Source organism: Schistocerca americana, chromosome 5 (assembly GCF_021461395.2).
Source record: "Schistocerca americana isolate TAMUIC-IGC-003095 chromosome 5, iqSchAmer2.1, whole genome shotgun sequence".
Classification (NCBI taxonomy): domain Eukaryota; kingdom Metazoa; phylum Arthropoda; class Insecta; order Orthoptera; family Acrididae; genus Schistocerca; species Schistocerca americana.
The window spans coordinates 573047491-573191669 of NC_060123.1; the positions used below are offsets into that span (position 1 = coordinate 573047491).

General features: G+C 43.4%; 1 pseudogene; it reads left to right on the forward strand.

Moving 5' to 3' along the window:
• Nucleotides 1-13868: 13868 nt before the first annotated feature.
• LOC124617248 lies at nt 13869-14033 on the forward strand (annotated as a pseudogene).
• The last annotated feature ends 130146 nt before the right edge of the window (nt 14034-144179 follow it).

Below are 144179 nucleotides of genomic sequence, written 5' to 3' on the forward strand. Positions count from 1 at the left end.
CGTCCATACAACATTCTGCCTCCACGCACCTTAACAACCAGACCACCAAAACGATCATATTCCACAATACTGGACAGACCCTTACATGGCGAGGAGTGGGGTCACGAATGCACCCAGGAGCACTATCGAAAATGATCGTTTTGCTGGTCCATGTGTATTGGTGTAGGGAGGCATACTGTAGCATGGGCTTACTGACTTCGAAATCGTTAAACACTGTACCTTCACCGGTCAGCATTATTGTGACACCGTACTCCTTCCTCATGGGCTTCTTTCCAGATGTGTGTTCGGCTCCGACTTCATTCTTATGGGTGAAAGTGCGTGATTTCATCGAAATGTGCTGGTGGACGAGCTCTTGGAACGAGATGATATTTGGATAATGGACTGACCTGATCGTTCGCCCGACTTAAATCCCATCGAGCGCGTGTGAGACGCGTTGGGGAGATGTAGCATTTCCACATTCACCAACGGCCACTCAGCAGCTATCAACCGCGCTGAGCCGGCCGCTGTGGCCGAGCGTATCAAGGCGCTTCAGTCCAGAACTGCGCTGCTGCTGCGGTCGCAGGTTCGAATCCTGTCTCGGTCGTGGATGTGTGTGATGTGCTTAGGTTAGTTAGGTTTAAGTAGTTCTAAGTCTAGGGGACTGATAACCTCAGATGTTAAGTCCCATAATGCTTGGAGCCATTTGAACCAACCGCGCTGATGTAGGATTGGAACGCCCTGTCAAAAGAACTTTTACCATGCGGCTTTTCGCGGATGATGCTGTAATATACAGAGAAGTTGCAGCATTAGAAAATTGTAGCGAAATGCAGGAAGATCTGCAGCGGATAGGCACTTGGTGCAGGGAGTGGCAACTGACCCTTAACATAGACAAATGTAATGTATTGCGAATACATAGAAAGAAGGATCCTTTATTGTATGATTATATGATAGCGGAACAAACACTGGTAGCAGTTACTTCTGTAAAATATCTGGGAGTATGCGTGCGGAACGATTTGAAGTGGAATGATCATATAAAATTAATTGTTGGTAAGGCGGGTACCAGGTTGAGATTCATTGGGAGAGTGCTTAGAAAATGTAGTCCATCAACAAAGGAGGTGGCTTAGAAAATACTCGTTCGACCTATACTTCAGTATTGCTCATCAGTGTGGGATCCGTACCAGATCGGTCTGACGGAGGAGATAGAGAAGATCCAAAGAAGAGCGGCGCGTTTCGTCACAGGGTTATTTGGTAACCGTGATAGCGTTACGGAGATGTTTAATAAACTCAAGTGGCAGACTCTGCAAGAGAGGCGCTCTGCATCGCGGTGTAGCTTGCTCGCCAGGTTTCGAGAGGGTGCGTTTCTGGATGAGGTATCGAATATATTGCTTCCCCCTACTTATACCTCCCGAGGAGATCACGAATGTAAAATTAGAGAGATTAGAGCGCGCACGGAGACTTTCAGACAGTCTTTCTTCCCGCGAACCATACGCGACTGGAACAGGAAAGGGAGGTAATGACAGTGGCACGTAAAGTACCCTCCGCCACACACCGTTGGGTGGCTTGCGGAGTATCAATGTAGATGTAGATGTAGATGTACCAACCTTGGAGCCAGAATGGGAGCACGTTGGAGACCATGCATGAGCGTCCGCGGTGATAACCCACTCAATTAAGAACCATGTCCCGTCTTTTGTAATGTCCAGGGAACATCATAAATCGCTGTGACTATAGTGCAATCATTGCCTTCGGCAAAAGTGGCACTTCTGTTCGTATCTTTGCGTATTTCTTTCAGTTACCTACTGTGTTGTACTGTACTGTAGCAGTTCTTTCTATGTAGGGTCTATGTCTAATCGAGCTGTGTTGCTTGCGTAAACTACTGTCTGTCACTAAGTTCTGCACACCAGTGTGGGTATTAAAAATACCGGACAGAAACAGCACCATTGTCGCAAACCTAAATTTTTTGTTTGTTTGATATTCACATATCCAGCAATGGTCATATCGGAGGCTTGTTAGATTTGCTGGATTACTCTTAGTAAGTGGCGTGACGTGCCCTTCGTGTCAAGTATTTCCCACGTTTTTCTATTTAACTCTATATGCTTTTAAAATATTTGTTTGTTCACTGACAGATATGTTGGCTCAACAGGACCAAACATTCGTGAATCCAATTTGCTTCTCCAAAAACATACCTTCTAAAACTACTACAAGACCTTGTGTTAATATCTTCTAAAACATTTTATGTCCAGTTTCGAGTAAAGAAATACCCCTATAATTCTCACAGTATTTTCTGTCTCAGTTCTTAAATATAGTTGTACCTATAGCAGATTTTCAGCTGTCTGGAATTTTTTTCACTGTCTGGCATTTGTTGATGAAGACATCTAGTTTATCTGTACCTACTTTTCCCATATCTTCAGGTTTTACAACTTGTTCTAAGTTTCCATTTACTTCACGTTCGTTTCTCCTAACCGTCTTATAGTAACGTAACCACTATAACTTATTCATCATTTAGGTATCCATATTACCTTTTGTATCCTTATTCAAGTACCTCTTTATTTTATTTGGAATTTCTTCCGTTAATAGCGTTTTCTGCTTCTGAAATAAGTCTGTCCCGCTCTGCTGTTTAATCGACCTGAAGAGTTGCTTCAAGTCTGTTGTTGGTTTCTTGAATTCATCTTTGCTTTCTGTTTTCTTGTTTTGTAGCCATTTAAGATATTCAATGTTGTTTTATTTAATCAGTCTCTCTACATCTTTATTCCAGTCGTGTAATTTATTTGTTTCTTCCTTTGACTTCTGATACGATTTATCCTACTATAGTTTTGATGTTCTCTCATTCTTGTCGTAAATGTTTATGGATTTATCTGGGAATAATATTGTTATCTTTCCTCATTCTTCACACAAATATTTTTTCGTAGCGCCTGTAGTATAATGTCTTTCTTTCACACATTGTGGCAAAAAACAAGAGCAAGAAAAAGCTGTTTGCTGCAACAATCGACTCTTCAAACTCGAAAGTGTGGACATATTGAGAAAAATAAAGATACTTGCGACGAACCTAGGACAGCGGCTGTGCTGACTGAAGCACAAGTACTAGGGATGCACGTATGCTTAATGGTGGAAGATTTGAGATACCTGCTGTCATTCGTGACAATCAAAATATGTTCTCAGAGGCACCTTCACACAAAAAAAAACTCGATCAATACTCCGCCCTAGAGCGGTATTCATAAAACGTGTCGGCAACAAAACACACAACTTTCTACTGTAGAAGCATACTGCTGATAACACTTGTTTGGCGACATAAGATTTGGATAATAGTGAAAACGTGTCATAAGAGTAAGAAAAAATATTTTCTGAAACTTCAGTCAAGATCAGTGAATAATATGAAACAAAGACGTGAAAATGCCTCTTCCCTTCTTTCCGCCTTTTGGTGGAACCTCGTTTGCTTCGGAAGAGTTGAAGACAGGTTAGTGTCTACCCAGCGTCGTAAGTATGTTTGGGTAAATGGTGTGTGGTCCCGGGACCCCGAGTATGCGTGACCCCCGCGCCCTAAAGGAAGAAGCGAAAGTAAAACAAGTAATAATTAAATTGGAGAAATTACTAAAATCGACTAATCAAGCTTTTCCCTATGTTAAAATAAAGTTGCTTTCAAAATGTTCCGACGTGCGGTTATGAGAATCATCTATTCAACTTTACTGAGAAATGCAGCTCTGTGTATGTATATACTCGTATACGAAAGCCGATGTAACACGAACAGTTAAAGATCACGGAAATGTCAGACGTAAATAATCTACATTGAAGAGCCAAAGAAAATGGTACACCTGCCTGATATCGTGCAGGGGCTCCACGAGCACGCAGAAATGTAGCAACACCTAAGGTAGTGCTGGAGGGAACTGACACCAGACTCCAGCACGGCTGTCCATAAATCCGTAAGAGTACGAGGGGGTGGAGATCTGTTCTGAACAGCACGTTGCAAGGCATTCCCAGATATGCTCAATAATGTCCACACCTGAGGGGAGTATGGTGCCCACTGGAGGTGTTTCAGCTCATAACAGTGTTCCTGGAGCTATTCTATTGCAATTCTGGACGTATGAGGTGTCTCATTGTCCTGGTGAAATTTCCCAAGTCTGTCGGAATGAACAATGGACACGAATGGATGCAGGTGATCAGACAGGATGCTTATGTACGTCTCACCTGTCAGAGTCGTATCTAGACATATCAGGAGTCCCATATCACTCCAACTGCACACGCTTCACACCATTACAGAGCCTCCACCAGCCTGAACAGTTCCGTGATGACATGTAGGGTCCACGAATTCATGATGTTGTCTCCATAGCCGTACACGTCCATTCGCTCGATACAACTTGAAACGAAACTCGTCCGACCAGGCAATATGTTTCCAGTGTTGGCGGGCGTGAAGTTTTCTGTTGTGCAGTCATCAAGCGTACACGAGTGGGCATTTGGCTCCGAAAGTCCATACCGATCATGTTTCGTTGAATGGTTCGCACCCTGACACTTGCTGATGGCCCAGTATTGAAATCTGTAGCAATTTGCGGATGGGTTGCACGTTGAGCGATACTCTTCAGTCGTCGTTGGTCCCGTCCTTACAGTGTCTTTTTCCGGCCGCAGCTATGTCGGAGATTTGATGTTTTACCGGATTCCTGATATTCACGGTATAATCGTGAAATGGTCGTACGAGAAAATCTCAATTTCATCGCTATCGCTATTGCTCGTGCGCCGATTGTAACACCGCGTTCAGACTAACTTAAATCTTGATATCCTGCCATTGTTGCAGCAGTAACCAACCGATCTAACAACTGCGCCAGGCACTTCTTGCCTTATGTAGGCGTAGTCGACAGCAGCGCCGTATTCTGGTTGTTTACATATCTCAGTATTTGAATACGGTCCTTCAGTGTACAAATGGTTTAAATTTATTGATACTCTCAATTTAGAAACTCTTCGCCCCAGTACAGAAAGCTAAGGTTGGAAGCGACAGAAATCCGAATTCATACACGGTGTTTCAAGCTCTATCGAAATATTTCTTCCCGTCAGCCACTGCACCGAGTCCTCCTCAGAGTGAACTATTAATACTTGTCAGATCAATGGGTACAAAATGGCGTTAAGAGGTCATCTACAAGTGATACACATTGCTACAATTTACTTCCCACTGAAATGAAACAGAGTGCCAAACAACAACGTCTGCAGTGTCAGGCTAACAACTAACCGTCAACGTCGGCGGCGTGAAGAATGCATATATTAGCAACTCGAATTCCAGCAATTTATGCTGATTCAGTTAGAAGGTGGTGGTGGGGGGGGGGGGAAGTTATGAGAGAGTTGGTTCAGCGTTCTGGGACTGAGGATACGAACTGCTCTGCCACAAGGCTGAAAGCAGACCCTCGTTATATAGTTGCACATAAGCAGACACAATAATTCCAAGTCGCGTTTCATTCCGCGTGATTTAAAAGATAAATTAGTTTTCTCACGAAAACACAGCTTAATATTTAAAACTCATCTACATTCATTAGAGATTTTTACAAAATGTATTATTTCTGGTGCTATGTGTACGGAAAAACACTTATTTCCAGACGCCAAGGAGACACACCTTACTTGTTGAACACCATTTTTACGAGCGAACACAGACATTACTCGGCATGGAAATTTCATAGAAGATTGTATAATTTATGGAATTTCGAGTTTTTCCAGCACAAACTCGCTTCAAACTAAAGAGCCTGGACGGATGGTTTGCTAAACCAAATTATCTTGAATATAACGGCAACATCGATGAACTCCGCTCTTTCATTACATATGTTACGCGTCCGCTGAAAGTTGCAGCCGATATGACGTGTGTGTTTCGTGCATCAGCAGAACAAAGATGTTCGTTGATGTCTTACCCTCTGATTGGTGTTGTTACTTCCTCTCTTTTACTGCATCTTCTGGTTTTCTTTAGACACTGCTGAAAGAGAACAGGAACATTCACGTAGCTTCGTCTCAAACTGATGCTAGGCAACGGCGTGGCAGTTGCTGAGACCACAGTATTGTTGGGAACCGCGTCACGTCCTGAAATGTACTTCACTTTACAAGGGGCAGCCACGACGGCGGGATCACGGATTTACTTCAAACTTTGTGTACCTTTAGTAGGCCAATAAAACGACATAATGTCCAAGTAGTAAGGCGCACTACTCTGCCAATTCCGAGAAATCGCAAGAGAAGTTTTACGCTTCTGTTATGTAACTGACGTATCTCTGTGTAGGTACCAGGTGGTTTGAGCTCATGGCGGTCAAGTGGTCGCCCTTATGGTATCGCAGCGTGTTCGGTCAGAGGCTTTGCCGCCCTATGTAATAAAAAAAATGAGTGAATGGATCAGCTATGAACTTGAATGAATGTATCAGGATTTCCGCCCCGGACCAATGCTGCTAGTCATAACGAAAAAAACCAGATTAAAAAAAAAGTGGTTATCTTTCGAGCTTCATAATACTAACAAGTATGAGGTGATATTTCCACTCCTGCTCAAACCTTAATTTTTGTAGTATAAGTGTAAATTATGTGATATTCAAAAAATTTGCACCTACACTATTCGTTCTTGCCACATTAGTAACGCCTCTACTGTGACGCAGGTTAATTTCCAAATGGGGCCTGCCTCTGCGTTTGCACCTCGAGGCGTCTAGGTGCAAAGTAGTTCCGGGTACCTTACCAGATTGCATGTTTAAGCCATTTCGCAATGCCGACAGGTTTACATTTTCAGGAAAACTCTATGCGTTTCTTCATTTACTTGCCGACAGTGATAAAAATGATTGTTCTAATAATTAAACTTAATTAAAAATAGTAAGTAGTCAAATAACACGAAATTCACTAAAACTTAATGCAAATACACGTGGTTTTTTTAAATTATGTTACATCTCAAATGACATATAAATTAAAAAATATAACCACTGATGAAAAAATATGGATTAAAAATTAAGTTTGAGCGGGAATCGGACCATCGCCTCGTTCACGTTCGTCCTACGTAGTTCAAACGCTACCCACTTGACCACCATGAACGTGAACGCTCAGATACATCTGTCACATAACAGACGCGTAAACTTCTGTTGCGATTTTCTCGGAATTGCCAGAGTAGTGGACCTTCCACTTGTACATTACACTGTTTTAATGGCCCACTAAAGGTGTACACAGTCTGAGGTAAATGTGTGATCCCGACATCGTGGTCTCCAATCGTAAGAGCATATGCGGGAAACAATAACTGCAGAATACGCCAGCGACTTTATCAGAGACGTAACTAGTCTGGCACGGCAGAGACGATTTTTCCGAGGATAATAAAAAATGAGTAAAAATTAGAAAAAAATTAAAATAGCGAGCTATTGTGGCCACACGAAACTACAATCGTCCGGCCATAACTGTGGGTTCTTTGATTCCTTTGGGAGATGGATCATCACACTAGAACATACGAAATTTTATTTCATTTTGTCACGCTAATTAATAAAAGATTTACTTAGCTCTGCCTCGATTCCTTGCCACAGGATTTCCTGATAATTTAGAACTGTCACTTCATGTACAGATCAACAAACTGTTCTCTTGTCGTACAAACTGTAATATTTACGAAAGTACGTTTCATCAGAAACTTTGTAACTGTTACCGACCTACACGATGATTCTGACTGCTGTAGGGAACTGGGCAGAGCTCTTGTACGCTCGACACTATAGTGACCTCAGTGTGAGGGCGCTGCTACGCTGAGAGGGAGGCGTGTCGTCTGGAGTGTCTCCCATTGGTTGTTGTGGACTCCAGGAACACACACTATAAACAACCAGCAAGAATTACAACAGTGCGTAAGGGCTAGAAATACCAATACGAACGTTTGCAGCTGCATGTGACTTCTCAAACGGCACCCTCAGAAACAAAGATAGAAGATTATGGTTTAATCCTCCATCGGCGAGGTGGTCAGAGACGGAGCGCATACTCGACGAGGAAGACCGTTGTTATGGAAATCGGTCCCGTCCTTTTCAAAGGAACCTTCTCGACATTTGCCTCAAATGATTTGAGGACAAATTACGGAAAACCTCAATCCGGATGGGCGGCCGAGGATTTCAATCGGCTTCCTCCCAAATGTGAGTCCAGAACCTTACAACTGCGACATATTTCTCAGCTTCTGTCAGAAATAGCAAGTATCAAAGAATCATACGACATACTGGTAATAAATCCGTTGTTCTACCTACCAGATACTTTATTAGGAAGTTCTTATTTCATCTTTCATCCTTTGCAGATATTACGGGAGCGTATCACGGGGGTATTCTGTGTCGTTTTATACTATTTTAAAATTTATGTCAGCTCCTTAGGGAAAACGCACTTAGCACGAACGCTGGCTCATCATCCCATTATCTTTTCTTTATCAGAACATGACTGGATTTTGTGAGTATATTCATCCAGCATGTCTTCTCAGCTTAGTTACATTTTCTTCCCTTGTACGATATTTTGTGTGTTAATTTGTGCCGCCTGCACCTGACGACGCAGTTAAAATGCTGCGAAACTGGTTGTGCTTATAAATAAAGCACTTGCAGTCGAAGCGGTTTTATCTTCGAACTGGCATATCCAGGCTGTGGCTGCTCGTACTTCATGATCTTCTGCATGAAAGTTACGGCTGTTGCAAAAATTACTCGTATTTTTTTTAAATATTTGCGTTTTATAATGAACCATTCATGGTTATCCGGATTGTCAGTACTATCAACAGGAGAAGCGCAGCACGAATGGCCACAGTTTTGTTCGTCTGGTGAGAGAATGTGACATAAATGTTAAATAATCTTAAATCGCAAGACTCGTAGCGAGATGCCACAAATTCTACAAGAACGTGCTTGGAGAAGTCCAAGAGCCATCTTTCAGCTCAGAAACCAGAGGGATCATGTAGATGAAATTAGGCATGCGTTTTAACGTGCAATTACCGGCGATATCCTTTTCCAAGGAAACATAGAATTCATTGCCTTTAGGAAATTAGGCAAACGACGGAAACTAGAATATGGTTGGTTTGACGCAGTTTATATGGCTTGGCTCTGAGCACTATGGGACTTAACATCTGAGGTCATCAGTCCCCTAGTACTTAGAACTACTTAAACCTAACTAACCTAAGCACATCACACACATCCATGTCCGAGGCAGGATTCGAACCTGCGACCACGCAGTTCCGCACTGAAGCGCCTAGAACCGCACGGCCACCGCGGCCGGCCCGCAGTTTATAACCGCAGTCTTCCCGAGTACAGGTCCAGCGTATTTTCACTGCGCCATCATGCCTGCTAGAAGTCTTGATTTTTGCTAACTATCACTAACAGCACTGCCATAATTATAGAGATACACAAAATTAAGAATCGGAAAGAAAATTATTATTTTATACGAACAAAAATAAATTATAGGTACAGTTATTTGCTTAAAGTGTCAAAAGATGTCCCTTACTTTTATATTTAGTTTACAAACTTATGCTTCCACTCGTCTGATTAGTGATTGATTCTGCAACTGGATTTCATTACAATATGGGTCCACCTTTTTGCTACATGTCGTGAGCTTGGTGAAGCCACTGTGCATCTTACCTTGACCAGGCAGTGCATCCCTATTTGAATGTTCTACTGAGTGCAACGTCGCCGGAAGTCACCAAGCCCACCGATTAACCTGTAATCCGCAACGGAATCTGGCTACAGCGGCTTCAGCACCACTGATCGGGCAATATATTTCATTAAACATTAAAAAGAAGTTTCTCGAGCAGGACAGCTATTGTCAGTAATTAGAGGAGGTGGAAAGGAGTGACAGAAAACCCAGTACAGGAGTTTGGTTGGGACGTCTTTCCGCACCTACGTTATTCGCTTGATCTTGCTCCCTCAGATTTTCACCTTTTCCTTTCCAATTGATTAAGCGCTCCGAATGTAGTTCGACGAGTTATTTGCCTCGAAACCATGCGATTTCTGCAGTCGCGGAAGCGAAAACTTATCCCAGCGTTGGCAGACAGCTGTAAATAATGATATTACGCGTATCTGTTGCATTCATTACAGTTATGGAAAAAACTACGAAGTTATACAGCAAGCAAATAAAACTGCCAGTCGCCGTTGCTCAAGTCTCCCACTAGTTCGTCGTACAAAAGCTGAACAAAGGTTCCATGGAATTTTCCTCCGCTCGCACGTTGTTCTGCCTGACGGATAGTAAGACGTACTATTTGAAAAGAGCGGGACAGGCTATTGTCCCCGACCTAGGAGAGCCACAAACCAGCTTTGAAAACTAAAAACTGAGATGCTTTGCCCACGCTCCCACAAGGAAAAACGAAAAAGCGGCACTGATTCCACTATTACACACGCATTGCCAATTAATCACTTCCCTTATACGTCACGGAGGTAACCGTGATTAGGGGTAACACAGGCGGCTGTTATGAAATGAAAGGAAATAAAATTCGTAAAATTGCTTGCCCACGTAATCCTCCTCCAAATCATGGCTATATAATAAGCAAACAGCAGAAGCCACCTGCTGAACGTGGGGAAGTCACATTAGCCATTACAAATAACAATCTCTTGAAATGTGGCTGACTCATAAGCTTTACATGCCTGCTGTACTCTCTGTTTCGTAGCAAAACAGTGGAAATAATGGGAGAGCAATGTCCTATCTGTAGCAAAGTTGTCACCTGGCTCGTCCTTAGAGAACGAGAGTGGAAATACGTGTATGTGCAACAACACAGGATTCCTCCTCCGATCGGAAAAAATTCCTCGCGTGTCTCTCTCTCGTCGCAGCCCGTCTTTCTTATGAATGACGTTTCGGCCTGGAACTTAAAACAAAACAAGAAACCCATCTCAGGTAGGCTGGGCCCGCTGGCCCATTAGCGGAGCTTAAATTACACCGATATGCTAATTAGTTCATTAGTAGATAAACACACCTGCAGCAGGGCCGGAGTGTTGGTATTACCGTAATGGTTATGGGCCGCGCTAAAGGAAGCTCGCCGCCCATGATGGATGTAATGGTTGGGATAATTATTGTGGTTAAGTCTCTTTTATGATCGGCACAGAGGCTAATGACGCTCTCCACACGTTCAATAAACATCCGTTTATAGCGCAAACTCGGTATCGTAGCTGCGTTTGGGAATATGACGTAGTTATATGCATGGAACGACGTTCTTTCAATAAGTGATACTAAGTGTAACAGATCTATCCTGTGTCAGATGACGATACTGCATATCTTCCGCTTTTAGCAATACTAACAAGACGTGACTAGAAAGTATATACGGGAGGAGCACAATTTTTGTTCAACTAATAAGAAAACACTGAAATGCTGAACCCAAGTTTATTTCTTTTGGAGGGAGCTTGTAATGTCATAACACATGTTACATTTGGAAATCCAGTATCGTTATCAGATCATCCTTTATATTAGGTTCAAGAGCAAGATTTTAATTTGCTGACACGATAGAGCATGTGTTACGTGCATCGTCTCTGAGCTAGTGCACCATCACTAGGAAAAATTCTACTAAAATTGAGTCCCATGAAACGAGTGGGATAACAAAGAAAGAAAAACTGCATGTTAATTTCAAAAAGGCCAATAGTAGTGACGTAAAGAGAGTTCTGGCACATTTTGTATATACAAGTTGCTTACATCCACGGGCAAGCATGCATTCACAGTAAAATTATTCCCCTACCAGTCCCCCCCCCCCTTAAACTGCTGTTATGCTTGCTGATTTATGACCCCTAAGGAATGATTTGTGATCTCCTGTGGACAATTTTTCCTTCTGAGAAATCTGTCACTCCCACACTTCCCCCACCCTTCTCCTCCCTCACCTCTCTGGGAAAAGGACACTTTTCTGTCACCCCCTCCCCAGCTCTGATCCTCTTTTCCCCCCTCTGGTAAATCCCCCACTGCTCCCCTCCCATCCCCTCCCCTTTCCCAGTTCCCCCATCCTCTCTCTCACCTGGAAATTAGAAAGAAAAAGACTCAGTCTGTGCTCAAGTGCTGGAGAGGAAGAACTTAAGGCACTGTCTGTGTTCATTTGTGTATTATACAGTTGTCCTACAGCATCTCCCACTTTCCATAACCACCTGCCCCTACCCTAATTGGGAACTGGCTGGAAAAAGTGCCAGTCTGTGCTTGCTGGGAAGGATCTCACAACACTAAATTTAAAGCAATGTCAGTAATAAATTACTGCAAATATTTTATTTAATCAGCTTGCGAGAGACTGGATATTCTCCATTTGGATGGAGCTCTCATCTGCAACCCCCCCCCCCCCGACGCCCTTACCCCCCCCCCCCCCCCACTTCCCATGACATAATAACTGAAAGCACCGAGGAATGGACTGAAGTGCAATATATTGGTCGCTGATGTGGGTCACCCACTTGTATGTCTGTCGACAGGATGCCGTCACAGAGTTTGAAAACCAGCTACTGTCATGATACTAAAAACCACCGACCACACCAGTCGTCGGCCTCTTGATTTCGCAGCCCCGAACAATGCATCAGATGGCTGCATACCATTGATTTAGAAACTTCAGACTCCTTTCCTGTCTTTGTCTGTGTCTTTTTCAAGCGTCTACTTCCTGTTTGTGGGAGCACATGCATGAACCAATATGTTCAAACACACAGAGAGAAATTTTCATGCCTCCTAACAATGTTCCGATTGAAACAGTGCTAGTTCTGCAAGGTATGCAGGAGGGCTTCTGCGAAGTTTGGAAGGTAGCAGACGAGGTAATGGCGGAATTGAAGCTGTGAGGACGGGTCGTGAGTCGTGCTTGGGTAGCTCAGTTGGTAGAGCACTTGCCTGCGAAAGGCAAAGGTCCCGAGTTCGAGTCTCTGTCTGGCACACAGTTTTAATCTGCCAGGAAGTTTCATATCAGCGCTCACTCCGCTGCAGAGTGAAAATTTCATTCTGTAATATTCCTGTTGGCTAATGTTGAGGACTAAAAGAGAGCTTGCGCAACTGTGATATCAAAAATAGTGGGCAATAGTCCATATACTGTCAACTTAATTGTTAAATAACTCACTGGAGTCAAATAGATTGGTTGAAATTCTAATCACCTTATGATAATTCTTCTTCATAATAAAACATATTTCAACGTTTGAGAATTACATGCAGACATTCTGCAAATCAAATACTTCAACTTCTGCCACAAACAGATCGTAGCACTAACTAGGCTACATCTGAGGTCTTGGATCCAGTGACATTTGAGATCAAAGGCACCCTCCTCCACCACAACGTTTCCACTATACATGTCTGTCAAATAAAACCTTCTGATCGCACACACTGACGATTGCAAAGCCCATATTCTCTACTGACAGCTGGAGAGCCTGGCCACACCAACAAGGAGAGTCACACCTGCACAGGCCATACATCTCCAGATGTACCAGATGCTCAGAGGCCGGAGAAACTGTCACCATGACACCCAAGCAGTCAACCAATCAATTTGCAATGGGGGGAACAATCGTGCAGGGCAAATATTAGCCACAATGAATCTTCTCATGCAACTCACGTCCGCTTCTGTCGCCACTCAACCAGCGTATTGGTTATTTAACTACGCAGCCACCCAGAGGGCACCACCGCCAGGTCTTGTCTACACGGCTGAGGGTAACACCCGACAGGTCAAAGCAATCTTTGTGCACTACAGCCATGCAAGGCTAAGCTGTGGCTTCCTGTCGGCTGCTGGCCATGGATACTGTGGGACAAGCTGATGTGGCTTGGGTGTATTACTCTGATACAGACTCCCCAGTTTAAAAAATCCACTTCACCCAATCCGAAAAGGGGATGTTGTTGTCCATACACCTAAAACTTTCTCACACAATATGTGGATCCCTCCCTTTTATACGAGTTATTTTCGACGACAGAAGTAATCAGAGCATACACCGATTTTCACATCGCTAAAGTATTGTTACTTTTTTCTACAAACCCTGTACGACAGTATGGCAAAGGGTATACTTCCTCTAAGCATTCTCTTATCAGGTAAAAGAAATCTATTCTTATCATTTTAATATCTGTTATATCCTGCGCACAGGACTAGAATATTAAATTCATTTTTGGTTCATGACAGAGTTCTAAGAGCATGCTCTACATCTGTCACAGGATGCGTCCTCACTTTTGAACTCTCTTAAAATAGTCAGGGGCCTCCATCACCTACAAAGTCTCTTAAGGTAGCAGCATAGATAATTTGAAAATGTTTTATACTAAGTATCACTTCATACATTCAGTAAAAAGCTGATTTTTTGATGGGAGACTGAATTTTCGTTAAAAGATCTCGCTGCAACGAAAAAAGTCTCATCACAGCTCCATCTCACGAATTATGTCCATGGTACTCTCGCCATCGCTTCCACCCTCCCGGCTGCACGTTATTGATGTCAAATGTATTGACTAATTAATTAAATTGATCATGGTAGTCCCTTTGCATGGCGAGTAGTTTTTTTCCTACAGTCGAATTACACTCACATCGTAGCTCACTTGAGTTTCCCTGATGGGAAGATGTTCTTTTCGAGGAATACTGTTGAGAAATTTTAGAGAATCGACACCTGAAGCCGACTGCAGGAAGTTCCTGCCGCTGCCAATATACATTTCGCATTAAGATAAGATAAGAAGTTAGCATTCATATGGAGGCATACAGACAGTCTTTCTCCCTCATTCTATTTGCAAGTGGAATGGGAAAAGATATGAGTAGTAGTGGTAGAGGATACCCTACATCACACTACGTATGACAGCTTGCATAATAACCATACAGATGTAAATATAAGTTTAGTATACCTATTCACAAGTCACTCCATCCACTTACAGACACACAGAAGAGTGTTTTATCCTATTTATCAAGAAAACAAAAGACAGAACTTCTGCTGCTGATTGTCTCTAACTAAAAATCTTCGTATTACCTCCGAATTTTCTCAGTCTGACTAAAGTGTTGTCGTTCTAAGCAGCTCCAATGCTGTAATGTCAGCTCACGTTTTTAAGAAAAGTGACTGAATAAACATGAACATTCACTTGGTGCCTGAAGTATTACCATCATCGGTTCTAGGCGCGCAGTCCGGAACCGCGCGACTGCTACGGTCGCAGGTTCGAATCCTGCCTCGGGCATGGATGTGTGTGATGTCCTTAGGTTAGTTAAGTTTAAGTAGTTCTGAGTTCTAGGGGATTGATGACCACAGTAGTTAAGTCCCATAGTGCTCAGAACCATTTGAACCATTTTATTACAATCATCTATTTTCCACATGTGATTCTTGTGCTGTGATGAATATTGGACCGACAGACCTCACCTCCTATGGTGTAAGGGGCAGTCTTATTCTTTTAAAGCACTGAGAATATTGACATGGGAACAGTGAAAATAGCGAATACAGTACAAAATCGATGCAATCTCCAAAAAGTAAGTGTTTCTTATGGTTGTTACAAAACGAACGAAATATTGTACCAACAGATCACAACTCAGTCGTCAACCGTCAACACTCAGCGCAACTGCGCTATTTTTCTGTGTGTGTGTATGTGTGTGTGTGTGTGTGTGTGTGTGTGTGTGTGTGAGCGAGTGCACATGCATGCGTTTGTGTTTATGTGTATCAGTTTCACATGGAGGGGCCCCCACGGCACAGAGTATGTTCAGGATAGGACTAGGATAGAGCTTGTGAGTGGATCCGCTATGTGTTATGGCTGGGACAGGTTTCCATGTGTGATTCACCACCCATTAGGGCCAGTATAGGATTTGGAGATGGATCAACATGTGCTATGGCCGGGATATGATTCAAAGGTGAATCCACCCACAGTATGTCTGGGGCAGTATTTCAAGGTGGATTCATCAGCAGTGGATGAAAGTAGGGTCTGGGATCACCCCACATGAAACTGATACTCAGACACACACACACACACACACACACACACAACACCACACACACAACACCACACACACAAACGTATGCATATACAAAAAAATAATGTGCATGTGCTAGGTGCTAAGTGTTGTCAACTGTCCTACATTTACAAGCAATTATAGAATACAAGGTAAGGAGTGAGGTCATGATCACATGAGGAGAAGCGACATCAAACTGGTAGAGCTACGAAAATTTACAGAAAATACGTATAAATTTAGGGAAACTACGCCAAAATTCAGGTAAATTGAGGGAGAATGGGGGAGTACTTCCATGTCTGCTTGGTGCAGGAAAATTCTGGTACAGGAGAACGAGTGTGTGACAGCAAGAAGAATACAAGAAAAAGTCGACATGGACCAGGCAAACAGTTATTGTTCATGATGGGTGAAAAGATGGCTCAAATACATTGTTTAAGGATGACTACCAAATATAAAGTAATAAATTTATATATCTGGATCACAAGCCCAAGCGTGACTCCAGAGCTATTGGCAGCAACCTTATACATTTTTCTAATGTGTCCGAACATGTGACTATGATACTACTTAGCTAAAGGGCATTTAATTACCAACTTGGGGACTGCAACATACAAGTACCATATGGATCATGTGTTTGACACTGTGCAAGACTGAATAACTGTTTTAAAGTCTAACAAACAGTATTTACAATGTGCTTCTCTGTACCCTCTACCACTCATAAGCATGCTGTGTCACCTAACAAATTCCTTCCAGAACAGTTGATGCAATGTTTTTAACAACAATCTCCTGCATGCTTACTGAGGTAATAGGAATACATGTAGTTGACTGCTGTATTCCTAGAAAAGGAAAAAATATGCCTCTAATCTGACATGGGCCTGCGTTAAAGAACATAGAAAGGAGAAGCAGTAACCAGTTAAGAGGGGTTGTAACGAGGTAGAATTTAATGGTGGGCTCAAGATGCGTTCTAAATAAATGGAGAATTTGTAGCAGGTCACTTATAGGAAGTTTAAACATTTTTTGCCGTTATTCTCTCAGGCAGTATCAGCTTTGTGATGTAACCTGCGTTCGACTCGTATACAACGGTTTGTTCTGTGTGTTAGTTAGAGCCCTACCTACCTGCAATCGTTAACAGCAAACCTCCCCATACCACAGCGAGCAGAGGACCTCCAACACATGTATGATAAATCATGTCCACCAGAGCAATGGAAAACCTATTTTGGCATTCTCCTCTATATTAATGAAGGTATATGCATAGTACTCCGTTTCTCTGCCACATTTGGGACATAAATGGAGTCTTCAGTTCCATAACTGCAGTGATTCTAAGTCAATGACAGCTGAGGATTCTGTGTGCTGTGTGTTCTTTCAGACATGTTTGAAATAACAGACACCATGCATTCATATAATACCGCCACTGGTGGCTTTTCCTTCACTTGACTCTTACAAAACTAAACACAAAAAGTTAAAACTATCATTTCATCTCATGCTCTCCTTAAAGGACATACTGACAAATCATTTTAACGAAGCCATAATAATCCTTATTACCAGTGACACTCCAACCCACAAATTGATGTGACCTCAAACATTTCAGGTCGGTAAATAAAGGAATCACATATTCCTATAGGGTACCACAACTAGAAGAAAAGTTCTTGTAATGATATATCTATAAACCTATACCATATGAGATCCACAGTTCACAGCAGCATTTCACAAGAGATGACATCATAATTCTTCACAATATAGACATGTAGGCAAGTGCAAATCCTCCAAGAATTATGAAGGTGAAGAATTTGGATTGTTTCAGCATAAAAGTATTGGTTATACCCTTTATCAAACGTATTAACAGGTGCTGTGTATCACCGATTTATGCCTGATGAATTACCAAGACTGCTGGTGAATGCAATCCTTGCTGAAAGACAACGTCTGTGTTTTTTGCACGATGGGACACATTCCCATTTTCTACAAAGTGAAATGACCATATGGCATTGATGGCTGGAAGTCCCCACCTGGGGGAGCTTGGCTTGAATGAAATCCAAGTCCGCAGCATGGCAGCCATACACGCCGACCACTCAGCTAAGTGGGTGGACAATTTTTTTTTATAGATTGTGCAACGTCCCATGGATTGGTCAAGGAGGCCCAATAGCATTGTCTCACCATTCACCAGACCTAAATCCACTTAATTTGTAGCTATGGGGACATTTCAAGTCATACATGTACGTCCAACCCATCAGCAATGTGCAGACGTCACAGGAACGCATAACCACTACTGGTGATTCAATCCAAATTAAGTATATTTGTGAGAGTGCATGATTCACTGCGAAGAGGAGCAGAAGGATATGTCAGGATATGCGGTAACCATATGCAGTACTGTCTATAGAATCTGCTTCTACGTATCAGACAGATGGAAATCAGAGGACGACACATATCTCAATAGGTTTGATAAAATGGGGAGAATAGAAACAATGGGATGCCTACATGTCTATATTGTGAAGAATTATGATGTCACCTCTTGTGAAATGCGGCTGTGAACTGTGGATCTCATCAGGTATAGGTTTCCAGATATATCATTACAAGAACTCGCCTCTGCAGTCCAATGGTCAGTGGATCCGGCAGAGGATTTGGATTCTATTCTCGATACAGCTTGGGATTTTCGCTTGGTGGGAGGAAAGAAACGAGGTGCAGTCAGCCTCGTGATTCCCACTCAAGAGCTACTTGACCGAATAGTAGCAGCTCCAGGTCACGAAATCTGACAACAGCAGGGTGAGCGGAGAGCAGATGGCAGCGGGTGACACGGTAGTCGGTCGATCCCGAATAGCCAGTGTGCGCCAGAATGCTGAGCTTCACTTTTGTTATGCTTTTCATTTCCTTCGGTGATGCAGTAAATATAATTTTTTGCCGATGTAGTACTCTTTATTGATATGGCCTTCTTGTGATTTATCTATGGAAATCATTTCTAGCTCTTGTTTTAAAGTTAATGCCTTCACTGTTTGACACTCAAAATCCACATATTTCTTGATAAAATATAAACTTTAATAAATGTAGATAGAGTATAAAGTCTATGAAAATTTACTTAGTGATTTTGTATGTGTGACCCCTCTGGTTATTCTTATAGCCAGACTGGTGTAGCCCTAGAACACTACGTCACATCTTGTTGTACTACGCATGAGCACAAATTACGTGCATTAAATTTTTCAATATTTGGGTATTATTATGCTTCTTTTTAGAATATCTATAATGGCTCATATTTAAGTTTAACTATTATGTATAGACTCATATTTCAATGGTAATTCATTGAATTTGGAAGTTGTGATATTCTTCGTTCTCGATGCCATGTTCAAGAGGTTTAAATAAATGAGGTATGCAGAGATCTAAGTAAGGAAAGCAGAAAAAGCGTGAGTCAAGAAACAGCTATACGGGAAGAGTACGATTTCTCTGCGTTATTAATACGCAGTATGGTTTTGATATACTGATCATACTTTAGGGAAGAAAATTTCGTCGATTAATAAGATGCTGTGATCTTTCATTGTAATTAATTAAAGTATTAATGCCGAAAATATCTATGCGTGAGCGATCGTCATACTTCGAGTAGCTGTCAGCGCAAACTACCACGTGCCTCAGCTCTCTAAAAAGAAGGCTACCAGTTCAACATTTTACTGACCACAACCTCAGCGAAAGTGGCATTATCTCAGACATCAAAACAATTCGCATTTCCTTTACGACCAAGAGAACTGTAGCTTACCATCATTAAATGTGGCCCGAAAACGTTCTCCGTTTGAACCAACGAACTGCTGCCTCCTAAAAGATGCAGTAGGTGGGTCTATATTTCCGAATGTATGCTGCCTGCTCTCGGAGGATTCTCGCCCAGACGCTCATATAGCCCACAAGCCTGAAAAACTTTATCAGCTGACAAGTCATTTAGCATTTTTTGCTTGGGAGTGTCAGCACTGAGAAGACATCACTGCCTAATCTGACATGGTGCCTAAACACGCTTCATACCATCTAGAACTCTTCTGGCTTCACCTAATCAATTTTAACAGCCCACAGCTTCATTCGATAGAACTCGAGCAGCTGCGGCTACCATCGTCAAAATCTGTCATCCGCACTGTTGACAATATTAATTACATCATACAGAAGTTTTATTTCTATTACGTGTTTTTCCAGAGTCTAGCGCTAGCAAGAACCAACCCATTACAAAGCTTTAATTACGAAAAATGCCACATACACTTGGCACGCCTTTCAAGCTAAGCACTAAAGAATACCTGCGACTGTATCTTGCTATTATTATAAGTATCGGCAGCCGACGTTAGCAACTGTCCCGTGGAAAATATATTGTGAAGTTTGCAAGGTTCTCTCTCTTTCTCTCTCTCTCTCTTTCCCTCTTTCCTCCGTGGACCGTGGAACTTCATTTAAATAACAAAGATTCCTACCTTTTGCACACATGTATCAAGGAAACACAGTTGACGCTTGAACGGTGGCCTCTTAAGAGGAACGATAAGCATTGATATTCTTCGTAATGAGCTATCACTTTAGTATGACGTAGGCCTAATAGGCCGAAAATGAGATCGAGATGAGTGCATACCTTCAATAACAATCAACGAGGAAAGTGTTATCCTTTCTGTAATATTGCAGGATTGTGTACCGAACTTAACACATGATAAAAGACTAGCAGAAAATGCTTCTGTCGGATCGAAAGACAGGCGAGTATATTCCTGTTTAAAAGACTCTGACAGAAAAGTGGCGAACCAGCTGCCTCGTCCCACCCTCTTCATAAAAATCACAAAAATTTTGGCATGCGAACATATTTGTGCTTTTTTTAACAAAGAACATTCTGAACCCTATTAATCTAATCTCTGTTTGTAGTTAAGCCTTCACACTCAGCATCTCCCTCTCACTGCCACTCTTTCTCATTGTCTCCTTTTTCTCCCATTGATTTACAGTGGAGGCCACTGCCATTGTATTCTCTCTTTCCCATCGTCACTGCCTCTCTGATACTCTCTTTCAGCACAAAAATGCGCGAATATGTTCGAATGACAAAATGTTTGTTGAGGAAGCTAGAATCAGGATTGGGGCAACTGGTTCCCCACTTTATTATTTTTTAAAGAGGAACTTATTCGTCTTTATTTATTTATTTTGCTCCGAAAACAATATTTTCACAATGGATTCCCTGTTTTCCCTGATGCAGCGAAGTGTGCTGCCTATATAAAACTAATTAAATACGTCAGCAAAGTTTATTTATATACTTCGGCACAGCTACGTTCTTCGACACATACAAACAACAAAAATGTGTGTGAAATCATATGGGACTTAACTGCTAAGGTCATCAGTCCCTAAGCTTACCACTACTTAATCTAAATTATCCTAAGGACAAACACACACACCCATGCCCGAGGGAGGACTTGAACCTCCGCCCGAACCAGCCGCACAGTCCATGACTGCAGCGCCTTAGACCGCTCTACAAACAACAAATAAATACACATAATATTGGGTTATTACAGAACCGTTGCTTTACACTTGTTTCTGGATACCTTGCTCACCGGTGACAACTAATCGAAACCACTCGACTTATGATTTGTGTCTTAATATACTGAAATTGCGATCTTTCCCATATTACGTAATTTTTGGAAGTCATTTCAAGATCTCCTCTGGCATTTTAAGTTCAGTTATAGCCAATTTTTTGTCACCTCAGTACGACTTTGGATATATTTTTATAGTCGTGAAGTAACCGTTACAGGCTACGGAAACAGCGCGTCGCAAAGTTCTATTGGTGAAAAAATGCTGACAAAAAACACGGTCTCGTGACCTCAGAACTCTTGTGATGGCCCTAGAATTCTTGCCATGTAGTCAGTACGTCAGTTAAAACTACATTTACCTATCAGAACGTATATTACGTGCATATTTTGCGTGCGTAAGTACGATAACTATGAATCTCTGGATCGCGGCAACAAATAGTGATATCGAAAACACCAGAGAGTACGATCTGAAGAACGTATAGTAAAAATTTTGACAATCTGCCATGACCGGAAATTATGGAAGTGGCTATCCCCATAATTGGTACTTTCCGAACCCAAAAAATCATAGTTTTTCGAGGTTTTGTGAGGAACCGACCGTGAACAAATGGTGATCTTACAAGCTGTCTAAAGTCCACCCTAGACCACACCTAATTCAGGAGAACCAACCGGTTTGCTCAATTTTGCTGGGCTGAAGGAAGTACGTAATGTTTAAATTTCGACTTTGTACTGTAGAATAGCTACAGTATGCTCGTTTTTCCGATACGTATACAAATGATCATTGGCCAAGGACTATCCAAAACACTTGACCTCTTATCTCTGGGATCAATAGAACCCGAGATAAGACGCACTGAAAATCCGCATTTTCGTGGGAGATACTGGCACCGCGCACGACAGTGTTATCGAAAGACTGGAAACTGTGGACAGTTCAGAAGCTGGGGATACTTCATAACTAGTCCGCAGTTTTCCCATTGTCAGGCTGATTCGCCCATAGCAAGTAGCATAGAAGCGTGACTAGTGAGGTGGAAGCTTCCGCAGCTGAAAGACATGATGCACTTCCACAGGACGCGATGCAGCTTAGTGGCCGGCTGATGTGACTCAGAAATGTGTACTCCTTCAGCGTCACGTAGCTGGGTAAAAACTCGTTAGTTCTAACGTGAGAGCACGTTGCATCATCGAAAGACACCCCGGAGGCTAAAAAACGTCTCCGCCGCATACGGGTCACTGTTATTCGGCCTGTTACTGTAAACGCGAACTGTTGTCGCTGTATCATTTCTACACTTGTATTTCGCCAAAGTAGCGGCCGGCGGCACACGGACCGTACATTTGAACGTTGAGCATTGAGCGTGCCGAGTTTCTGACGTCATAGCGTGGAAGAAGCTTATTGGGGAGTGTTTCCGAACGTGCAAAGCAATGTCTAGCATGTCAGATATTCTGAACGTGCTTTTGTATGTAGAGTAACGAGATAAAAGAACGCCACCTACGTCATATGCGCGCCATCTCTCTCTTCACTTGAGAGTCACGAGACGTCATACTGGCTTTCGATTGAAGCCAACATGTACGCTACTTATGCCATTTCTAAGCACCAGCAAACTGAGGATATCTTTAAAATTCGTCGTTAATTGTAACTTTGTTATAATAAAATGGCGGCAACTGTCATACTGCTGGTTAAAGAATTATTGTAACTTCCGTATTATGAAATCATGCCGTTTCGAAGCAACGCCACGCTGAGGATCCATCAGAAAGGTATTGTTCTTGCTACAGTTTGTTATAGTTAAATGTCAGTTGATACCATACGTATGAGTAAAACTTTCAGGACATGAAGACAGGCAAAGCATGGCCGTACATCCCTCATCGTCGATAAAATATGAGTAGAGTCGCAATATTGTAAGGTATCGAGAGGTGCATTGCTGGTTGGCATCTCACCGGTTGCAAAACAAAATGTTACTAGATTTCGCGTTTTCTAATACGTTCTGATACTTTTTACTGGTTTAATAAAAGTATATTCGATGTTATGTAAGTATAAGTTGGTTCAAATGGCTCTGAGCACTATGGGACTTAACATCTGAGGTCATCAGTCCCCTAGAGCTTAGAACTACTTAACCCTAACTAACGTAAGGACATCACACACATCCATACCCGAGGCAGGATTTGAACCTGCGACCGTAGAAGTCGCGCAGTTCCGGACGAAACGCCTAGAACTGGTCGGTCACCGCGGCCGGCTAAGTATAAGTGAGGAGTGAGTTTGTTAGATTGACAATATACAAGACAGCTTGCACTACTTGTAGTAAGATATTTTGCACTGTCTTCCTTTAAGTTTTGTATTACACATGTTGCTACTGAATAAGAATAGCGATAAAGTAAGAACGAGCTTAAAGTTTTACTAAAAAGTGAGAATGACGATATCATTTTTACCTTGGGTGGAGAACTATGGTAATATAAGCCGATGTCGTTAGTGACTGAACGTGTTACTTTCCATATCGCCTTATAATATGTTCAGGGATGCTGAAGATTTTATTTATGTATATTGCAGACAGAACAATATGACTAGCATACTGACAAGGGAGGATATGCTCATTTTTATAGCACTAACGTACTAATTTAATGCCCATACATTTCGTAAACACTATGGCATGCGAGCCAGGCACAGCCAACTGCCGCTGGAGCGCGCTGCGATCGCGTTTACCACGTTGAGGCACGCGTACCGTCTGCACATGTCACATCATTTTTGAGCGTTTAGCACCAGAACTCGGAACACTCAGTGTTGACCTTCAAAACCACGGTCCGTGTGCCGACGGCTTAAGTAAACGACTACTTCTGAGCAGACGTCCTTGATTCACCTGCCGCCGACAAGGCTCGTTCACGTTCAACAATGGAGTTATTAACGCTACCTCGCTACGGTTTGCCCCAAAGATCGGTGAGCAGATCCTGAATCGCACTATGCTATTTGAACGAAGGATTCCTACTGTTGCCGATTTCTGCCGATCGAGGACTGGAGGGAGACACGACTATGCAAACAAAAAAGAGATGTGTGACGTACTTGCCCCTGCAGTACTTTTGCTGCTCCCAACTTTCACTTGGTACTGTATCTGCTGTGTAAATAAAAAACAAATCACGATTAGAGCTGGAGTTATTACTCCTTCTGTTTGTACACAGCTATAATCTATCCATCTACGTTGGAACCTCACGTAAACAAACGTATGCTCTGCCATTGGTCACTGGCTGCACTGCTCAGGAATCTGGTGTCGTAAGATCACTGAAAGTAGGACTTAGTTATGTATTACGTTTTTCTTGTTGTTCTCATGTGAATCAAACGCTAACACTTGTTAAAGTATCACAATTCATAATCCTCTTTAACTAATGACGTTACTGAAAGTTTAACACACGTCGTTCTTGTATCAAACTTCAATGAAGAATCGGTTTCACTATGCTTCATTTTTATTAGATCTACTTCCAAAATGATGTCTCATTGTAATTTTTTTTTGGTCGTCAGCCTTCTGACCCGTTTGATACTGCCCGCCACGAATTACTCTCTTGTGCTAACCTCTTCATCTCAGAGTAGCACTTGCAACCTACGTCCTCAATTATTTCTCGACGCATTCCAATATCTGTCCTCCTCTACAGCTTTGCCCTCTGCACCTCCCTCTAGTACCATGAAAGACATTCCTCGATGTCTTAAAAGATGTCCCATCATCTGCTTCCCAGTGTTTTCCATATATTCCTTTCCTCTCCAATTTCCTTACCTTATCAATCCATCTGACATTCAACTATCGTCTGGAACACCGCATTTCAAATGCTTAGATTCTCTTCTTTTCCGGTTTCCCGACAATCCATGTTTCACTACCATACAATGTTGTGCTCCAAATGAACATTCTCATAGATTTATTCCTCAAATTAAGTGCTACGTTGGATAATAGTATACTCCTCTGGGCCAGGAATGACCTTTTTGCCATTGCTAGTCTGCTTTTGATAGCCTCCTTACTCTGTATTTCATTGATTATTTTGCTGCCTTCGTAGTAGATTTCCTTCATCTATTTCGTGAGCATCAATCCTGATGTTAGGTTTCTCGCTGTTCTCATTTCTGCTACTTCTCATTACGTTCTTCATTTTTCGATTTACTCTGAATCCATATTCTGTATTCAATAAGAATTGTTGCCAAACTGTTTCATTCAGTGGTCGCCGACTTAATTTGTCATCTCTCCATATGTAGAGTGCGTGTTGTCTAGTCGGGACGGCAGCATGCTGAATGGTTACTGAAGTTAATAAATAAAGCAATCAAGAACCCTAGGATAGTATTTCTGCTAGAAAGAGTAGATAGAGATAGACTGTTGTTAGCAACCCACTTAGGCAATGAAATGATATCACTTTGTTCCAGTACGATAGACGTAGAGGAATTATGGGCAAAATTTAAATGGATTGTAAACCATATTCTGGAGAAGTATGTGCCGAGCTAGTGGTTTAAGCACGAAATTTCAGAAATCGCGAGGAAGTTCAGACTATTGTCCACTCGGTTTAAAGGAGAAAGCACAAATGACGACAGGCAAAAGTTAATAGAAATAAGTGCGTCAGTTTGTAAGTAGGCTCTTTAGGTTTTTATGTTGCTGACGCCATGTAGCGCTCTGTATTAAAATCGCTGACTGCGCTGTCTGCAGTCTGTGGCTGGTTGAACTCATTGTTGGATTATTCGCTAGTGTAGTGTTGGACAGTTGGATGTGTACAGCCTGTAGTGGTGGGCTGATGGAGCCGCCAGCAGTGGTGGATGTGGGGAGAGAGATGCCAGGCTTTTTAGAGGTTCCTAGCCTGTGGCTGGTTGGTCTCATTGTTGGAATATTCGCTTGTGTAGTGTTGGGCAGTTTAATGTGAACAGCTCGTAGCGTTGGGCAGTTGGAGGCGAGCCGCCAGCAGTGGTGGATGTGGGGAAAGAGTTTTGAGCGGACGTTCTGGACGTGTGTCCGTCAGAAAAAGGAAATTTGTTTAATTGGATGTCACAATACATTGTCTGTTCTCTATCGAAATCTTTCATTTGCTAACTATGCCTATCAGTAGTTAGTGCCTTCAGTAGTTAGAATCTTTTATTTAGCTGCCAGTATTGGCGCTCGCTGTATTGCAGTAGTTCGAGTAACGAAGATTTTTGTGAGGTAAGTGATTAATGAAAGGTACAGTCAGGGGCATTCTTTTGTAGGGATTTTTAAAAGTCAGCCGCACGACAGGTATCTGGCGCAGTTGTAAGGTCGGTTACTGCTGATATCAGGCAAGTGTACCAGTTTATTTGGCTCTTCAGTGTAATTGTTAATATCGTGCTGTTAACTTACTCAATACTAGAGGTAAAATTCATATAAATGTCATATTTACCCTCTGTAAGTTCAAGAACGAAGATTTTTTAGTATCCAAACACGAATTTAGCGAAAATATCGAGCTGCGCGCATCCTCTGTATCTTAGATGCCTTTTGCAGAGCAGTCGAGGCTGTTCATAGATGACAAGTGTCCTTTATCAGTTTGTTGGTCCCGACCTCTCCTACACCACTGTGCTACGATGTAAACACTTACGGTTTACGCCCTGCAGATGAAAGTGTGCCCCACCTAACAAGCAGCACGTGGCCGCCTGCGGGTACTCGCGGTGGTCTCGGCACGCACATGTGGCCGGGGCCAGAGAACCGCCTTTCCCTGGGCCAGAGGCCATGCACACGGCCGAGATCCCGGCGAACCCTTGGCGCCCCCGTCCTTGGTGCAGCACAAGCAGTCAGCGCCACGCGGCGAGGCTCAGCGCGTCAATTAGGACGATGATGGATGAGCGGCCGGCCAGACCCACGTTCCGACCCCACTGTGGGAGCGGCACGCCGGCTCGGCTGGCTCCCATCCAGACACGCACGCCCTAAAACAAGAGAGCCTCGTATTGTGGACTCGGGATTGCAGCAACTGTCCCCTCAAGTCTACGAAACAACTAATGTACGAGATTAATCCCAAAAGTAAGGTCTATTTTTTATAAGTACATAGACCTGTTTATTTCTACAATTGTTTACATCAGTTCACAGCTTGAACAGCTAGCTATTTTTCGACATAATCGCCATTTCTGTCGATGCATTTCTGCAGACGCTGTGGCAGTTTTTGTATGCCCATGTCATACCAGCTTGCCGCCATGCTGTTCAGAAAGTTATGAACCTCTTTCACCTCGTCGTCGGAGCTAAATCACTTTCCGGCCAAATGTTCTTTTAAGCTAGGGAACAGGTGATAGTCCCTGGGCGCCAAGTCAGGGCTATAGGGTGAGTGAGTGATTATGTTCCACTGAAACTGTTGCAGGAGAACAACGGTTTGCCGAGCAATGTGTCGGCGAGCGTTGTCATGGAGAATGTGCGCGTACACCTTTGCTCAACATTCCTCTTCTCCGGTTGTGAATTGCCCGTTTGAGTTTTTTCAGAGTCTCACAGTACCTGTCAGCGGTAATTGTGGTCCCAGTGATTCGGCTCCGACGACGAGGTGAAAGAAGAGGTTCATAACTTTCTGAACAGCATGGCGGCGAGCCGGTATGACATTGGCATACAAAAACTGCCACAGCTTCTACAAAAATGCATCGACATAAATAGTGATTATGTCGAAAATCAGCTAAATGTTCAAGCTGTAAACTGATGTAAACCGCTGTAGAAATAAACAGGTCTATGTACTTATAAAAAAATAGGAGACCTTACTTTTGGGATTACCCTCGTACGAACAGACTTTAAACAATGTTCCATAGCGCCACTACCAAAGAAACCATCTGCGAACACTGAGGTGACGAAAATCATAAGATAGCGATATGCACATGTTCAGATGGGGGTAGTATCGCGTAAACAAGGTATAAAAGTGAAAACATTCTACTTACTTTTCAAATCTAGACATTAATAATAAAATGGGAAGGTACTGTTAATCAGATCTCAGGGAGAAGTTGCGTACTAAATGACAATAGATTTACTCTCTCTTAACATCACAAGACAAAAAAATGACTAAAGAACTGTCACACAAACATTTTCGTTTCACAAACACTTTCACTAACGTGGGGTGGCCCGCCCGGTTGGCCGTGCGGTCTAACGCACGGCTTTCCGGGCGGGAAGGAGCGCCTGGTCCCCGGCACGAATCCGCCCGGCGGATTTGTGTTGAGGTCCGGTGAACTGGCCAGTCTGTGGATGGTTTTTAGGCGGTTTTCCATCTGCCTCGGCAAATGCGGACTGGTTCCCCTTATTCCTCCTCAGTTACAATGCACAAACAAGTTCTCCACGTACGAGTACACCACCATTACTCTACCACGCAAACATAAGGGGTTACACTCGCCTGGTGTGAGACGTTCCCTGGGGGGAGGGGGGGGGGGCACCGGGGGCCGAAGCGCACAGTAACCATGGCTTCGGTGTGGGGCGGCGGAGGGGTGAAATGGACATCTGCAGTCGCCGTGGGGTTGTGGACCACTGCGGCTGTGGCGGGGATGGAGCCTCTCTGTCGTTTCTAGATCCCCGGTTAACATAAAACATACAACATGGAGTCTATGGTGGACAAAGTGATCAGCAGGAGATCGACACACGACACTAAACAGAACACCAATCGCTTTATCTGACTTCATACACGTGAATCCAGGTTATGGCATACAAACTATGCCACCATCAAGCATCTATATTCTACCATTTCAAAAAGAGAAATATGGTTCGAAATAACAGGGTACTGATAAACATCTATTGGAGCCCTACACCGTAGCAGCGAAAACCTTACCCTCCTGCTGGTCAGGGCGATACACCGCGATGCGTTCGGCGACTGAAATCATGGACGGCCGCAATCTGTTATTAATGGCGCGCGCCCAAAATATGCAAGTATGCTGTCTCGCGTTCGGTTAATTCGGAATACAGGTACTTTCCTGTGAGCCTCTGAAACCCGGTGGATTCCAGTGTGCAGGTGGACCCGTTTGCTTGTCTGCCAAACAAATTTGACTCCGTGGCACGACTATGCATGACGGACATTTCACATAAATTTTCTCAGCATGTTATAGTCTTAGGTGGAGATTTCAATTTACCAGATATAGACTGGGACACTCAGATGTTTAGGACGGGTGGTAGGGACAGAGCATCGAGTGACATTATACTGAGTGCACTATCCGAAAATTACCTCGAGCAATTAAACAGAGAACCGACTCGTGGAGATAACATCTTGGACCTACTGATAACAAACAGACCCGAACTTTTCGAATCTGTATGTACAGAACAGGGAGTCAGTGATCATAAGGCCGTTGCAGCATCCCTGAATATGGAAGTTAATAGGAATATAAAAAAAGGGAGGAAGGTTTATCTGTTTAGCAAGAGTAATAGAAGGCAGATTTCAGACTACCTAACAGATCAAAACGAAAATTTCTGTTCCGACACTGACAATGTTGAGTGTTTATGGAAAAAGTTCAAGGCAATCGTAAAATGCGTTTTAGACAGGTACGTGCCGAGTAAAACTGTGAGGGACGGGAAAAACCCACCGTGGTACAACAACAAAGTTAGGAAACTACTGCGAAAGCAAAGAGAGCTCCACTCCAAGTTTAAACGCAGCCAAAACCTCTCAGACAAACTGAAGCTAAACGATGTCAAAGTTAGCGTAAGGAGGGCTATGCGTGAAGCGTTCATTGAATTCGAAAGTAAAATTCTATGTACCGACTTGACAGAAAATCCTAGGAAGTTCTGGTCTTACGTTAAATCAGTAAGTGGCTCGAAACAGCATATCCAGACACTACGGGATGATGATGGCATTGAAACAGAGGATGACACGCGTAAAGCTGAAATACTAAACACCTTTTTCCAAAGCTGTTTCACAGAGGAAGACCGCACTGCAGTTCCTTCTCTAAATCCTCGCACAAACGAAAAAATGGCTGACATCGAAATAAGTGTCCAAGGAATAGAAAAGCAACTGGAATCACTCAATAGAGGAAAGTCCACTGGACCTGACGGGATACCAATTCGATTCTACACAGAGTACGCGAAAGAACTTGCCCCCCTTCTAACAGCCGTGTACCGCAAGTCTCTAGAGGAACGGAGGGTTCCAAATGATTGGAAAAGAGCACAGATAGTCCCAGTCTTCAAGAAGGGTCGTCGAGCAGATGCGCAAAACTATAGACCTATATCTCTTACGTCGATCTCTTGTAGAATTTTAGAACATGTTTTTTGCTCGCGTATAATGTCATTTCTGGAAACCCAGAATCTACTATGTAGGAATCAACATGGATTCCGGAAACAGCGATCGTGTGAGACCCAACTCGCCTTATTTGTTCATGAGACCCAGAAAATATTAGATACAGGCTCCCAGGTAGATGCTATTTTTCTTGACTTCCGGAAGGCGTTCGATACAGTTCCGCACTGTCGCCTGATAAACAAAGTAAGAGCCTACGGAATATCAGACCAGCTGTGTGGCTGGATTGAAGAGTTTTTAGCAAACAGAACACAGCATGTTGTTATCAATGGAGAGACGTCTACAGACGTTAAAGTAACCTCTGGCGTGCCACAGGGGAGTGTTATGGGACCATTGCTTTTCACAATATATATAAATGACTTAGTAGATAGTGTCGGAAGTTCCATGCGGCTTTTCGCGGATGATGCTGTAGTATACAGAGAAGTTGCTGCATTAGAAAATTGTAGCGAAATACAGCAAGATCTGCAGCGGATAGGCACTTGGTGCAGGGAGTGGCAACTGACCCTTAACATAGACAAATGTAATGTATTGCGAATACATAGAAAGAAGGATCCTTTATTGTATGATTATATGATAGCGGAACAAACACTGGTAGCAGTTACTTCTGTAAAATATCTGGGAGTATGCGTACGGAACGATTTGAAGTGGAATGAACATATAAAACTAATTGTTGGTAAGGCGGGTACCAGGTTGAGATTCATTGGGAGAGTGCTTAGAAAATGTAGTCCATCAACAAAGGAGGTGGCTTACAAAACACTCGTTCGGCCTATACTTGAGTATTGCCCATCAGTGTGGGATCCGTACCAGGTCGGGTTGACGGAGGAGATAGAGAAGATCCAAAGAAGAGCGGCGCGTTTCGTCACTGGGTTATTTGGTAACCGTGATAGCGTTACGGAGATGTTTAATAAACTCAAGTGGCAGACTCTGCAAGAGAGGCGCTCTGCATCGCGGTGTAGCTTGCTCGCCAGGTTTCGAGAGGGTGCGTTTCTGGATGAGGTATCGAATATATTGCTTCCCCCTACTTATACTTCCCGAGGAGATCACGAATGTAAAATTAGAGAGATTAGAGCGCGCACGGAGGCTTTCAGACAGTCGTTCTTCCCGCGTACCATACGCGACTGGAACAGGAAAGGGAGGTAATGACAGTGGCACGTAAAGTGCCCTCCGCCACACACCGTTGGGTGGCTTGCGGAGTATCAATGTAGATGTAGATGTAGATGTAGAATATGTCAAATGTTTAGACGGCCGACTCAAGACAAATAAGTACACCCACGCATCTCTTGTTGTATGTGTGATGCTAGAAGCACTATTTCTGATGGTTCAGAAGGTGACTGGCACAAGCTCTAAGTGGCACACTAGCAAAGGACACAAGTCTCACCGTTTAGGTAGAGACCTGCAGTTCTTTCCTAGCGAAGCACCAGTACAAGAAGGATCTTCTCTTTCTGTCCACTTTCCTCCTCAGCTTGGTAGCAAAAAGCCTATTTACGTCTTAGACTTCCCCCACTTTAGCACAGGCCAATCACAAGCTGGAGCGCGAGTTCCGAAGTTCGGAGAGTGCCCCTTGCTCTGCATACACCAATTTGACCAATCAGACACTTTAAATTTAATTGGGAGAAAAGGAAAAAAAGATTCAGCTTCACAGCCTCTTTCCCTCACGTTTACGCCATGTCTTTTGCCAACAACATGACCAGGATAGAACCACACCCCTCCATAAAAAGCCTGTAATCTCCCCTGTTGTGTCCATTTCAAACTTTTCAAAGAACAGCCATAAACTCGCTAAAAGGGCCATGCTTTCACAAATATGTTTTGCAACAGAGTCTGGGCGCCAGTAACCTGTTCCATGGAAATTCCCAGAATGCTCACAGTTGTCTTGTCCGCTTCCTGCCTATCAAGGGCCTATCCTCTGCTTTATTGCCAGTCTACAATATGCTGGCCATTGCATCAGCGACTTCTCCACACTAGTCAGTCTACACGGACGCGGATGCCTCCCGACCAATGCCAACTAATGTGTCTGCACAATGAGACCGCAGAACTCGGCCGTCCAGAAATGTTTCCACCTAGGTTCCGCAGAAAAAAACGCGCTACCCTCGGCCCATTGTCGCCGTGCTCTTTTACTGCAGTCGTTTAAGTCGGCACCCTATTCCTTTGAATGCAGGTAAAGCTTACTGTTATTCCTTCCCTAGAGCATGCAAGCAAGAGCATTAACTACTGCCCATCGTTTCGTCATGATGTATGAAGTCAAAAGTGCAATAAAGATCATATTCCCTAAGAACATGACGTGGCATAACACCAAATCAGAAGTGAAAGTACCCTGCAATCTCTCACAAGGGCAGTGCCTTGGTGGTGTTGTCGTTTCTACTCAGGTGATTCATGTGAAAAGCTTTCCGACTTGATTGTCTTCGCACGAGGGGAATTAACACGCTCTGAACGCGGAATGGTAGTTTGGGCTAGACGCATGGCACATTCCATTTCGGAAACCGTTAGGGAATTCAATATTCCGAGTGTTAAGAGTGTGCCGAGAACATCAAATATGAGGCATTACCTCTCACCACGGACGATGCAGTGGCTGACAGCCTTAACGACAGAGAACAGTGCCGTTTGTCAGTGCTAACAGACAAGCAACACTGCGTGGAATAACGGCAGAAGTCAATGTTGGACGTACGACTAACGTCTCCGTGAGGACAGGGGCGAAATTCGGTGTTAGAAGGTTGTGGCAGTAGACGACACGACATCAAATGGTTCAAATGGCTCTGAGCACTATGGGACTTAACATCTGAGGTCATCAGTCCTCTAGAACTTAGAACTACTTAAACCTAACTAATCTAAGGACATCACACACATCCATGCCCGAGGCAGGATTCGAACGTGCGACCGTAGCGGCAGCTCGGTTCCAGACTGAAGCGCCTAGAACCGCTCGGCCACTATGGCCGGCTGACACGACATCGACTGCAGCGACTCTCATGGGTTCGTGACCATATCGTTTGGACTCTACACTACTGGAAAATCGTGGGGTTGGTCAGCTGAGTGCCGATTTTAGTTGTTTATAGCTGACGGTAGGGTTCGAGTGTGCTGGAGACCCCACGAAGCCATGAACCCCTATTGTCAATAAGGTACTGTGGAAAGCTGGTGTGGGCCCAATAATGGCGTGGGCTGTATTTGCATGCAGAGGAATGGGTCCTCTGGTCCAGTTCAACCTATCATTGGCTGGAAATACCTTTGTTCGGCTACCTGGAGCCGGACGCTGTGACCGAGTGGTTCTGGGTGCTACAGTCCGGAACCGCGCTGCTGCTACGGTCACAGGTTCGAATCCTGCCTGAGGAATGGATGTGTGTGATGTCCTTAGGTTAGGTTAGGTTTAAGTAGTTCTAAGTGCAGGGGACTGATGACCTCAGATGTTAAGTCCCAAAGTGATCAGAGCCATTTGAACTATTTGGTTACCTGGAGACCATTTGCATCCATTCGTGGACTTCATGTTCCCAAACAACGACGATGGAATTTTACGCATGACACTGCACCATGTCACCCGGCCACACCTGTTCGCAGTTGATTGGAAGAACTTTCTGGACAGTTCGAGCAAATGATTTGGCCACTACTGTTGCCTGACATGAATCCTACCGAACATTTATGGAACTTAATTTAAAGGGGAGTTGGTGCGCAAATTCCTGCAACGGCAACACTTTCGCAATTATGGACGGTTATAGAGGCAGCATAGCTCAATATTTCTGCAGGAGATTCCAGCTACTTGTTGAGTCCATGCCACGTCCTGCTGCACTAGGCCGGCATAAGGAGGTTTAACACGATATTAGGAGCTATCCCATGGCCTTTGTCGCCTCAGTGTGTAGGACCTCTAGTTTGATAACGTTATGTCTCCAAGATGCTGCACTCTGTCTAAGGAGGATCGAAGTCAGGTTTGACGCATTGTTAACAAGGACAAATATGGCTTTAGAAGAGGTGTGAACACACGAGAAGCAATGTTCGCAAAGCACACAAAGCTCCGCGTTCTGTTCCTGATGGGCCAATCGCGACCGGCCGATCGCTGTGTCATTCTATGCTAATGGCATCATAGGATGTGGTGTGCAGGGATGTGAGGTCTGCACACCGCTCTACCGGACGTTGCCAGCCTTCTTGACCTTGGAGCCGCTGCTTCTCATTCAAGTAGCCTCCCGACGCTGAATGCACCACAGTCCAGTTCTCCCACCAAGGCAAAACCCTTTCGAGTACCAAGAACGAAAACTGGGTCCTCCACATAGAAACCAGACGCACTGGCCACCAAGCTACCGGGACGTACAAATGCAATGCTTGGAAAGCACTATACAAGGCTCATGACACATATTTTACCTTCGTCGACATGGAAAAAATATATGACAAGGTAGGCTGACGACAGCTTTTCTAGATTGTGGGAGAGAGTGGCATAAAGTATGACAGAAGAATAGAATAGAGACTGTATGGAGAACAAGTCGCTGTGAAGAACGTATGGAACTTCAAGAAGAAGCTACTGTTAAGCAAGGCGTACGACAGGGCTGCTCACTCTCTCCTGTCTTGTTCAGTCGATACATTCAGAGGACAGTAGACCAAGTCAGAGAGTAACTAGCAGCTATAGGAGAAAATAAAGTGTGCGGTAAAGAAAATAGCCAAATTTGCGATTTGCAGCGTAAAGTGAATATGCAGAACAGTAAGAAAGCGATGCTGGCCCAGATGGAAACCACAATCAGCTCTTCGTACAGCACTGAAATTAATAAAAGTTAAACCAAAAATCTTAGTGATGAGCAAGAAAAACACCGTTGCCCAGTGCCCACTTAACAATGAGTGAGTGGAGAGCGGCGAAATCTTCGCATACCTTGGGAGTAAAATTACATATGGAAAATCAAAGAAATATATTGCGATCCGAATCTATCAGGCAAAGGCTGCTTTCAACAAGAGGAGAAAGTTTTTCACATCCAACTAATTAGACCTCTCAGGAAAGGCCTCACAAAGAAGTTTGGATAGTGCTGCGGTAGGGAAGTCGAACATAGACACTCAGAGAAGCAGAAAAATACAAAATAACAGCTTTCGAGACGTGGTGCTACCGCAGAATGTTAAAGAATGCGTGGATTGACACGATATCAAATCAAGCTTATCCAATACAGAAGGGACATATACGAAGGTTGTCCAGAAAGTAAGTTCCGATCGGTCGCGAAATGGAAACCACTGGGAAAATCCGTTAAAGCTTTGCACAGATGTGTTGGTCAGTGTCTCTAGTATGCCCGTCGATCGCGTCGCGTCGCTTTTTTCAGTTCTGAGTGAACAGTGATCACGTAAAGATGCTTAGGGAATAGCGTCTCCCGCCAAGTACGAAGGTCTGGTTAGAGATTTCGCCTGTGTCATGCAGCCCACATAACACAACTGTCGAGCAGTTCCTTCTTGATGTCAGTTCTCGGCTGCACACTGCAGGGGCAATGAAGACGCTCCTGCAGCGTTTCCGATGAGAAGTGTTTGATCACCCACAATACAGTCCGTACTTGGCTCCCCCTGAGTCTTATCTCTGCTCACAAGAACAGCTGGCTATGAAGACAAAAAATTTTCCACAGACAACGAGCTGCACACCAGTGCAGATAATTGGCCGAAAGCACCGGCGGCTGCTTTTTATGACAAGGATATTGAAAAGTTTATACAACACAAAACAACGGTTGAAGTTGGAGCGTTGACTATGTAGAGAAGTAGGTAAAAGGTGTATCTAACTGTTGCAAATAAAACGTTTTTGGTTTTCACTGTGGTTTCCATTTCGCGACCGATCGCAACTTACTTTCTGGACAACCCTCGTAGATCGGCCATATGTTGAGATATGATGTTGTTATTAAAAGTGTCATAGGACAGTAGAAGATAGCACCACAAGAGACAGAACGGGACAGGTATATATCAACCAGATCATGAAGGATACCACCTTCACGCTCTATGCCACTTTCTGCTGAGAACCAACCTGGTAGTTGGGCACCTAAGAAGATGAAGAAGAAGATGAGGATGAAGTTTCCCAGCTAAAGACCGAGGTATAAATCTGTACTTATATCTTTTTGTCATGGTGGTTTTCATCAATGAAACCAGAATGGTCATTCACATGTACAGTGTGTTTGGTATGCCTCCTTACCTCTAAGTCAAATCAGCAAACTGTACCATATGTTGGAGTATTTACAAACAAAAATTATGTTTCCAGCCGATTCTTACAAGAGACGTCATGCCTTACACAGAAATGTATGTTTCTCATTAATCTTGTCATCTTGCAGGGCATCTCAGTTGTGTAGTGAATGCCTTATTACAACACAGATATAGCGTGTGACTGGCAGACGATGGCTTTACAGTAAAAAAGAAACGCTAAGTTGGCCACTTGTTTGTTGTCTGTAGAAATTCTTACTCGAAACGCTAGGACGGGCAATGCAGACACGCCGAGAAGAACTCTGTTGCTCACTGAAGAGACTTTACAATGAAAGACTTATCACTGACAGACGGGACTCATCACCTGCTGGCTTTCTGCTTTCTGTGCCAGGAACATACTCGCTTTCCCTAACCTTGCGCTTCCACGAGAAATATAGCATGGGAGCCAATCTTCCTGCAGAGGAGCGACCACTCTGAAGCCACTTCAAGACTCCTTTAGGAGATAAACTTGTTTGCGAGACACCGTGAGCTGTAATCTTACGGGACAGAACTGTGAGAATACCTCCTGGGTGCGTGTAGGTTAAAGGTTCAAATGGCTCTGAGCACTATGGGACTCAACTGCTGAGGTCATTAGTCCCCTAGAACTTAGAACTAGTTAAACCTAACTAACCTAAGGACATCACAAACATCCATGCCCGAGGCAGGATTCGAACCTGCGACCGTAGCGGCGTGTAGGTTAAAGACCAGACACAACAACTCGCAGCAAATGAGATGTTTTACGGACTTTTGAGACAGTTCCTAGGTAAGTTGGCACACTGGAAAGAGGAATCAAGGGAGTAAGAACTGCCCAGGAGGAATCGCCTATTGTCTGGCACTGATCTTTGTCAGCCAATGATAAAATGTGACGACAAGATTTCCGCTCTCTGGAAGCGTGAGTCAGGGGAAAGATGGATCAAAACCTGTGAGCTAGATAGTGTAGAGTTGTGAGTGAGACTTCTTTGGGATTCGTTTGAGAAACTTGGTGCTGGGATTTCATCTCGCGGCTTTGTAGTCAGGACTTGCTTGGCACTTGTCATTGGTGCTAATCTGATCCCATGGTGACTTGAGTCTATTCCATGTTGCTCTGAGCCCCATTCCAATCTTATTGAATTACATCCCATTCCGATGTTCATTCTCACAATCATACGATTTTGTTTTCATGAAGCTAGACTTCCATCTCTAACCTTTTGCAATCTGATACAAATACCTATTCGAATTACTGACCCAAATTTTGAATCTGCTGCCAATGAGTCGTTCTTACAACCAGTATCATTCGTTTCAAATCCTATTCCTTGTATGCTATCTCTGTTCTCTGGACACAACTACACCATGGTCAGAGAACCTGAACGAACGAAAATGTTGAAATCTGTGTGAATTCCTGAGGGACCAAAGTGCTTAGGTCATCGGTCGCTAGACTTAAACACGACGTACACTAACTTGGATTAACAACACACACACCCATGCCCGAGGGAGGACTCGAACCTCCGACGGGAGGAGCCGCACAGTCCGTGACATAACGCCTCAAACCGCGCGGCCATTCCGCGCAGCCTGAACGAACAGGCAGGCCACATAGCGCTCGCTGGTGGACCGGTAGGTCGAAGCTTTAATGCTCTGAGGCTGCACGAAGAGAACAGGCCATTCGACCACCGACAGCTGTTATTGAACAGCGAGTTGCTGCACGAAGAGAACAGGCCATTCGACCACCGACAGCTGTTATTGAACAGCGAGTTGCTGCCCACTCGCAGAGATGAACCACAAGACAGCGGTCGAACACACATGCCGCCGCATAATGATGCCCACCGACAACCAACCATTCAATGCCGATGGTCGAAGGTTAGCTCCCCAGTGAACCCGTTTGCGCCGTTGCTGCCCCATCATAGTCCTCTGTGAAACTCCATCAAAAGATTTTTTTTTTTACGTTTCAATGCATTGTTTTGATTTTAATACCTTCGCTCACCTCTCAATCATTCTGCTGACTTACACACATCCAGCGAAGAGGTGACTTTTGGTCTGACTAATTATGATCAAGCTTTGTATCCAGAAAACAAGTTGTGAATAAATTTTTCATTATTTTCCCTCTAAAACTTCTAGTTCACCACATTTTAACGTTCAGTATGGCTCAATATAGGGAGCTACACCATTTTTGATGCTCAACGCGCTGCTCGATATCATGCGAGTTACTACATTTTTGGCGCCAGACGCGGGTCTCGGTAACGTACTATAGTTTAGACTGTGATTATGTTAAAGACAGCCTTCCTCAACACTTTTGTGCAATTCTTCCTTAGTCTTATGTCGACAATGTGTCACACACGACGTAGTCATTCCGCATAATGTGTTGTCTGGTCTCTGTTTAACTTACCTGATCGCTGTGGTACACACATCAAAAATAGTTTTGCATCAGCCCGGTTCTCAGAACTCCAGGAGATAGACTTTGACCGTGGATATTGTATCACAGACACAGTCCCTTTGAATATTCAAAGATGTCACTAAACATGCCAAAAGATGTAAAAAACCATGCATGAGCAGCGCCTATTAGACGGAGGGGGTCTGATAGCCGATCAGCTCCAGTCATTCCACCAGGAAGGAGATACACTGCTCCTGTTGTCTGTAGTTCAACCATGCCTAGAGGTTAACACAGCGGTGCGATCGCGTCCGCATTGTTATTTCGCGCGAGGTAGGGCTCCGAACAAGGGAAGTGTCCAGGTGTCTCGGAGTGAACCAAATCGATGTTGTTCGGACATGGAGGAGATACAGAGAAACAGGAACTGTCGATGAGATGCCTCGCTCAGGTCGCCCAAGGGCTACTGCTGCAGTGGATGACCGCTACCTACGGATTATGGCTCGGAGGAACCATGACAGTAAGGCCACCATGTTGAATAATGCTCTTCATGAAGCCACAGGACGTCGTGTTACGACTCAAACTGTGCGTAATAGTCTGCATGATGCGCAACTTCACTTCCGACGTCCCTGGCGAAGTCAATCTTCACAAACACGACACCATGCTGCGCCGTACAGATGGGCCCAACAACATGCCGAATGGACCGCCCAGGATTGACATCACGTTCTCTTCACCGATGAGTGTCGCATATGCCTTCAGCCAGACAATCGTCGGCGACATGTTTGAAGACAACCCGGTCAGGCTGAACACCAAGGACACACTGTCCAGGGAGTGTAGCAAGGTGGAGGTTACCTGATGTTTTGGGGTGGCATTATGTGGGGCTGACGTACGCCGATGGTGGTCATAGAATACACCGTAACGGCTGTACGATACGTGAATGCCATCCTCCGACCGATAGTGCAATCATATCGGCAGCATATTGGCGAGGCATTCGTCTTCATGGACGACAGTTCGCATCCCCATCATGCGCATCTTGTGAATGAGTTCCTTCAGGATAACGACATCGCTCGCCTAGAGTGGCTAGCATGTTCTCCAGACATTAAACCTATCGAACATGCCTGGTATAAATTGAAAAGGGCTGTTTACGGACGATGTGACTCACCAACCACTCTGAGGGATCTACGCTGAATCGCCGTTGAGGAGTGGGACAATCTAGACCAAAAGTGCCTTGATGAACTTGAGGATAATATGCCACGACGAATACAGTCATGTTTCAATACAAGAGGACGTGCTACTGGGTATTTAAGGTACCGGTGTGTGTACCAGTCTGGATCACCACCTCTGAAGGTCTCGCTGTACGGCGGTACAACATGCAATGTGGGGAGAAATAAAAAGCGTGGAAATGATGTTTATGTTGATCTCTGTTCCAATTTTCTGCACAGGTTCCGGAACTCTCGGAACCGAGGTGATGCAAAATTTTTATGATGTGTGTATATGCCATTTAGAAAGGAATAGTTTATATACACAACATACTGACTTGGAACGAAAATGTATATAACCAATGCCTATAATTATTATAATAATTTTATAACAAGTAATTAAATATCGTCAAAAAGCTGGGAGTTGTGAAATTACCGTACTTTGTTATCAAACGGTTAACATTATGTTGGTGAGGCACGTCCGTGGCACGGTCGATAAGCTCTAATTTTCTGCGATGCACGTGATCCCCCTACATAACATAATTACACAGGTGTAATACCGGCGGACGATATGCTAATCGGTGCCCTCGCATCAATTCTCCAGAAGGCTATACTGGTGAAACAGCGTTAGATCACCGGTATGGCGTGAAGCTACAGGACAAAGGTAATAACTCAGAACTCTGAGAGAACCGATAAATGCTCTGAATGTGTCAGACAAATCCCAAAATCCCACCACTGGTCCGAAAATGATTTCTAAGTGGCTGTTCACAATGTATTCGGCGGTCTGAGCGAATAAAAAAAAAGTCTCAGAACAATGGCTATACGACGTAAAAGTCAGAATGTCACACAAAAACAAAATATGCTTGTTTCCTCGGGAACAATATGAGTTTTCTCCAATTCATTGGGCCAAGTCCTGTTCTTCGGACTGCATCCTGTTCAGATAATCACTAGCTCCCTAATCTGACACATAACGGTCGGTTAGTAATAACACTAGCTCAAGGGTAAAACAACGTACTTACGTCTTTGAAAGCCCCTGCTGTCGATCCGATATAACTTCAGAAAATTTGCTGTCGTAAGACTACGCGACTGATTGTGAGACGAAACGCTAAATTTCGACCAGGAAACTGAACTGCCGATAATACTCAATGTGCACGCCTCACTGGATCTGCTTCATTCTCTCCACTAGGGTCTGACTCCCAGGTTTTGTGAATCTGACGCAGCCCCTACACTGGTTGAACGTTCAGACGTCAACGAACCGTGTTACCAGTGGCGTAACAACGTAATGACAGTCGGGCGCCGGCCCTAGACGACGTTTCTGTTTGAAATGCAGAACAACATTCAATAACTTGTGTATTGTATGGGATCTAGAAAAGACGGAGAGGCTTTGTCCCGCCATAGCCCTCAGTGGTTCACAACCCTACGAGTGTAACCCCAGGTGTTTGCGTGGTAGAGTAATTATGATATACGCATACGTGGAGACAGTGTTTGCGCAGCAATCGCCGACATAGTGTGAGGGATAAGGGGAACCAACCTGCACTCACTGAGCTAGATGGACAACCACCTTAAAAACCGTCCACAGGCTAGCCGGCACACTGGGACTCCTGGTGGATTCGTGCCGGGGACCGGCACGCCTTTCCTCTCGGGAAGAAGCGCGTTTGATCGCGCGGCTAGCCGGGCGGGCTTCAATAACTTACTTTGCATGCTATGATAATGTGTAGCTTTCTTTTTAAAGTCACCTCGTAGACGGGCCAACTCTCGTTCAAAAAATGGTTCAAATGGCTCGGAGCACTATGGGACTTAACATCTATGGTCATCAGTCCCCTAGAACTTAGAACTACTTAAACCTAACTAACCTAAGGACAGCACACAACACCCAGCCATCCCAACTCTCGTTACGTGACGTGAATCGCAGTACAGAGAGTGTAAAGAATATACTTGTTTGTTGTTATAGTCTGTTATACCTATTCATTCATTCATCGGCAATAAAGATGAAAATGCGTTATGATGCTGTCATTGCGAAGGTGGACTGTGTGTCGTTCCATGCATTTACCTGTTTCACACAAAACAGAACTACAGCAACGTGTAGTTTTAAATTCATTCGAAAGCTGTGTTGATTTCAATACACGAACGAACAAACTAAGCAGCGGAAAGGATTAAACAAAAGAAGATGGAGCTCTTGGAGAGATGAATCGGAAGGTGGAGCGGAGACGTAAAGTCTACATTTGTTCTGGGAGTCGGTTACTATAACTACGCCACTTCTTGTAATTGCAGAATGTTTGCATTTTTCTCAATGACTCAGGACCTTCTACTACAACGACCCGTAATTCCAGTCCAATGACCAAGAAAATTCTTGTAACGTCAGTAGTAACTCCATGCAGTGAAAGCATTCCTGAGTGACTAGATCTTTGTGGAATTGCCCCACCCTCTAAGCCTGCTGACAAACGCCCAAGAAAAATCAGCATGTGTGTCTGACTTTACAAGTGAATAACAGCTACCCCACCCACAAATTGAAATAAACAAAAATTTGGTGAATTTACAAAGTGCATGCAGTAAGAAATGCAACACTTTTTTTTTTAAAGAAAGTTGGTTTTATTCAGGATTCCAATACATCACGTTTCTCCCCACATTTTTGGCTGCAAAATCCTATCTCTCAACATAATCTCCGTTGAATGTGACGGCTTGTATGCTCGCATATTACCACTCTGCTGGTCGACGTCGGAGCCAACGTCTTACTGCATCAGTAACCTCCCAATCAGCCACGTACTGCTTCCTTCATTGGGCCAAACAGATGGAAATCGAAAGGCGAGGAACACAGTGATCACACACCTTTGTGCAGCCAGACTGGTGGAAGAGTGTGTCAGCACTACCAACAGAGACGTCCAGCTGTACACCGATATGTTTCACTGTGATCCGTCGATCACCTGGAATGAGAGTGTCCGCACGTTCCAACAGTGCAGGAGTCACAGTTGTGAGCGGCCGGCAGCACACGGGAGACCTTATTGCGATGGTGACACACCCCTCGCCCAACGACTCACTGTGCTTTTGTTCGCTGCCAGGTCTCTCCAGACATTCTCGAAGCTCCTTTGAATATCCTTCTTGCTCTGGATTTCCACCAAAAGAAAGTCAGTGACTGCTGCGTGCTTGGAGTGCACTTTCGTTACAGACGACATTTCAAAGGCTAAGTATAACACCGCTACTTGTCGGTACTTCATGAAACTTTAGGGACTGAAGCGAGAATCTTCCATGATGTCCGACAGCAAATTTCGAATTTTTCTACCTCACTGGCCTAGAAAAAGAAATTGTTGTATTGCCTACTGAACGCCCTTCGTAGTTAGTACGTCTGGTTCATTTACCTGAATGCCCCTATGTGATGTTCTCCTACCCCCCTCTCCCCCTCCTCCCACCCACCCATCCCCCCAAAAAATAACGAATATCTCGTTGTGGCTTACGCCCGTTTCAGCGATTACAGCTCCCTGCACGTTTTTGAATCTGTTATACGACATGAAACATACCAACGTTTGTATCACACATGAAAAGTTGGTAGAAATATATGACAGTGAAAACCGCAGAAGGAATGTATCACTGCCTGTAGTTTCAGAGCACAAATCCAATTAAGGAACGTTGGAAAAATGCCGGGAAGCAAAGAAAGTCAACAGCAGACACTAGTGAGGTCTTCAGAACTGGAAAATAATTTTTTTTATTGTAAATGTCGAACCGTGTCTGTAAGCTTCGCTTCATTGCTACAATACAGCTGCTTCGCGCATGCGTTCACTGGTGTCTGTCGCCTTCGAAGATGACAGCGATGGTAGATCCTCTGGCGTGCTCCTTCAATCGGCACACGGTCGTGGAAAGTACACTCACGTTCACAAAAAAGGAAGAAAAAAACAGAACACCTTGAACGACCAAAGATAATATGCTCACAAAAAAATGGTTCAAATGGCTATGAGCACTATGGGACTCAGCTGCTGAGGTCATTAGTCCCCTAGAACTTAGAACTAGTTAAACCTAATTAAACTAAGGACATCACAAACATCCATGCCCGAGGCAGGATTCGAACCTGCGACCGTAGCGGTCACGCGGTTCCAGACTGCAGCGCCTTTAACCGCACAGCCACTTCGGCCGGCAATACGCTCACATTCACAGGACATGCACATTAGTATGTTCTGCAGAAACGATTAGCATTTCAATCGCCTCTGTTCAGCAAGTGTCCTGTTGCCTAGTAAGCACAGGCTCCGCCATGAGCCCGGGTAACTTGTTCCATTCATGATAGCATCGATGCGTATCAGGCACGAATGGCGTCCGGTGTTATAGCCATCCATGCTGCATTCACCTGGTTCCAGATTTTATCTGCCGTGGCTGGCAGTGGGTTACAGTGCTAAACCCGTCATTTCACTGTATCCCACACATTTTCGATTGGTGACAAGTCTGGTGATATGGCGGGCCAGGACAAAAGGCTGACAACCTGTGACACCAAGAAGGCAGGTGTTCGTGCAGCAACATGGCGTCTGAGGTGGTGTGCAGAAAGGGTATGGATAAGGGTCTTAGGATATCATTCACGTAGATCACAATGATCATAATGCCGTGGACACGGACCAGTTGTGATTTGTGATTGTACCCAGTAGCATCCCACAACACAAGGTCTTGAATTGGCGCTGTATGTCTTGCGCGAATGCAGCCACTGTAACGCTGTTTCCCCTTGTCTGCAACTAATCAAAATGCAGCTATCGTTTACAAACAACCAAAACTTGGATTCGTCCGAAAACACTACCTGATGCCATTCCTGTCCCCAGTAAGGTCGTTCCATAAACTACTGCCGTCTAGTATGTTTCTGCACATTCGTCAAAGGTAGGCGGAGAAGCGCACGAACGCTCTCGTAATCCTTGCCGTAGTAAACGGCGACGGACTGTCACTCCTGATAGTGTACGATGTGTTACACTGTTTCACTCTTGCGCCAGAACCGAGGCGGATGCAAGTTTTTCCTGCAATACCATTCGGATGATGTGTCGATCTTCTCGGGAGGTGGTCTGGGTGGTGCAACCTGTTCTACTGCCTCCGTGAACCATTCGCTACACGCCCGTTGCACTGGCGAAACACTTCGTCGCACACGTACAACAGTTTCCCGGATGGATGCATCACATTCTCTCATGTCAATAATGCGCCCTCTTTCAAACTCACTGATTTGACGGTACGGTTCGCGCATAAGTCTGCAACGCATCCTGCGTATCTGCGCAAGTCACACTGACCCTTTAGCTACGGTCTATAGCGGCACGAGATCCTCAGGCACATTTTACCGGTAGGTGGTGTTGCGCCGCGATATCAATGTTGACCTTGAGCCCGCGGACCGACATGGTTCAAAGGCTAACCATTTCCGCAGAACATCCTAATGTACATGACCTGTGCATATAAACGTCTTATCACTAGTCGTTCGAGGTGTTCTGTTTATGCTGAGCATGAGGGTAGTAAATTGACGACTTCGGCCCGTGCACTCAGGCAAAGTGCGCCACGCGAAAACGTTTTCAGTTCGGTAGAACTGGGTTGCAGTGCCTGGAGAAGGACGAAGACCTTGACAATCATGCAAGCCATTTCCTTTGGTGAAACCTAGCTATGCACTGACTGTGAAATGCGTTCCAGCAGCTAATGTTCCTATCGTTTGTAACTGTCTTTTCATACAGTGGCTTTGCGTAGTCTCTCATTTTTCGTTGCGTCTGCGTTTTGATACTGGTCCCGGACATAGAAATTCTGTCAAAGATTTTGCACGAAACGGCCACCTTGATCAGTTTATTCATGCGATATTCGTACATCAGTATCGCATCTCGTGTGACTAGCCTCTTTCAAATGGAAATGAAAGTAAACTCTCGCGTGCAGGCTATACATTGTTGGGGTAACTCGTAAATTTTTTGGCAGGATGTGCTGTGAAATTCTTTTGTTACATGTGCTCGGAAATGGCGTCGATTCAATATTTGTTTCAATTTGTATAGCATCTCTTTTTTTCCCACGAGTATCAATAAAATCGTTTAGTGGTGGTCGATTTAATTTATTTATTTACTAATTTTTGTAATTTCTCTGTCACAGATTGAATTTTATATGGTGTGAATCATCTCGGTCAGCGGTTCATGTGTTATTTATGATTTCCTTTGTGCTTGGGATACACTAATGAGCCAAAACATTGTGGCCACTGCCCACTGCCCATACACGGTGTCTTCGTTCGTTTCACTATATCGCAAAATTTTTCCGCGAACTAATTCAATCTTCTACGTCCAAATTATCCATGCTTCGACTCCTTGTTAGAGAAAATGGTTTGCTGTAGAAGAAACAGATTTAAATACAAGAAGACTTGTCTTACACTGTTAAGCCAAAATATTATGACCAGTGGTTCAAAATGGCTCTGAGCACTATGGGACTCAACTGCTGTGGTCATAAGTCCCCTAGAACTTAGAACTACGTAAACCTAACTAACCTAAGGACATCACACACATCCATGCCCGAGGCAGGATTCGAACCTGCGACCGTAGCGGTCGTGCGGTTCCAGACTGTAGCGCCTTTAACCGCTCGGCCACTTCGGCCGGCGCTATGACCAATGTTCAAGGCGACGTTGGATGACGAGTGGTGGCGTTGCGGGCACGTGACGCGGTAGCGAAAGTATGTAAGAGGAGCAGACACGGACGGGATATCATCATAGTGAAGACATGGACTGCAAATGCAGAAATCCATTGAGATAAGCCATTTTGATAAAGGGCAGATTATTATTTCGCAGAGCTTGTGAACGAGTATCTTAAAAACGCCGAAGCAGGTCAAATGTTCATGTGCTATTGTCGTGAGCGTCTGCGGGAAGAGTGTAAGTGGGCTACTTCTGTGTTGGCAGCGCTGTGTAGCGCTTTGCATTGGATCTCTGACTGCGCTTTCTCTGTAAGAGTGTCTGTGGTTGGTCGGACTCGTTGTTGGAAGCTAATCGCCAGTACTGTTGGGCAGTTGGAAGTTAGTCGCCAGCAGTGATGGATGTACTGTTGGGCAGTTGGAGGTGAACAGCCAGCAGTGATGGATGTTAGATGTGAGAAGTCAGTATTGATGGAGGGTAGAGATCTGAAGTGCTAACGTAGGCTAACGGTCTGTACACGTTCGACTTGGAGATTGAACATTATTCATGATTGTACAGGGTGTTACAAAAAGGCACGGCCAAACTTTCTGGAAACATTCCTCACACACAAATAAAGAAAAGATGTTATGTGGACATGTGTCCGGAAACGCTTAATTTCCGTGTTAGAGCTCATTTTAGTTTCGTCAGTATGTACTGTACTTCCTCGATTCACCACCAGTTGGCCCAATTGAAGGAAGGTAATTTTGACTTCGGTGCTTGTGTTGACATGCGACTCATTACTCTACAGTACTAGCATCAAGCACATCAGTACGTAGCATCAACAGGTTAGTGTTCATCACGAGCGTGAGTTTTGCAGTCAGTGCAATGTTTGCAAATGCGGAGTTGGCAGATGCCCATTTGATGTATGGATTAGCACGCGGCAATAGCCGTGGCGCGGTACGTTTGTGTCGAGACAGATTTCCAGAACGAAGGTGTCCCGACAGGAAGACGTTCGAAGTAACTGATCGCCGTCTTAGGGAGCACGGAACATTCCAGCCTATGACTCGCGACTGGGGAAGACCTAGAACGACGAGGACACCTGCAATGGACGAGGCAGTTCTTCGTGCAGTTGACGATAACCCTAATGTCAGCGTCAGAGAAGTTGCTGCTGTACAAGGTAACGTTGACCACGTCACTGTATGGAGAGTGCTACGGGAGAAGCAGTTGTTTCAGTACCATGTACAGCGTGTGCAGGCACTATCAGCAGCTGATTGGCCTCCACGGGTACACTTCTGCGAATGGTTCGTCCAACAATGTGTCAATCTTCATTTCAGTGCAAATGTTCTCTTTACGGGTGAGGCTTCATTCCAACGCGATCAAATTGTAAATTTTCACAATCAACATGTGTGGGCTGACGAGAATCCGCACGCAGTTGTGCAATCACGTCATCAACATAGATTTTCTGTGGACGTTTGGGCAGGTATTGTTGGTGATGTCTTGATTGGGCCCCATGTTCTTCCACCTACCCTCAATGGAGCACGTTATCATGATTTCATACGGGATACTCTACCTGTGCTGCTAGAACATGTGCCTTTACAAGTACGACACAACATGTGGTTCATGCACGATGGAGCTCCTGCACATTTCAGTCGGAGTGTTCGTACGCTTCTCAACAACAGATTCGGTGACCGATGGATTGGTAGAGGCGGACCAATTCCATGGCCTCCACACTCTCCTGACCTCTACCCTCTTGACTTTCATTTATGGGGGCATTTGAAAGCTCTTGTCTACGCAACCCCGGTACCAAATGTAGAGACACTTCGTGCTTGTAGTGTTGGCAGAAGAGCCAACACTGTTTTTCTAGAGGAGGCCGAAAGGCACCCGTTTAATTACACGCTGACTGGCGTGAGGTCTGAAACAGGACAATATCTTGAGAATTGTAAATAAAGTACGTAGATGATGTAATACTTAACTTTAATCCATAATTGTAGAACATCTCTCGTTACGGTACATGCTTCAAAATATTAATTATCAATTGAATACGGCGCCTTGCTAGGTCGTAGCAAATGTAGCTGAAGGCTATGCTAACTATCGTCTCGGCAAATGAGAGCGTAGTTGTCAGTGAACCATTGCTATGAACGTCGGCTGTACAACTGGGGCGAGTGCCAGGACGTCTCTCTAGACCTGCCGTGTGGTGGCGCTCGGTCTGCTATCACTGACAGTGGCGACACGCGGGTCCGACGTATACTAACGGACCGCGGCCACCTAGCAAGTGTGGTGTCTGGCGGTGACACCACAGTGCTCGTATTGTGGACGGCTGTGATACAATACGCCATTCTCCAGGGCTGCATCAGCGCATCAGGGATTCCATGCGACGGAGGGTGGATGCATGTATCCTCGCTAACGGAGGACATTTTGAACATTTCCTGTAACAAAGTGTTTGAAGTCACGCTGGTACTTTCTGTTGCTGTGTGTTTCCATTCCATGATTAATGTGATTTAAAGAGAAGTAATAAAATGAGCTCTAACATGCAAAGTAAGCGTTTCCGGACACATGTCCACATAACATATTTTCTTTCTTTGTGTGTGAGGAATGTTGCCTGAAAGTTTGGCCGTACCTTTTTGTAACACCCTGTATACCTTTGTACTAGAGCCCCTCAATGACGATTTATATTCTTATCTGAACTGGATGTCACATTATTAAGGTAAACTAATACATTATTTGGTTTGCAACAAAATCTTTCTTTTGCTAATCGCATACATATTAGTAGTTAGTGGCTTTAGTAGTTAGAATCTTTTATTTAGCTGGCAGTATTGGCGGTCGCTATATTGCAGTAATTATCGTAATTAAGATTTTTGTGAGGTAAGTGGTTAATGAAATGTATAGGTTATTGTGAAGATTTCTTTTTAGTCAGGGCCATTCCTTTGAATCAACTATTTTAAGTCAGCTTTTTTTTTGGGGGGGGGGGGGGGAGGGTCTCAATTATTCAGCAATTTAAGTACAGACTCACACATTTAAATAAAGGAGTTTCATTTTAATTTTAATAATCAACAGCCTCAGTTGCACCGTTTACCTAGAATTTACCTAGGTTTCAGTCGGGGTAACCCAACCTTCTTCAGAATAACGGTAAGTACCGTTGGTCTATAGTGGACATCGTCGAGCTAAAACTACAAATCCATAAATTATCGTCAGACTGAAAAAACTTACCTAACTGCCTCGGCCCCACTTCGCGACCGTGATGCGGCAGCCACGAGTGCTGTACTGGAGTTTTCACTCGTACCGAGTTGCAACTGAAAAACCGAATGAGAACTTTCCTGAATGTTGGATAGGACGAAATTCTGTTACCAAATGGCCTACGAGTTCCGATGATTTCACTCCTTTTGAGTTCTTTCCTTGAGGAGCACTCAAAGATACAGTCAATGACGAAGCTCCGACAACGCCAGACAATATGTGTCGTCGAATCGCTAGTGCATATCATCCACTGTAATTACATCTGTTCATCTTTCTTTCGAATAGTGATTGCAGATTTCTCTTTCAGCCCATGGTTAACAGTTTGAACACATGATTAAATAGATAAAGGATAAAGTTATCTTGTTTGGAAGACAACATTTATGTTGTGTGATTTGTGTGGTTACAAATCATTGTTAGTAAATTGTTTATTTCATTTGCGTTTGTACGAAATAGTACTGCAATGTCAAATATGTCGACAGCTTGTATTGCACATGGCTGGGAACACCGTCATTATGCGCTTATGTTGAGCATGAAATGACGTTCCGTTAAGAAGAATATTCATTTTGCGGTGTACAGGTGCTCACCAAAGCTTTTTAAATAAAATTTTTAGTTCTATGAATGTATCCGATATAATATAATTTGAGCAGTGTACATAGGGACAATTGTCCGACAGCATGTTTTACCTCTAAGAAGCACAGCGCTGCGTACAGGAAAATATAGGTAAAACCTTCCTTCTAATATTTAGATATTTAAATATTTAATACAGCAGTTACTTTTTGCAGCGTATAAGACCTCTTTATCTTTGAAGAATAAACAGTTGATTCCTCTGTTTCGGTTTGCGTAGCCCTGGGAGGATACACAAATAGGAAACAGTTTTCCTAAGCCGTTTGTGATACACTAGACACTAGCCTATGTCGTATTTCCATATACGACACTCGTAGATGAATCTGAATCTACGTTCTAAGTTAGTTCAAGGGGAAATAAAGCTTTATTCGCGTAGCGCAGGCCTACCTTACGGTATAAAACTACACAGCCTGGTTCGAGGTGCCAGCATAGCAAACGTCATTTACAGTCACCGTGCTCTCACAATGTAGGACATTTCTCGAATTTTTTACGATATGTTTCAAAGTCAACATTAGCAAATGCTATATCACTGTAATTGCCCTTTCAAGAGCTATCGAATGCAGTTATGAAAAGTATACGGTTCTATTTGGAAAAAAAAAAAAAAAACCTTCTTGCTTCAATATCTCCGCTAATACCAGCGCTAAAAACATAAACTAGACAAAATTTAAAGCGCCCTAGACGCTCTAACATTTGCGGAAAACTGTGTTTTGATATGTGTAACCGTTGAAGAAATACACTGAAGAACCAAAGAAACTGATACACTTGCCTAATATCGTATAGGGCCCCCGCGAAGCGCAGAAGAGCCGCAACACGACGCGGAATGGACTCGACTAATGTCTGAAGTAGTGCTGGAGGGAACTGACACCATCAGTCCTGCACGGCTGTCCATAAGTCCGTAGCAGTAAGAGGGGGTGGAGATCTCTTCTGAACATCAAGTTGCAAGGCATCCCAGATGTGCTCAACAGTGTTCATATCTGGGGAGTTCGGTGGCCAGCGGGTGTGTATAAACTGAGAGATTTCCTGGAGCCACTCTGTAGCAATTCTGGACGTGTGGGGTATGGCATTGTCCTGCTGGATTTGTCCAACTCCGTCGGAATGCACAGTGGACGTCAGCGGATGCAGGTGGTCAGACAGGATGCTTACGTACGTGTCACCTGTCAGAGTCGTATGTAGACGCATCAGGAGTCTCATATCACTCCAACTGCACATGCGCCATACCATTAGAGAGCCTCCACCAGCTCGAACAGTCCCCTCCTGACATGCAGAGTCCATGGATTAACGAGGTAGTCTCCATGCCCGTACACGTCCATCAGCTCAGTACAATTTGAAACGAGACCCTCCGGACCGGATAACATGTTTCCAGTCATCAAGAGTCCAATGTCGGGGTTGGCGGGCGCTGGCGAGGCGTAGAGCTTTGTGTCGTTCATTTATCAAGGATACACGATTGGGGCTTCGGCTCCGAAAGCCCATATCGATGATGTTTCGTTGAAGGTTCGCACGCTGAGATTTGATGGCCCAGCACTGAAATCTGCAGCAGTTTGTGGAAGGGTTGCGACTCTGTCTCGTTGAACGATTCTCTTCAGTCCTCGTTGGTCCCGTTCTTGCAGAATCTTTATCCGGCAGCAGCTATGTCGGAGATTTGATGTTTTACCGTATTCCTGATATTCACAGACACTTGTGAAATGGTCGTAAGCGAAAATCCTCACTTCATCGTTACCTCGGAGATGCTGTGTCCCATCGTTCGTTCGCCGTCTATAACACCACGTTCAAGCTCCCTCAAATCGTGATAATCTACCATTTCAGCAGCAGTAACCGATCTTGTTGTGGGTTAGCAGGAGAGCCAACACCGGTATGAGAGGAAGCCGAAAGGTACGCGTTTTAGCTCACGCAGGCTGGCGTGAGGTCTGGAACAGGTCAAGGAAATCAGACTTTAGCAAAAAACGTACGTAGCTGCTGGAATACTTAACTTTAATCCATAAATGGTGAACGTCGCTCTTGACGGTACATTATTCATAATCTCAATAGTAACTGGTAATGGCGCCTTGCTAGGTCGTAGCAAATGACGTAGCTGAAGGCTATGGTAACTATCGTCTCGGCAAATGAGAGAGTATTTTGTCAGTGAACCATCGCTAGCAAAGTCGGTTGTACTACTGGGGCGAGTGCTAGGAAGTCTCTCTAGACCTGCCGTGTGGCGGCGCTCGGTCTGCAATCACTGATAGTGGCGACACGCGGGTCCGACGTATACTAACGGACCGCGGCCGATTTAAAGGCTACCACCTAGCAAGTGTGGTGTCTGGCGGTGACACCACAGATCTAACCATTGCGTCAGACACTTGTTGTCTTATGTAGGCGTTGTCGACCGCAGCGCCGTTTTCTGCCTGTTTACATATCTCTGTACTTGAATTCGCATGCCTATACCAGTTTCTGTGGTGTTTAAGAGTTGTTAAGCCTTATGGGATATATATATATATATATATACGTATAATATATGCTTTAGGGGACAAGTTTCTTGCGGAAAAAGAAGAAAAAAGTTTCCAGTAAACATGCTTACCCTAAGAGCTTTTCCTTTTTTTTTTGGTGTAAATAACATGTCCTCAAAGTTTGTGAAGCATTTTTGAAACACCCTATACATACACGGCTTAATATTTGAAATGGATTATTTTAGTCAATTGCCACTCTGCCTACCACAAGATCAATTTAATTATTAATTCAGCTAGTAAGCAAAAGCTAATTACTTCCAGTGGTACGCATGCTGGACACAGTTGCCTTAAACGGACGGAGACGTACATTGCCAGCTGACCATTCACCTTCTCTAGTTGCGGAAACCGGAGGAGATCTACGGCGATGGCCAGGATGTAGCCCGTGTGAGGTTACATTTGTTTTATTATTCGAGATGGGAGGCGAGATTGCGGACAGAATGAGCGAACAGCTTCCTGCCTGACAGGTTGCGGCGCTGCTACACGTGTGCCTCACGCGGTGTGGCAACGGCCGACGCCTACGTCGCACCAGGATGTGTCGCAGACCCCAGCTCATCCGTCTTCCGCGACGCGAGTTACAAGCATTGCCCATTAAGACGGCTCTGGTGTATTCAGTGAGCCACTCTGGACCGAAGAACCATTTCAACTGTCAACGCGTATTCGGTTCATTTCACCGAAATGGAAATAACGCTCAGAGCGATATTCGTACACCGTTTCCTGAGAGACGCCAAGTCAATAAACAAGAATGGGGGACAGACGTGGGATGAAAGGATAACGAACTCTTTCGTGGCGCTAGAGAGTTCACATTCGAGCCGACACTCTCTCGTCGTAACGCTGCACGGAGAGTGGACAAGAGACTCCATTGTCATACAACTGCTCTCTAATACAGATATCTGAGATCAATCGCTCTGTAACACTACTAACTGAACAGGGAAATTCAAAATGAAATTACAGATTACAATCGGCTGTAACTTTTTATTGCATAATGATATGTCGATAAGAATTACAGAGATTGTAAAATACAGTTCAAAATATCTATCAACACAAGGACAGTGAATCGGAAGTAGGCTCGTCTGCAGTTTGGTGCACTTTTCCTAAGTGAAAATGATGGATCTCTCACACAAAATATTCTATGCGTTAGAATTTAACAACTGTCGTCCTGATGTTAGGAAGAATTCCGCTAAGAGCTGGTAAAATTGTTTATTGAAACACAACCAGCAAGAGCGCATTTTATTTTATTTTCAGTTTTGTGAAGTGAATGCATCAGCGCTGCAGTATGTGCGGAGTAAGAAGCGAGAGCTAGGTCCCCACCCTGGCTAGCAGAGGCGGCTTGCCATGTGGTACTTTCAGAAACATTGGGATGAGGTATTTATTTATCATGTCAAAAGTACAGAAATAATACATATCAGTGTTGACATAATTTTACACAAAAGAAGACCGAAAATTGGACACTTCAAGTGCATTTGGTGTAGCTCTCATAGTGCAGGTGGTTGGTGATGAGCAACACAAGGAAATGGCTGTTAGTCTGCTCAAAGCCACACTGGCAAAGAACTGAGTCCACAGAGAAACCTCAAGTCCGCAGACTGGTCTTGCATCTCGTTGTGTTTGATCGTAATCTATTGAGAGACCTCCATATTGACCACCCCTCCGAATGTCCAGGGGGAAGTTCTTCCTTTTGGAGCCATCCACGCTCCCAAATACCGACATTTCTCCCGCCAATGCGAGATCCTTTCCCTATGTGGATTCTTGATGAGAGCCTCGGTAGTTGTCAAGAAGCTCTTTCTTGATTTCAGCCTAGGATGTGCGGGCTAACGACCATATAGTGGATAGGCTTCCTTCGTTGTGGCCTTACTTTTCTCAATCTCGCAGCTACCGTACTTCTGATTTCAGGAGGAGGCATCGTACTCGAACATAATCCTACTCCCAAATATCTTGGAGTAATTCTGGATCGCGCGCTACCATATAAAAAGCATTGCCTAAACACCAAACAGAAAGTGGCAGCCAGAAATAACACAGCGCGAAAATTGACAGGTACATCATGGGGTACTGATCCATGAACTGTGCGCTCAAGCGTGCTTGCTCTATGATATTCCACTGCCTGCGAGGCAATGGAGTTTGTCCACAGGAGTAGGTCTTATGCAACCCATGATATGTAAATGTCGTGTGACTAGGGCCTCCCGTCGGGTAGACCGTTCGCCGTGTCTTTCGATTTGACGCCACTTCGGCCACTTGCGCGTCAATGGGGATGAAATGATGACTAGGACAACACAACACCCAGTGCCTGAGCGGAGAATATCTCCGACCCAGGCAGGAATTGAACCCGGGCTCTTGGATTGACAGTCTGTCGCGCTGACCACTCAGCTACTGGGGGCGGACAGCAACCCTTGATAATGCGGCAAGACTTATTTAGACCCACATCTACGTTTCTGGCATGACTGGACTTGTACCATACCGAACATGCATATTCAGCAGTGGAATAACATAGAGCAAGCGCGCTTGAGCGCACAGTGTATGGATCAGTACCCCATGATGTGCCTGTCAATTTTCGCACTGTGTTATTTCTGGCTGCCACTTTCTGTTTGGTGTTTAGGCAATGCTTTTTATATGGTAGCGCGCAATCCAGAATTACTCCAAGATATTTGGGAGTAGGATTATGTTCGAGTACGTTGCCTCCCCAGGATATATTTAGGGATTTATTTGCCTGTTTACTCTTCAGGTGGAAAGCGCAGGTCTGAGTCTCGGCAGGATTAAGTTTCAAGTAATTCCCATAATAATAAACAGCGAATTCTTCCAAAGGTTTTGATAGCGTATCTTCTACACTCTCAAAACACACAGCCTGAGTAGTGATAGCGCAGTCATCAGCATAAATAGAGCTTCGTGTTCCTTCAGGTGTAGGTTGATTGTTGGTATAGATGTTGAATAATAGCGGTGCAAGCACGCTGCCTTGTGGTAGCCCATTCTTCTGAGTTCTGCATCTTACATCAAATCAACGGTCCTTTTTAGGACCAGTGTTGACTGTAATTGGGATGAGGTGCCTATGTAGAAATCGCTCGTGACGTCAGCAAATAAATACATAGGGAAAGTACATTTATTCGGGCGCGAATCACGTTGCCTTTTGCCACTCAGACATTAGGAGGTGTCTACGAGCCATAAATACTGTTTTTCAGTATTTTTACAGTGCCAGGAAACATCTATATTAATAAATAAATGAATAATTTTGGCACAACCGAAGGCGTATGATCATATACAAGATACTATACCGACTGTACGCTCAAGTTACAGACGTACGTCGCAGTCGGCAGTCGTCGATCGATGCCTTTCGATCTAGTCATGCAGTAGACCATGCTCTCGTACCGGTAATAGTTAGCTTATAACCAATGTGAACAAGCCCATTTTATGGTGATTCTTAAATAAACGCACCATAATGGCATCCCGTGTACAAATTATTTCCACAAAATACCTTCTTCCCGATTCATAACATAAAACATAAACAGTAGTATTACACTTTCAGAAACTGACGGCGCTGCTGCAGCTCTGCAGGGGGCATAAAACCACGAGAGCATCTCTACATAACAGGTAGGAAGACTTCCTTCGTTGCGGTTCTTAAGTCAGTTCAAGGACGGCCTGACTTAATTATAGCAAAACTTGGGTGGGAAAGCGAGGCAAGTTACACTGTACGCCCGTTACACCATCATCTACGAACTCACCGGCTACACTGAGACATTTGTAGAGGGCGGCGGTGGTTCAAATGGCTCTGAGCACTATGGGACTTAACATCTAAGGTCATCAGTCCCCTAGAACTTAGAACTACTTAAACCTAACCAACATAAGGACAACACACACATCCATGCCCGAGGCAGGATTCGAACCTGCGACTGTAGCGTTCGCGCGGTTCAAGACTGAAGCGCCTAGGACCGCTCGGCCACCAGTGGCCGGCACAGCGTCGGTGGGGGAGGGGGGGGGGGGGAAGTGGGGGCGCAAAATTTCTGCTTTGTGATCCCAGGCAAGGATCGCAAATTTCGATAGATTACAGTGGATGCTGCTCGCACGTCATCGTAATTTGGTTCATTTGCAGAGGATGCGCCTTGCTCTTGGCATTTTGTGAGTGAAACACGAATGTTGAAAAATAGTTTGCGAAGAAAAATTCTGTTTGTTGCAGATTTATTGGCAGAATATGAACTGCAGTTTCGATGAAAAAACATGACGAGAAAAGAAGCGGGAAGTGAACAATAACTGTCAGATATGACTGCAGTGTGTAACATTAAAATTGAGTGAGTCAAGTAAAACAGGAAGTGTGTCACGTGAAGTTATGAGTTTCGCTTAGCGAAAAATACAGTTCGCGTCACTGTAATGGTGAACGATCGTTCAGAAGAGATCGTAGCAGAAGAAAGAAGACAGCGACGTCCAAAGTGGCAAGGCAAGTCGCGTAACCGGAGTAAAGAACTCGACGCGACGGCATCGCGAGGATAGCATCTCAGCGCAGCACAGCAGCAGAGAAGGGGAGCGATGGAGGCGCTCTAGCTGAGGTCCGGAGTTCGACGAACAGCGACGTAGAGGACCATCTCTGCGCCCAGTAACATATACAATCTTCAAAGTCATTTAAACTTATGCAATAGTGTTGTCTATAGTTAATGTTACTTAGAAGCGTTAGGACAACTAAAAGTAAAATGAGAGAACCAAATATTAGCGAGACTGTGGCTCAGGAAACCTCTGACGTGTCAGAAAAGCAATATGTATTTGCTCTTGCAAAATCCTGTAGTCAGGATGAATGATATTGTATGTAACGGGGAGGCAGGAAGTCCCATTAAATACTTTAGATACCACAGAAAATGTTGCTGAGTCAGACACTCAGATAGTGAATAAGAAAAGTATGACAACAGAAAATGAACCTAAACAAATTAATGCTTCAGAATTCAATATGCAAGCCTTGTTTTCAGCTCTGATGAGTACACTAGTGGAAAGTGCTAGGGAAACTACACAACTGAACCTAAAACAGGAAACGGCAAACATAATAGAAGAAACTGCTAGGAAAACTAACAAGAAACTAGAAGAAAATAACCATAAACTCGAAGTAACTGATACGAGAATACAGAAAAGTGTTAGAGACACTAAAGAACAGTCGATAAAAATTGTAAGAAAAAACTTAACAAGAACATAGCTGATAGGTTGAATAAATACAGGGGGTACATAAAGTCCGGAAACACTTATTTATTGCACAAGAACCAAAAATTGTACAGATATCACGCATATGTCATTTTGAAGAGAAACCCTGAAAGTTTTCTTTTCATGTATACCGTCATAGCGTAGTTTAGTAATTTGCCGATGGTCAGTGCTAGTCGCAGAGATGGCGAGTTCAGGTGTGGGGACAGCCGTTTCATGAAATGGCCTCCCCAATCACCAGATCTCACTCGGTGTGACATTTTTTCTGTGGGGACACATTAAAGATCGGTTGTATGTACCGCCTCAACCACGCGATGTAGTAGAGCTCCGGGAGATAATACAGGAAGCGACTGCCACAGTCAACGATGGGGATGCTGGGTCGGATATGAGAAGAATTCGATTCCGATTTGACGTCTGCCGGGTCACCCATGGTTCGCATATTGTATTGGATGTTGGTAAAAAAAAAAAACTCATCAAAATGCAATGTGTGTGACATCTGTACAATGTTTAGTTCTTGTGCAATAAATAATTGAAGTGTTCCCAGGCTTTATGTACACCTTGTATATTAGGGATACTAACCAAAATTTCAAAATGATAGATGAAAAAATATAATCAAGGAACAGCGGGCAGTGGCTCAGTATGCGGAAAAAAGAATCTCCACTATAGAAATAGCCGTAATAAATCACAGCCAATCTATTAAAGAGCTACAACAGAATGTTAACATTTTTACTACAATTTTTGTAAGATTGAAAAATGCAATGCGTCAGTCTCCTAAGTAAATAATAAAGTAGATGAAACAGGGACAGCTTTATCTAATAGAATACCGTCAGTAGAAACAAACACTAAAGAGATATTCTCAAATGTAGCTGGTATTTAGAAAGAGGTTAGTGATTTTACTTACGGAGGCACTGATATCTTTGCTGAAATGGTTGGAAAGAAATTAGATTCAAAATTGTAAGAGATTATTGCTGTAAATAATAGCGGAAACAATAAAAGTGAAGAGCAGTATTTAAAAGTTCGTACTTAACATGAATTTTCTGCAAAAGAAACAGTTCCCAGGTCTATTACCAGAAATGTAAGTTAATTTAAGTTAGAATGAACAGTCAATATCACAAGAATATTCGCTTATCAACCGATTTCGGCTTATGTGAAAGCCATCTTCAGGATTTTTGGCCCCGTATGGCTGGTGCCGACGGCTCCTCGGATGTCTCGTGATACCACGAGAGTATTTTCCTTTTGTGGATGCAGGTGTGAAATTCAGGCACAAGAAGAAATTGTGGTGAATAAATACAATAAAGAAGGTTTATACTGCATTACAAAGAATTGTCTCCCTAAGAAATATTTATGACAAACCGTTATGTCTTTTTGAACAAGATTTCAGGCACACATAAAGTTAAATAATCCCCGATCTGCATTAACAGCACTTTACACGTAAGGGGCACAGCATCACAAGCCCTTAGAAAATTTAAAAATAATTAGAAGGATTAGAAATTTTTAGATATAAAAATGCACAGTTCACGTTGATTAAGCAATGTTAGTTTGTGCGAGCCGCTTTTACTTTTCTCAATACCGGTACGACACGGCTACCTTATACATTCCCCATAATAATTTGCATAATGCCATGACTAGTCGTTTTAGCAATAACAATTTTTTATAGCCATTCCGGTCGATTTAATAATTTTTACCATTTTCTCACTGTAAAGTATTTTTCTTTTCTCTTTTAAGATACGGGGAAATTTCAGAACATGGCTCTGTAACCACAGGTTCCACCTATCAGCAATTTGTATTAAAGAAATGGAGCACGTCTTCGTTACCTTTCGCTCGCCATAGCATTGACAATTTTCCCTGAATAATGAATTTTGTGTAGGACCGATGGGTATTTTTTAGGTACTCCTTTATTAATTTTAATCTCCACGAAATGTGGTGACGTTGTACTTTGCTTTTTACCATAAAGATTGCGTCTGATGATGCGAGTTTAGGCCGTGTAACCAGTTGTATTTCAATAAGCAACAATTGTACCAGCTGTTAGCAGAGTTCTTCCTAACGTCATGCCTTTCAACAGGTGCGGATACCCAGAATATAAAAGAACAAAGCGTCAGCACAAAACGCTGAAAGAATTCGCCTTCCATCTGAACGTAGTCAACGGAAATCGACGTACGAAACTGGTACGGAGCTACAATTACCACAAACAGCGGTTTGGCGTGTTCTCAAAATTAAGCTGAAAATAAAACCGTGTTACATTCAAATTTAAAGGAACTGAAACAGGCAGAGTACAGCTACTGCAAATCTAGGAGCCGTAGAGGGTGCTGCACCTCCCGTTTTTGGTGATGAGTCAACCTTCCGCGTAAGTGCCAAGATTAATTGACAAAATATTCAAAAACGAACAGAGGAAAGCCTTTGTGTAACTGAAGAAGGCGTGACTCGTCAAAAGTTAATATATTCTGTATGTCGTCAGCACACAAATTTGGATACATTTTTCTTCTGTGATTTGCTTCAATAAACATTTACTTGAACATGCTTCAGCAATGGTTCATCGGATTCCTAATATTAGATCCCTCAGAAAGATGGAGTATCTCCTCCTTGCGGTATGTAGGTTCGTACATTTTCAAGTCATTAACTTCCAAACCTCTGTATCAGTCATACTGAATGTGAAGAATCTGTATTCTTCTCTTGGTCACTTAGATCTTCAGGCCTGAAACCCAAGAATTCCTTTTTATGGGATTACATGAAAGACCTTGGGTATGAGCCTCCTTTGCTGAAAGCAGTTCCAGAGCTCAAAATGAGCATTTATAATACACTCTGTCTCAGGTGCAAACATAAATAGTTCATTATAATTCCTATAAACTTCAACAGTCATTTGGATATGCCTCTTTCTGGCATTATTTGGTGTTGGCTCCTAACAATTCCACGCACAGTGGCAGGCAAGATAGACGCATCATGCTATTTGTGACATACTCATGCTACTAGAGAGGTGACTCACTGACCTGGCATTGCTTCATGCTGGGTCCAGAGTCAGCAGTGGCGACCAGCTGGTATGCTGAGTGCAGAGCCAGCAGTGGAGAACGGGGTGCTAGATGCTGCTCTGATGAGGGCTTGAGGCAGCCAGTGGCATCTTCTAACTTTGCTGCAGCAGCGGGCGACTGAGGAGGCGGTGGCAGATACGTCGGCAAGCAGTCCTACAGTGGTGGCGGCAGTGTTGGCTGCCAGGGCCTGGACACTCGGGCAGCAGTCACTGGTTTGGACACCAACTGCTCACAGCAGCTTCGTCCAGCTGGTCAACCACCTCGGCAGGCTGGACCCACAGGTACTGTAATGACGCGGCTCTGACTTGATGGAAGGGGCTGCATTTCTGTGTCAGAAAGGAATGGCTGGAAGAGTGTTGGTGAGCGAGGTCCAGGGGCTGAATCATACTGGTAGGTCAAACTTGCAAGAACGTTCCACTCCTACTAAACCTCCAGGAATGCCTCAGTTTAGCCGGTGAATCTATAGACGGTGGTATAATGTTTGTAGAGTATAACATGCCATGCCTCCCCATCGGAGTTTTGCGATAAGAAAGCCAGCCCGTCCTTCAACTGTCTTAATGAGCCGCCAAACAGAAGTTCTTCCTACCTGTTACGTGGAGATGCTCTAATACTTTTATATCCCCTTGAACAGCTGTAGCAGTGCTGTCGGATTTTAAAAGTGCAATATTACTGTCAATGTTTTACGTTATGAAGCGGGAAGAAGATTTTTTGTGTAAATAATTTTTACACTGTATGTCATTTTGGTGCATTTATTTAAAAACATAGTAAAATGTACTTGTTCACAATAATTATAAGTGAGCTATTAATGGTTTGAGAGCATGGTGTTCAGCATGAGTAGATCGAAAGGCATCCTATCGACAACTGGCGAGTATGGCGCACAGTCTCTAACTTGAGTGTAAATCGGAATTGTTTGTAGGGGACCGTACATTCTTCCTTACATCAAATTTATTCATTTATTTATTAATGTCTAGGTTTCCTGGCATTGTAAAATTACTGGACGATAGTATTTTTGACCTGTAGAATCCTCCTAACGTCTGAGTGGCAAAAGGAAACTTTGTTACCAAATATTTATTAATAAAAATTACTTTATTCTCACTTTTATGAGTTTACTTTCCCCTACTTATCTCTTTGCTGATGTCATGAGCGATTTCTGCATCGGCACATCCCACTCACTATCCATGAAAGTGCCAGATGGCCAACCGCCTCGGCCAGCCAGTGTGGGAACCTACCACTCACTCCTTACTCTGTACATACTGCAGCGCTGATACATTTACTTCACGCAAGTGAAATTCAAAAACTGGAAATAAAGAAAAATATGCACTAATCTGCAAATAATGGGTACCAGAAGTTTTCTGAAGTTTGATCAGGATCCCAGGCTGTTCACACAGAGAAGCGGCTGTAGAGATGCGGCTTTCTGTTGCTGAAGTTAATGAGTAGGCTGGGCATTTTTGGCGGCAGTCAATTCTCAAGACTCAGCACTCTATCTAAAGCAGTGAACAAGGGCTGTGTTTTATTCTATTACAATATGAAATGAAACGAGTGTTGGTGACCGACGTCCAGTGACTGAATCATATTGGTAGGTCGTGATGTCCCAGTCGGGTTCGCCGCCAACTGCAAGTCTTACTTCGGTCGGCGCCACATTGGGCGACTTGCCGATGATGAGGATAAAATGGTGATGGGGACAACACAACACCCAGTCCCCGAGAGGAGAAAATCTCCCACCCGGCCGAGAATCGAACCCGGGCTCAGCGCATGGGAGGCAGGCACCTTACCACCCAGCTAAACAGGCGGAAATTCTTTTACAGTACTTTCCCCCCAAGAAAAACATGGCAGTCCGGGGTTCTTTATCGTATTCACTGATCGTTTTCAAGTGTTAACACTCACAGTGACACTTGGTCCCTTACATTGTTTACATTATCTCACAAGCAATGAGTCTCTAGGTCCTTGTTTGCACTTTCTTAGTTTCACGTCTAGCTCTGTTAGCAGCTATATCATTCCACATCATCCACATCATTGGAAGGGACTAGGGATCAGGAAGGGACTCTAACCCTCATACTACCTGCATGCTAAATTTAGACTCTCTCACATTCTCATATTACTAACATCATACCTGCATAAAAGTCTCATTTAAAACGTTAAGTCATACTCTGCAATTACACAAACAATATTACATGTTCTCCGGTGCTAACACAAAAAACAGGCACTCCTTGCCCAGTAAATATCCATTTTCGTTAAAAAATGGTTCAAATGGCTCTGAGCACTATGGGACTTAACATCTGAGGTCATCAGTCCCCTAGAACTTAGAACTACTTAAACCTAACTAACCTAAAGACATCACACACATCCATGCCCGAGGCAGCGGTTCCAGACTGAAGCGCCTAGAACCGCTCGGCCACATTGGCCGGCCATTTTCGTTAATATACAGGGTGGCGCACGAAATGTGTTACCAATTGTTTCTTTCACAATTTACGACGCGCATTAGATATCCCGCTGGGATCTCCACAGCAGTACCAGCAGAGCTTGGAAAAACAAATGAGTTACGAAATGACGTGTAATTCACGATACTGCCGCTAGGGAACTAGTAAGCAGCAATGGCTGACAATGGAAGACTGACGACACACCAACGATCGGCCATTGTGTTACTTTTTCATGAAACGGAAAGCCTTGTTGCGACTCAGAGGCGTTTTCGACAACAATTTAACACTCGACGGGTCCCTTGCAAGAAGATCACCCACAGGTTGTACGATAAATTTGTACAGGAAGGAACAGTATTGGAAGCGAAGCGACCTCGGCCTAAGCCTGTTTGTTCGCCGGAGAATATTGAAGCGGTGCGAGTTGCTGTACAGAGATCCCGGGAAATCGTGTAGAAAGGCAGCAGTGCAACTGGGAATATCCAGACGCTCCGTTCAACACATTTTTAAAAGTGACCTCCATATGCACCCATACAAGATGACCTGTGCACAGAAGCTCACTGAAGAACACAAGCAGCAGAGACTACTGTTTGCTCAGTGGGCGGAGGATAGGGAAGAAGCTCTCAACAACGTTTGGTTTTCAGACGAGGCGAATTTTCATTTAGACGGTGTGGTTAACAAACAAAATGTACGCTTTTGGGCCACTGAAAACCCACAAGTTCTTAATGAACGACAGCATTATGCTCCGAGGATTACAGTGTGGGCAGCAATTTCCAGTCACGGACTTATTGGACCCTTTTTCTTTGAAGATACAGTGAACAGCGAGCGTTATTTGAACATGCTTCGCAATAGCTTCATTCCACAGCTTCTTGCCACTGCCTTTCCCTTCAACACGCAGTGGTTCATGCAAGATGGAGCAAGGCCACATACTGCAAACACTGTGTTGGAGTTTTTACACGAGCATTTCGACATGCGGATCATTTCACTCCGGTTTCCAGGTCGCTTCAATGACGGAAAAAATTGGCCCCCCAGTAGTCCAAACTCAATCCATGTGACTTTTTTCTTTGGGGATACCTAAAGGAAAAAATTTCCCGAATCGTCCACGTGATTTAATGGAGCTCAGAAGACTTATTCTTCAAGCTTGCAGTGAAATTACCGAAGACATGTGCCGTAGGATAATCAATAACTTCAGAGTTCGTTTGAAGGAAGTTAGGAAACGAAATCGTGGACATATTGAGCATGTGCTGAGTTAGAACGAATCTCCATGGACGGCTCTTCATTGTAGTATATTTTCCTTTCAGAGCGTATTGACATTAAAGTTTATATTCAAAAACAAAATGGTAACACATTTCGTGCGCCACCCTGTATATGCATACTACCCAGTTTTCTTCATTATGATCTAATAAGTAACAGAAACAATCCTAAGAAGGAAGGGAGTCAATGGCAGCATTACTATTTCAGGTAGTAAAAGGTACAGCAATCAGTCACAAATAATTTTTATTGCAAATCCAGATTTCGGTCACTGTGTGGCCATCTTCAGTGTGTTTCCTTTTCATTAGCATCTGGAATTGATGGCTTATATGCCGTCCTTTGCAGCTTTTCAACTACACTCCTGTGACCTTAACACACCTTTAAAAAACTTCATAAAACTTCCCCATACCCAATATGTCCCCCACAGTGTCCAAGCGTTATAGATATCATGGAATCATTCTCTGATACGATGTCCAATGTGTCCCAGCAGATGTGGAACAGTTTAATTGGTGTAGGCTGAGTCAAAGATTCGTGTCAAATATGCCTCAGCATAATGTTGCTTTGAGTCAGCGTTACATAACATTACAATGGGCAGAGTGGAGACATAGCTACGTGAAGTCAGAACAGCTGTTGGGAGCCTGTGAAACGTCTTCGACGCTAGTAAAACATTATCAGACTTAGTCACTTACAACTCTTGTAGTAAGCAGCCACACACAGTGGGACCGCAAACAGAAGCCGCTTTGTTTACAAGTTGTCACTCTTCTGCACTAGTCTCGGGTGTTGCTCATTGATCTGCATTTTGGATTATAGCTGACGTCCGCTGAGTCAGCTCAGCACCTGGACACCCGGGAGACGTCAGCTACCATGGCGCTGCGGGGGACAGCTGGTTGGCAGGCGCAGCCATTGGCCAGCACAAAGGGATTCTTGCACCAACTGCTGGAGTGTCCTTGGTCCCACTCTGAACTCTACAATGACCCCTGATGAACCATCGACTATATACCTGGTGTTAGTAGTCATGTGGTTGCTTGATCTCCTCCCTACCCCTGGTAAGCTTAAACAAATGGAGGTGCCTGAGTGTCGAACAGGAGCTGCACCCTAAGAGGCCCTGTTGCTATCTTCCGCATTGATGTTCTGTGCTGTCAGCACTCTGCCATGTGGTTTTGTTGAAAGACAGTTACCATCTCCATCAGTAGATGGTAGGTGGCGAGCAGCGTGAACATCATGAGGTGAAGGCCATTGCCTCAAGTACATCTTCAACTGGTTCACAGATTGTGTTGGAGCATCTAGAACATAGATTCACTACAGTGTTGTAATCATGGAAATGAGTACTATTATTGTGAATGTCATCAATCACAATGATAATACCATGACAAGAACTGCAGACCTCAACTATTTAAAGGGGAGCTATGATGCGACAGTCGGTTTATAAAGACCGCACATGCTCTCCTTATTCTGCTATACTCATTTAACAGGCTGTTAACTGCTGTGTCAGTTTCTCACTATCAGCTCTTGTGGAAGAGATAGCAGCATGCCTTATGAGCTAATGAATATGCTTGTCTCATTTCCTTTGGTTTCCTGTCACAGTCTTCTTTCTGCTGAGTGCGTATCATCAGTCTTCAGACAGTGTCACAATGTGTCGATGACCTGACCCACTTGCGACATACTGGCTTACCTCTTGCTTCCACCTCTGCCTCTGACATGGCACCTGTGACAGTGTGAGCCACTTTTCACTTTTTTTTCTAATATCTACCACTTATAATTCTGTGCCACAGCACTGTAAAGATAGAAAATCTGAACCATCCGATTTCGTCACAGCTCTTAAACCATGCTCTACATGGTCAGTTTTGAACCACCATTGATTAAATCTGCCTTCTTACTAAACTTCTTGTGTTACAATTATGCACACAGCACATAAAATAATTCTAATTCAAAAGCTTCTGTAGTCTCTTACCTACACTATACTACTTACTTATGCACTATACCTTTTATTTTATTTATTTATTATAGTCACAGAATCCGCCCTCCTGTCTCTAAAGCAGGTCGTAAAATACGCCAGTACAAAAATGGTTCAAATGTCTCTGAGCACTATGGGACTTAACTTCTGAGGTCATCAGTCCCCTAGAACTTAGAACTACTTAAACCTAACTAACCTAACGACATCACACACATCCATGTCTGAGGCAGGATTCGAACCTGCGACCGTAGCGTTCGCGCGGCTCCAGACTGAAGTGCCTAGAACCGCTCGGCCACACCGGCCGGCGCACGCCAGTACATTGAAAATCGTCGTATTAGACATGATTTTTTAGAATCTAATAATGCAATATTACAATAAAACTTATTAATAAATATAAATAAACGAGTCATTAGGTAGTAAACAGAACGAAGGTGAGTAACGAAACTGATCGGTGAGAGTGCGCATATCGATAGTTATTACGCTTGCCTATCTTTTCTCAAAGCATTTTATTACTTATCTGGCCGGTCGAGAGAGAGGGCATGACAGGATAAGGCTGTTTAAGCGGGTCCGCAGGTAAGGAGAAGCGAGTTGCCGACTGCAGTGACTATGGACAGCTTTACTCGTGTCTGCCGCCTGGTCACAACACCGAGGAGCCGGCTAGGCCGGTGACTCTGTGTGTGAGACCTGGCGAACTTGGATTTACGTTGGTCTTAATTTTCAAGCGGCACTGGTGAAATGGAACTGTCTCTCAGAGAGGAAGGCAGCCTGGGCGAATCAATGAAGATCAACTTCTGTAATGATTGTGGGATGATCAGCGCCGAGGAAAGATTTCACGGTATGCATTTTATACTCCCCGTGCTGTCGAAGGGTGTTACCGAGGCTGAATTGTGATGTTCGACCTGTAAGACATTTGCAGTTGCCGTTATCTGAATAATTGGATTGTACTGTACTGTAAACCGAGGAAGTAGAAACGACAGAGAGGCTCCTTCCCCGCCGCATCCGCAGTGGTCCACAACCCCACGACGACTACCGCAGTCCACTTCACCCCTCCGCCACCCAACACCGAACCCAGGGTTATTGTGCGGTTCGGCCCCCGGTGGACCCCCCCAGGGAACGTCTCACACTAGACGAGTGTAGCCCCTATGTTTGCGTGGTAGAGTAATGGTGGTGTACGCTTACGTGGAGAACTTGTTTGCGCAGCAATCGCCGACACAGTGTAACTGAGGCGGAATAAGGGGAACCAGCCTGCATTCGCCGAGGCAGATGGAAAACCGCCTAAAAACCATCCACAGACTGGCCGGTTCACCGGACCTCGAATCAAATGCGCCGGGTGGATGCGTGCCGGAGACCAGGCGCTCCTTCCCGCCCGGAAAGCCGTGCGTTAGACCGCACGGCCAACCGGGAGGCCATCTGAATAATGCTTGAGTTACCTTCAGTATCGAGTGGATAAGTTGCTAAACGAGGAATAATTAAGCAGCAAGTGGAGGAGCAATGTCATCAGACAACTGACGGATTGAAGCAAGCTGCTAGGGATAATTCAAGGAACTCACACTGCCCATGCTTCAGAAAGCTTCGCACAGGACCCGGAGCCGCTTCGTTTTGTGCTGTGACAATGATGGTGCCCTTACTGATCACTAAACAAGCTGGAACGTAAAGTACCAGCGTTTGTCACACACATGATATGACATGTTCGAAATAAATAAATAAAACTCACATCATGACCAAAACAGAGGAGGGACAGGACTTTCGGACCAGACTGTACAGCAGAGAGAAGTGGACCCGCTATTCCGTCATCGCAAGGGCGAACAGTCTCCCTGCTGCCTACTTCTGCTCCTGTGGGCAGGCTCCACTGCGGTGGGTTGTCTCTCCTGCTTTGGGGCCCACGGCGTGATCTGGTGCACCTCAGCGCCCCCCTTGCCGGCATGTTTAGCTGCCATTAGGCAGTGTAGCTGTCGTGCAGTGAACGGGTAATCTACAGTTCACAAGATATCGCGCAAACGTGACATCATAACACCCTGTATTGAAGACGAACAGAACTATCTACCGATTTTCGTGATCGTTTGATAAACAACTCGTGAGGGCAACGTTACGTTGAAAACCTCATGAATACACCACAAGCAGAGAGAACTGGAGGTCACGCTTTTTCTTTTAATGGTTCAAATCGCTCTGAGCACTATGGGACTTAACTTCTAAGGTCATCAGTCCTCTAGAACTCTGAACTACTTAAACCTAACTAGCCTAAGGAGACCACACACAACCATGCCCGAGGTAGGATTTCGAACCGGCGACCGTAACGGTCGCGCGGTTCCAGACTGTAGCGCCTAGAACCGCTCGGCCACCACGGGCGGCCTTTTTCTGTACTTCATGGTTTTTTAACCTCGAAGTTACGGTGTTTATAAATGTCTGAAGTTCTGCACTGTTCTGGATTGGACTGCGGATAAGGGAGAGAGTAGGTATTGGTAAGAATTAAACCTGAGACGTAGTGAAAAATTTGTAAGCTAGTAACTAGTTTTCCTAATATGCCTTCATCAACCCCGACAGTGAGAGGGGGAAAAAGGAAGCATTTAATTCAATGACATATATATTTAGTGACGTTTCAGATGTTGGCAGTCAATTAGAAAGAATGAACGGCCTTTCTAACACACGTATTAAAGGAGTATTTCATTATATATATTTTTTCCAATGAATGTATGCTGTTTCTAAACTACAGTGGATCGAGAATCTCTCGAAAACGCTTCGGTACTGATTAAATTTGTTGTAATAAAATAATTAAAAACGTATATTTGATGGATAAAGATGAACTTTAATTGTCCACAAATGTTTGGAAAAGGGGTGTTGTAAATGAACTAGCTCGTAAATTATCTTTTACACTTTATACATGGCTGAGACTATGTTACCTTTTAATTCTTTTGCGAATAAATCAGTCTTTTCTACGCTATTTATTCTGAGCTGTAGTTTGTTTTCCTATGTGGTCGACGTGTTGTTGGTTATTCTCATTGCTTGTTTCGTACTTAATTTGTGATTATTGACAATGAAAACTCACTCCTGGCAGAGAGAGCACACTAATATGTACATAACATCGAATATTATAGAACAAACTTCGATTGAATTAATAAGGAAGTCTCAGAACCCCTTGTAAAAAAAATTCTGATGTAGGAGGACACGATCTAGCTATACAGCTACACTTCAAGTAATAACTTCACGCTTATAACCACTACACCCCGATGAACCAGGAAAGTTTCAGACGATGTAATTTACATCTTATGAAGGTTTTAAGTGCCTATGCGTCGTTATATGACGTTCACTTGTAACAAATCGTACCAAGAACGACGTGCTTTTATAAATATTGAACGTGCCGTTGCGTTTCATAACATACAAGTTACGACACGAAATTACTGAATCCAATATAACGTCTCCCAGCCCCCATCATCGGAAACTAATTAGCGATGGCAGTTCCTGCGGTCTTCGACAACTGCGTCTTGTGAACTGTAGGTTACCCGCGGTGAGCGATCTGCCGCTTCAGAGGCCACGGTACGTGCTAGAGTCCTGCATGATCGAGTAAGCGAGCACAAAATACGGGATGGGGCGAGCACACCCTAACTGGATAGGCTGCCCGCACTAGTTCTAGTGACCGAGCATAGAAGCCGTGACCGAATACGTAGCACGCAACTTCAAACACATTACACGTGTCATTATCCGTGTGAGACTCCAGCCAGTACTGGCTTCTCATTTGTGGTGTGTCTCTCTCTCTGTAATCATGCAGTGCGAGGAAGCCAGTGCAGTAAGACGTAAGATTGAAACCAATGTTTACACATTGAAGAAACGGGAAGGTCTAAAAAGCCAAGCAGCATATTTTTGTTGGTTGTAGACGAAAACAGTGCGTCTGCTGGGTACGTATCGTGCATAAACTGCCCCACATTATTGTGTTTCCAATCGGGAACCACTCATTTAAAGAAACACAGTTGCAAGAAACCTCACAAAGATACAGCTCCTTCAGGAATACAGGCAGTAATAAAAAGTAGTATTACAGCAAAGTGTGTTGCAATGTGTGCTAAAGATATGAGACCTTTTAATGCTGTTTGCGGTGAAGTTTTCAGAGAACTAGGCCAAGAATTAATACATCTAGGTGCGCATTATGGAGAAGTTAACGTGGCAGATGTCATGCCACATCCCTCTACTACAAGCAGACATGTCAAAGAACAAGCTGATGCAATACGAAACAGCATAATACCTTCTGTTATTGCGGAAGTTATTAATAAAACATGTGCTGCGACTGTTGATGTGTGGACCGATTCGCATAATCAGCTGCACTGTTTGACGCTTACAACACATTCATTAAAACAGATTGGTCTCTTGTGATCAATGTTTTATTTACAACAAAATTCCCGAACGTTAGGAAGACGGGAGTAAATATTATAAAAGAAAGTGGTCTACGAATTTAGCTGTGTTACGAACTCGTTCTTGGAAACGTTACTTTTGTATTAAAAGAGAGAGAGACAGGGATAAATACATTGTGTGTGTGTGTGTGTGTGTGTGTGTGTGTGTGAGAGAGAGAGAGAGAGAGAGAGAGAGAGAGAGGGAGAGGGGGAGACAGAGAGAGAGAGAGAGAGAGAGAGAGAGAGGCTCGTTGGATTTGTACAGTACAGTGTAGCGAGCCGGGGCGAGACGAGGTGAGACGTCAGCGGTGACCGGTCATGCTCGGTTATCCGCGTGTCCGGAATCCGGACATCAGACATGGAGCGAGTAAGTGACCGAGCCGAGTCGTGTGGGGCCGGACAAGAGCGGCTCGGTCCCCCCGTCAACAGGCGAGCAGTGACCGCTCAAACATGGAGCGTTGCAGCACTCTAGTACTTGCTGCTTCTGACCGACGAGCGACGGCCTCCTGGAGTGACGCCTCAAACTACTTTTTTATTCCGAAAAATACGTGTTTACATCGTCAATAGTGCTTCAGTGACGTGTCACCGGGTGCCTAACAGGTATCCACTCAATTCGCAACTGCTTACCCTCACCCTGGAGTCCTAACGTCGATCTACCTATCGCTACCAGCCACCTCAGTGGCCGATTAACAGGTCGGTGCCGTCATAACCTCTCAGGATATAAAGTTATTGGCAATTGCCCAATTTGGCAGGGTAATGTCGGTCTCGGCACTGCTACTTTTTGGAAATGTGCTAGGCTGCCCTTCTTTATTTTTTCACAATCAGGTCCATTTCTCAAGTCTTGCCGCATCACATCCCGTTCATCTGTCGTTCTGCTAAGCACCTACTGAGCCGCGCTCCGGCACCTGTTCGTGCCGTTGACAGGTTGGCGTCGTGTATTCGGATTTTCACCTCTCGTTTTCTTAGTCCGTTCACTGGCGCCACTACGTTTGCTCGCTTTGTCTGTCCGTGAGTGGCAGCAGCGGCGTTTATCTATAGCGAGTACTATGGTACGATCTTTGGAGCGACCTCTAGTGTTTCCAGGTCGTCGTGTGTCGGAGTTAGTGGGGACGGAACAGCAGTGAGATCCGACAGCGCCAGTACTCGCCGAAGGAGCTGGCGATGTATGCACTGCCCGATGCAAGGATGTGGTCGCGACAGTGCACTACCACGCCGAGGTCCGGATTCGGCGAGTTTAAGTTGAATGAATCGTTATATTCGAGTAGTGCAACTTTCGCTTGTGTGTGTGTCCGTCCGTCGAAGTGATCTCATGCCATCAAGCTGTCAGTTGGCGGTTTTATACTCCGACGTTTCCCATGCCTGACTTGAATGGCAACGTCACTTACGGTCCCTTGACATGGAAGACATCGACACTCAGTTCCTCCATGATCTCTCGCAGCTCACTCATTATCAGCGCTCACGCTACTTTATAAAGTTCCTATTGCCAGGAACAACTTACAGCTATTTTGGCCTGTTCCTAAGTCCTCTCGCTAGCCATGCTTTCCTGTATCTAAGCCTGACACATTCTTGCCATTGACTTTTGTAATTCCCTTTCTATCCGCAAACACGGCAAGTTACATTGTTCAACTTGGTACACGAAGCTGTGTGACCTGATAAATTTCACTGTGTACATGTTACCGGAGTTAGTTGTTAACCCCTCAGGCCTATACCAAGTACAACTGTCTAAACTCGACATAGCGAAAAACAAAGCTACAAGGGTTTAAAGATACAAGAAAAAAGGATACAAGGATACAAAGGATGCAAAGATGCCAGAATGTACCGATCCCATGAGTGAAAGTCGAAAGACTTCGCTGCTACTCACCTATGTTGCTGTCGAGTTCAGTCATCACAGAACTCTTCTTTCATCATAATGAAGCGTGCCTTCTTTTTCGCCTCCAAACCACCCCACTCCTGCCACCAGAATGTCATGGTTTGCAAACGTAAATACCGCTATTGATTGTTGAAAGCCGTCTGAGTGTGTGTCACGATAGGCTCGACTCATACTTTCGGTGTCCTGGGTTCTTTTGATGGCTTGGGAGACGGGTGTGACGCTGTGGTTGACTGTAGAGAAACATTCGGTGAACATAGATAATTCTTTATTGCCCCATTAAAGTTGGACAGTCATTAGGATGCACCCTCTTCTCTAGATACCGGTTTGACATAAGTTCATAATATTTGTACGTCATAATCAGACCGTGTCGTTATTAGAGGCCAAAGCCAAGTCATACTAAGAAACAACCAAATACTGATGTTTTTGGCTGATCTTTAGTATCACATGACAATTATTTCTATGACCGAAATGGGCAACTTCTGACACACAAATAAATTTTAATTCTTAACAAACGTTTCGTTCCCTACGAAGCTATGGATACAATGCTTAGTAACTCCAACGAAATTCGAATTAACAACATAGTTTGTAAGTATGAATGATGAGATCAACAAGGCGCCTGGGAGAGAAAATTAACTTAACCCGTCTGTGTGGCTTGTGGTACGTGTTTATGTCCATTCTCTTATTTTACATCGATTTGTGCCAGAACAAGTAACAAAAAAAGTAACGGCATAAAAGTGTAGAGAGATAGAACTAACACTCAAAAATGTACTCTTTCTTGACAACATCTGCCTTTTCTCTCCGAAAGCCGGAGACCTGAAGGTGAAAATACAGGAATGAGGAAATAAGTTCATTCTTAATGCTAAAGATTAATACCGAAAAGGCAAGAGATTTTACAGTTAACACAAAGTATCATATTTGAATATTGTTTGACATATATTACAAGGAATAAACTGTCTCTGTCAAATGTGAACATGGTAGTCAATAGGGAGTTACATGAGACCCTTATTTCAAGTACATAAATTTGATAAATATGTAAATAACACCCTCATCGTCCTTTTTTTTACTCCCTCAAATTGACAGGTGCACAGTATAAGACAGCGAAACTGTGTTACGTTTACTATGAGAAGTGATCTGAAGATTAGCGACACAACCTGAAATTGGTCAGCTCGGCATAATACAATGCAGCAATCGACAGATGGGGAACGCCTTTCCCTTAAACATTCTTTGTTTAATTTCGAACTGTAGTTATGAAAGAAGGTGGGCTAGAAGCCGTTAAAATACGAGAACACGAAACACTGTTTTTAACCGCTTCACAAAACATGGGAAACATTCCACATACTCAGGAAAATCAGTAACAGTCCCTCTGCTCACGGACAAATTTGGGATCGAACTTCATTAAAAATTAATGCCCTTGTTCATTCAGAAAGGAATAAATTCAGAAAACAAGTGTTTACGAACCTTTGCTTTCTAGAGTAAATCTTACGTAATTTAAATGTGGCGTAAAAATTTTTAAGGTCTGTGACAGTGCTAAGGAAAAGTCATAGTTCATGCTAGTTCGAGTATCTTTTCACCCCCATTAAAAAGATTCATTATAAATGCAGAATACTTTCCATTTTGACTTACAAGTATTGGATTGAAGCTTATCGTCACTGCCGGATGGAAAGTGTATCAGATAAGACCTCCACTGACACGCTGATTACTGCATAGAGAGTGAACCATATTGTCTGAAAGAGAACAAAGTTTAATCTATGAAAGTAATACGAAACAAAATAAGGCAGTTTGCTGTGCAGTGATTTATTTCAGGTACATGCAGTTCAGCGCTTCACGTTCTTGCAGTGCGCAGACAGATATAAAGTCGAGTTATCCGTTACAATGTAAGAACATGTTGTAAGGCCTAAATGAACTTTTGAGAGAACATTAAGAATAGTATGCATTAAACAGTTTTCATATAAGTTCAGAAGATGAGTTTTATAACAGGTCACATTTTTGTTACGCAACATTTACGCACTGAATGTAATGGTTTCATGCGAAAGCCATTTTGCGTGTTATTGATGACCATTCTTTATATTTAATCAGCTAGTCATATGAAGTTTAGTTTCATTGGTATCACATACATCAAACGTAATTTCCATACTTTTGTTCGTATTCAACAGTAGGGTAGCAAAGGGGATTCTAGATCAGACACTGTCATCGAAATTTAAAAGTGCTTGCTTCCACACTACTAGCCAGAAGTTTTGGCACACACAGTTTCCAGATAACGGGTTTAAAAGCTATTTAGTTTCATCATACGATCTCACTTTATGCGCCTTAAGTTTATCCAGAAATCATTATTGTTTAGGGTTCTGCATCTCAGTCGCTAAAAAGGAATCCTTATGGGGTCACTTTGTCGTATGTCTGTATGTCTGTTTACCCGTCTGTCCAACTCTTAAAAAACCCTTTTCTCAAGAATTGGTAGGCATATCAAATTGAAATATATGTCTCACATTAACATCTACGATGTCTTGCTGGTGTAAACAACTGAAGCTTCTAAGTCATACTCATCAGATATCTAGGATACTGTTGTGTCTAGACAATACAGCCTAGACACAATGAGAGGAAGCCGAAAGGCACGCGCTAATTAAAAGCAGGATGGCGGGAGGTCTGAAACAGGATACGTAATGAATGCTATAAAGAAAAGTACGTAGCTTCTGGAATACTTAACTTTAATCCATCCTTTTGGTACATCTGGAGATTGTGGCGATACAAGTGAGACTCTTTAGATACATGCAATGTTACTAATGGCGCCTTGCTAGGTCGTTGCCATTGACTTAGCTGAAGGCTATTCTAACTATTGGCTCGGCTAATGAGCAATGCTTCGTCCATGTAGTCGCTAGCAAAGTCGTCCGTACAACTGGGCGAGTGCTATCCCGTATCTCGAGACCTGCCTTGTGGTGGTGCTCGGTCTGCGATCACACAGTGGCGACACGCGGGTCCGACATGTACTAATGGACCGCGGCCGATTTAAAACTACCACCTAGCAAGTGTGGTGTCTGGCGGTGACACCACAGATACTACCAGCTGAACTACACTCATGAAAGTTGTCAAGAAGCAAGTTTCTCAGCACAGCCTAAGACAAAATCCTAAGATTGTTAATGTGTAATTATACTACACGGAAAAAACTTTTTTTGTCATTTGTTATCCAGCTGTCAGTCTCTCCGTCCGGCTGTTAAGACCCCTTTTTACCAGGAACAGGTGAACGTATTAGGCTGAAATATGTCATGTACTAAGATCTGTGGGCCCTTGGCGGTGAAGTCAGTGCATCAAAAGATACTCGAAAACTCACTCATCAGAACCTATAGGTTACTTACTGTTGACCTAGAATCATAAAACTGGGTAAGAAGCAAAGTTTCACTATACAAGAAAGAGGCAAAATCCAAAACTTGTGAATTCGTAATTAAATCATACGAAAAACTTTTTCGCCCATTGTTACTCGACTGTCTGTCTGTCTGTATGTTAGGATTCTTTTTTCTCGAGGATGGCTAGACGTATCAAGTTAATATTTGTATCATCTGCTAATGCCTTTGATCCCTTCGTGGCGCAATAAATTTAAGTTGCTACGTCAATTCAGTCAAAATATACAGCCATTTCTGTCACATATTTTGATACTCGATAACCCACTCATCAGAATCTATAAGTTACTTATTGTTGATCTAGAATAATAAAATTTGGTGAGCAGAAAAATTTCACAGTCCAAGTAAAGGGAAAATCCAAAGATTGTGATTTTGCAAGTAAATCACAAAACTTTTTTTTACCCTTTGTTATTTGACATCTGGCCGTCTGTATGTTAGGATCCCTTTCTCTCAGGAACAGAAAGACGTACCAAGTTAAAATGAGTGTCTCATGCTAACGCCTTTGATCTCTTGATGTTGTAATAAATGTCAGCTTCTAAGTCAGTGCAGTCAAAAGCGATTTACGGCATGTAGTTTGATACTTGTGAACTCACTCATCAAATCTGTAGCGTACTTTCCGTTAGCCTAGTGTCACGACACTTGATAATGAGAAAAGTTTCAATGTACAAGTAAAGAGAAAATTCCGAAACTGTTTATTTGTAATTATACCATATGAAAAAACTTTTTTGTCATTCGTTATCTGCCTCTCTCTGTTCGTCTCCTCTCTCTTCCTTTTTCTCAGGAATGGACAGAGGTACTAAGCTCAGATTAATGTCACATACTCAGATCTATGGTCCGTTGGCGGTGTAGAAAGTTTAAATTCTAAGTCAGTGCCATCAAAAGATACGACCATTTATGTCACGTATTTTGACTCTCGCAAACTCATTCATTAAACCCTGCAAAGTGCTTCCCGTAAACCTAGAATCATGAAATTTGGCAAGAAGAAAGGTCTCGCAGTGCAAGTAAACAAAAAATCAGAAATTTGTTAAGGTGTAATTATGTCACACATAAAAAACGTTTCTGTTTTCAGTTTTTGCCTGACCTCAGACTTAAAATATTCTCGAAAGCCTTGGAATCACTGGGATTGATTTATTGCCGGCATCAATATCGTTAACAGTCAAAAATCGTCGAGATTCTGAATTCCCAGAATGGGTAGACTGGCTATATACAGGGTGTCCCAGCTATCTTGTCCACCCAAAATATCTCTGGAACAATAACAGCTATTGGAAAACGACTTTCACCGGTATCAATGTAGGGCTGGGGCTCATGAATGTACATATTTGGAAACATTCTAAAACGAAAGCATATGTGTTATTTAACAAAAACTTATGTTTTTTTTTAAATGGACCTCCTATATTTTTTCTCCAGCAATCCATAGCATGACAAAGCACATACACAATGGCGTTGATTGCATCGCAATATTCCCATTACATCCCGAGATATTGAGACGCGAAGTTGACGCTTGAAACACCCGACATGCGCTGCTAGCGCACGTCCTGAGGCTCAGGCGTGAACCCCATGCTGCCCGTAATCGCGATGTGATTGACATGTGTAATCACACTTCCATACTTATCAAGAGGTCCGAAACGAATGATACGGTCTGCTGCCATCAACTCTCACAAGCACATAATGGTTTCCCTCTTGCACGTTTTACGCATCTACGTACAAAATATGAACCAGTACCGATCGGTGTACACCCGTCAAGTTGTCTTATTTATCCTGCACACCCAAAATAAGGTTTATCTAATGCGTTATATGACCCATTGTGCCTGTCGCGCAGGGCCTGGCTCTACCTAGTCAAGTGTCCAACGTAGTTCCCACTACTGCCACAGTTACCACTTCGCCTTGTTTATGATTTGCGACCCATGCAAACTCCTGTACTCCACCACCCTCCGAGCATCCCATTTGTTGTTGCTTTGGCGTGCAGTACACCGTTTGCCAGTGTAGTCGTGCATCATAGTAATCTAGTGACGGCACGGAGGTAGTACACATTGTGAATAAAAGTTGTGTTGTGGAACTTATACAGTACAGTATAATGTACACACATGACGATATGGTAGAAATGCTGCTGATCTATGGAGAATGTACGTTGACGGGAAATACGTTATGAGATTGCTTGTTTGTTGATAGTACTGTTAGCGAACATTGTGATTATTAAGTTAATATGTCTGTTTTCTACCCTACTCTACATACCTGTACTGCACCCTGTTGTAGGTGGACGAAATGCTGCTCAGGCAGAACGACTGTACAGAAGACGATTCCCTGACAAGCCATCGCCTTCGCGCCGGATGTTTGGTCGTCTCACATCTCGTCTACGTGAAACGGGAAGCTTAAATCCAAGACCTCGACATCGTCCTAGAACAGGCACAGATAACGTGCTGAAGTTGCTGTGCTCGCTACCATAGCTGTGAATCCTCAAATCAGCACACGTCAAATTGAACGTGAAGTTGGTGTGTCGAAATCAAGTGCACAGCGTATTCTTAAACGTCATAAATTTCATCCTTACCATGTTCATTTACACCAGGATATTCATGGAAATGACTTCCGCAATAGGGTAACATTTTGTCGGTGGGCTCAGCAAAAACTTCTGACTAATCCAAATTTTTTTGCAGATGTTCTCTTTACCGACGAGGCATCATTCTCCATCAAAGGAATTGTCAATATGAGGAATATGCATTATTGGTCCCGTACAATCCAAAATGGCTCCGTCAGGTAGAGCATCAACGTCCGTGGAAAGTCAATGTTTGGTGTGGGATTATTGGAGATTCCATTATCGGACCTTTCTTTATAAATGGCGTCCAAACTGGCAGACAATACTCCAGATTTATACGACACAATCTTCCTGTTCTCTTGGACACCGTACCTCTGAACCGGAGAGTGGTCATGTGGTATGAGCATGACGGATGCCCTGCACATAACGCCTTACGAACACGACGACTTCTGAACCGTAAGTTCCCTGGTAGGTGGGTTGGACGAGGTGGCCCAGTTAGGTGGCCTGCCCGATCTCCGGACCTTACACCGCTGGATTATTTTCTTTGGGGAGCAGTGAAGGATGCTGTTTACCAACATGAACCAACAACACCAGAGGACATGAAGCAACGCATTATTGATGCTTGTACAGCCATCAAAGAGGAAACAGTAGCACGAAGTAGGGCATCCTTCATCCGCAGAGTGACCCTATGTATGCAAGCCAATGGGCATCACTTTGAGCATGAGATGTGAACGCTATGTTTAGTATGTAGTGCTGGTATCACAGTGGAAGTTCTACAAAGGGCCATTTTACCCAGTGATGTTAAGAAACATTTGTTTGCAACAATTTGTCATTTAACGCATTAGATAAACATAACATTGATAATTATGTGATAATAAAACTAATTGGTTAACCATGTTTACATTCATCTTCTATGTCCTACCTGAACTTCCCAAATCAAAACATTTTTACCTAAACAACGGTAAAACTTGTAGTCCAATTGCTCGTTTCACTAAAACCATCAACATGAATTTTACTATTACGAGTGAATGATTAACTGTCACTTGCGCTACATCTACAGTAAAGTAATGTTTTAACGTTGAACGACATTACCTTTTTAGTAACGGATTAACGATAAGCGAAGTTAACTTTGTGACTAACGTTGCGGTACACAGATATGTTACAGAACCGCATCACCCCTACCCTACGGGATAAATACCTGCTGGAATGTACGACGTTAATGCAGGATGGCAGCAGACCGTATTATTCGTTTCGGACCTCTTGATAAATATGGAAGTGTGATTACTCATGTCAATCACATCGCGATTATGGGCAGCATGGGGTTCACGCCTGAGCCTCAGGACGTGCGCTAGCAGCGCATGTCGGATGTTTCAAGCGTCAACTTCGCGTCTTAATATCTCGGGATGTAATGGGAATATTGCGATGCAATCAACGCCATTGAGTATGTGCTTTGTCATGCTATGGATTGCTGAAGAAAAAATAAAGGAGGTCCATTTAAAAAAACATAAGTTTGTGTTAAAAAACACATATGCTTTCGTTTTAGAATGTTTCCAAATATGTACATTCATGGGCCCCAGCCCTACATTGATACCGGTGAAAGTCGTTTTCCAATAGCTGCTATTGTTCCAGAGATAATTTGGGTGGACAAGATAGCTGGGACACCCTATATATCAGTTTGTACAGAACCCTCAGGGCGGCAGTCCTAGTTGCACCTGGCCATTTTTTTCTCCTGCTTCCTCTTCATTTTGTACTAAGATTTCATTTTGTATATGACAATCTACAAAATGCACCTCTGACACTATCCCAGTCTGAGTACTCTTATACTCCTCGATACGCCCGCTAAATCCGCTGGGCACAACAAGTGATTATGATTGTGGAAAGGGCCAAATAAGGTGGGGGTCAGTTTCGCTTCAAAATTGTAATTTAATAAGACATTTGAACCAAAACGGCACATAGCAGAACCTTTACAACCACAAGTTTTTAAAATCCAATTCTTTCGAATATCAAAGTCTTAAAATATATTACCATAATCTTTTAAGGCAGAAGGCCGCAATGTTTTCGCTTAAGGGGAAATTTTGTGAATAAGGCTTTAAGCGGCTGAAGGCTCACAGTTGATTTTCCAAAAATTCAAAAAATACCTTAACCTTTAAGTTTTAAGTGGCCAAAAGCACAGCAAATGAAAAAGCAGCGCAACGACAGTAACTAAATTTGAGAATAAGGTTTTAAGCGGCTGAATGCCCACAATTGATTTACCAAAATATAAAAATACCTCAAACCTATAAGTTTTAAGTGGCTGACAGCGCACTAAATGAAAAGATAGCACAACAACAGTAACTTTCTGCAAAATATCCACTTGCCAGAATTCAAACTTACTTACACGGGCTGAAGACCCTCGATTTACATAAAACACAATAAAAACATTTTTCCTTTTAAAGCATCGGCTATAAGAGATTACCAACAGACCATTTAACACCATGAAAAGGACAGTATAGACAGCGGCACTCAGAAGCCTCCAGGGTGTTGGTCTGCCCTCGTTCAGTTAGGTGAAACAGGTGGTGGGCCCAGCTACACTTGATCCGTCGGTAACTCAACCAAGAGATAGTCACGGACCGACGCATCAAACGACTCGCTGGCCACCAATCGGTACATGAAAACTCAAAGACCAAACTGTTACGGACGTGATTATACACAATGAAATATGTATTAAGCTGTCAAAACTACACATCGTGTTGGACAGCAACAACGGGTGAGGAAAGGACACTGCCTGAAATTGCGTTACTGGCCAGGGCACGTAACCGGCACACTAACGGCCACAAGGCAGAAAATTCCGCTGGTGCACTTGTAGTGAACCAATATAGTTAATTCCACCGCACGGCGGCTCTATTTCACCACTACAGCCACCCGGTGTTGCTCACAGCATAAGCTCCCCAGCAGCAAACCACCGAAACGAACGACACAACATGAACGGATGTGGCTTGGGTACTTAAGACACCACTCAACTTTAACGTCCTGGGTCGGTGAGCCAAGAAGCTCGTAGCGATCGGACAGCTCCACACACGCTCCGACACTGCGCAGGGACAACCAGCGGACGCAGCCTACTGCGCTGCACGGAGATATCCTGCCTGGTCCGCACCAACCAACCGACTGCCCGCACACACCCTAGCCAGAAACTATATGCACAAGACCAAAGATGGTACACGGTGAAAATATCGATGCATATCGATGCTGCCACATGTAGAAGGAGGAAGAACCACGGCATAACCACAACAATGGCGGGAAACCAAACGCAGATAGACAGCAAGGTTCAAGGAAACGCGTAGTTCAGAGTGAACACAGCTCACCCCCTTTATATTGAATTTGTAGATAAGATTATTTCTTCAGTGGCCTAATTCTTGACCGTTCTTTCCACCTTTATTGATTTCCACTTCTGTACTAGAAAAACCATCTTGGCACCATTATTCAGCCCGACTGGTACACCTGTTCAGAAAAAAATTCGTACTGCTATTCATTTAACTACTCAGTTTCCTCAAATACCTTCTCAATCGTCCCCTGCTTCTAACCTTGGCATTCAAACTCACAACATTACAGAAGTTGTTGGCTTCAGTGTCGTGATGAACACGGCACCTTTCAACGTTTTCCGTGATGAGCACAGCACCATTCAACTTGCCCTGCAACGCTGCCGAGAGAGGCTACCGGCGAGAGGCACCCACATGCCTTGCTCATACTGTGGCATCAAGCAGTCAGGCCTGCAAGATGAGTGGTCTGCCAAGCGAGTGGATTCATTCTTACTTATCGAGTAACATGAACTCTAGTACTCACACTTAAGTTACAAGTTATCCTCCTATATGATTAATACGCAACGGAAACACGCATCTGACTATCAGTAATTTACAGAACTCTGACTGTACACTATGCACTGGCAATACCACAGTTTCTTTCTCACCCAACGTCTTTGATCAACACGTGGCCACCGCACTGAATATGAATGGCGCACACATTATAAATTCTGGATATCATGGCAACATACTGTTCGAAGGAAAAGGCCACCAACCTTTTTCTTTTCACTATCTTATTTATTCCGATAAATTCTATAACCTAAACACACAAATTCTATAACCTACAACAATAACACATGAGAAATTCCGCCCAGTGGGCATGGCTTTACATTGGTGAATCTCTATATTATGGTCTCGTAATTATTTAACGCTACAGTGCACTTTCTGGATAGGATGGTGGATGTTTTATTATTTCTCACACTTCGACTCTCACAATCATCATCACGACACTTTCCTCCAGACCGAGCAGTACAAAAGGAACACGCATAACCCACTAATCTTTTGAAACTACCTCGCTACTCTCCCATGCAAACCACACATACCCAAATTACATGACATACACCACACTACAATATGAAATACTACACAGGGAGTAGTCACAACTTTATCACTTTCAGCTTTCCCACTTCAATTAATATTTATCCCAGTTTCACACGACACTGCCCCACTCCGTAATTCTACTTTCCTACTATGAACTCTGGAGATATATGCACGTCTTCCTGTGCAATGCAAGCCAAGTGGCGTTGCTGGATAGACGGCCGACTCACCTTGCTTCTCTCTCAGAGTTTGAATCTAGCGTCACACGGAATCATATCACGCAAAGTAACATTAAGAACGTATTCATCACACACGCGAGTCCTCAACTGATACCATGGACGAGTACTTCTCATTATCTTTTGTCTCATACACAGTTTGAGACTCACACAGTACTCACCACGTGGAAGTACTCGTCTCTAATTTCAAGTCCTGCACACGCCATTTCTTAAATATTTCAACTTATGGTACACACGCTATTTCTTAAATATTTCAACTTATAGTACACACACTAGAAATTCAGCGTAACTTAAGCACACGGAAGTATTTCAACTTATTGCTACACGTGGTTTCATTGTGACCGTTGGTCACTTCCGAAGATTACTACAATCCCATTAATATTACCTGCCTGACATTTAATTCTCCCCACAAAAGTTCCTGAAATAGAGAAATTATTACTTCAAACTACTCTTAAATATTCCACATGCATACCATGTCTCCACTCTTTTGTCATTATGGAGCACAACTGAAACAGGTCTTAACAGCACAAGATCCAGCGGCAGAGTGCTCAAAGATGGCCCTTCTTCCGGTCATCTCGCACCTCTGTCGAGGTGGGGGAAGACCATGCTACCGTATTGGTCAGCCACATTTCAGGCGCTCAAAATTCAGGTAAATTTCTTCTCTTTGGTCCCACCAAAGGTGGCCAAAGGATCGTCTCAAAGATGATCATATATTCACATTCACTATCTGCGGATGTAGGGATTTATTTTGAGGGAGTGCACATGTGATCAATTAAATAAATAAATTGTCATTCTTTCCCACACTGGTATCCGGCTTCGCTGTATTAATTGAAATTGAGTTATTTTACAAAAAAAAATGTGTTGTTCTGACAAAAATAATGAAGTATGTTGTACCTATTTTCAATGTCGGCCGGTACTGTACCCTTTCACCGAGTGATACAGAAGTCGCTGTTGTCATCGCCTTAGCCGAGATTACGGGTCACCATGGAGTCATCTTCCCCGGAGTTCAACTAGACAACAATCAGCAGGTCTGCTTACCCCACTGCGGGTGATTGCATTCACGATGACTGAATTAACACTTCGGAATTCGACGTGTTAGCGATGCCCCCATAGAATGTTGTTGGGCTGCTTCCGTGGTAGTTAAATTTATTTCGGGTCGATTGTTGTTCTTAGTATCCTGCTGATTAAGTCAAAAATGGTTCAAATCGCTCTAAGCACCATGGGACTTAACATCGGAGGCTGTCAGTCCCCTAGAAGTTAGATCTACTTAAACCTAACTAACCTAAGGACATCACACATATCCATGCCCGAGGCAGGATTCGAAGCTGCGAGCGTAGCAGCAACGTGGTTCCGGACTTAAGCGCCTAGAACCACTCGGCCACAGCGGTCGGCTGATTAAGTTAGTTCCGTTGGGTCACTACAGTTACCAGTTACAATACAGCCTCAAGTAATGTTTCATTGTGCTCTGCTGTGTTGCAGGCATCGTGTTCATGTCATAGCTGTTCCTTGTGCACAGCCTACTTTAACGGAGACACTGGGTCACGAAATGAATTTTCGCCACCCACCGCGCATACGCGTTGTGCAGTGACGAAAGTCGCTGGCAAAACTGTTCATCCTAGCAGCGTTCCAACTTTCTTGACGCGAAATTATCTGTTGCGTGTGTTTTTGGATTAGACGACATTTCAGTAAATGCGACATCTACATCTACGTCTAGGCTCCGTACGGTGCGTGGCGGAGGGCACACTGTAGCACTACCAGTGGTTTCTTCCATGATCTACTCGCAAATAGAGCAAGGGGAAAACGACTATCTACATGCATCCGTGTGAGCCCTAACTTCTGGTATCTTATTTTCATGGTTCTTATGTGAATGTATGTTGGCGGCAGTAGAATTGTTACTTCAAATGACGGCTCTCGAAATTTGTTCAATGCTGTTCATCGAAAAGAACACCGCCTTTCCTCCAGGGATTCCCATCTGAGTTCCCGAAGCGTCTCCGTAACACTTACGTGTTGTTCGGACCTACCGGTAACAAGTCTAGCAGCCCGCCTCTGAATTGCTTCGACGTCTTCCTTTAATCCTACTTGTTACAGATTCCAAACACTTGAGCAGTTCTCAAGAAAAGGTCGCACCAGCATCCTATACGCTGTCTCCCTTACAGGTGAACCACTCTTTCCTATAATTCTCCCAATAAACCGAAGTCGACCATTCACCTTCCCTTCCACGGTTCTCACATGCTCGTCCCATGCCATATCTCTGTGTAACGTGACGTCCAGATATTTAAACGACTGTGTCAAGTAGGACACTAGTAATACTGTACCCCAAGATTACAGGTTCGTTCTTCCTACTCGTCTGCGTTAACTTACTGTCTTCCACACTTAGAGCTAGTTGCCATCGATCACACCAACTGGAATTTTTGTCTGAGTCGTCTCTTATTGAGTTGAGAACTTAACTGTCCATTTTTGGGCAGTTACGATGAGGGACGACAATCACAATTATTACAAGAATAAAGATTGTTGCGGTGCTATGGTTGATACAATTCATCTTGCTATGAATATGGAAGCATTAAAGATAACGAAGTTACTGAAAAAAACACGTTTTGTAAAAAATAACAACACATCTAAGGTTAATATGATCGCTTACTGAATTTGGAAGATGCAGTAGACACTCTCAGGTCAATATGCAGCTATACTGAAGCGATTTATGAAATAACTTACTTCCACAAAAGCACAGCTGTTTAAAGAATACAATGTGGATTTAACGCTGAAAATAGAAAACTTAATATTTACGAGGCGAAAAGCTTTTTATATCCGAAAATCAGAGAAAAGGAGCTTCCCGAAAAGACAGCATCACATGTATATGGAGCTAACTATTCATTTACAGAGCTTTGAACGCGATATGGATACTGTACAGACGAATGCGAATTTCCACCTGCCAAAATAAACAAATGTGATCTGCAGTTTCAATTTCGACCAGTCGTGAATCCAGACTTTCTTTTCTGTTTCGAATTACAAGCCGACAGGCATGAATTCCACCACCACTAATTTAACTGGCCACTTTTCATTTCTGATAGACCAGTAGCGCCCCGGGACTCACAAAATGTCGAACCGGAAATGTACAGCCATGTTGCCATGTGGACAGCCGGTCACGAAACTTACGTAATAAAACGGTACACCTGCAGCCGTCCATTCGATGTTATTTATTATATAGCTACTAGTTTCGGTGATTTAGTACACCTTCTTCCGACCTTAAGTGACGCTGAGGGGGAGAACTCTAATCGTATGAAAGATCCCATCAATGGCTATCTACAAACTGGTTTCCGTAGTTCATAGATGTTTTCCTCTGATGGGGTCGTGTATACGATTGGAGTGCACCCTCTCAGCCTCAGTTCAGAAAGACAGTGTACTGAACCACCGAAACTGGTAGCTATATAGTAAACAACATCCATTTATTGTATAAGTGAACGTCCGAAATCTCTTACAAGGGGAGACCGCCAATTGTGAAATTCAGATGCGATTCATACTGCGCGTAATAAAAGCTCATGGCCAGAGGTGTAATGTGGCAAAGCACCAAGATGCGCTTCTCAGCCGTTGTCGAGAAAATCGACAGTTAAAAGAAATCGTTGCGGTGAAATACTCTCTACGATTAATAGTTTTCTATAGCGTCGTGGCGCAGCGCTAAGCGCTCCGGTTCGAAATCCGAAGGTCGCCGGATGGAATCTCGCGCAATGCAATTTTTTTTATTATTAGTTTTTTGTAATTTCAGTGCAGCGGTGTGGTGTACGGTGAATTACACTACTGTCTACTACAATTACAACAACTGATACAATTTGTGTGCATAGATCCTCAGAAATCAGTACCCAGAACAACCACCTCTGGCCGTAATAACGGCCTTGATACGCCTGGGCATTGAGTCAAACAGAGCTTGTATGGCCTGTACAGGTACAGCTTCCCACGCAGCTTCAACACGATAACACAGTACATCAAGAGTAGTGACTGGGGTATTGTGACTAGCCAGGAGAACCTTCTTGCCACGGCAGCAGTCGAACATTTTCTCTATCCAGAACGGCCCGTACAGGACCTTCAACATGCGGTCGTGCATTATACTGCTGAAATGTAGGGTTTCGCAGGGATCGAATGAAGCGTAGAGCCGCGGGTGGTAACACATCTGAAATGTAGCGTCCACTGTTCAAAGTGCCGTCAATGAGAACAATTAGGTGACCGAGACGTGTAACCAATGGCACCCCATACCATCACGCCGGGTGACGAATACACACTTCCAATGTGCGTTCACCGCTGTGTTGCCTAACACGGATGCGACCATCATGATGCTGTAAATAGAACCTGGATTCATCCGAAAGAAGCCGGCCGGCGTGGCCGAGCGGTTCTAGGCGCTTCAGTCTGGAACCGCGCAACCCCTACGGTCGCAGGTTCGAATCCTGCCTCGGGCATGGATGTGTGTGATGTCCTTAGGTTAGTTAGGTTTAAGTAGTTCCAAGTTCTAGGGGACTGACGACCTCAGATGTTAAGTCCCATAGTGCTTAGAGCTATTTGAACCATTTGAACCATCCGAAAAAAATGACGTTTTGCCATGCGTGCACCCAGGTTCGTTGTTGAGTACACCATCATAGGCGCTCCAGTCTGTGATGCAGCGTCAAGGGTAACCGCAGCCATGGTCTCCGAGCTGATAACCCATGCTGCTGCAAACGTCGTCGAACTGTTCGTGCAGATGGTTGTTGTCTTGCAAACGTCCCCATCTGTTGACTCAGGGATCGAGGCGTGGTTGCACGATCCGTTACAGCCATGCGGATAAGATGCCTGTCACCTCGACTGCTAGTGATACGAGGCCGTTGGTTGGGAACCAGCACGGCGTTCCGTATTACTCTCCTGAACCCACCGATTCCATATTCTGCTAACAGTCATTGGATCTCGACCAACGCGAGCAGCAGTGTCTCGATACGATAAATCGCAATCGCGATAGGCTACAATCCGACCTTTATCAAAGTCGGAAACGTGGTGGTACGCATTTCTCCTCCTTACACAAGGCATCACAACAACGTTTCACCAGGCAACGCCGGTCTACTGTTTGTGTTTGAGAAATCGGTTGGAAACTCTCCTCATGTCAACACGTTGTAGGTGTCGCCAATGGCGACAACCTTTTGTGAATGCTCTGAAAAGTTTAATCATTTGCATATCATAGCATCTTCTTCCTGTCGGTTAAATTTCGCGTCTGTAGCACGTCATCTTCGTGGTGTAGCAATTTTAATGGTAAATAGTGTACTTCCTCGACTTGTAACTATAACGGCTTATATATATTGTCAACAACTGAGATGTCTTGCACAATCAATCCGAGAACGACGGTCAGGAAGAGTCTGCTAGACTGACGAAAAACACATTACAGTTGTAAGGTTGGGAAGCCGTTCGGCGTCCAGCTTTTTCACCTGATCTTGCGCCCTCAGATTTTCACCTTTTTTCCGCTCTCTGTCGAACAACCTTCAAGGAACTTTCATTCCTGATGAAAATGCACTCCTAATATGGCTCTACAAGTTCTTTGCCTAAAACGCAATTTCTGTCGTCGCGGAATCTAAAAGTTACCCCATCGTTGACATACTGTCGTAAATAGTGAATTTGACTACATCGTTGATGACTTAAGTCTCTGTTATGTGTGTCTGTTGTGTAATTAAACATATGGAAAGGCGGTACGAACTTGTTCAACAACCCAGAAGACTTTATCAATCCATCAGAGTTCAGTATTTTTATTTGTCTGAATGTTAAGTTGGTTCAAATGGCTCTGAGCACTAAGGGACTTAACATCTATGGTCATCAGTCCCCTAGAACTTAGAACTACTTAAACCTAACTAACCTAAGGACATCACACAACACCCAGCCATCACGAGGCAGAGAAAATCCCTGACCCCGCCGGGAATCGAACCCGGGAACCCGGGCGTGGGAAGCGAGAACGCCACATCACGACCAGGAGCTGCGGGCCGAATGTTAAGTATTTGATTTGGATCAAAAAAAGCCGGACAGTATAAATATTTTATTTATCGTTCGTATACTTTACTGTTTAATATATCAGTTGCTAATGACTGTCAGGTGAAATGCGCGCTATCAGCCCAGAACTCACGCTCCCCTACTGCTAGGAGTCAGTTTCGCCTTCTAGTATCTGTCTCTTCGTTGATCACACCCATTCACGCTGAGGTGTGCATTCCCCACTGTAGGCTATGTTGCAGCTTGATTATGTGCCGTATTTCAAATGTAGTGAAATACGCAGTAACAGAATATGTCATCGGTGACATACAACATGTGTGTCTGTACTGCGTTCCGTCTGAGTCATTTATGATTACGTGGCCCACTTATACGATCACTCCGTGAGACGATTCACGACCCCCACTCGCAGTAGTTAACATTGGTGTCTTCTTCCTGGCGTGCTGTCAGATAAACTCGATAATGTCAGAGCTGTGCTATCACAGTCTGTGAAACTTTGCGCGTGCCATTAATATCGTTTACGTAAGTCTATATGCAAATCAGGAAGTGGCGTTCGATAGCATCTATTTTACTGCGGGCATTCGCGTACTTCATCCGTTGAGCGGAACATTAATCTCTTGTAAACGGTGCCGCTGCTTTCAAGTATCAATTTTAAAATAAATTATATCCACCATCGTTTTTCAGCATGTATGATCATTGACGATGGTAGTAGGGTATAAAGATATCTCATTGCATCACTTGGTTCCCTGCGCCCTATTCGCCATGACATATTCGTCTGACACTGTGGCCGAGATCGTGAAGTTTTGCAAATTCAACAGAATAAATGTACCATGCCAAATACCATGCGGAAAAGCCCATCACCAAGGAATAATAGATGTAGAGTAATGAAATTTTGGAAATGCATTTACCTCGGTAACATATTTAAGATATTCGCGTTGCATGATCACAAGTTAATCTATACACAAGAGAAGCCATTGCAAATGTGGGATGCTGATATACCGGGTAATCAAAAAGTCAGTATAAGTTTGAAAACGTAATAAACCACAAAATAATGTAGATAGAGAGGGAAAAATTGACACACATGCTTGGAATGACATGGGGTTTTATTAGAACAAAAAAAAAAGAAACAAAGTTCACTAAATGTCCGACATATGGCGCTGGACAGCAAAACGTCAGTGACTGCGCATGACAATCGTGTATAAAAGGAGCTGTAATGAGAGAGAGAATCAGATGCGCCAGCAGTCGCAGCATGTTGACGTTACCTGAAAAGGCGCTTTTAGTGAAGCTGCATTATCAGAATGGGGAATGTGCTAGTTCAGCGTTACGATCCTATCGCCATAGGAAGGGGATTCGAAAGGGTAAAGGTCCGTTGACAAATGCAGCTGTGGCGAGAATGATTTCGAAGTTTGAAGCCACGGGTTGCTTAGACGATAGACCCCGTAGTGGCCGACCGAGCACAAGGCGTAATGCTGCTGAGACTGTTCAGGAAGGAATGGAAGCTGTAGCTGGTTCGTCTATGCACGGGGAAGTCAGCGCTCGTGCAGTCGCACATCGCACCGGCATTCCATACACTATTGTTTGGTTGGCACTTAGGCGTACCCTCCGATGCATATCCGTACAATATCCATCGGCATCATGAACTGTTACCTGGCGATTTAGTGAAGCGGAGGGCATTTGCGGTGTGGGCGTTTCAAAAGATGGCGGAAGATGATGATTGGTTGAGTAACGTGTTGTGGACCGACGAAGCTCATTTCATGCTCCGAGGGTCTGTCAACGCCCACAACTGCAGAATTTGGGCTACCGAAAATCCTAGAACTGTCGTGGAAACTCCATTGCACGACGAGAAGGTCACGGTATGGGTTGGATTTACCACATCTACCGTTATCGGGCCTTTTTTCTTCGAGAAAATGCGTGATTCTGGTTTTGTAACTGCACCGTGACGGGTGAGAGGTACGCCGATATGTTACAGAATCGCATCATCCCCAGCCTGGCTGATATACACCTGCTGGAACGTACGATGTTTATGCAGGATGGCGCTCCAACCCATATAGCTAGACGCGTGAAAGATCTCTTGCGAGCGTCGCTTGGTGATGATCGTGTGCTCAGCCGCCACTTTCGTCATGCTTGGCCTCCCAGGTCCCCAGACCTCAGTCCGTGCGATAATTGGCTTTGGGGTTACCTGCAGTCGCATGTGTATCGTGATCGACCGACATCTCTAGGGATGCTGAAAGACTATACCCGACGCCAATGCCTCACCGTAAGTCCGGACATGGTTTACAGTGATGATCACAACATTATTCCTCGACTACAGCTATTGTTGAGGAATGATGGTGCACATATTGAGCATTTCCTGTAAAGAACATCATCTTTCCTTTGTCTTACTTTGTTATGCTACTTATTGCTATTCTGATCAGATGAAGCGCCATCTGACGGACATTTTTTGAACTTTTGTATTTTTTTGGTTCTAATAAAACCCCACGTCATTCCAAGCATGTGTGTTAATTTGTACCTCTCTATCTAGATTATTCCGTGATTTATTCAGTTTTCAAATTTATACTGACCTTTTGATCACCTGGTATTAATAACCGACGTAACCGCTAGAATGTTGAACGTTAGCATGTAAACGTGCATGCATTATGTCGTACAGGCGCCGGCCGTCAGTTGGTGGGATGGAGTTCCATGCCTGTTGCACCTGGTTGGTCAATGCGAGGACGGTTAATGCTAGTTGTGGATGACTCTGGATTTGTCGTCCGATGACGTACCATATATGCTCAATTGGAGACAGATCTGGTGACCGAGCAGGCCAAGGTAGCATGTCGACATTCTGTAGAGCAGGTTGGTATACAACAGTGGTAAGTGGGTGAGCGTTGTCCTGTTGGAAAACACCCCACCCCCCCCCCCCCCAGCACCACCACCAAACTGAAGTACAATTTTGAAGTCACAGTGAGTGGGATAACCACGAGAGTGCTCTTGCTGTCATAGGAAATTGCACCCCAGACCATGACTAGACATGCAGACGCAGTGCGTCTAGCACGCAGAAACGTTGGACGCAGGCCCTCAAATGGCCTCTTTCTAATCAACATACGGTCATCGCAGGCACCGAGTCGAAACCAGCTTTCATCAGAAAACACATCAGATTGCCACCCTGCCCTCCAATGAGCTCTCGCTTCACACCATTGAAGTAGCAAATGGCGGTGGTGTAGGGTCAGTGGAGTGCACGCTACAGGACGTCTGCACTTGGATTAATCGGCATGTAACAGCTCGTTGTGTAACTGTGGTGCCAACTGGTGCTCAAATTGCTGCTGCAGGCATAGTATGGTGCGCCCGAGCCATAAGCCGAACACGATGGTCTTCACTCTCGGTAGTGCCACTTGGTTGTCCGGAGTTCGGTCTTCTTGCGACATTACCTTCCGGCGATCACCGCTGCCAGCAATCATGTCCAGTGGCTACAATGCTGCAAAGTCTTTCTGCTGTAACGCAGATGGAACACCCAGCGTCCTGTACTCTATTATACGACCTCGCTCAAACTCAGTGAGCTCTTGATCAGGGCGCCTTCTTAAAGGCATTCTTGACTAGTGACTCACTACGTCCAATCTCAATCGCTCACTACCATTACAACACATGCCTACACATTTATCTTGCAGAGCTCCTTCTTGTTGTTGGGCTTTTTTTCCATCAATGCATAGAGTGTGTCCTAGGAGGAATCTTCCATATTCATGGATAGGAACGATTTTTTGAAGTAAAAACCTTCGTATGGACATGTGCCCTATTCCAAATGGTTTCCGACGGACAAAACATTTAATGTAAATTTGTTCTCGGCCTAGTGGCGCGCACGTATGTGCCTTATCCACCCAACTTCTTTGACGCTTTACGCTTGCCCAACCTACGTCGTTGCTTTCAGCCTCTTTGGTCGGGATGACTTGCCATTAAACTAGCCTGCTGAAAGCGCAGTAGTCCAGGGTGTGTTGTGAGTAAACTAGTGTGAGGGATTAAGAGTGTATAAGTGAATAACATCGATTGACTGTGGTCAAAAAGATTTCGGGTTTGCAGCCGGTCGTCGTAAACTTCATTGCACGATATTTCGGCTGGACAACTGCCAGCCATCTTCAGGTGAACCGAACAAGGACTGACGAAGACGTTCTCCGCTCCAGCTTATATAGTGCGCTGATAATACTGCCGCGCATGCGTTGCAATTGCGGAGACAGAAAGGCCACACCGACCAGCGGCAGCGCCCTCGCTCGTGGAACTGCAGTACTCAGCTGCCGTCGGTATTGTCGCTGGCCGCAGCCATCGAAGTTTTCTGGCGTCTTCGTCTCGAGCAAATTTCGGAGATGACGGGATTCCATGCGTTATTCAATTGGTAACCACTGTCACGGTTCATTAGATTTCCCGCAATGCGTATTTCAACCGATTCTTTGATAATGGAGTCCCAAAAAGTTTTTGCAGTGGTCAAAATCGAAGTTTTGTCGACTCCATTGAATGTCCGTTAGAAATACAATGTTCCGCAACTGCAGACTTACTGGGTTGCAGTAGGCGAGTGCAACGTTGATGTTCTGTACAACGCTCTTCCACTGTACGCGTTGTCTGTCCTATATAGGCCATACCACACTGACACGGTATTTTGTAAATTCCCGCCTTCCGCAGTAACAAATCATCCTTCACCGATCCCAGCAAATCCGAAATCTTAGATGGCGGACGAAAAACCACTTTCACATTAAAACGATCAAGAATCCTTGCTATCTTGAAGGAGATATTTCCGACAAAGGGAAGAAAAGCTAGGGACTTGGCTGGCGCGTCGTCCTCTTGATCCACTTCCCGGTTTCTGGCTCTAGTTGAGAAGGCCCTGTTACTTTGCCGGGTCGACTACCCATTGTCTAAGAACACCGTCCTCAAATGTGCCAGTTCCTTAGGCAAATTCTCGGCATCCGACACTGTGTGTGCACTGTGTACAAGGGTTTTAAGTACACTCATCGTCTGGGATGGGTGATGGCAACTTGATGAATGTAAATACAAATCAGTGTGAGTGGGCTTGCGATAGACAGAATGTCCCACAGTGCCGTCACTCTTTCGTTTAACCAAAACATCCAGGAATGGAAGGCAGCCATCTTTCTCTAGTTCCATAGTAAATCGAATATTCTCATGGGTGGAGTTAAGATGATGAAAAAACTCCATTAACTTTTCTTCTCCGTGGGGCCACACTATGAAAGTGTCATCGACGTATCTCCAAAAAACAGTTGGTTTACAGACCGTTGAATCAAGTGCTCCCTCCTCAAAATCCTCCATAAAGAGGTTAGCCACCAGAGGAGACAGAGGGCTGCCCGTGGCGACACCGTCAGACTGTTCAAAATATTCCTGGTTAAACATAAAATAAGTTGAGGAATGAGTATGTCGGAACATAGCAGTAATGTCAGATTCAAACTGTTGACCAATTAGAATCAAGGAATCCGCAAGAGGTACTTTCGTGAAAAGGGAAACTACATCAAAACTCACTAGAAGATCCGAACTACTTGAGTGGAGAGTCCCCAGTCTGTTAATAAAATCAGCAGAGTTCCGTATATGGTGTGAACATTTACCAACAAATGGTCTCAACCAAGAAGCTAGATGTTTGGCTAAATCATATGTCGGTGCGTCAATATTACTCACTATAGGCCGTAAAGGCAGACCTTCTTTATGCACTTTAGGAAGACCATACATTCTCGGTGTACGCTGACATGTGGTCTTAACCGCTTGATAGTCTCTGGAGCTAGCGAGGAAGAGTTCAAAAGTGTACACGTCTTTCGTTGCACCCGTGCTGTTGGATCTTGATCAATTCTCCGATACATAGTATCACTAAGTAGACTATACATCTTCTCCAAATACAACCCACGAGGTAACAAAACGGTAGAGTTACCTTTATCAGCCTTAAGCACCACTATTTCCGGATCTTTTCGAAGGTTCCGTAGTGCAGCCCTTTCTTCATAGGTTATATTACTGCGTTGAGGATGAGCTTTCAGAAGAACCTGACTAGTTTCCCTTCTTATTTCTTCAGCAGCGTCCGTAGTAAGGCGACGTACAGATAGTTCAACACCACTTACGAAACTTATAAGACGTACTGCACTTGGTGTAGGTGCAAAGTTAAGACCTTTGCCCAAAACCGACAGCGTCGCATCGTCTAAAATCTTCTCCGTGAAATTAACCACAGAACGTCGTGCAGTTATTTCCTGTGGCGTCGGCTGTTGTGGCACCAAGCGATCATCTTTGGTGTGACGTCATAAGCGAGTGACTGCGTGTGAGATCGCTCTCCAAGTTTTTATATATTTTTACGTTTCAGATACATATTTTAACGGTTTTTGTGATCATATTTACAATATAAGTGACTTATTAGTGATTTCTTCATTCGCCTCTGCCTTCCTTGTGTTGTGACGTGATATTTGTGAGCGTTTCGTATCGAGCAACGTAACCTCTTAGCTGTGTTTACATTCCGCACTGACCAGTTGCAGCTGTAGCGGCGCATCGAAAGCTAAGTACTGATTAATTGTTTGTGTATAGTGGTTTATTTAAGAACTTTAGTAGTCTTCAACCAGTGTTTTTTGTGTTTTCTGGTGAAATAATTTCAGAAGAACCTTTTAGGAACTGTTTTCAGCTTCGTCTCTGTGTCAGTAGACGTTTGATTCTCTTTCTGTATTAGTCTTTTGTTATATTCACATTTGTTGTTTATTAATACTGTTAATAATAGTAGTTACTTCCCTTGTAGAGTAAGTTTGTGATTATTGTAGTCAGGTTTTAACATCTTCTTATTGTAGTAACGGAACTTAAAAAAAGTAAAATTTTACCATGAGTGAGAAGTGTGGGCTTTGCCGTAGGTTCGTGAGTAGCGGATTGCGGTGTGAGACTTGTTCGAAGTATTTTCACTGGGGGGAATGCAGTGGGGAAGCCAGTGGGCATTCTGGTGAGATCCTCTCCTGGAACTGTAGATTGTGTAGCAAGAGTAAGTTGATAGAGGAGCAGGAGCGTAAGATCTGTGCCCTTCAGGTGCAGTTGAAAAACGCACAGGAGGAGCTAGATAGGATGAGGAGGGAGAAGGGGGTTGGGGAATGGGAGCTGGCTGTTGGCAAGAGATCTGCTAGGAGAAGAAGATTTTCAGATAGTTTTACTATTGGTGTTTACAATAGATATGACCAACTGTAAGAGTCTATTGGAGAGGAATTTCTAGTAGCTGTAGATGTAGGAAGGATGCAGCAGACCTCAGCAGTTACGGTGGCTAGAACAGTTGCAAAGTCGAAGAGGAAGAAGAAGTTTCTGCTGTCAGGTAGTTCTCATGGCAGAGATGTAGGCCAGCAGTTGCAGGAAGTGCTGGGGAGTGAGTACCAGGTCACCAGCATTGTGAAGCCTAATGCAGGATTGGCTCAGGTGACTGTTAACATAGGGGGGGTTATGTAGGGATTTTACTAAAGAGGATCAGGTAGTGATTGTGGGTGGGGCTGGTAATAGTATTGATAGGGATGGGGAGTATGACATAGATGGTGACCTGGAAAAGATAGCCACTCACACTGGCAACACGAATGTGCATTTCGTGGAACTGTTTCAGCGTCACGATCGGCCTCATCTTAATACAGCCGTCAGGCGTAATAACATGAGACTTGGGGTGCGCTGATGACAGAAAGCATGGGTCACATTTCAGTGGTGTCGGTGGAGTCTATCAGCAGGACGGGTTTCACTAGACATGGCCTGCACCTCAACAGGCATGGGAAGGGAAGGTTAGCAAAGCTTATAGGTGACAACATAGGTGGGGTTGGTGGGATCACTCATGGGAAAATTCCTGCAGTAGTGGGTGTTAGAGCTGCACCTTTTTTAGATTGAAGTCAGCTGATATGTATTCCTGCCTAAGGGAAGTCTCTCTAACAAAGGAACCACTTTTGACAAAGCTTAGGTATCCGAGTAATGAGGGAATTAGTATATTTCATCAAAATATGCAAGGTATTAGAGACAAAGTTAGTGAATTGCTTGTAGGTGTTGACTCTGAAATTATTGGTGTATCTGAACACTTTTTAAATAAGGAGATAATTCAGAGGCTTCATTTACCAGGATACAGATTGGCTGGAGCTTTTCGAGGAGCTCTTTGCGGTGTGGGGGAGTAGCCATGTATGTGAAAAACGGAATCCCATTTGAGTCAATTGATGTTTCTAAGTACTGCACCGAAAAGGTGTTTGAATGTTGTGCAGGTGTGGTTAAATTTAATGGAGCTAAACTTCTAAGTGTTGTTATTTATAGATCCCCAGACTCTGATTTCACAACATTTTTGCTAAAGCTAGAGGAGGTTCTTGGTTCCCTTCATAGGAAATACAAAAAGTTAGTTATATGTGGTGACTTCAATATTAATTGTATAAGTGATTGTGCAAGGAAGAGGATGCTGGTAGACCTCCTTAATTCATATAATCTTATGCAAACCGTGTTCTTTCCAACAAGAGTGCAAGGGAACAGTAGAACAACCATAGACAACATTTTTGTTCATACCTCATTACTAGAAGGGCATTCTGTTAGCAAAAAGGTGAATGGCCTTTCAGATCATGATGCACAAATTTTAACTCTAAAAGATTTTTGTGCTGCAACACGTGTTAAATATAGTCACTAGCTGTTTAGGAAAGCTGATCCAGTTGCTGTAGAGACCTTTGTAAACCTTATCAAGGAACAAGAGTGGCAAGATGTTTATAGCGCTGATACAGTAGACGATAAATATAATGCTTTTCTCAAGACTTTTCTCGTGCTCTTTGAAAGTTGTTTTCCGTTAGAATGTTCAAAACAGGGTACTAGCACAAGCAGGCAGCCTGCGTGGCTGACTAGAGGGATAAGAATATCTTGTAGAACAAAGCGGCAATTATATCAATACGTTAGAAACAGTCACAATCTAAATGAAGCAGCCCATTACAAATAGTATTGTAAGGTTCTTAAAAATGTTATTAGGAATGCAAAAAGTATGTGGTATCCAGATAGAATAGGTAAGTCTCAGGATAAAATTAAAACCATATGGTCAGTCGTAAAGGAAGTGGCTGGCTGCAGAGACAGGTCGAGGATATAGAATCAGTACGTAGTGGGAATGTCCGTGTTACTGATAAGTGGCATATGTGTACAGTATTTAATAATCACTTTCTGAATATAGCAGGTGAACTAAATAGAAACCTAGTCCCAACAGGGAATCATATAGCGCTCTAAGAAAAAAGTGTTCCGAGACTGTTACCTGAAATGCTCCTCCATGATACTGACAAGAGGGAGATTGAGTTAATAATTAAATCACTAAAAACCAAGAACTCTCATGGATATGACGGGGTATCTAGCAGAATACTGAAGTATTGTTCTGTGTATGTTAGCCCAGTACTTAGCCATATCTATAACTTTTCCTTTAGGAGTGGTCGGTTTCCTGACCGATTAAAGTACTTGGTAGTGAAGCTGCTTTATAAAAAGGGAGACAGGGATAATATTGACAATTATAGACCTATTTCTATGCCATCGGTGTTTGCTAAAGTTATCGAGAAGGCTGTGTATGCAAGGTTGCTGGAGCATTTAAATTCACATAATTTGCTGTCAAATGTTCAGTTTAGTTTTAGAAATGGTTTAACAACTGAAAATGCTATATTCTCTTTTCTCTGTGAGGTTTTAGACGGATTAAATAAAAGGTTGCGAACGCTAGGAGTTTTTTTTATTTAACGAAGGCTTTTGACTGTGTTGACCACAAAATATTACTGCAGAAGTTGGACCATTATGGAGTAAGGGGAGTAGCTTACAATTGGTTCGCCTCTTACTTTAAGAACAGAAAGCAGAAGGTAATTCTCCACAATATTGAGAGTGGTAGTGATGTTCAGTCCCAATGGGGCACTGTTAAGTGGGGTGTTCCCCAAGGGTCGGTGCTGGGGCCACTGCTGATTCTTATTTATATAAATGATATGCCTTCTAGTATTACAGGTGATTCAAAAATATTTCTATTTGCTGATGACACCAGCTTTGTAGTGTAGGATCTTGTGTGTAATATTGAAACAGTATCAAATAATGTAGTTCATGAAATAAGTTCATGGCTTGTGGAAAATAATTTGATGTTAAATCACAGTAAGACTCAGTTTTTACAGTTTCTAACTCACAATTCAACAAGAACCGATATTTTGATCAGACAGAATGGGCATATTATAAGCGAGACGGAACAGTTCAAGTTCCTAGGCGTTCGGATAGATAGTAAGCTGTTGTGGAAAGCCTATGTCCAGGGTCTTGTTCAGAAACTAAATGCTGCTTTATTTACCATTAGAACAGTACCTGAAATAAGTGACACTTCAACACGAAAAGTAGTCTACTTCGCATATTGTCATATGCTTATGTCGTATGGTATTATTTTTTGGGGTTATTCTTCTGATTCAAAAAGGGTATTTTTGGCTCAAAAACGGGCTGTTCGAGCTATATGTGGTGTAAGTTCGAGAACGTCTTGTCGACCCCTATTCAATAGTCTGGGAATTCTGACATTGCCCTCACAGTATATATTTTCTTTAATGTCGTTTGTTGTTTGCAATATTAGCCTATTCCCAAGAGTTAGCAGCTTTCACTCAGTTAATACTAGGCAGAAATCCAATCTGAATATGGAATGCACTTCCTTGACTCTTGTGCAGAAAGGAGTGCAGTATTCTGCTGCATCCATTTTCAATAAGCTACCACAAGAACTCAAGAATCTTAGCAGTAGCCCAAACTCTTTTAAGTCTAAACTGAAGAGTTTCCTCATGGCTCACTCTTTCTATTCTGTCGAGGAGCTCCTGGAAGATCTAAAAAATTAAGCAAATTTCAGTGTTACATTGTTGATATTCTTTATTTAAGCTTACTTGTCACCTGAATATGTTTTTTTTATATTTCATTTTATCTGTTTCTAATATCGTGTTATAATTTCATGTATTACCTTGTTCCATGACCATGGAGACTTCTCCTTAATTTGGTCCCACGGAACAATAAATAAATAAATAAATCAAATTTCGACATCTGCCGGGAACTAGCAGCCTTATATACCCAGTCGAACTTGGCTGACGTCACACCATCCACCCACTCCCATGACATAGGAGAAAGAAGTGCTGCAATTTTCAAGTGTAGATGGAACAATTCTTCTGAGATGGCATCCAACCTTCGTCTCGTATAACAAATTCTCTCCTTCACAATAGCGTCGCTCGCCTTATCCATTATTTTCCGTGCAGTGGTCGTCTTAATAATAAAGAAGAGGACGCGCCAGCCAAGTCCCCAGCTTTTCTTCCCTTTGTCGGAAATATCTCCTTCAAGATAGCAAGGATTCTTGATCGTTTTAATGTGAAAGTGGTTTTTCGTCCGCCATCTAAGATTTCGGATTTGCTGGGATCGGTGAAGGATGATTTGTTACTGCGGAAGGCGGGAATTTACAAAATACCGTGTCAGTGTGGTATGGCCTATATAGGACAGACAACGCGTACAGTGGAAGAGCGTTGTACAGAACATCAACGTTGCACTCGCCTACTGCAACCCAGTAAGTCTGCAGTTGCGGAACATTGTATTTCTAACGGACATTCAATGGAGTACGACAAAACTTCGATTTTGGCCACTGCAAAAACTTTTTGGGACTCCATTATCAAAGAATCGGTTGAAATACGCATTGCGGGAAATCTAATGAACCGTGACAGTGGTTACCAATTGAATAACGCATGGAATCCCGTCATCTCCGAAATTTGCTCGAGACGAAGACGCCAGAAAACTTCGATAGCTGCGGCCAGCGACAATACCGACGGCAGCTGAGTAGTGCAGTTCCACCTGCGAGGGCGCTGCCGCTGGTCGGTGTGGCCCTTCTGTCTCCGCAATTGCAACGCATGCGCGGCAGTATTATCAGTGCACTATATAAGCTGGAGCGGAGAACGTCTTCGCCAGTCCTTGTTCGGCTCACCTGAAGATCGTTGGCAGTTGTCCAGCCGAAATATCGTGCAATGAAGTTTACGACGACCGGCTGCAAACCCGAAATCTTTTTGACCAGTTGATTCGCCGGTACAATTTCAAATTTTACATCAATTAACTGTGTTTGTACACGCGATGGCTAAAATGCCACACATGTACACAAATGAAGAAGTTCCGGATAGCGTTTATATTTACGGCTTCTGCGATTGTAGTTCACATTCATATGTCGAAAAATGCCGTCGGCGCTTTCTTACACGTTGAATTCCTGATCGTAGTGTGGTTATCGAAGTTTTCAGCACATTGCGTAAAATAGGTAGTCTTCGAAGTTCCCATTTTCCTTCTCAGCGCGTTGTTCTGTAACCTGTGCAGGGATAAAAACACATTGTGGAAATGGTGCAGTGTTGGGACATACGATAAAGCTAAGAGGTGTGTGTGTTAAAAATACACACACCTTCTAAAACGCATGTTGTAACGTTTACTGACTGTTGCATACGTGTACATGAGTAAATCGGACAATTAATAACAATGTACGCTGAATGTGAGCTATCTTGGAATCCATGCGGATTAGGGCATATATCCATAGGCTGGTTTTTTTTTCTTCAGATGATAGTTTCTGTCATATCGCTAAGTACCGATCATTTTTCCTGCGATACCGTGTATATGCACTTGTCCATTTCTTTCCTCTGCTCTTTTCCCTTTTGCCGGCCGCTGTGGCCGAGTGGTTCTAGACACTTCAGTCCGGAACCGCGCTGCTGCTACGGTCGCAGGTTCGAATCCTGCCTCGGGCATGGATGTGTGTGATGTCCTTAGGTTAGTTGGGTTTAAGTAGTTCTAAGTTTAGAGGACTGATGACCTCAGATGTTAAGTCCCATAGTGCGTATAGCCATTTGAACCATTTTTCGCTTATTTTATTAGCCTCCGTGAGAGCTAGTGTGTCCATATCATAACGTTCTAATTATTGAAATCATTCTCTATTAGTTGACGTTGCTTGAATATTCCACGTTTCTAATAGTAAAGTCTGTTTCCTTGCCAATTTTCGCTCACCTTTTGTAGTCCACTTCCTAAGCTTTGTTGGCAAAATTTGCGTATTCTTTTTCTACTTCCTAATTTTTATTGTAGTTTATTTTTTTAATTTAGTGGTGACTACAAACCTATCATCTCAACCGAAAATATGGAGGACCAGTTGATTTTATGTTAGTGTGTTCTTTCCGTGGATTACTTGACTTTTTAGATTTAAGAGACCAAGTTCCCCTTTTGAACGTCGTCGCTGTACCAGCTCCAGCATATTGAAGTACTTCTTCTCCACCTTCGTCGCTGTTGAGGTTTTGCGTCCGTATTCTTGGACAATGAGACTGCATTATACCTCCACCGCAAACGTAGAAATTAAAAAAAAAGGTTGTATCTTGTGCCTTAATCCGTACAAAACAGAATAACAATAAATGCAGAAGTAAACACAGAAGCTAATTTCACAACAAAGCCTCAAATTATACTATAGCAATAAGTTAGAAATGACTTGTCGTAATATACGAACTTTCACATATATGAGGTAACCAGGTCCACATTTCGTCAGTGCCGGAACACGCAGACTTTCGGCAAGTGGCGGTACCTTAGCGCCACGTGAAAGCGCCTCCGCACCAAAACATAGGGTCGTAAAATATTTTACGGCGGCGGACGCCCTTTAAGAAGCGACTTTTACGGCCAGCGAGGAGTATAAAGTCTCCAAACGTTCTGCCGCGACCAGCGCCGCTTCCTCCTCGTTCGTTAGGCGACAATTCCGCAGTCTCTCGACCTCAATGTGAAACTCGCTGATTGGCTGACGTGCCTTTCGACTTCACGTTTCAGTGTTTCCGGTTGGACAGCCGTAACCATTGACGAGATTTTCCACTTCTTATCTTTATTTCCTACATCGATTACCGTGACGTGGTACCTTTACTTTTTCGCACCCTGCATTCTCATTACACACTACAGCCTTCAACTTCTCTTACTCTCTTTTACCTTTCCAGTTCGTCCGTTTCACATTTTGATACACCACTATGTCTGAGAATGACACGAAGAGACGTCCTTCATATTAGAAAGTAAAGGGCGATGTACTTGAGGACAATATAATGGAAATGGAAGAGGATGTAGATGAAGATGAAATGGGAGATATGATACTGCGTGACGAGTTTGACAGAGCACTGAAAGACCTGAGTCGAAACAAGGCCACCGGAGTAGACAACATTCCATTAGAACTACTGACAGCCCTGGGAGAGCCAGGCCTAACAAAACTCTACCATCTGGTCAGCAAGATGTATGAGACAGGCGAAATACCCTCAGACTTCAAGATGAATATAATAATTCCAATCCCAAAGAAATCAGGTGTTGACAGATGTGAAAATTACCGAACTATCAGTTTAATAGGCCACGGCTGCAAAATACTAACGCGAATTCTTTACAGACGAATGGAAAAACTGGTAGAAGCCGACCTCGGGGAAGATCAGTGTGGATTCCGTAGAAATATTGGAACACGTGAGGCAATACTGACCCTAAGACTTATCTTAGAAGCTAGATTAAGGAAAGGCAAACCTACGTTTCTAGCATTTGTAGACTTAGAGAAAGCTTTTGAGAATGTTGACTGGAATACTCTCATTTCAAATTTTAGAGGTGGCAGGTGTTGTGGATTGGCAAGAGAGCCAACCCACTATGAGAGGAAGCCGAAAGGCACGCGTCTTAGCTCACGCAGGCTGGCGTGAGGTTTGGAACAGGACAAGGAAATTAGAATTTAGAAAAAACGGACGTAGCTGGTGGAATACTTAACTTTAATCCATTAATGGTGAACGTCGCTCTTGACTGTACATTATTCACAATATCAATAGTAACTGGTAATTTCGCCTTGGTAGGTCGTAGCAAATGGCGTAGCTGAAGGCTATGCTAACTATCGTCTCGGCAAATGAGAGCGTATTTTGTCAGTGAACCATCGCTAGCAAAGTCGGCTGTACAACTGGGGCGAGTGCTAGGAAGTCTCTCTAGACCTGTCGTGTGGCGGCGCTCGGTCTGCAATCACTGATAGTGGCGACACGCGGGTCCGACGTATACTAACGCACCGCGGCCGATTTAAAGGCTACCACCTAGCAAGTGTGGTGTCTTGCGGTGACACCACAGCAGGGGTAAAATACAGGGAGCGAAAGGCTATTTACAATTCGTATAGAAAGCAGATGGCAGTTATAAGAGTCGAGGGACATGAAAGGGAAGCAGTGGTTGGGAAGGGAGAGAGACAGGGTTGTAGCCTCTCCCCGATGTTATTCAATCTGTATATTGAGCAACCAATAAAGTAAACAAAAGAAAAGTTCAGAGTAGGTATTAAAATCCACGGAGAAGAAATAAAAACTTTGAGGTTCGCCGATGACATTGTAATTCTGTCAGAGACAGCAAAGGACTTGGAAGAGCAGTTGAACGGAATGTACAGTGTCTTGAAAGGAGAATAACATCAACAAAAGCAAAACGATGATAATGGAATGTAGTCGAATTAAATCGGGTGATGCTGAGGGAATTAGATTAGGAAATGAGACACTTAAAGTAGTAAAGGAGTTTTGCTATTTGGGGAGCAAAATAACTGATGATGGTCGAAGTAGAGAGGATATAAAATGTAGACCGGCAATGGCAAGGAAAGCGTTTCTGAAGAAGAGAAATTTGTTAACATCGAGTATTGATTTAAGTGTCAGGAAGTCGTTTTTGAAAGTATTTGTATGGAGTGTAGCCATGTATGAAAGTGAAACAGGAACGATAAATAGTTTGGACAAGAAGAGAATAGAAGCTTTCGAAATGTGGTGCTACAGAAGAATGCTGAATATTAGATGGGTAGATCACATAACTAATGAGGAGATATTGAATAGAATTGGGGAGAAGAGGAGTTTGTGGCACAACTTGACTAGAAGAAGGGATCGGTTGGTAGGACATGTTCTGAGGCATCAAGGGATCACCAATTTAGTAGTGGAGGGCCGCGTAGAGGGTAAAAATCGTAGAGAGAGACCAAGAGATGAATACACTAAGCAGGTTCAGAGGGATGTAGGCTGCAGTACGTACTGGGAGATGAAGCAGCTAGCACAGGATAGAGTAGCATGGAGAGCTGCATCAAACCAGTCTCAGGACTGAAGACCACAACAACAACAACTACTACTACTACAATATTACGATTTCGAACTTTGTCTGATATTCATGACTATATATTTTTTTTAAATACGTTACAGTTCTTATCCTGAAGAACAAGGTGGATATTAGAGATTAAGAATATTGTAGAGGTCCGTTTAACAAGACATCAGCGAGCTGGAAGTGCACAGATAGATTATCAATTGGGAATCTTTAGGAGGACGTTACAACTTTCGACATGTTCCTTACGACCATGTTAAGCCTCTTCCGAAACGTTCGTCGAAATAGGGCAGTGGAGCATTTTGTAATTTGCTTCTCGGCAATAATATGAAGGTCTATCGAGAGTTTGTGTATCTGGTAGTGTATGTGAGACCGTTAAGTCAATGGTTTGCTTGCCATGTGTTTCCAGCTCACAGGTGCTTTACGTATGAATACCATTAGTCCACTTCAGTTATATACGTACCTGTACATCGTCACGTACTAGAGTTCGTTGTGTTCACGTATTATCTCACGTTTAGTATAGACCCACTTAATAACAGACAGTCAGTAATCAATATTAAGTTAAAATGTTTCAAATGGCTCTAAACACTATGGGACTTAACATCTGAAGTCATCAGTCCCCTAGACTTAGAACTACTTAAACCTAATTAACCGAAGAACATCACACTCATCCATGCCCGAGCCAGGATTCGAACCTGCGACCGTAGCAGCAGCGTGGTTCCGGACTGAAGTGCCTAGAACCGCTCGGCCACAGCGGCCGGCCAATACTAAGTGAACCATGCTGTTCAGCTCCTTAGAAATTATGCAATTATGCGGATTCCAGTGATCAACACATCTATATCTAAAACTATCGTGTATTTATAATTAACTTCTTATGTACTTTAAATCAATGTTCGTATAGATGCATAAGGACGGAAGTAGATGGCAGACTTCGGTACATTGGTAGGATACTGGTAAAATGCAAACAGGTTACAAAAGAGATTGGTTACCGAATACTCGTGCGACTCACTCCAGAATATATCATAAACGTGTGGGAACCAATACCAAATATAGAACGTGTTCAAAGAAAGACAGCACGATTTGTTACAGATTTACGTGGCCCATGGGATAACGTCAAGAAAATATCGAATAACTGCCGGCCGCGACGTCATACATTTTACGTTCAGAGGGACATTCGGGACAATCGCCCAACTAGATTTCGTTATGAATGACGAAAATTTAACTTTTTGTCAAGATATGCTCTCAAATATCGACGGACGTATCTACTTAACCATCTTTCCGCTTACTGTTGGGTTTCGTGTTTTGAAAATTTTATCTTTCTACAACAAATATAACGTCTTAGGCTGCAATCGAGAGTTTGTTGTTATTGCATCATCACTCTATTCTATCTTACTTCTGCATATTACCGACGTCACTATCAACAGGACATCTTCAGATGATACAACCCCATCGATTAGCGCGCCCCCATTCAACGTACCTAATATGGTTTTTATAAACAATATAGGCCCGAATATTGGTACTTGTGGGTATAAATAGGTTCATGTCATCGCCACCCTTTTCACTGAGGCTGCAATAAAAGCTCTCGATTATCTAATCATTTGTATGTCTTGTTGGTTATATCATGCTTTATTTTGATTCTTAAGTACCTCCAAGACAAAAATGACGGACCTTGAAGGAGTTATACTGATTAGTCACAAATTGAGATTCATATAGGTACTCCGTCGTCAGGCCACGAGTGGCCTACCGGGACCATCCGACCGCCGTGTCATCCTCAGTCGAGGATGCGGATAGGAGTAGCGTGGGGTCAGCACACCGCTCTCCCGGTCGTTACGATGGTATTCTTGACCGAATCCGCTACTATTCGGTCGAGTAGCCCCTCAATTTCCATCACGAGGCTGAGTGCGCCCCGAAAAATGGCAACAGCGCATGGCGGCCTGGATGGTCACCCATCCAAGTGCCGACAACGCCTGACAGCTCTTAACGTCGGTGATCTCACGGGAACCGATGTATCCAGGGCGGCAAGGCCGTTGCCCTGAGATTCATATAGGTATCAAAGGAAAATGCAAAATTGTGAACTTTGGTGGCCGATGGATGAATGTCGGATGCTGCAGAACGATTTCACCGCCCAGCTGGCGGTGATAGTAAACAGGTGACTTGTCGATACCAGGATGGGATACCTACCTGACTGTCGCTAGCCATTTGGCTCGAAACCAAGACTGACGGTTGTGGTGCCATTTCATTTCATAGCAGCACCCCTTTGCTTGTCGTAAGTAACATCCTTACCGCACGGCGGTACGATGTTCTACGCCTCGTTTTGTAGTCCACTATGGCAAGCCATCCTGGACTTACACTTCAGCACGATCATGCGAGCCCGCACACGGCGAGATTTTGTATGGGTTGTCTTCGTGCTTGACAAATCCTACGTTGGCCAACACGGTCGCCGGATCTCTCCCCAACTGAGAACGTTTGTACCATTATGGGCAGGGGCCTCCACCTATCTCGGGATTTTAACCATCTAATGCCCCAGTTATATTTGGCACGATATATCTCATGGGGAAATTCAACAATTCTATGAGTCAATACCTTGACATAAATGCCAGCATAAGGGCCAGGGATGGACCAATTGACTTGCCCAATCTGTGAAACTCTTTCTCTTGAACAAATCATCCAGATTTTCTGATATTGTAATCATTTGTTCGGTTATACATGTACATCGGATCTACCGATTTCCGTCCCATTCAGATAATTCCCTCGCGGTGCATCTTTTTTTCTTCTTTTCCTTATGGTGTATAACCCTTGTTATTCATACTTGTGCGCTACTTTCATGTACCTGTGTTGTTATACTTAGATCTTGTACAAGGACAAAATTTACGTTTCCTGTTCCGTAGTGCAGGAGTATAACTGATGTTTTGGTGCCCGCTGTATGAAGTTGGTTACGGCCTTTTCCCTGAGAAAGGAGAAATGTTGCTGTTGTTTCACTACGATAGTGCTAGAGCTGGCTCTCGCACAGTAAGTGGCCTGTTGGCTACGCCTTGTAATTATACAAATAGGTTCTCTTCCTCTGGCATGATCGTTCCCAGTCGCCAGGCCACAGTAACCTGCACTATGTCAGTCGCTAATGTCAGGGGAATTACCCATTTGTGGCCTGTACTGTGTGCACGGTGTATATCAGATACACACTACACAGTTTCCGGGAACGTATCCGACTCGCTATTCGTCAGCGGACGTGGTTCCAACATGATGGAGCCCCACATCACTACTTTGAACTGACGTTTTGTAAATACGTGGATCAGGCATTTCCTGTAAAGTGGATAGGCAGGGAAGGTCCTGTTTCGTGACCACTATGTTCACCTAATCTCACCCCACTGGATTTCTTGCTTTGAGACGATATGAAAAGTCTTGTGTGTGATACCCTGTCGAGACTGAAGAGGATCTCCTGGCGAGAATTATCGCTGCCTGTACACTGTTGAAAATACACTTGGAATTTACAACGAGTACAGCAGACTTCTGAGCGATGCCATGCTAACATTGGCCATTCTGAACTTCTGTTACAACTTTAGCATCTTGTGGAACTCGTGTAGCACAGTGATGAAGGATTTTCGGTCTTTCTGACATCAAGTTACTTGTGCCGTTACTAGTCTATCAACGGGGAAAATTATCTGAGGGTATTGGAGACTATTCAGCGGGAAATCTGTACGTCACTATCAGGGATCGTTGGTTGGGGCCCTTAGTTTGAGTGCAGCGCAAGGTTAAGGGAACTTCAGTAGATTTTCGTTTATATATTTCGAATAGGACGTTTCCCGACCAGGTACCCTTAAGTCAGAGTGATACATTTAGTCTTCTCCATCGTCCCTGAAAGTTAGTAATATCGCCTGGGCGACAGTCAGTAGACTTCCGTTACTGCGTCACGTGCCAGCAATGCCAGCCAGGTGGCATTGTAGCTCATGGTGGCCAATCAGTGTATACACCGATATAAGAGGTTCATAAGTTATTTTTAGAAGTTCTGACATTAATAACTTCAGAGCATGGAGAGATGTAGGTGGTTCCTAACAATGTTCAGAGCTGTCATGGAACTTTCGATTACTTCTACCAGATTCCAACCGGCGCGCGTCCGTGGTGCGTTGCATCTTACGAGAAGCTGTTCACCTGGACGACGTCGTACCCAGATACGACCATCGACCAGGCGTAGCACGAAACGTGATTCATCCGACCAGGTGACGCTTTTCCATTGTTCCTCAACCAGTTACGATGATTGTTTGCCCATTTCAATCGTAACTGACTATGTCGTTGGACCAACATGCGAACACGTAGGGGTCTGCCGCTGAACCTCATGTTCAACAATGTGCGCTGAACGGTGTGCTGCTAAACAACTGAGCCTCCATCAGCATTGTACTTTACCATACTCTGCTATAGTCTGCCGCCTATCCTGTTTTGCAGTGACGGTAAGCCTCCGACGCCCTTCTCGAGGCGTTGACGATCAACATCTTCCTACAGCCACTTCCGTGCGTGCTCACGACATTGGAACGCGAAGAGTCGAGCAGCTTCGCCGTTTCCGACAGTCTCTTTCTCTGTCACCAGTCCGTAATAACTTCCACATTCTCAGTGTCTCTTATCTCAGTGGATTTGCGGCCCGGATCGTCACTAGAATGATTCCCCATTCATTTCTGCTCCGCTTATATACTTCCGTAACGACGTCACGTGCACTCACCTCCATCCAGGAGGTATTTAGTCTCGCGGTCGGCACTGGTCCTAATTTGTTGGATCATCAGTATATACGGGATGTCCAAAAATTATTTTTGTATCTTCTGACTGTAATAACTTTAGAACTATACTAGATACTAACAACAGGTCTCCACATGTGAGAATATAAGGCACAAAGCTTTGCATCCTTATTTATGCACTTGAATGTGTGCGCCCGTAGTTTCATGGACAATGTTCAGTCGATATTCAGTTTCTGTCTCATTACGCTCCAGAAAGCTCCACGATGATACGTTTATAAACGCAGTGAATTGATATCCTCGGGTCCTGTATGCCTGTAACATTAGTTCGGTAAATTTACAGAACCCGGTAGGAAGAAGTGTAGTGATGTGAAATTAGGTGACAGTGGCGGCCACCGAATCGGAGCCTCTTTTACAGGCCACGTGTCAGAAAACTTTCGATCCAGAAATCTACAGACATGTAGAGATTAACAAGGTAGTGCTCTGTCCGTCTGAACTATGACGCGAGGTTAAAAGTATTTTAAATATGGCACAGCAAACACTTCTAACAAGGCCAGGTAAATATCACTGCTAACGGTAGACTTGCTGAAAAAGACTGGACCGATGACGTAGTTATGCTTAAATTCCCGTCACACATTGGCCTTGGGGCTGCCTCTTTTCATTTCACGTGCCTCACGAGATCACTCACATACCCATATACAAACGTTGTGACGATTCAGTTTGCCAGATACATGAAGAGTTGACTCATCGCAGAAACAAATCCTTTGCAAAATGTCATTGTCTTGGTTAGCATATCCATTGCATACTACTCACTGTGAGATTAGTGCGGCTGCTGCTTTAGTGACTGAAACATCTGACGTAGCCTCTTACGCAACACTTTTGCGCTATTAATTTCCAACTTTCGGGTTGCCATAAGCACTGATTTTGCTGGACTCCTTGCAAACCTCTGTCGTTTCTTGGCCCACTGACACAGATGTACGACGCGTACCCTTTTCAAAAAGGATGGAGCTCCTCCATGCTCGCACCGACATGGTGACCATCACGGAAGTTTTACTGTCACCTCTGCGTTTGTTATTTTTAATCGAGGAGTTCGCATGGTCTGTGATGTTATCCGTGCGTCTGGGTAGGATTACCCATTCACACGGGTCCATCGAGGTGATAGGAAGTGGACGAAAGTGACTGAAGAGTTACAGTTTTAAGGGCAGAGGGAAACAAGTGCCAAGGGAAAAAAAAACCTCTGCGACTGTTAGGATGAGTAGCAAGAACAGTAGCGGGCTTTCTTACTTGCTGCGACAGATCATGCAAGGATAATTCTATTGTTAGTTATTGGGTATCGTGCAAAGCTCGGTACCAATGACATACCACTGATTCGTCATGAGAATGGAAATGCCGTGTGGCTAGGGCCTCCCGGCGCGTAAACAGTTCGCCTGGTGCAAGTCTTTCGAGTTGACGCCACTTCGGCGACTTGCGTGTCGATGGGGATGAAATGATGGTGACAAGGATAACACAACACCCAGTCCTTGAACTGGGATCGAACCCGGGCCGTTAGGTATGGCATTCCGTCGCACTGACCACTCAGCTACCAGGGGCGGACATAGATTCGTCATAAAGAATATCAGTCAGAATAGATGAGAGGTATTGTTCAGTTGGGCACTGACGAAGTCTTCTGGGCCATTTGCAGTGTCTGCTATGTGTAACATGCCGTGTTTGTCGTATAAGTTGCCGATTAGTCATCAATCGGTGGCACGGTGTGAAGGGTGTGTTGGTTTTGTTTGTGTTTAGAGTGCGAATTGGCTTTCCTGCTGTTGCCGTCTATACAGCTGCGTTCCTTCATCTGACAGTTAAAGTTAGCTTTTCTGAGATGCAAGGGTTCGTCGACATTTGTGTTGTTTGTGTTTCTTTAGCTTACGGTAGGTTGTTAAGCACTCTCTGTTTCCATAAACGACGTATGTGAAGCCCAGCGGTTGTTCCCTTCCGTACTTTGTCCGAAAGTTCCACTACCCTTCTGTGTCGGACTTCGTCTCTATGCGCTACGCTACTCACTGAGCTGTCTCTTGCTGCGTCCATATATCTGTGGCATCAGGAAATCAAGAAAACTTCAGATGTATCCTGTCACATGTTGGAAACCAGCTGTTATTATATGGAACAATTTTTGCGGTTATTACAACCTAAAGTTTTGAAAATGATTTACAGGCACCTTATTTTTTTTTAAAATTTGGAACTGTCGAGTAGTCACTGGCTACTGGAGGTGTTTAAAACTGTTAATTCTATCTGGCGCTGAGGTATCGTCTAATCAGGACTGCAGTAAGATATGATTATTAGACCTACCTTCCTTTCATTTCTCACCCGACAGCTAACTCTATCTACATTCACAGACGGACACATATGTGCTACCGTTAGATTGCCATTTTTTTTTCTAAACCTTCAGTTTGATCACAGTACCACAACGTTTACCATCAAAGAATATGATCCTTTCGTTCCCCCGAGCTGTTTACGATTACGTGTTCTTCGTCGCCTGCAAACGACATAGGACAAACTTTCATTACTCACCTCACTAGCACATAAATCCTCTTCATAGCATGTAAACTAATATGTCTACATATGTAAACAGAAATCAAATAAGTACAATTTTTAATTTTGCATTTATTCACAAAAGAAATCTAGAGATATTATGGCTGCGTATTTTACTAACGTTAGACTTCCGTCCAATGACGCTGTTTCACCTGAGAATAACAGCTGCCAGCCCCCTGCTGCTATGAAATGATAATTAAATTACCTCCCTAAGCTGTCGACAGGGGTTGATATACATCAATGGAGACAGTTGAAAATGTGTACCCCGACCGGGACACGAACCCGGTATCTACTGCTTAAATTGCAGACGCTCTATCCATCTGAGCCACCGAGGGCACAGAGGATAGTGCGACTGCAGAGATTTATCCCTTGCACGCTCCCCGTGAGACCCACATTCTCAACTTAATGTCCACACACTACATTCGTTATGTCCCTGCCCATTACACTCATTACTCGTGGCAGACAATCTTACCGAGTCCCGTAAGAATTCGGGAAATGCGTGTCCATCCGCACAGAAGAAGGAGGTCAATGGCTGGTTAGCCTTATTTACATGAAGGTCGGTCACCATGCAGCTCTCTAGAATGAAATCATAATCAAAACAATACCCTAAGCTGCAGACAAGCGTTGATGTAAATCGACGGGGACAGTTGAAAATGTGTGCGGGGAGCGTGCAAGGGATACATCCCTGCAAGGGAGCGTGCAAGGGATAAATTTCTGCAGTAGCACTATCCTTTGTGCCCTCGGTGGCGCGGATGGATAGAGCATCTGCCATGTAAGCAGAAGATCCCTGGTTCGAGTCCTGGTCGGGGCACACATTTTCAACTGTCCCCGTTGGTGTATGTCAACGCCTGTCGACAGCTTAGGGTGTTGATTTAATTATTTCATTCTAGAGAGCTGCATGGTCACCGATGGTATCTGCTGTAATGTTATTACGTAATGTATTGCCTAATAAAAATAAACTACTTCATTAAGTAGTTAGATAAATAAGTCATCTGTTGAGCTATACTGCGCTATACGAATATTTGCGACCCAGAAAATGAATTGAAAACGGGATCTGCCCACAACTGTTAATGAAATAGACACGCAGACGTAATGTTAGCGCAACACAAGTGAATTATGTGTAAGTATATATTTGAACACGAAATAATAGGTAAGTATTAATCAAGAACCTGATTCACATTTACAGGGTGTATATACTTTTAGCTTGTAGCCGAAGTTGTTCTATGGGGATGCTCCCTCGTATGTGCAGCAACTGAAATTAGATTTGAATATCTGTTGATACACTTCATTACACAATGCGGATGAAATATGATTTAAGAAAAATATCTCCACTCACTATTGCGAAAATGGAGCCCCTGACTGTCACGTGCTCCTTGAGACATCTCACTAACATATCAGAAGACTGTGCGCTGTGCTCAGAAATCATCAGTCTTGCACAACAACATCCTGTTGTGGGTTGGCAGGAGAGCCAACACCGCGTTACTAGAGGAAGCCGAAAGGCACGCGTTTTAGCTCACGCAGGCTGGCGTGAGGTCTGGAACAGAACAAGGAAATTAGAATTTAGAAAAAACGGACGTAGCTGGTGGAATACTTAACTTTAATCCATTAATGGTGAACGTCGCTCTTGACTGTACATTATTCACAATATCAATAGTAACTGGTGATGGCGCCTTGCTAGGTCGTAGCAAATGACGTAGCTGAAGGCTATGCTAAACTGTCGTCTCTGAAAATGAGAGCGTATGTAGACAGTGAACCGTCGCTAGCAAAGTCGGCTGTACAACTGGGGCGAGTGCTAGGGAGTCTCTCTAGACCTGCCGTGTGGCGGCGCTCGGTCTGCAATCACTGATAGTGGCGACACGCGGGTCCGACGTATACTAACGGATCGCGGCCGATTTAAAGGCTACCACCTAGCAAGTGTGACGTCTGGCGGTGACACCACACATCCGACGACTTATCTTTCTCCACCCGTAACCTTAATCCATGCACAGACCGGGCTATTTATTGCTAAAGGTTTGCGATGGTAGCATATTAATTCAGTTAAGTGTTTGTCCATTATCTGAGCATTGAGACAAGGAGGTGTGTGGCAACGAGATGAGCGAGATGCTAGCACAGTAGTATGTAACTGTGTTACGTAAGATAATAGATGTAATGATGTAGATTCAGCAAATTAGTTCGGAGAAATAACGTAGAATTAACGTAGAGTGATGAAATATTTAAGTGATTTACATTGCAGATCAATGTAAGCGCCTGACAAGCCATTGCAAATGTGAAATGCTGGCCCATTAATAACCGGTGTAACTGCCAGAGCGTTGAATGCCAGCATGAAACGTACATCACCTGTGCTGTACAGGTGCCAGATGTCAATTAGTAGTGATGGAGTTCCATGCCTGTTGCATTTGGTCATTCAATAAAGGGAGGGCTGTTGATGACCTTGGATTTGTTGTCCGATGATGTCCCATACTCCCTTCACTGGAAACAGATCTGATGACTAAGCAGGCCAAAGCAACATATCGATACTCCGTAGAGTTTGTTAGGTTAAAACAGTGGTATGTGGCCAGGCGATATCTTGTTAGAAAACACCCCCTAGAATGTTGTTCGTGAATGGCAGGACAACACGTTGAGTCACAAGATTTACGTACTAATTTGTTGTTAGGGAGCGTGGGATAATCAATAGGGTCCTCGTGCTGTCATACGAATTCGCACTCCAGGTATAAGAGGTGCGACAATAAAGTAGTGAGACTGATTTTCTTTGCAACATGTGGCAACCCTGCAGGTTTGTGTAGGCACAATATCTTTGACCTTCGTCTATAAGCTGCTTCTAGTCCAAGCGGCACATCAATGCAACTGTTCAGTCGTCAGTTGTGCTTTAGTAAGTTAACAAGTGTTTGTGTCTCTCGTCACGGAAATGGAACCGCATAATATTGCGCAACGATATGCCATTTATTTTTGCGTTAAATTGGGTGAAAACGCGACGACAACTTACGGTAAGACTCAGAAGGCTTTTGGAGAGGAGGCTATGTCAAGAGCTCAAGTTTTTCGTTGGCATAAAATGTTTAGTGAAGGCAGAAGGAATGTTGAAGATCGCATTGGACGACCATGCATGCTTATGTGCTTCTTTGATTCCAAGGAAACTGTTCATAAAGAGTGGGTGCCTCCTGGACAAACAGTTAACCAATATTACTACAAAGAAATTTTAGAAAGACTTCGTAAAAGAGTTCTTCCTGTCCGTGGGAACATTGCTGATAATTATTGGATCCTGCATCACGATAATGCGCCATCCCATACTGCTCTGTCAGTACAGCAGTTTTCAACCTCAAAACAAATTTCAGTACTGCCACAGCCACCTTGTTCACCAGATATCACTCCGTGCGACTTTTTCTATTTCCAAGAGTCAAAACGGCGGTCAAGGGACACCATTTTCAAACAACACAAGATATCCAAAAAGCTGTGACGAGGATCTTGGAGGATATTACAGAAGATGAGTTCCAGAAATGTTACCATGAATGGCAGAGGCGCTGGAAAAAGTGTGTGCAATCAGAAGGGAACTACTTTGAAGGAGACAACACTAAACTTGACTAAAACGGTAAACAACATTTTTTTTCCACATCAGTCTCATTGCTTTATTGTCGCACCTCGTAGGTCCAGTGTGTCTAGTATGCAGACAGGTTCGTTGCAAGCCGCCGACTGACCTCCTTCTAACCAACACACACGGCCATCACCAAGGCAGAACCAGCTTTCATCATGAAACACAATAGACCTTCACCCTGCCCTCCAATGAACTCTCGCTTGACACCATTGAAGTCGCAAATGGCGGTGGTTTGGGGTCAGTAGAATGCACACTTTAGGGCGTCTGGCTCGTAGCTGCCCTTGAAGTAACCGATTTGTAACAGTTCGTTGTGTCACTGTGGTGCCCCCTGCCGCTCAAATTACTGCTGCAGCTGCAGTACGATGCGCCAGAGCCATACGCCGAACATGGTCTTCGCTCTCGGTAATGCCACGTGGCCGTCCGGAGTCCAGGTTCCTTGCAGCCGTACACTCACGTGATCACCGCTGCCAGCAGTCACGTACAGTGGCTACATACCTGCCAAGCCTTTCTGCAGCATTGCAGAAAGAATATCCGGTTTCTAGTAGGCCTATTATACGTCGCCGTTCAAGCCCAGTGAGGTGCTGATAATGGTGTCTTTGTCGCCTTAAGCGGTCTTGACTAACATCGCTTCACCACATCCATTCTCAAAGCTAACTAGCGCTCACGACCGTTATAGCGCGTATTTAAAGCACACCTGATTTGCATCCCAATAGTGGCGCTACTAGAGCCACTGCTATGCGAATGGCGTGAAAGATGTTTCAGGTGCAGAAATACGCCTATCAGCTTTCGTTTACCCCGTCCAACTCTTTGTCGTTGTTGCGATTATTTTCCTCACTATATATAGAGGGTGTTTCAGAAGTCATGGTCGCTATCCAGGGATATGACAGGAATGATCATTCTAAACAGAAACGTCAAGTACAGATGGGCTCTACAAAGTATACCTGAAGAGCTATGAGATATTCTTAATCTTCGATACTGTGAAACAAATCCCTTCTACTGCAAGCTCTCTGCTTTCCAAATTTTGGGAAACTGTATTACGAATCAAAACAAGAAAAAACTGTCCAGTAAACATGTTTTCTAAGATGCATACTTGAAAGAAGTTATGAACACTTGTTCATTAGAAGATTTTTGTTTTAAAGTAGCGAATATGAACAAGTGCTCCTAGCTCCTCAGATATGCATTTTAGAGCACATGTTTAGTGGACATTTTGTTGTTGTTTTGGTCCATACTACCACTTCTGAAAGTATGGCAAACAAAGCATTTGGGGAAGAACGGACTGTTTTCACAGTATCGAAGATCAAAACTTGCTCATAGCTCTTAAGGTGTGAGTTTCAGAGCCTATGTGTACTTGACTTTTTTGTTTCGAATGATCATCCCTGTCATATCCTTGAATGGGGACCACCACTTCTGAAACACCCTGTATCTAGTGCGCCAGAGCCATACATATATATATGTATATATCTGGTGAATCGTGCTGCTCCTGGAGCAGCAATTTGAGGAGCAGTTGGCATCACAGGGACACAACGATATGTTTGAAATTGGTTACTTTAAGAACAGCTCCGAGCCAAAAGCCCTGTAGAAAAAAAGCAGATATTGCGTTCATTGTTACCTTATATGTACACATTTCTTTGTGTTAGTTGTTTTTTCCCTGCGTCCAACTGTCTTTGCGCAAACACGTCACATAATTTACCACCTGATTTTTTATGCTCAGTCGTAGCTGCACCACTAAGCCAGTACAGACTGGTAGTTCTGCGTTCACTCGTCTACTCTTCGACACCTGACTTGCAGCCCAGTCGAAAATAAGCATCAGTGGCTTGTTCTTCCCACATATACTCCAGGGTAACCAACCTATAAACATACTACTTCTCATACCTATAATTGTTAATGTACAAATGAAGTAAACACTGATGTAACGTTGTTCAGTATACTGCCCTCAGTCATCAACAAAATTATCTGTACTTATACCCCTAACACGCTGCGCATGTATTGAGGACCCATGTATGCGTTGTGAATCATTTGCACTGATCTGAGATTAGTGTATATGATTCACAGCACCCACAGGGGGTCTTAAGGTGGCTGACAAAAAATATGTTTCCTGAAGGAAGTAACGAAATTACATAGTCTCTATACTCGACATCCAGTAAGACAACAAATAATGTATAGTACAGGAGAGAATGATAAATTTGAATGTACAGTATATTATTCGTTCCTATAATCAGCTTCGATTTTAAGAAAAGTGAACAACCTTAGAACCCTGGTTCTACAGCGCGGAAGGATACCATTGCTAGTTCTGTATGCGCAGTGACCGCAAGATAGCTCTTAGAATATGGAAAGTGCACCGGGCGAGGTAGCACTGTACTCACATTCGAGACGACGATAGTTCAAATCCCCTCCCAGCCCTCCAGATTTAAGTTTTTCGTCGTTTCCGTAAATCGCTCCATGCAAAAGTGGGGATAGTTCCATTGAACAGGGCACTGTCGATTTCCTTCTCCCAGGAAAATATCCGAGAGTGTGCTCCGTTTCCAATCGTCTCCAATGGCAGCACTGTCGGTGGACCGTTAAACCCTAATCTTCTTCCCTACTTTTCCTCGGAACGAACGTCTCAAAGAATTTATACGTCGCCTGTTTGATATCACTGCAGCTAACCGAAAAGATCTCTCCCACAAATCTCGTCATTGCAGGAACTCCGAACCAGCTCGGATCGACACCAACTCGCCTTATTTGTTCATGAGACCCAGAAAATATTAGATACAGGCTCCCAGGTAGATGCTATTTTTCTTGACTTCCGGAAGGCGTTCGATACAGTTCCGCACTGTCGCCTGATAAGCAAAGTAAGAGCCTACGGAATATCAGACCAGCTGTGTGGCTGGATTGAGGAGTTTTTGGCAAACAGAACACAGCATGTTGTTATCAATGGAGAGACGTCTACAGACGTTAAAGTAACCTCTGGCGTGCTACAGGGGAGTGTTATGGGACCATTGCTTTTCACAATATATATAAATGACTTAGTAGATAGTGTCGGAAGTTCCATGCGGCTTTTCGCGGATGATGCTGTAGTATACAGAGAAGTTGCTGCATTAGAAAATTGTAGCGAAATACAGGAAGATCTGCAGCGGATAGGCACTTGGTGCAGGGAGTGGCAACTGACCCTTAACATAGACAAATGTAATGTATTGCGAATACATAGAAAGAAGGATCCTTTATTGTATGATTATATGATAGCGGAACAAACACTGGTAGCAGTTACTTCTGTAAAATATCTGGGAGTATGCGTACGGAACGATTTGAAGTGGAATGATCATACAAAACTAATTGTTGGTAAGGCGGGTACCAGGTTGAGATTCATTGGGAGAGTGCTTAGAAAATGTAGTCCATCAACAAAGGAGGTGGCTTACAAAACACTCGTTCGACCTATACTTGAGTATTGCTCATCAGTGTGGGATCCGTACCAGGTCGGGTTGACGGAGGAGATAGAGAAGATCCAAAGAAGAGCGGCGCGTTTCGTCACTGGGTTATTTGGTAACCGTGATAGCGTTACGGAGATGTTTAATAAACTCAAGTGGCAGACTCTGCAAGAGAGGCGCTCTGCATCGCGGTGTAGCTTGCTCGCCAGGTTTCGAGAGGGTGCGTTTCTGGATGAGGCATCGAATATATTGCTTCCCCCTACTTATACTTCCCGAAGAGATCACTAATGTAAAATTAGAGAGATTAGAGCGCGCACGGAGGCTTTCAGACAGTCGTTCTTCCCGCGAACCATACGCGACTGGAACAGGAAAGGGAGGTAATGACAGTGGCACGTAAAGTGCCCTCCGCCACACACCGTTGGGTGGCTTGCGGAGTATCAATGTAGATGTAGATGAAACAAGAAACAGAATAGACCGGACAGCCTACCAAACGTACAAAAAGGAACAGAGTACAGAAAACTCATTCTAAACTATGTCGTCTCGTGGGTCCACAACCGCGAACGTTTCTCATTGGCTGATGGCCTAAACAGGCCTCCAAACATACGAAATGTATCAATGGACTGATCGAAGATGACTGTAATACGAACAGCTAAAGCACTGCAAAGATACGTTCGCAACTGAAGAAGAAAGTGTTGTGAGGAAAAAGGGAAAGTACAAATAAACAGGCAACTTTCAATGTGAAGCATGGACCTGAATAATTGACTGACTTTCGTGATTGGAACGGGGACAGATAAGTAAACTGCAAATATTGAGAGCAAGTTACATTTCAGTTTTTCTTAGCATCTGATGTTTGTCAGATAAAGGCAGTAATTTCATCACAGCAGTAAATGTGTGCAAAGATGTGGATGCACGGACAGGTAAAGTAACACCTCTTTTGCATCTCAGAAATCTTTCGTCGTAAGATTTCAACAAGAAAAAATTAAGTAGGCAACCCATGTCTCATCCAGATTAACAAATCTTCGTGCAAAATTTTGTGGTACACACACATAGTTTGATAGGCCGTTCCTGTGACTTTTTAAAACGTTAATAAAATTGTAACCTTACCAGTAGTTGTATTACAACTACCATAAGATTTTTTTATTTACGACATGTTTCAGAGACATTTTTCCATCACTAGGAGCCAGTCCCAATGTTTAGGTTAGTTGCAAACTCGAAACTAAATGCAATACATTCTGTTTTAATTTATGTAATTTTAGACGGAATATTTTTTAAACGGTGACTGCATTCCTATTTAAAAAGATTTCAGAGGATCCTGTATTCATATTACACGAAACAACAGATATTGGAATTGTGATCAGCGGATTGGCGGTTGAAATACCCGTCCGGCATTCAAGATTTACGTAGGTCTTCCGTAAATTTCCTAAATCGTGTTAATGCCGAAGTAGTTCCTCTGAAAGGTCACTGCTGGTATCCTTTTCCATCCCACCCCAGTCCGAGCTCCTGCTAAAACGTTAACGACCTCATCGTTGACGTAAACCCTTCCTTTCTTTCCTTCCTTCCTGCCTTCGTCATTTTGTGCACTTTCATTCGTTTGTGGCTGCACTTCATTTCGATCAACGGTGAAGAATGCCCAAAATTTCAGTTTGGATATCTGTTCCCTAACTGCTGAAAATTAGGGGGCGAACTCCTTATAAACCTTCACGAACTATGTATGCTATTCTACTGGCAATCTACCGTCTAAAACGGACAAAAAAGGTTATATTGTATTATAATATGTCTATTTGAACGAAGCAGATACATTACGAATAGTTTAACAAGCAATGTGTACCAAATTTCATGGTCGGTCATGACATCTCTGTGGGTGACAGAGAAACCCTCACTTACTTTAGACGTGAATATTTTCATTGTGATTATTCAAGAATACTTGGACCGTTCACGTCGTTCCCTTACCTTTCAGAAGCACACTTTTGTACGGGCTCCTTCAGACCTAGTGCACTGCCTTTTGTCGGGTATTTTGAGGTAAAAATGCGTTTGAGATGAACCGATAAAGGCACATTGCCTCGAAGCTACTGGAAACCAGAGAAAACTAATTCAGTTTAAAATGCAAACGGAATAAAAATTAGTAACGTGGAGCAGACATCAAAAGTAGAACTCGAAAGCTGACTGTTCATCTGGTACTTTACTTGTACTTTTTTTTTTTTTTTTTTTTTTTTTAAGATCGTGACAGCTATCTTTGCTTTGTTTATGAGAACTTTGTTTATAAGAATTTGCTATAATAAGTTTCGATTAATCGATACGAGCGCTGCAGCAACCTCGTTTCACAGTTACTGTAGCAGTTCTGTATCTTTGGCGAGTCAGTTTGTTTTGCGACCGGTGGGATCCGTTCACAGCTGTGGACCATATGGTTCCGATCGTTTGAAGGGAATTCGCGTCTTTCCGCTCTCTGTGCTGTATTCTGAAGTCGGCGATTCTGGCCTGTTCTGGTGTTGAGAGGAAATATCACCTTTGTCTGGATATGCTGTTGAGCAAAGAACTGGGCGAGATAACTTCAATTTATTTACCGGCGTGAAACATATTGCGACAGACGATGTAAGATTGGCACTGCTTAGCTGCGATCACTCCGCGAGGAGACTTGTGGCCATGTTCGTAAGAATGGATGCTAGAAGTTACACATATTCAGCGTAATGGAAGCTGATTATACCACCGTAAGTTACATTTTCTCTTCATCATGTTGTAAATTCAAGATTGATGCCCACTACTGAAGCAGAAAATAATTTTTTTCTTGTTAAGAGATACGAACATGGTATTCCATTCGTTCGTCGAGAATAAGAATATCGTTTTTGTGAATTTGGATGTCTTTACCATTTTGAAATGTTCTTACTTTTGTGCTGAGGTTGATACAGACCTTTATTAATTAACTAGTTTCGGATTTATTTCAAAATATCTTGCCACTCTCTGTTATTCGATGTTTCAGATTTGCTAAAATCTTCTTATTTGTGTGAGCTATCTACTCGACTCACATGCGCTCTGATGGGTAGGCAATCACCAGAGCTGCTACTGAGAAATATTGGTAACAAGCAATTACTCTCTGCGTGCTATTAGCTATCAGGTACTGATAAATGCAGGTCGGCGTGTGCTGCTTGTTGTGGGTTGGCATGAGAGCCAACACCGGGTATGAGAGGAAGCCGAAAGGCACGCGTTTTAGCTCACGCCGGCTGGCGTGAGGTCTGGAACAGAACAAGGAAATTAGAATTTAGAAAAATGGACATAGCTGGTGGAATACTTAACTTTAATCCATTAATGATGAGCGTCGCTCTTGACTGTACATGACTCAGTATCAATAGTAACTGGTAATGGCGCCTTGCTAGGTCGTAGCAAATGACGTAGCTGAAGGCTATGCTAACTATCGTCTCGGCAAATGAGAGCGTATTTTGTCAGTGAACCATCGCTAGCAAAGTCAGTTGTACAACTGGGGCGAGTGCTAGGAAGTTTCTCTAGACCTGTCGTGTGGCGGCGCTCGGTCTGCAATCACTGATAGTGGCGACACGCGGGTCCGACGTATACTAACGGATCGCGGCCGATTTAAAGGCTACCACCTAGCAAGTGTGGTGTCTTGCGGTGACACCACACTGCTTTGCTGTTTGTAAGACACTGTGGAATGTAATCCTGTTGACTACTGTGTTTTACGTAACAACGATACTCATGATTTAGATAGTTATTAAGGTAATGTGTTTTTGGGAACCAAATCTACGTCTACGTAGATGAGGAAACAGCTTCTTAGCATAGCTGGAAACTATAAGCAGAAAGCGAACACTCTTCAGTATGATTGAACAATGTTGCAAATCAGTATTCAGTGTTTAATATTTAAATTAGTAACTACGCAGGCCCAAGTCCATTAGCTGCGCACTGTGATAAGACTATTTGTGTTTTCTATTGAACTTCACGGGTCAGACAATGTGTTGAAATTGTTTTGTTAGGGCGTGAAATTTGTACATCTTGCATAGATTGAAGCTATCAGCACTTAATTATCTTTACTTGCAGCAGTAGTTTTTGCTTTTCTGAGCACGTACACGGCTTTCAAACTTGTTGGTCTGAAGTTTAGTATACTTTAAGCCGCTCCGAGGATACCACAAAAAACTTCCTACAAACGCGGTGTGCCAGATACACGGAAGCGCATGGCAGCTGTGGACAGGATAACACGCATCATTTCAAAGCTAGTGCTATTACTCACATACAGCACGAGACGTCTTGGTCGGAAACTTGACAACTCTTGTTGAGGTGGTCTTTAATCTTTAGAGCGCGGAAGTTCTGTAACAACGTATTTGACGTGTGAAAACAGTCAGCCTTAGTATCTCCGGACTGTAAGAAACTCTTGGTTCAAATTTGTTCAACAGATGCATCGGACCTTCCCCTAAGATAAGTTTTAACTGTTTGAAAAAGTCTTGCTTCTTTTGGATTTTACGTGTAAAAATCATGTTATCTTCTGAGACTTTTATAACGCGCCACTTACATTCTTTACACTTAGCACGAAGGTAGCTCATGGATAAAGTCAAAACGAAATGTTTTATCCCGTAACATTTATCCATCGTCAAGATAAGGTGGTTTACATTCGACCTAAATTTAAGAGTTAAAATTTGTTCTTAATTCAAAAATCGTTTTCCAAAACCATGCTACGTTCTACTTTTACGTGCAAAAAAGGTGTTTTTTGTGAGTTTCTTTGTGTGTTTCAACTAGCACGAATCGGTTCAAATTTTGTAAGTAGTTAGACAAATACATGTACATTACTCGCCATTAAAATAGCTACACCAAGAAGAAATGCAGATGATAAACGGGTATTCATTAGACAAATATATTATACTAGAACTGACATGTGATTACATTTTCGAGCAATTTGGGTGCATAGATCCTGAGAAATCAGTACCCAGAACAACCACCTCTGGCAGTAATAACGGTCTTGATACGCCTGGGCATTGAGTCAAACAGAGCTTGGATGGCGTGTACAGGCACAGCTGCCCATGCAGCTTCAACACGATACCACAGTTCATCAACAGTAGTGACTAGCGTATTGCGACGAGCCAGTTGCTGGGCCACCATTGACCAGACGTTTTCAATTGGTGAGAGATCTGGAGAATGTTCTGGCCAGGGCAGCAGTCGAACATTTTCTGTATCCAGAAAGGCCCATACAGGACCTGCAACATGAGGTCGTGCATTATCCTGCTGAAATGTAGGGTTTCGTTGGAATCGAATGAGGGGTAGAGCCGCTGGTCGTAGCACATCTGAAATGAAATGTAACGTCCACTGTTCAAAGTGCCGTCAATGCGAACAAGAGGTGACCGAGACGTGTAACCAATGGCACCCCATACCATCACGCCGGGTGGCGAATACACGCTTCCAATGTGCGTTCACCGCGATGTTGCCAAACACGGATGCGACCATCATGATGCTGTAAACAGAACCCAGGTTCGTCGTTGAGTACACCATCGCAGCCGCTCCTGTCCGCGATGCAGCGTCAAGCGTAACCGCAGCCACGGTCTCCGAGCTGATAACCCATGCTGCTGCAAACGTCGTCGAACTGTTCGTGGAGATGATTGTTGTCTTGCAAACGTGCCCATCTGTTTACTCAGTGATCGAGACGTGGCTGCACGATCCGTTACAGCCATGCGGATAAAATGCCTGTCATCTCGACTGCTACTGATACGAGGCCTTTGGGATCCAGCACGGCGTTTCGTATTACCCTCCTGAACACACCGATTCCATATTCTGCTAACAGTCATTGGATCTCGACCAACGCGAGCAGCAATGTCGCGATACGATAAACCGCAATCACGATAGACTACAATCCGATCTTTATCAAAGTCGTAAACGTGATGGTACGCATTTCTCCTCCTTACACGAGGCATCACAACAATGTTTCACCAGGCAACGCTGGTCAACTGCTATTTGTGTATGAGAAATCGGTAGGAAACTTCCCTAATGTCAGCACGTTGTAGGTGTCGCCACCGGCGCCAACCTTGTGTGAATGCTCTGAAAAGCCAATTATTTGCATATCACAGCATCTTCATCCTGTCGGTTAAATTTCGCGTATGTAGCACGTCATCTTCGCGGTGTAGCAATTTTAATGGCCAGTAGTGTAATTAACGGTCATTCTGTCGTTTGTGAAAGCCTTATCAGTTGCCACGATACAACAAACGCAATTCGAAAGACAATTTAAAAAATCGATACCGGATCAAAAAACTGTACAGCAGTTGCCAAATTATGGCGGTCTATTGCCCAAATTATGGTAGAGTAAATGTTGGAAACCAGAATAAGAAAAAGCTCCTACCATAACACATAAGAAAGGTGAAATGTCGTGAGCAGCTTTAGGGATGTAAACGAAGGGAACTAGCTTTCCTAATTATCAGGCAGCTTCAGAGACATTTAAATCAAAACATCTTGAAATATTCTCCATTTTTTATGAGTAATTCCCACTTCCCAGACGCAGTGAGCTCTCTTAGCTGCAACTTTTTCACACGGCTCCATCTTGCAATTTATAGGCTAAAGTCTCTGATCCTGTGCCAAAAATCCAGAAGACGCGCCAACCATAGTAAATAATATTGGTATCATATGGTTGAGAGCATAGTATAAAAAGTTGTGGGGCAGATTAAAAGCGCGAATATATCAAGATGTTTTGATTTAAATTTCCTTGAAGATGCCAGACAAGTCGAAAACCTAGTTCTCTTCTTTTTCATCCCTATCTCTGCCCAGGAATATTTGCCCTTTTTGTGCTATGGCGGCATTTTTCATTCTGGTTTGCATTAGCAGTCCTTCAGTCGCATATTGTACCGAAGAGGAATACATAAAACAATGAATACCCTGTGGAATTTCAGATTTGTGCAGTGTGCAGAAAGCTTAGAACATAGAAGAGTTACAAATACGTTTTATTTGAAATACTTTTTTTGTATACCATGAAAAAGAAGATAACTAGCAAAATATGTCAAGGAGAGGACGGTGAATGGTGTCATGTGTCATCTGTATGATATCAGGTGTGCAAAAAAACTTAAGCTTTGAACAAGAGAAATGATTTGGAAGTGAAGGTAATGAGTAAAAGCAGCTGTTCTCAATGACAAGTTTAAATGTCGGAACAGGCGGCCACCGTGACTTTGTCAAGGGTGCGAATCGCAGGCCGGCAGCACTTTGGAAACAAAACGTCGTAAAAGGCCAACCTGTTTCATTATTCGCGAATCGCCTTCCCACGTTATTAATTAATGCGAAATTTTAGGTCGCTCGTGTATTCAGACCTACTTCCGTCGCCAGGCATTCACCAGATGTCTTTGAGTACAAAGCCGTACGTGAAGGACAGGCCCTGAAGTAAGCGCCCTACGTGATCCATCAGTGTTCTCTCGTGAGAAAATATCTAATATCTCATACAGTACTGAAAAGAGTAAGTGGCATTCGACATATTAGGCATAACGTGTATCAGATGTTTTTCCAGGTTACGGACGCAGGCAGAGAAAATGGATTTCTTAAATAGTTTCGCAATGGATACGTTTCGTACTATCTGCTCTTTCGTATCTCTACATGACTTTCAGAAAGGGGGGCAATAGAGTTTTTAACTTCTCATTTATAAATGGGCGACGGAGTTAGTACAAATGTCAGGTGACAGTTGGCGTGGTCCTTAATGGATCAGGTAAAGTAGAATATTCAGTGTATGTTCAACACTGATCTCGATACGGTATAACAGTTTTTGTCAAACTCAGCTGCGCATTTCAGGCGTCCATTGCTGACAGTAATTAGTCTATGACATCGCTCATGAATATTCTGCTTTCCCCACTGGCTCCATTTGCAGCAGGTTGCGTCTCCCATATGAAGCCTTACATGTAGTAAAAACTGTGTGAATTTTCCATTCGCTATTGCCTTAACCTTGCGCTCTAGGTGTTGTTTACCTGTTTGGAATTAGTGTTTAAAGCAAAAACCGAATAAAACGGAACAGACAATAAAACTTAGGTTTGAACTTGGTGACTACGTAAAGGACTATTCCGAGAAATAGCGTACAGGGTTCAATCTGAAATGACGAACTGGTGACACTTCATCATGAAGCTGATTACTGCATTGCCACACTTGTTATTTGACCAGGGCAGTAAAGTACGGACAAGCGTTGCATGCGCTAAGTATGACATGACGCTCTGAGGAGGTCATGCGACTACAGTTACATCGGAAAATTAGGAACTACTAACAGTGAAGTGTATTGAATAATGTGTTCGATTTCTGCAGTAGCCAACAGTCCGCATTCCATACATGTGACTAATAAACGTTCCGAATCGTTACAGTAGCGAAAATTTAGGAACGCAACTGGTTACAGTCTATACGTTCTATATAATAAAGGCTGACAGAGTTTTCTCCATGACCACCCATTATCACCCAATCGTGATTGTGGTGGTAGATAGCACTTGGCCTCCTGCTGTTAGTAAGGGAGTTTGGTCGCGGTATATGTCAATGGATGTGTATCGCGAGAAAAATTCGCGAAAAATGAAGCAATAAAACCTCTTAGGGAAAGTTACATCCTCTGTGACTTTCGAACTTTACCATACATATGAAAATGCGTTTATTGTTTCATTCGTCCGCCATAATAGGACGCCTCCGAGGTTTTGTCATTCATCTTTTAATAACGACGTGTAATATCAAATAGTCAAATAGATCAGTTTTTAATCTCTAAGCGCGTTTTCGTCAATAACACTTTACTGACGATAAACAGAGACGCAAAGAAAAAATCCATATAGACTCAAATATAAAAGTATTCGTAACTAGCAAATGAGTAATCGACCGGCACATTACAGTGATTTCGAATAAACATTTCACTCATTCTTCGTGTTTATGATCCTTTTGTATAATTTAGCGCGGTTTCGTCAATCACTTCTCTTATTATATATGAAGACAGTAACTTGTTCTCGAAAGAAAAGTTACTGTTGATGACCGTGCAGCTTTTCCCAGGAATAAATGATGACTAACTAACAACCTCAGCTGCCGACAGGTGTTGTTGATATACGTCGATGTGGACAGCTGAAAATGTGTGCCCCGACCGGGACTCGAACGCTGGATGTCCTGCTTACATTTCAGACGCTCTATCCATCTGAGCCACCGAGGACACAGACAAATTGCGCGACTGCAGGGACTTATCCCTTGCACGCTTCCCGTGAGACTCACATTCCCAACTGTCCACAATTCTACATATGTATTGTACCTTATAGACAATTGCCCACCCACTCATTACTCGCGCACGCTACAATACATATGCAGAATTGTGGACAGTTGGGAATGTGAGTCTCACGGGAAAGCGTGCAAGGGATAAGTCCCTGCAGTCGCGCTATTCATCTGTGTCCTCGGTGGCTCAGATGGATACACCGGCACGGTAGCTCAGCGTGTTCAGTCAGAGGGTAACGTGCCTCTGTAATAAAAAAAACTGAGTCAACAGATCAACAACGAACTTACATGGATGTCTTACGACGTCCGCCCTGAGCAGATGCAACGAACTAAAACGAACAAAATTAAAATTAAAAAAAAAAGATGGATAGAGCGTCTGCCATGTAAGCAGGAGATCCCGGGCTCGAGTCCTGGTCGGGGCACGCATTTTCAGCTGTCCACATCGAGGTATATCAACAACACCTGTCGGCAGCTGAGGTTGTTACTTAGTCATCACTTCTCTTATTCTTCTTTTGCACTATTCTTCGTTAGTATAATCCTTACTAAACTTCTAATAGTTACTGTGGATAATTCAGTATTACTCGTGACATAATTTCCTTTCCAAACAAGATGCCGAAGCGTGAAACTGTCTTCACACAGTCTTACGTGTATGAGCAATGAAAAGTAAATGCCTAGTGAAATTAACATCCATTTCCTCCCAGCCTCACTTAAATACTATTATGTTAAGACAATATTACTAAATTAGCACTGGCCCCGTGATGTTACCCGCTGTTAAATATGTCTCCGTAGCGCAATGTTAATGCCAGTATGGAAGGAACAGGGTTAGGATTTTATAAGCGAGTTTACGGTAAAGTTCAGAAGTCATAGAGAATTTAGCTTTTTCTGAGAGAACTCGATGTTCCACATCACACACTATATTGAGATAACTGCCAACGACATTCACCTGCTTCCACCCACAACAGTATGCATGAAACACGTTTAGGACTTATCACCATTACACTGCATGGTGAATGAGACGATAAAATCGTATTCATATACACGGTAAAGTTCGTAAGCGATATATTATTTAGCTTTACCTGAGATTCTTGCTCCATATTTCGCGAATTTTTTCCCCTCCACGCTCACCCACTACCACACACCGCGACCAAACCACCTTACTAACAGGCTAACTGCATTAATTATACCCTCAATGAGATATACTTCTGTATGCTTCTCATATATATTTTGACCCTGCCAACGCCTGGTTTGTGAGCTAGTTACAGGTAATTTGGTTAATTAACACGAAGTATCTTGTACTTCTGCCATCCGAACTCATTTCTGAGTTACCTGAATAGAAATTTCAAGACAAATCTGCAACTACATACTAAAATATGCTGTTTGAGATTTCAGCCAAAGTAGATAGTTCTGTCGCGAGTGTGTGGTCTGATAACGGTAGCTGACGCATCCAAAAACAGCTTGGCCTTCATGTATCTCTGCATTGTTCCTCCTGCATTATATGCATAACGTGTCTTTTTTTGTCCCAGATATATATCGCCAGTCTCCCCACAGCTGCACAAACCGTTGTGAGGGTACAGCTGAGCTTTTGACATAGCCAATAGATGTCAGAATTACCTGTATCTGTTGGATTGGCTGATAGTCAAGTCGCTTCCCATGTGCTCATATGCATCTAAGGTGTCACACCACGGATAACCAATAGGACGGCGGTGGCCTTCGCAACCTTGGGACATGGTTGCTACCGCTCACAAGAGATGACAAGCAGGCTGGTCATCTAACTATGAAATAAAACAGCTTTCTTGCGCCTTTGTCCCTCACAGGGTCGGATTTGGCGTGGTTAGTTTAAGGGGGCGGCTGGGTGCTTTTTCTGTCATCACAAAATTCCCTGCTAACATGTTCATGAATAAGAAATTATTACAGGATCTAGTTGATCTGAAGAAATGCAGAAAATGAGTAAGCTGACAGTTATTGACATGGTACAGTACTAATCAAACACTAACACTTTCAGACCTGAATTTTTCTGGAGGCAGGAAAAATTTTATTTATGTTCTAATGCTCTTAGGTGCTTTTTAAAATGCTTTTGCAAGCGATATTTACAGAAATAAATGTATCCGTTATCAAAACATACTTTGTACACTCAGCTTCATTTTACGGAAAAAAATATTTAATATTGAAATATACACTGTTGTAACAAACACACTGATCATTCAATAATTACCATGCAAAAGCACAATAGTTTCCTTCATTTATACAGTGGAATATATAGTAAACCAAAAACTTCCAGAAATGCTTGCGGTCACTTGTTGATATTTTTGTAGTGATACTGAACAGTTGGCGGCACTGGCGCTTGAAGAAAAGATTCAACACTCGCAAATGAATACTAATGTTTCCACTGAAGAAAAATATTTCCGTTTCAGCTAGGATACAACAAAAATAAATGTACGCAAACGTTATAAGGATCAGTACAAGAAAAATCCGAAAAACTTGAACATCGATCCGAGTAACTGGTCCACAATAGCAGAAGATCGAAGCCGCTGTCGCTCAGTTACCTCAAATGCTCTTCAAAACTTCGAGCTGGAACGTCGAAGAATGGAGAATGACAAACACCGGAGACGTAAACTCCTCCAGGCTCAGCCACTTCCTCCACCTTCCATCGTCTGTAATGCCTGTGGCCGCCTGTTCCACGCTAGGATTGGATTGCTAAGCCATCAAAGACACTTCCACGCCTGAACCGTGACAAAGGAAATCGCAGGAGAGAAATGAAATCTCGGATACGAGTATCAGCCGACGACGCAATTGTAGCCAGAGGGCCTGAAAGGGTTAATGTCTCAACAAAGACTGGATCGTTCATCTGAATGGGATAAAACCCCATTCAGTATTCACAGAGGGTGCCTACCAACCCTCAGTAAATCTCATCCCTTGCTCGCCGAAGCTGCAGTTTCTCACCATATTCCGCATTCGGTAGTGTGGAATGCTGCGAGTGCAAAGATATGCTGCCGACTGCGGTATATCACCAGCCGATTCCTCGCACAGACCACCTCTGCTTCTCCAGCTGCTATCCTCTCTTCTATGTCCCCAGGTCAAATGTATAGTTCCGTGTCTCCAGCGGAAGTATTGTTTGCTAGAGCATAATTCTTTCCTCCTTCTTACACGCTCGGGCATTCCCATGCACCAGTGAAGAGGGCTCTGCAAATTTCTGGCCAGTGATATATTTACATTTTATGTAAGATGGAAGGAGCGGAAAGGAAAGAAAAGGAAAGAAACTTAGGATACAACCCGCATCGGCACTTTATGCGGAATCAGCGCCGATGAGGGAAAATGTGTGCCGCATTGGGACTCGAACCCGGGACCTCCTGTTTACTAGGCAGCTGTGTTAACTACTGCGCAATCCGGACGCAGTGAATGTAGCAAATGTGCGGACTATCTCGGCAGGATCCCTGACCGATCCACATTCCCACCTAGTGCTACCTATCCGTAGCCTCTCTCCCTTTGCTCCATGCTCGCTAATTTTAAATTCTCATTGGAGGTCGAACGTAGATGTTTGTGGATTTATTGCCGATCGAGGAAAATCAGTTACAGGAATGCGTAGTGTCTTTTCTTCCTGACATGAACGAAAGAACAGACAGCGTAAATTCTTACAATATTGTTGCGTTAGTAAGACAATCTCCCCTCTTAGCAAATGTTTTACAAGTTTACCCAATCGTTTCACCCCGCATTTGCAGTTCATAAACAAATACGAGTTGCGCTCCCACTCCTCGGCTAAGTTTTCTACTTCAGCCAAAACCGTAGTCTTCACTTCTGCACTTCTAAAGACTGGCGCCTTGACTTTCTCTTCTCTGCTATTTTTTTGAAGATTAACCAACGAGAAGCACTCCTTTTGACAAGAGTGAGCTCATCCCATACAAATCAGTGCCAGAAAGTCGGTACCTCGCTTTACAAAGAGTAAAGAATTCCTGTGCACAATGCAACTCTATCGCTCCTCGCAGAACACAGAAATCTCTGTCTGTTACTGAGTTCCCCCAGCACAGCGTTCTTGGAAGGTAACCAGTGGGCACAAAACAAAGTTCATTTCCATTTGAAATGTGATTCGGATACATGGAACTGGTTGTAAAAACTGAAACTCTGCGCAAGCAGATTTGTTTGTCATACAAAATGGACATGAATGGCTGCAGGTGATCAGACAAGATGCTTACGTACTTCTCTCCTGTTAGAGTCGTATCTAGACGTATCAGGGGTCCCATATCACTTCAATTGCATGCGCCCCTTGTAAGGTGTCAGGCAAATCCAATACCTTCCATGAAAACCCTGACATGATAAGCAAATCCAGTAGTATGTCACATAGCTCCGAATAAATCGTGACATTAAATTAACCAAAGTAATACGAGTAACGAGTGAGCAAATGGAATACCACAGACTAACACAAGAATGCCTAAATGCATGTCATACCTTCGCACCGTGAGACAGACGTAGTTCCGAGGGGAGAAACGAGAACAGAAGCCGAGAGCAGAACTGTGTTAAGCTAGAAGGCCCTACGATAAGGGACGGACGACCACGTCGCCAGCTGACCGACAGGACCATCCCGCAGCCCATGTTAAAAGCTAGAGCCCTCCAGAAGAACAGTATAGATCTAAAGAGGCCACACCAGCCACAAGTTTTAGCGTGAGACTTTTTCACGTCCCTGTTACGTTGCAAACGTTAAAAACATTGCCCCACCACGAAAAGTAACCCACAGGACTACTCCCCAGCCCATGTTAAAAGATAGAGCCCTCCAGAAGAACAGTATAGATCTTACGATAACACTAAAAGGGCCACACCAGCTGCAAGTTTTAGCGTGAGACTTTTTCGCGTCTCTGTTACGTTGCAAACTTTAAAAACATTGCCCCACCACGAAAAGTATAACGTTTATAATTGGATAGACAGAATTTTTGTAGGCGGAGCTTAAGGTTAACATTGAGACCCTGATTGGTCAGATGAAAACACAGCCAGATAGTTTTGTTTTTAAACCAACTTCGGTAAATTGTAGTAATGAGAAGTTAAGAGGGAGTTGCTTCGGAGACGGCGAACTGGATGGAGCTGTGCCGGCCGCCGCCCCCTGACGAACACCGACAAGATAATGAACACACGTGATACCACATTTTTGAGTGCATAAGGCTTCACTCAGAACTGCAAAAGTCTCATCTGTTACATCCCCTTTTTACGCAATACTAGTGTCGATCGTCAATTGAAGCTCATGGTATTCACATTTGCTACATAAGTTAAAATCTGAAACGCGATGATTTTTCTGTTACATAATTATTGAGAAGCCACATCAGCCACTGTAATTTACGACAAGTTAGATAAGTATTTAAAGATAATTGAGGGTCACTGTAGACCATTTTGAGAGTTTTTTCTTTTGTGAAACTTAATTTAGACCTAGATTATAGATGTGATATGGCATAGGTCATCCTTCCATCCATTGTAGAACTTGGAAACCCATTCAGGGAATACTCGTTCACATTTTTGTTGAACACAGCTGGCTTTTATCATCCTGTAATAAAACATTTCCTTTTATCAATAGTGCAATTTATAAACAATGTTTTGTGAGTAGAATAAAATTTCCAATGGTAAACTTAACTGCTTTTTCGACGTTATTTTATCAGCTAACTAAAAATAGGAAAGCCTTGAACCCCTTCCACTAAATTTAGTTAGTATTAAGATTCTTTTACAGGGAGTGCAGTGGAGCTGACACTGAAATCATTAAGTATATGGTTATATCATCGCTAGTCTCACTGAACTCTTCTGAACTCTACATGTCATGTGTGGTCTGGCGTCTCTTTAGCAGCAACAGGTCCCAGGTTCAAACTAGTCAATTCCCTAAAAAACACACTCAGAGCGCCGTTGCGCGAAAATGGTTGGGAGACACAACATAGAACAACAGACACCACGCAGAATGTTAGAGAATGGCGACCCTGCCAGGATGGTAAAATACCATGATTGAAGGTTGACCACATGCCTAATTAGGTCAGAAAAATGTCCTTTTAAAAAATTTTCGTAATAAAAAAATTTTTTTTTTGAAAGGCATAAATAGTTGAAAACAGTATTCAGTAGAAACTGAGACATTCTAGCAGAGACAATAGCATAATTAAGTTATGAATTTTAAAAATTGTTGGAATTAAGTTTTCTCCTCAATGCAACCACACAGGTGGCGGATACATCGTTGACAAGTTGGTTCTGACCCAACAAGTAAGTGAATGGATTGTCAGTCTTGGGTATAATAAGTGTCAAGTTGTGTTAACAAAAAGTTTATGAAACGCGTGAGATCGTATGAGCGCATGTTGACTCGAAGTGGGGCGCGTGAATTGCTTTTAAAACAGAAAATAAGGGATTCGGAAAGATTAACAATGGCAGATCGAGACCTTGACCGAATTGAGGTAGAGACCCAGCATGAAAAGGACAGAGAATAGAGGACAGTACAACAGACGATCCAGTATCGCGAGAAATGGGACATATAACGCACCATAACGAGGATAATGTACGTCAAGGCATAGAAAACGTAAGTCAGCATACGACAGAGGAGCAGGAAAGTAAAGAGACAGTCGATGAGGATTCTAACTTGCGTCTTGAATACGTAGAACCCATAGTACAAGTAATCAGAGCTCCCTTACCACAGAGTACAAGGAATGCGAGCAGAAACGTGTCACAGCACAGTTCAATGCAATCGGTTGCGAACCAACACTTGGGCGAAAACACAGAGCCTAGGACGTCGGAAGAAAAGCGCAATGGGACCCACCAATTTGGCAGAATTATTACAACAAATTACGGAAACCATGACAAGGCAAAATAAAGACATAGCGAACCAAATTCAAATTCAGAATGCAGAAACCACGAGAGAAATGCGTGAGATTAAAGAACAAAACAAAAAAATTCAGTTACACCTAAGTCATATTGAAGACGAGGCAAAAGAATCTCGAGAAGTGATAGGAAACTTAATAACGGGTCACAATCAATTGAGAACAGACATTGACAAGGTACAAGTGGACGTACAAACATTGCGTAATGACATTCAGGACGAGATCAAAACATAACGTAACAACACCCAGGGAGAAGCCAAGAAACTAGAGAAACAGATAAACGTAATTACTAGACAAGCAGCAGGTACAGCGCGCGAAATTGTTGAAAACAGTGTGTTACACAAACGTATCACAAAATCAGCGCTGAAAAGATATGATAACCGCATAGTCAAAATGGAAGCGCAAACGAAGCAACAATTTCAGAAATTGCGAACAGAGTTGTTGCAAACCATTGAAGAGCGTTGTGAACAAGATCGAACAAGCACTGAGTCTGCAACCACATCCGTATCTGTAACAGCACCGGAAAAACAAGCAATTAACGAAGATATCATGCATTTTCGATTACAATCAAAGGTGGAAAATAACATACATGAAATCAGACAGCCTGCACCGCAACAAACACGTTTCGAAATTCTTGATGAACAAACGGAACCACAAACACGTGCGGAACCACAAATGTATCTTTCAAGACAATTTGGATCGTGCAATGAAGCGGCAAGGTTAGCCAGACAAGATACGTGACAATGGAAAGCCAGGTCGCGAAGAGTACAGTGCAATGCATTAAGCTACACGTTCACGACCGATGGAAGAAAATTATTGCCTACCACTCCAACGATACTACGCAAGGGTGGGCGAAAGTTACAGTGGACAATATCCAATGGATCTACCACAACCGGAAAGAACGACGGGAGAAATGATCAGAAACAAAAGTGGAGAAGAATCGCGAATTTCATAAGGAACTATGACGAAGTACGACAACGATCATTTCCTCACAGTCAGAAAATTTCAACACTTCGAGAAGGAAACTCATTACATCCACGAACTTTTATTGATCAATTCCGTGTAGGATTACCAGAACACTGGACGCTAGCACACAAATTAGACTTTATACGTGCACACATGTCAGGAACAGTTGCAGAAACCATGCAGAATGTTGCAGCGACATGCCGATCGTACGAAGATTTCAGAGAGAAGTTTCTCTCACGATATTGGTCCAGCGAAGCACAGAACAGAGTGAAGTACGAATTATTACAGAACCCAAATTTTGAAAATTCAGGAGAGAAGAGTCCCGTGAAACTTTTCGAATTAATGACAAAGAAAAATCAATGCTTAGTGACGGAGAGTTGATTAAATTATGCGCGATGAAGTTACCATTGAAACACCAGCAATCATTAGTAGGTCGCGGAGGCAATGACGTCGAAGCATTTAAAGGTATTCTAAGAGAACTAGAGTTCATATTTTCGGAAGATGACGCAAGAAAAAGACGAAGCGCACGTGAAAGCGAAAGCAAACAGCAGTGGAATCCACAAGACACAGTGCGAAGAAACAATAATTACGAACCACGTGATAACTTCGCACCAAGAAACGACAATAGATTTCAACAAAGAACCGGTTATGGATTTAGAAGAGAATATGGCAATAACTATAATTCACCCAGGAACGGCAACAACTATTACAGAGGGAATAACGACAACCAGAACGGGTACTGAAGCGCCAATAGACCGACAAATTATCAACAAAGAAACCAATATCAACAAGCGGAGCATGAAAAGAGAATACAGTAGAAGAAGTGGAGGTAAGACCACCAAACCCCGAAAAACGTTCGAATTGACAGGTAAGCGCACATGCCAAAGAGAATGACGCACCGACCCAGGACAATTGCAGCACCTTGAACAGAGAAGTAAATACCTTATCACGAGAAGAGAAGAAGGAAGAAACAAAACCACAGGGACCAGATGAAAACGAAGACAGGAAAATAACAATATCGTTTGAGACGAAATTAATTGGGAGATCACTGACGAGGAATATGAATTACCAGAGGCATGCACAATGAATGTAGGGGGAAAGGACGAAGTAATGAGTATTGCAGAGCTATTTGAGATGGAAACCAGGGAAAGCGAATTCAATGAGGATAACGCGCAGTCGACAGACGTTGAAAATAAGTTACTAGTGGGCACACAACCCAACGTATATAATGAAGGAAGTTATGAAGTGATGTTTAAAGCATTTAGATGCGATTATGTGGAAGTAGCGACGAAGAAGGAGAAGATAGACGAGGATGAAGAAAAAGTGGAGGATTTTGAAGAAAGCGTACATGAAGGAAGAAATAGAGAAGAGGAAATAAAAGAGAGAGAAGTAGCAGTCGAAGCTTATCCTACAGGAAGTTCGAATTAACAAGGGAAATTCCTGAAAAGACTCATGTATGATTCAGTGGAGGATTCGCTGATGCAAGAAGAAGAAGAACAGAACCAACCCTTTCAAATTCAACCAATTGTGAAGGCCATGGTCAAGCATACCCCAGTCAATATTATAATTGATAGTGGAAGTGAACTGACTGCGATCTCATAAAATGTATTCATGCAGTGTAATGCCAACAAGGAATTGCCAGTTCTGAAGTTATGAGACAAACAAGGTTAACTCTTTCGTGCCTAGTTCAAAAGATCGAAGTCAACTTCGTGATTATACCTCAACTAACTGTAGATTTGATTATAGGTGCAGATTTTTTAAATGAGAGACGAGCAATAATAGATATGGGGAAAGGTAGCGTAACTTTCAGGAATGTCACACTTCTTTTTGAGCAAAAGTTAAAATTAGAAGAAATACCAGTTATAAACAAACAATTAAGAATGATGTGAGATAAAGAGGATGAAGAATTAGAATGGTATGCACAAAAGGGGGAATTGCCTCAACTCATGTTAGAAGTCCATAAAGAAATCGACCAAAAATTGCAAGAAGTTCAAGGTATTTCGGAACATAGTAAAAGAGAATTAGAGGGTATTTTATGAGATAAAGCAGAGGTATTTTTACCTAAGACTGGCAGTATTAAACACTTTCAGTACAAATTTGAAGTAAACCGGCAAAACCCTAGGACTTCACCATGTGAGCCATATCAAAAAGTTTGAAGATTAATTTTATTACTGGTAAATAATCAGCACAATATTTCAAGATTATGTTGCAGATAAGATCGTCAGGAGAAAGAATAATGAATAGAGAGGAAGGTGGGAAAAAGAAAGTAGTTTCAATAAAGTTTCAAGAAAGAAAAGGACATAATTAGCAAGACACAATTCCTACAAGGCAGAAGCGTCAAGAGAAGGAAAGGACAGCAAGACCAACATAAGGCCCTTGTATCGAAAGTGGGCAGTAAATCTGCCTGCTAAGCATAACCCTGCTGGGACTGAAAACGGAACCACAGAATGGCGGAACCCTGCAGAGACACGACAGGACACCGAACGCCAGAAGGGTCTCGGAACGCCCCCACTCAGTGGAGTGAGAAAAAAATGGCCTGATGAGAAGACCGCTTGGGCAAGCCACCACTGGCAAAAAATATGTGTAAAAGTCACACTATTGCTATTAAACAGCACGTTGATGCACAAAACTGAAGAAAACTTCCACAAAGTAAAAATGACATGCCCAAACAATTTATCAAACTGTTACTAAGAGGAGAACTTCAAAGAGACTAGTTATCAATAAATATTTCCATATCCTGCCCAGAGAAGAACCAAGAATCAAGTAAGAAGCAGAGAAAATACAGGAAGAACAGAAGTTGAAAATTCGCAAGATTGAGACCAAGAAAGAAGATGGGTGAAGAATAGACGACATACCTTCCCAAATCCCTATCCTATTGAAAACTAGTCGTCTGCGAAGTATTAGAACGAGAAACGACCGCTTTCAGCGACACATTACGATGACTTTCACGCATACAAAGCCAGTAAATGAAGAGATTCTGCACTCACAGCTCCATTCCATTATGGGACCTCCACAACAGCAACACACAGTTGCAAAGCCAACAAGGAACGACGAACAAAGCTGTACATCAAATACTTGCCCACATCCATCTCACTCAAGTCCATCATCTTCGTGCAAAAACATTCGACAACCTCATGCCTAAACATTCATAGGATTGTGTGAATGTGTGAAATCAAATTATGTGATGTAGGAATTGTGCAAAAAGAAACGTGTGAAAAACTAAATAAGTTAAGCACACCAGACAGTTAATAAACTACAAAATAACACTCATCGACTATGAACTTAAGTAAAAAATAGACTGTCGATAAAAATAAGTCATTAGTTCTGAAATGGACAGTATATAAAGAACAAAAGTAAGGCATAATAAACACTAAAACTATATGCCACTTATTTTCTCCTCATAAAAATAAAAGAATAACTATATTTTACTTATTTTCTCCTTATAAAAACAAAGAATAAAAATTTATCTTGTTGGATGTTTTCCCTTTTTTTAACATTTGTACCATTTGCTAGCATAATATCTCAATACTTGTGTATGTATATTTCTTTGTCAAAGCAATTCTTAGAAATAATTGTTATTTGTTAGTGTAACAATGTTGAAATGAGTGTCTAGAAACAAAAACGTTTTACTTGTACATGATATTTAGAAAATCTGTTAGGTATAGATTTTACTTAATTACTACATTTATAAAAAAAAATATTTCTATGAAAATCGATGTGAAAGACTCCTCACTTTCGATAACAAACTTGTTAGAAAACAAACTTCACACTTAAATAAAGAAAGAAAATAATTACAAATTAATAATAATAATAATAATAATAATATAAAAATATTCTTCTCTTGGCAATATAAACATATTTTTGATAATAATGTGGAAGAATGTAAAAATATAAATTAGTAATACAAACTAGCATAGACCCAGAATAACGTGGCTGAACAGTAGGCAACAATATTTTGATAACGGAATAATTTGTGACAGACTTAGACAACGATTCAATCATTGCCCAACTTCAGTGCAAAAATTAAGTTCCAAGGGTGGTGATATGTAAGGTGTCAGGCAAATCCAACACCTTCCATGTAAACCCTGACATGATAACCAAATCCAGTAGTATGTCACATAGCTCCGAATAAATCGTAACATTAAATTAACCAAAGTAATACGAGTAACGAGTGAGCAAATGGAATACCACAGACTAACACAAGAACGCCTAAATGCATGTCATACCTTCCCACCATGAGACAGATGCAGTTCCGAGGGGAGAAACGAGAACAGAAGCCGAGAGCAGAACTGTGTTAAGCTAGAAGGCCCTACGATAAGGGATGGACAACCACGTCGCCAGCTAACCGACAGGACCACCCCGCAGCCCATGTTAAAAGCTAGAGCCCTCCTGAAGAACAGTATAGATCTTACGATAACACAAAAAGGGCCACACCAGCCGCAAGTTTTAGCGTGAGACTTTTTCGCGTCTCTGTTACATTGTAAACTTTAAAAACATTACCCCACCACGAGAAGTATAACGTTTATCATTGGATAGACAGAATTTTTGTAGGCGGAGCTTAAGGTTAACATTGAGACCCTGATTGGTCAGATGAAAACACAGCCAGATAGTTTTTGTTTTTTTTTAACCAACTTCGGTAAATTGTAGTAACGAGAAGTTAGGAGTTGCTTCGGAGACGGCGAGCAGGATGGAGCTGCGCCGGCCGCCACCCTCTGACAAACACCGACAAGGTAATGAACGCTCACGATGCCACATTTTTGAGCGCATAAGGCTTCACTCAGAACTGCAAAAGTCTCAACTGTTACATCCCCTTTTTACGCAATACTAGTGTCGATCGTCAATTGAAGCTCATGGTATTCACATTTGCTACGCAAGTTAAAACCTGAAATGCGATGATTTTTCTGTTATACAATTATTGAGAAGCCACATCAGCCACTGTAATTTACGACAAGTTAGATAAGTAATTAAAGATAATTGAGGGTCACTGTAGACCATTTTGAGAGTTTTCTCTTTTGTGAAACTTAATTTAAACCTAGATTATAGATGTGATATGGCATAGGTCATCCTTCCATCCATTGTAGAACTTGGAAACCCATTCAGGGAATATTCGTTCACATTTTTGTTGAACAGTTGGTTTTTATCATCCTGTATTAAAACATTTCCTTTTATCAATAGTGCAATTTATAATCAATGTTTTGTGAGTAGAATAAAATTTCCAATGGTAAACTTAACCGCTTTTTCGACGTTTTTTATCAGCTAACTAAAAATAGGAAAGCCTTGAACCCCTTCCACTAAATTTAGTTAGTATTAAGATTCTTTTACAGGGAGTGCAGGGGGAGCTGACGCTGAAATCATTAAGTATTTAGTTATATCATCGCTAGTCTCACTGAACTCTTCTGAACTCCACATGTCATGTGTGGTCTGGCGTCTCCTTGCCAGCAACAGGTCCCAGGTTCAAACTAGTCAATTCCCTAAAAAACACGCTCAGAGCGTCGTTGCGCGCAAGTGGTAGGGAGACACAACATAGAACAACAGACACCACGCAGAATGTTAGACCCTCACCATTACAGAGCCTCCACCAGCTTCAACAGTCCCCTGCTGACATGCAGGATCCATGGATTCATGTGGTTGTCTCCATACCCATACACGTCCATCTCCTCGATATGATATGAAACGAGACTCGTCCGACCATGTAACATGTTTCCAGTCATCAACAGTCCATCGACGGTGTTGTCGGGCCCCGGCGAGGCGTAAAGCTTTGTGTCATGCAGTCATCAAGGTTACACGAGTGTGGGCCTCCGACTTCGAAAGCCCATGTCGGTGATGTTTCGTTGAACGGTTCATTGAATGGTTCGGGCGTTGATGGCCCAGCCCTGAAGTATACACCAGTTTTCGGAAGGGTTGCACTTCTGTCACGTTGAACGATTCTCTTCAGTCGTCGTTAGTCCCGTTCTTGAAGGGTCTTTTTCCGGCAGATGTCGAAGATTCGGTGTTTTAGCGGATTCCTGACATTCACGGTACACTCTTGGAAGGGTCGTACGGGAAAATCCGCCCTTCATCACTACCTCGGAGATGCTGTGTCCCATCGCTCGTGCGCAGACTGCAACACCACGTTCAAACTCACTCAAATCTTGATAATCTACCACTGTAACAGCAGTAACCGATCTAACAACTGCGCCAGACGCATGTTGTCTTATGTAGGCGTTGCCGGCCGTAGCGCCGCATTCTGCCTGTTTACATTCTCCGTATTTGAATACGCATGCTTACTAGTTTCTTTGGCGTTTCAGTGTAGAAAGCTGCCAGCACCCCGATGCCTGGCAAAAATAAAGCTTTATTTGACGCTCGTATCTGCCACTAGCGAATGCTTCGTCTCATACCACACTATTTCTTCTGGGAAAGCCAAACCATAACTCCCATGGGGACCCTACCGGACACTGTCACTGGCCTGTGTCTTTCTCCCACCCATGGCTTCTCATGGACCCAACTAAACTAAGGAAAATGTCACAGGTACACAAGCCATTAGTAAAGAGAAAGAATTAATACAAAAGCAGACGGCTTAAACATAACGATCACTCACGTTACTCGTTACAAGCACTAAATATTTTAATCGTTGACGGGCGTATAATTCAGATGGTATTGACTTTAAATCAGTTATTAGTGATACATGAGACATGCCAGTCCAGCTATGGGCCGACGCGTGTTAGCATCTTCGAGAATCCAATATTTAGGTTATTCGAAGTCATTTCTTGCGATCACTTCGCCTACTGCCAAATAATTTTGGTGCAATATTTAGAGTCCAAGTCAACCCTATTCCCATCAGTGGGCGTTAAGGACACACCTTCTTCTACCTTCAATACCTTCAGGGTTCTTACCCTGTGGTGATGCATTAGTGTAGGCCCTTTTCCATTGCCTACGTCATACTTGTTATGAAGTGTTAAATCTATACGTGCACAAGAGCATTGAGATAACAGCGGCGAAAGCACAGAAGTAGAAACGTCGCCCTTATGGGCTCCCGCCCTGCAAATGTACAAATCAACAACATGTACCCATAGTCCACGTTTACAAGGCCATAATACCTACCTGTCAGAACCACATATAAGATGCTGCATTCTGTAACACACACCAGTGGCCGTTTCGTATGAGCTTCCCCGCTGCTCATTTTGTGTGAGCTAACCCTGGAAAAATCTGAGCCATCTCCAATCTTCTTACCTCTTCAGTCGTAACAGATCAATACACAGGTGGTAACATCAACAAATGCGTGTTAGGTCTTCGCCTACGTCCT